The sequence below is a fragment of a genome, unplaced genomic scaffold (assembly GCF_019419815.1).
Source record: "Pyrus x bretschneideri cultivar Hongxiangsu unplaced genomic scaffold, Pyrus_bretschneideri_v1 Contig48, whole genome shotgun sequence".
In the NCBI taxonomy this organism is placed as follows: Eukaryota; Viridiplantae; Streptophyta; class Magnoliopsida; order Rosales; family Rosaceae; genus Pyrus; species Pyrus x bretschneideri.
The window spans coordinates 2751083-2853745 of NW_025999785.1; the positions used below are offsets into that span (position 1 = coordinate 2751083).

At 36.1% G+C, this 102663-nt stretch overlaps 5 protein-coding genes, 1 long non-coding RNA gene and 1 pseudogene across 7 annotated transcripts; 2 read left to right on the forward strand and 5 right to left on the reverse strand.

Moving 5' to 3' along the window:
• Window positions 1-2848: 2848 nt before the first annotated feature.
• On the reverse strand, window positions 2849-7126 carry LOC125469975 (CARD- and ANK-domain containing inflammasome adapter protein-like). The gene is made up of 2 exons (XM_048568279.1): window positions 5661-7126; window positions 2849-4423 (listed from the first exon to the last, which is right to left on the reverse strand). Exons 1-2 carry the CDS (start codon window positions 6396-6398, stop codon window positions 3536-3538), a joined length of 1626 nt encoding a protein of 541 aa, XP_048424236.1. The 5' UTR covers window positions 6399-7126; the 3' UTR covers window positions 2849-3535.
• A 24548-nt stretch (window positions 7127-31674) lies between these two features.
• Window positions 31675-36722, reverse strand: LOC125469976. The gene is made up of 2 exons (XM_048568280.1): window positions 35998-36722; window positions 31675-32927 (listed from the first exon to the last, which is right to left on the reverse strand). The coding sequence occupies exons 1-2, from the start codon at window positions 36601-36603 to the stop codon at window positions 31944-31946; spliced, it is 1590 nt and encodes a 529-aa protein (XP_048424237.1). The 5' UTR covers window positions 36604-36722; the 3' UTR covers window positions 31675-31943.
• Window positions 36723-44791: 8069 nt separating this feature from the next.
• LOC103928279 lies at window positions 44792-48561 on the forward strand. Of its 2 annotated transcripts, none has more exons than XM_048568601.1 (3): window positions 44792-45106; window positions 45429-46083; window positions 46482-48561. In XM_048568601.1, the coding sequence occupies exons 2-3, from the start codon at window positions 45565-45567 to the stop codon at window positions 46551-46553; spliced, it is 591 nt and encodes a 196-aa protein (XP_048424558.1). In that variant the 5' UTR covers window positions 44792-45106; window positions 45429-45564; the 3' UTR covers window positions 46554-48561. The 2 variants fall into 2 exon arrangements, with proteins under 2 accessions (XP_048424558.1, XP_048424559.1); XM_048568602.1 differs by lacking the exon at window positions 46482-48561 and adding an exon at window positions 46177-46350 and having other exon boundaries at window positions 44794-45106.
• An 8437-nt stretch (window positions 48562-56998) lies between these two features.
• LOC125470018 lies at window positions 56999-57732 on the forward strand. Its single transcript, XR_007252302.1, has 2 exons — window positions 56999-57299; window positions 57442-57732. It is a non-coding gene; the product is annotated as an uncharacterized LOC125470018 (long non-coding RNA).
• A 1551-nt stretch (window positions 57733-59283) lies between these two features.
• On the reverse strand, window positions 59284-68041 carry LOC125470017 (ankyrin repeat-containing protein BDA1-like). The gene is made up of 2 exons (XM_048568344.1): window positions 67340-68041; window positions 59284-60595 (listed from the first exon to the last, which is right to left on the reverse strand). Exons 1-2 carry the CDS (start codon window positions 67940-67942, stop codon window positions 59579-59581), a joined length of 1620 nt encoding a protein of 539 aa, XP_048424301.1. The 5' UTR covers window positions 67943-68041; the 3' UTR covers window positions 59284-59578.
• Window positions 68042-71933: 3892 nt separating this feature from the next.
• Window positions 71934-75253, reverse strand: LOC125469944 (ankyrin repeat-containing protein BDA1-like). The gene is made up of 2 exons (XM_048568191.1): window positions 74480-75253; window positions 71934-73181 (listed from the first exon to the last, which is right to left on the reverse strand). The coding sequence occupies exons 1-2, from the start codon at window positions 75080-75082 to the stop codon at window positions 72234-72236; spliced, it is 1551 nt and encodes a 516-aa protein (XP_048424148.1). The 5' UTR covers window positions 75083-75253; the 3' UTR covers window positions 71934-72233.
• Window positions 75254-76389: 1136 nt separating this feature from the next.
• On the reverse strand, window positions 76390-79479 carry LOC125469943 (annotated as a pseudogene).
• Between the last annotated feature and the right edge of the window lie 23184 nt (window positions 79480-102663).

Genomic DNA, 102663 nt, shown 5'->3' on the forward strand with positions numbered 1-102663 from the left:
CCATGAAGATTTATTGGGTGAGGGAAGTATGGGTATGGGCTTTTAAGGCCGGTTTCTAGGGAGGTGGTCTGGTGTCGGTGCCTTTGCAGGGTGGGGGCATGATGTGAGGCAGTCTGGTTACGAAATTAGCTACTTGAACAAGTCCTAAACACTTTTTGTTTTTAATTACTTGTTGAAATGGCTACCTACACTGCATGACACATATTATTTGTGTGAACTACATGTTTCTTCTGTTTCTTCAGGAAGCAGAATTTTTTTGGGAACCATCTATTTCTAAGTGAAAATGTTCAGTTTCTTCCCACTCATTGTACAATGTGTTTATATGCCAACTCACTTGAATGTATATAAAAGAAAAACTGCTTATCTTATCGACCTCATTCATTCATGTATCTCTCCATTTGTTCATAATTGTGTTGAATTTATTCAACTTATCCGATTATGCTTGAAACATTTGGTTTCCGCAGCAACGTCCGAGCGTATTTTCTAGTCTATTCACTCTATTTACAACAATGCCAGCCATATGGGGGTGGGTTGGGAGGGTAATTCTCAAAAGTTGAGAGGGTAATTTTGTCCATATGGTTTAGGACGTCTCTCATCTCTCACTCTTCTTGTTTTTGTCTTTCTCTATTGGAAAACCCACAATCTTTCATCTTCCTCTGTTTTGCCTCTCTCTCCACTCCCTATATATCTCGATATGAAGCCCACAGACCAAGTAGTGATGGTCGAAAGCCTCAAACATGGCGGTGGTGAAATGGACGTACAGTGACGGTCGACAACTGCCTCTAGTGTCGACGAATTTGGCCGTCGGAAAGCGTCATCGCCCCAATTATGGTATGTTGAATTTCCCGATTTTCCCCTTATTTGTTTTCCTCTCCTTTTGCGTTTGTTTAGGGTTTATAAATTAGGGTTCTTAGGAATTTTAGGGTTTTCTCGCTCTTTTGTTTTCCTTCAGAAATTGCACTGTATTTCTCAGATCGAAGCTGTTCTTATTGGACTACTGTTGATTTTAGCTTTTGTCTCTCTGGTAATTACCCTGAACCCCCAAAAGATTTGAAATTTCTGGTAATTGTTCTCATTGTTTTTGACAATTTGTTGTTAGAATTTGTATAAATTGCTGCCATTGTGTTGTGAAGTGTTATGATTATTTCAAAGAACACCGATTCTATCAATTGCAATTATGTAGATGGCTAATGAAATAAAGGCCTGTGAAAGGAAGGAAAAAAAAGCCCAGAAAACACCATCGTATGATGTTTTAATCAATTGAGAAAACTGTAATTACTCACATTTTAACAAATTAAGGTTTCTTATTTCACTTCTTTGCAGGAAGCTATTAATTATGCATTATCAGTGACTCAAACCTTAAGCGGAGAAGTGGCTGACGGTCAACGTATTCTCATATCTCCTGCAGCTGCACGAGGAAACTCAAGTGCAGTAAATCCTTTGGTCACACAACTCAGTAATGGACCTTTGGGTGGTCTTCATGAGAAGGTTTGTTCGATCTTAAATATGTGGATATGTAACCCCAAATGTTCAATTTTATCAAATTAGTGTTGGTCGGTTGGCTATTTTAATATTGAAAAGCAATTTGTTTTGGTTGAGCAAACATTATGCATGGACTTGGAACTTCTTCCCTTGAATTGTAGTTGGAAGGGTGTATGATAAATTTAGTAGGATTTGAGCATAAGACGGTTGCCAGCCCAATACAACTGATCTCATCCCGCAAGATTAATTTATCCACATTCGAGAATTTCTCATTATACAATTCTACTGCAATTTTTTTTTCAAATTTAAATTTAAATATAAATTTTAAAATTTCGGATTTGATTATGCAGTTCGTGGATTCTGTGCTGCTGCGGTATATTTAAATGATGCTGTCCTCCACTGTTTGAGCCTGGGCCTCCTCCACCACCATAGTGGTATATTTTTTTAGGAGCCTACTTTGCATGAATTATTTTGTGTAATTGGTTGACTTAAATCTTTATTTGATCTAACCATTCCAATTTGGCTAATTTTTTTTTAAATTTTTTATTATATTGAAGTTGAATTTGTTATTTTGGGTATGCTATCTGTGGATGCTTAGAAAGATATGGATATGCTCTATAAGAAACTGTAATTTACTTTTGGCTTTGATTTTTCACTAATGGGATGTTGTGATGGGGTTTAGTAATTTTCAGTATTCTTCAATTATTTTGAATTTGCAAAATCAAATAACTCATGGAAATAAATTAATATTTGATTAATTTGTATGTAAGAGGACTTTACAATATGTCATCAAGTTTAGACCGACAACAATGAATGGCAAACTTAGGATTAATGCCTCTATTAATTTGATGTTTTCTTATGGTCGAGAAATATATACAGCTGTCTTATTTATTGGACAACATCATTCAGCCTCTATATTTCATATTAATTGCTTTTCTTAATCTATTTTTCCGTCACTCTTTAATGCTACATAATCTCATTTGGTTTTCGATTTTGTGAAATGTTTTGGAAGCAGGAGTGCGTGAAATGTGTTGATGTTGATGATAGTGCCGAATTTGGTGACACTTCTCAACTAGCAGAGCAGGTAACAGAGCTTCTTCCAACTCAAATTTAATGATTCAAGCTGCCTAAGATTTGCATAACATTCCCAAGTTGTAGTTGATGTGCCTGAGTGGTTGAGTGTTTGACTAATGAATGTAACCGCTAAGATTTGGATTGTTTTTGGGGAGTAAGAAATAACATTGCTAATTTTGGATTTATGGGTTTGAATTTTTGTCGCGTATGTGATTCTGTGTTGTGTGTTTATTGATTGACTGATGAAAAAATGTTGTCATAAAATATTGATTTTGACATTTTTACTTATTTATAAAAAGGTTGTATGATTTGTAAAGATCCATGATTGATGGTTTGGTGTTTTTGGGTTCGTGGGTTATGTTGATTGTTGAATGCCTTATCAATTTGGTTTTTAATGTCATTGTTTGTTTATCTATTTCCATAATAATCTTTTCAAATAAATGTTACTTTTTGACTCGACTGTAATTTACCTTTCTTATTTTATCTTTTCATGTAAATTTGATTTATAGGGCTCTTGGGTTGTGAATTGTGACTAAAAATTTGATCCTCACATGGAGTTAGACAAAAACCACTATTTTTTTCTTTTTTTTTTTTAATTTTTTTTTTCCTATATATTTGATTTACAGAGCTCCTGCATTATTTTTTTGGGAAAGCCATTTATACTGTATTAACTAATAACAAACTACTAGTAGAGAGAATGAGAACAGTTGTTAGTTTGCTAATGTGATAGCAAATGACATAAATGAATAATAATAAAAAAGTAGCTACCGTCCAGCATCAAATTAAAGACAACAAACACTTCTAATTTGCATAGCAGATGGATTATTTATCATAACTAAGCAGCACTCTTGAATTACCAACCCCGATACAGAAAGCGTCGTTGACCTAGTTCATTACCCTAAACCCTAATTGCTACATGCATACAAGGTGCATAACCTAGTTAATTATTTTTTCAAGCAAATACACTGCGGCAGAGTAATCATACAACTGCAGGCGCATCATTCTCTTCAAAACGCGTTGCATCGTTACGTGAAAAAGAGCCGATCATATTATTGAGAACTGATGCTAACCAGGACGCGGACCGGGTAGCGTGAAGTACACAGCTGACCAGCCACGCAATCAAAAGAATAATGAATGGCGGGACCCAAGAAACCGAAGAATTGTATTTAGGGTCGATTATGGACAGCACCGCTAGGTAGGTGAATGCCAAGAATAAGAGAGCGTAGCACATGAACATCGATAAGAGCCACGTTGAGAGCCGATTGTGGAGAGGAAGTCCACTAACGAGCAAAAGGGTGACACTCACAGAAGCAGTGAACGAGATGGTATTGAGTACTATGAAATTGGCGAAGTCAACGTGGGGAGTTTTACCGTAGTAGCTTAACACTGCAGTTCCAGCTTTACACACTCTCGATTCACTGCAAATTGTTATATTACCAAGGGTAGTGTTTGTATCATTATGGTCCCAAACACCTCCAGGTGGGTTGACTACGGCTTGAAAAGTCATGGTCGAGATCATCGTAGCCACAATCATCAGCATGCCACGTAAGTCCTTCACCCAATCACGCGGATATAAACACCACTTCTTCAATTCTGTCAAGAACCACCATTTCTTCTCAACCCTTCTTGGACTTGGTGATACAACATCAGCAGCAGCGGCGACAGCTGAGTTAGGATTATCATTTTCATTATTTTCTCTTCTGATTAATCCTGCGTCCATCAAAATCTGTTGAATTTCTAAGCTTCTGCTAAAGTCCTCTCTTGCAACGCTGCTGTACTCTAAGATATCTGACATGGTCAGAGACATCCCATTCACACCAACTGCTTCTGCTCTTATAGCATCAACGGAAAGTAGGTAACGTATAGTCTGTAAATAATAAATACACTTCATTAATATTGAGAGATTTTTCAATGTGACAGGAACACGGGTGGTACACCACGTGTTACTGTACAAATAGTGGGATAAGTGTGTCAAAAAGTTAATAACTTAAAAAATATAATTTCTCCCCACTTATATAAAAAACACGTGATGTACCATCCGTGTTCGTTTACACTAAAAAATTTCTCATTAATATGGTGGAAAATTATGCTCCTAGGGGGGAAAAACAAGAGAAATCGCACATAAACTAGGATTAATATCAGTTTACTATTTTGAAGTTTCTTAGTTTTTAACATTTGATACATCAAAATTTTTTCGTCCCAGTTTGGTACTTAAAGTCATAATTAATTTTGGAATACTTTCATACATCTGTTAAGTTTTCTATTAGAATTTCCTGATGATGTTGCAACCGTATAGATTATAACTGAACGCCACATATCAATATGGCCGCACGTGTATATTAAAACATTTTAAGAAATTTAAATAATTTTTTTTAAAAATTTAAAAAACTAAAAAACTAAAATACTAAAAACCTAAAAGGGCGAAGATCATTTAAAAGAAAAAGGAGGTCCACGAAGGTCTCCGAAGACCACCACGCTAGATTCCAGGTCAAACTGATCGACGTTTGGCCTCTTTGTGGAGGATCTTAGATGGGCAGACGACCAAGCTATCGACAACCACTACGGGAAACACGGGCAATTGGGTCGGGTCCAGATTTCTAGATGCCCAATAAAAAAACCAAACACGAGGTTCCTAACCCATTCGAGACTGAACTTTCCGTCGGCTGGCCAGCCAACTGGAGTATCCGGATTAGGCCGCAGCGACAATGGGTTGTCTTCGGATTCGGACTTGGTGACGGCGGAAGACGCCGAACCGATGACCGCCAGCGGTGCTGCTGCTAATACTTCTACAACTTCTTGAGATGCAGATGGGCGGGATTCTTTCTTTTGTTCCAGTTGAACGGGAGGTAAGGGAAGGGAGTGGGTTGCAGATCTGGGGAAGGGAAACCCATATGCAGCACAAGAAGGGAGTGGATTCATTCCACCGCCGCCCATGTGCAGTCGAAGGGAGGGAGATAGAGTCTCAAATTTGCTCCGCAATACCTCCTCATATGCGGTAACTCAGTTTTTAATTTTTTAACATAGTGTGGGCATCTGCTATTATTAATTAATATAGTAAAAAAACTAAGAATATCCAGTATAGAAATGGAAATATATGTACGTACCTTAATTTGCCTTAGCATCAAAGCTAAGTGCAGGATGGTCACACCACCATCACAGCCAGCTCTTGAGTTGAGGAACTCGCGATTACTGTCGTCCCTTTCAACCAACAGTTTCAAGCACTCTAACTGGTTGTGTTTAATACACAAGTGCAGAACTGTTTCTTTCGATCTGTTTTCAACTTTGACATAAATGGACTCAGGATTCTTATCAATCAACTTCTGGAGCACCTCAACTTCTCCATTCATGGCTGCATAGTGAAGAGGGATTCTTCCCTTTTCATCGCAACGCAAGCACGCATCAGCATACACAGATAACAAAGCTTCGACAGTCTCCTTGTGGCCCTCAGCAGAAGCCAAGTGCAGGGGCGTGCGTCCATCGGCGTCCACCCGCTCTGCAAGTTTGGGATTTTTAGTGCAAAGGGCTTTGGTAAACTCAGCGTGGCCGAGCAAAGCCGAAACATGCAAGGGGGTTCCGGTTTTCCCGGTCTGCAGGGATATTCTCCTTAGAATTTCTGGGTCTTTTTCAATCAATCTGTTTAAGTATTCCACATCCCCAGTCCGTGATGCCTCGTACACTTCATCTTCATCATGCCGTGTGATCTCCATTGTTTTTTTTCTCTCTTTCTGAACTTTGCTTAGAAAAATGTCTGGGTCTTTTTCGATCAACCTGTTTAAGGATTCTACACTCCCGGTCCGTGATGCCCCGTGCACTTCATCTTCATCGTGCGGTCTGATCTCCATTATTTTCTCTCTTTCTGAACTTTGCTTCACTTAGAAGAAATTAAATACGGAAACAAACGCAGACAACATGTTGCAATTGGAGTCGCCAAACCAGGCAATTTTATAGTTAAGAAAAATTAGGGGACTCCCTCAAAATAGAACTTCTCATGGACTCTCTTCATCTCACAATTTAATCGATTTCTATGCTAACATTATAAAATATTATGCCAAAACATGAGATAACACATAGTACATGGAGAGTCCTACTTTTGGAAATCTCACTTTTGAGAAAGTTCCTTTAGCAAAAAAATGTAACTATCTCTCTCCTCCTATTTAAAATTAGCAGTTTTGAGACTTAGTACTTGCAAAAGATTAAATGTTATAAAAAAAAAAAAATCCTATTTTTCACCCACATTTTAGTAAAAATATTAATGACATGTTTATCCTTTTATAAAACAACTTTTTAACCCTTATTTATTTTATTATAATATAGCTTAAAAAAGAAAAAAAAACCTATAAAAAAAAACCAGCTACCTTTCCCCTACCTCCACCCCGTTTCTCTCTACCCCCACCGTCTCTCTATCTCTCCCTCGCAAACTAGGAAAACTGAAATAGGACAATAACTTGAGCCACCATGCCAACAAAAAGATCAAACCCAACCCTTTACCAATTTAGCTGATTCTTTCATCGCCACAATCTCCACTCAAAATGGACACTAATTTCTTCCTTTTTCCCAGTTGGCCCTACAACAAAATCTCCCTCCTCATCACGCACCACCACTCCATAACCCGACCCCTACACCACTGTTGTCCACCCATTTTCCATCAAAATTGCATTAATTTCAACCATCACTAACAAAGAGAGCAGTGGCTGAGCCACTTTTAGACTAGGATAGGCTCGGGCCTATCCTCAAATTATTTTTTCCTAATGACATCTACTATCATTAATTAGTTTTATAATACCGCTATCAACTTGAATTTGTAATTGTATTGATTAGTCCAATTAACTTCAACCAAACAAATACAAAGCCTTAAGTTTTTTTTGCATTAAAGATTCGAAATTATAGTTCTATACTAATATTAGTTGATCATATTCTCTGTTTCTTGCCTATCTACATTTCTTTCCTTTGCTTGTAGACTATTATTTTGGTTAATCTCATTTACCTCTGTTAGATCGTCTATAAAATCAAGAAGAGAAAAATATTTCCTTTTTCCAAATTAGCACAAAAAACCCTTCAAATGCTCTCATACCTTCATGTTTTTAGAAAAATGTTCTCTTGGTCACTATGAGAAAATGAATGCATGGCCAGTCACCTTTGAATTTGATATTAAGAATGAAGATAAATGGATGTGCTTTTAATAATGTTTTATTTTCAACTCTTGATATAGTTGATCATTTATAATGAAGAATAAATGCATGGTCACTCACCTTTAAATTTGATACCAAGGCGACCAAAAGAATGAGATAGTTTCGACATATATTATGTCCATTTTGGTTTAAAGTGTTCCCCTCCTAACATGAATTTTTGGCTCTGTCACTAAAAGAGAGGGAATCTTAATCCTCTCTCTCCCTCGTGCTTCTCTCTCTTCCTCCCATTCCATTTCTATCTTCCTTCCACTCCCGTTTCTCTCTCTACTTCCCTCTCCCGTTTTTCTTTCTTCCTTCCTAAAGGAGATGCTGCCAAGCAAGTGTAAATGTTTTCATTGTTGACAGGTGGGTGACGTTTTGAGGGGGTTGGTGTGGCCAGAGTGATGACATTCTGATGAATTAAAATAGAATGAGTTTAGATATAAATTAGAGGATATTTTAGGAATGATAGTGGGTGAAGAAATAACATTTTAATTTTTCAACTTTTTATAGTGCGTAAAATTATAAGGTGGGTGGAGAAATAAGACAATGAAGTGGGTCTAGTAGCACTCTTTGATTATTTAATGTGTATTTTTATTTAATGTTTAAAATTAAAATTTTATTAATATGCACATGTTAGTTCTTTCAATTATCAATTAATGAACATAAATGAGAAAATATTAAAAGAAATTAGTGACATAGAAATATGTATATACATAAGTGTACATAAATGACTGTATTGAAATATATAACATTGACTTCTTTGTACCGATATATACTGAAATGTATTATATTGAGTTAATGTATCTAAAAGTCAATACCAAAATGTATGGCCAAAATATATTTATATTGAATTAATATACTTAAAAGTTTATACCGAAATGTGCGTACCAAAATGTATACGATTGCATTAATGTACCTATTTATTTGTATCGATCTATATACTGAAATATATCAATGGGATAATGCTAGGGAGACTAAATTTGTGGACAAAATTTTGTAAACTAAAAGACATAGAAGTTGACGATTAGATTATTGCTTAAGTGTTGATAAACGTGCTTATTTCCTATTAGGAGAACATCATTCAGTTTGAAAATTTTATCTATAAATTTAGGGGTAATGCTAGGGAGACCAATTTTTTTAAACCAAATGATGTGGTTGTGGATGAAGATGATTAGATTATTAATTAAGTGTCGATTAACATGATTCTTTCTTATTGGTGACATATCATTTGGTTTGCAATTTGGTTTTAAAAAATTGGTCTCCCTAGCATTATCCATAAATTTAGTCTCCCTAATGTTACCTCGTACCTAAATAAAGAACATACAAATTGCACAAGAATATATTATATAAAAAAAATAGTTTACCTAAATGTAGACATCAAAATATATTACGATGAATAAAATAAAAATTTAAATTTAAATGTAATTAATACATTAAAAATAGGAAAAAAAAAGAGAGAAATAAAACATCAAAATGTAATTAATCAATGAGATGATTAAATGTATCAGGCGCATAAAGTTACAAATTAAGACACATAATTTTTCAGGATTAATGTGACAGCCAGTTCCAGATTTTCGAACCGTAGGGGTGAAATGACGTTTTTGCCCCTAGAGTGGTTATTTCGTTGTGTGGTTGTTTTTGGGATTTGTTGGCAGGTGTTAGACACCACACACACACTCCCACACCCCCTCACTTTTTCTCCTGCCCTGCACCCTTGTCCCGAGCTCCCTCTCTTTCTCCCATTTCTATCCAATACGTACGGACACAATAAAAAACCCACCAAACCTTCATAGATCAAGGAAACAAAGTACACATTCATGCTCGTGAGGTCCGTAGGAGTTCAACCATACCCATTTCAGGTAAGGATACCTTTGTTTTCACGTCGAACTCGGGATACCCCGATTTGGTCACTGTTCATGCACACGTTAATTCTTGTGGTTTTGGGAATTTCAAGCTTGTAGGAAGCTTGGTGAGGTCCTTAGGAGGCTCGGGGTGGTTCGTTTGAAGGTTTTGGACGTCGGGATAGTGAGTTTCAAGCCTGGCTGGAGTTGGTGGTGTTTTCCCTGCGAGATTCCGTGGATTTTAGTGCTTGAAAGTGGTATGGATTTGTTCCTCTCGTTGTAAGCTTCATTTTGGTACCAATTTTATGAAATTTGGTTGAAAAACGAAGAAGATACGAAGTTTTAAAAATTTCATGATTTTCCGGCACCGGAGCTTCGCCGGAGAAGACGACGGAATATTTCGTCAGTTTGGATGGAATATTCCTAACGACGTTAACGGAATCCATTAAAATTAACGGAATATTCCTGACGGCGTTAACTGACACCGTCAGTGTGCCAGGCACGTGCCTGCGCGTGGGGGCGCGTGCGGCGGTGGAAATTTTTTCTAAAAATATGGGGATGTTCCTGAGGTTGAGTAGATCACGTTGGTGTATTCATACACCCCATTTGAACATTGTATGAGAAGTTATTTCTAAAGGTTGGTTATGTGCTTTAAAATTAATGTTTTTATAGTTGTTTCGCATATAGGTGAGACCTACCCCGAGGACGAGTGTGGTCACTCGAGGCAAGGGGGTTACGACCCTTCTACATACCAGTGAGTGGGCTTTTGGTTTTCCGTATATACCTATATATTTATGTTTTTCCCAGAAAATGAATTAAAACGTTTATACGTTTATATGCCATGCATTATGTTTGCCATTCGTTTATGCATTGTTAGTAGCCCTTATATATTTGTATGTTTGGTGCTACAGACGCACAGGTAAGTGTCAGGTGAGTTATGATTTATGTTTACATTCAGTAGTGATTTGAGGTACATAGAGAGCTCATAACCTGCACCCCCGGTGTTAGTGCTCCCGCCCAGAGTTGGGCATAGTCCTTCACGTGATGTTCACTTCCCACACCACACGCTCATCTTGGATCCAAGATAGGCGCACAGTCTTGTCGTACAGACCACTTTAGGTGGTTCCGACTTGTAGGTGACCCGCGATTCGTCGCCCAGCCTTCACGTGATTGTAGCACTTGAGCGTACTTAGTATACACCCAGTCTTGTCGTACATACCACTTTAGGTGGTTCCGACTTATGTGCAGGTACAGTTAGCGAGATGGAGATTTGAGCTCTAAATTCAGCCGTTAAGGTCACGTTAGGTGACTCCAGCTGACAGATTCATGGCATTGATTTGATATTCCTGAGCACTTACCTTCTATTTAGTGACATTTGGCATGGCATATTTCCGAGCATGACTATATATGTGTATATTTTACTTTTCTGGGAAGTATACAGGTTTTACGGCGAGAGGTTAAAATCTTGTTTTTGAAAAGGTTTGTTTTTACCCACTCAGACTTTTGTTTTGCGCCCCTCCAGGTTCTAATTGCTTAGCACTTCTGGTGGCTTCCCAGAGGATTTCCCCGACATATCTGACAGATTATCACCAGTGTAGGACCACCTTCGGGTGCCTTTATGTAGTGTTGTTTCTCCCGGACTGCATTAGGTCTTCGTGCTCTGAACTTTGTTTTCACACTTACGCTTGCACATGTATGTTATTACTTTGTGTAAAGCTGGTTTTTATTTATTCGTACTTTTATTATTATTTTATTAGCTTCCGCACTGTGCACATGGTTACGTCACTTCCACGTGACGGCCAGCATGCCCTGATCTCGATCGGGGTGTGTCAATTAAAATGAAGTTTTCTCAATATATTTAGCTAGTCATTTAGGTAGCTTAATAGAATTATTTTTCTGCATTTTTTTTGTTAAAATAGCAAGGAACTTCATTTAGTTAGGCATTGTTGGAGATGCTCTAACTCTTCCAAAAAAAAAAATTTATAAACAACCCATGCTCACATAGTCACATGAGTTTACAAAAGAAGTTACAAACAGACTCTAAAGTGATTCGCGAATATCTGCATGGACTGCTGCTAAATTTCTAACGTTCGAAGCTTGTGGGGAGATCGCAAATGATTGACGACCAAGCTTGCAGGTAGCCAAAATCTGATACGTACACGTAGCAAAATTATTTGTGTTGCTGGAGAAATGTGTACGGAAAGCAAAAAGTATCAGAAATGATACCTTGGGACGGTCGTAAAAGCTTAAGCAAATTGCTTCTGCTATAAGAAAAGAGCACTGTGTCGAAAGCAGTAAAGGTGCTATGCCTAACATGCACAAATAAAGCTGATGTACCCTTGCACCCAAAAAAGAGCTGATGTACCATGCATATTCTTTTTCCCTTATCTTCCTTTAATTCTGGGAATCCAACGGTTCCTTCTTAATTTTTTTTTATTTTGCGTCTCTAAATTTAAAATTATACTATTAAAACTCTCCATTGGAAGTTTGGAACTATATTTTAGGGACCTGATGAATATTCTCTTCAAGTTCTTATAAGAGTTCTTAGGAGTGATGGTGGAGACTCTATCCTAAGAGTCTCCACCATCATATAAAGCTCATAATGAGGGACAAAAGGCTTCCAATAATAAGGCAGAAAATAAGTCCCTAATGTTTAGGAAAGTATAAAGACTTGTAGAAATTCTTATAAATCATCAAAGCAGCGATCTAACTTTCTGTTTTTAAATCATCTTCTTTTTGTTCCTTTCTTTGGAAAAGAAAAGGAAAGTGGAGACTTTAGATGCCGCCCTAATTACTAATTTTTTTTTGGGATACTTTGGATACGGTCCCTAATCCTTAACATTTTTTAATTAAAACCTTAATAGTATTCAAAGTTTGATCAAAGTCCCTTGACTTTGTACACCTCATTATATTACGATTAATATTTATATTTTTATAGTTTTGACATTAATTGTTTGATATTTTATGAGATTTATAATCCTATAAATTTAAAATCCCTCATTATAATACTATTAGAAACGGTTACAATAAAAAAATTCAAACATTTTGATTGAATAAATGGATAAAAACTATGTAAAAATAAGAAATAATAAATGGCAAAAGAATGTATCCATAATGTTAAAAAATTGGTACATGTTACAAAAAAATTGGTACATTTCACATATAACATATTACAAAAAAATTGGTACATTTCACATATAACAAAGTGGTACATTAATAAAGAAGAATGGGTACATTATAAATAAATTAGGATACAAATAAAAGATTAAAAATTATGAGTACAAATGAATTTCTAAAAATATAGGCGCTAAAAGAAATTAATACATGGGTACAAAATAAAACTAAAAAGAAAATACTACAAATTAAAAAAAAATGTTGCAAATTAAAAGTGGGTACAAACTAAAAATATAAATATATAATACAAAGTTTAGGCATAAAAACATAAATATACTATATGTAATTTTTCTATCATTGATTAAATATACAATGTCACGTGACGGTATACACATGGGTACAAACACAAATAAAACTTTAAAAATATGGGCACAAAAAGAAACTAATATATGGGTACAAATTAAAAATGAAAAGAAAATTGGTACAAATTAAAAATAGGTGCAAACGAAAAATGAAAATATATGATAAAAAATTTAGCCATAAATATAAATATACTAATTGTAACATTTTTAACACTAAAGGAATATATTTTAAAAAATAAATATTTTATTATTCAAATAATTAATGATTTTATTAATATCCAAGGACTTTGATCAAAAATTCAAAATGAATAGGATTTTAATCAATGGAGTAATAAAAAAAAGGATGTGAACCTAATTTTGCCTTTTTTTTTTTTTTTTTTTTTTTTAATTTTTTTTTATACTGAAACTGTCACATCCCGGCCCTGGGCGGATCACTTCCCGGGCCCCTTCCATCATCGTAGCACGATATTGTCCGCTTTGGGCTTACCATTCTCTCACGGTTTTGTTTTGGGGAACTCACGAGCAACTTCCCAGTGGGTCACCCATCATAGGATTGCTCTGGCCCTCTTCTTGCTTAACTTTGGAGTTCCTACGGAACCCGAAGCCAGTGAGCTCCCAAAAGGCCTCGTGTTAGGTAGGGATGAGAATATACATTTAAGGATCACTCCCTTAGGCGATGTGGGATGTCACAATCTACCCCCCTTAGGGGCCCGACGTCCTCGTCGGCACACCACAACCAGGGTTAGGCTCTGATACCAAATTGTCACACCTCGGCTCAGGGCGGATCACTTCCCGGGCCCGCTCCACCACCATAGCACGATATTGTCCGCTTTGGGCTTTCCATTCCCTCACGGTTTTGTTTTTGGGAACTCATGAGCAACTTCCCAGTGGGTCACCCATCATGGGATTGCTCTAGCCCCCCTCTCGCTTAACTTCGGAGTTCCTACGGAACTCGAAGCCAGTGAGCTCCCAAAAGGCCTCGTGTTAGGTAGAGATGTAAATATACATATAAGGATCACTCCCCTGGGCGATGTGGGATGTCACAATCCACCCCCCTTAGGGGCCCGACGTCCTTGTCGGCACACACGCGACTAGGGTTAGGCTTTGATACCAATTGTCACATCCCGGCCCAGGGCAGATCACTTCCCGGGCCCGCTCCACCACCGTAGCACGATATGGTCCACTTTGGGCTTACCATTCCCTCACGGTTTTATTTTTCGGAACTCACGAACAACTTCCCAGTGGGTCACCCATCATGGGATTGCTCTGGCCCCCTTCTCGCTTAACTTCGGAGTTCCTATGGAACCCGAAGCTAGTGAGCTCCCAAAAGGCCTCGTGTTAGGTAGAGATGGGAATATACATTTAAGGATCACTCCCTTGGACGATGTGGGATGTCACAAAAACTGGTAGTTTTTGGTTTTAGATCAAAGTCCTATTATTAATGCAATAATAGATTTTATGTAAGTTGAAATTAGAAATTGTTTATATTAAAAGATTTTAAATAAAATGCATTATTTATGAGATTAAAAATATTAACGAATAAATTATACTCTCATATATATATATATATATATTGTGTATATATAAACATCAGTACGTTCATCTCATCAAAGTAACAAAAAAAATTATTGTACCAAAATATGGGTACATTTGTCAAAAACACACACACACAAAAAAAAAAAAAAAAAAAAAAAGAGAGAAGAAGAAGAAGAAAGATATTAGACATAATAACATTACTAAATTTCTTACATTAAACTTGACATGCATATATTCTCAAATCAACGAAATTGAATGTACCCATTTAAGTTAAAAAAAATAGATTAGGAAACAATTGACTTGATTTCCTATTAAAAAAATGGGTACATTTAACATATAATGAATTTGTATATTTAAGAATGGGTCCATTATATGAATGGGTACATTTAGAATTAAAAAATTGAAAAATCTTTTTATAAAAAATTAATGGGTACAAACTTATTCTTATTTTATTTTATTTTTATTTTGGAAATGTTTGAACTGAAAATTAATTAGGAGTTTAATAAGGTGTCAGTATTAAAACTCTAATCAATTACTAATTTTTATTTTAAAAAATTATGCAATTGACATGTAAATTCATTAATACATTAATGTTAAAGATTTCGATCAAAATCTAAAAGCTAATAAGGTCTCAGTTATTGAGCATTAAACAATCTCCAATGGATTAGGCCATAGGGTCATAGGCTATGTTTTATCCTGAAATGGAACTAAACCCAACTACAATAGAGGTTTGGGCCAAATAAAAAGGAACCCACAAGGCTAAATTCAAGCCCTTTGGCCGTCAGGCTGAGCATTTTGGGAAAGGGGTCGTCTCCGGATCATTTCCATCAAATCCATTAAAGTCACAAATCCGGACCTTGAATTTGATCCAACGGCTACAAACAGGGGCTCACTTTAAAAATTATAATAACTTTAGCCGTTAGATCAAATTTCAAGAGTCCGAATTTGTGTTAAGGAATAATCCAGACTAATGAAGAGGCAAGACCATTTTGGCCATCTCACTGTGCAGTTCAAGAAAAAGAATAAACAATAAAAAAATTGAAACATGTGTTTTCCCGTTCTTTCGCCGTGTTTAGTACCCCACCAATTAACTTTATTAAATTATCATTCATCTATAAAATAGTCCGACTACAAAGTCTTATATATAATTTGACTTCACTAAGTCATATCATTTCATAAAAAAAATGCATTTTTATCTTTACTATCACAGAATGTGTTGGTTTTATATGTTCAAGATAAATAAGAAAGGTTTGGTTGGATTGGTTTACAAAGAGAGAGGGATTGTTTGTTGCGTAAAAGGAGAGTTTAACTCTCTTTCAACTCTATAACGTAAATCTGAATATTATTATATTTTCAAGTCATATCTTATGCGATTAGTTTTTGTACACGGTAAGAAGACTGTAAATTTTCTCTAATGATTGCATACATTTCTACTTCTATTCTAATCCGATGTATATCAGACCATTCCCGATTCCCGCAACCACTTATGGGCCAAGAAATCTTGAATATACCCACAACTTGCCTTCCTCTTTCAATTTTGAAATTTAAATTTTAAGGTATGAGGGGTTTCGAATAGGGGCTTTAATTGGGTTAGGTTTTGTTCAATTTAATTTCTTTTTTTCTGGTTTTAGTTTCAAGTTTTGGCTTCAATCTCTTTACTTATCAAAATTTTCATTTAATTTAAATTTTTTAAGTTTTGTCTTTTAAGTTTTGACTTCTGTGCTGTAATGAGAGATTTATGTTGCCCTTTCGGATTTCAGCATGGGAAATTTCACTTATTTGTCCAATTAGATTGTGTATGCCTTCAATTCTTTATTTAATTGTTCTGTTTACATTCGAGTGTGATGATCTAAATTTTATATGTTTGGAATTATTTACTTAACACCAATTTGTTACATTCAGCTCTCCAACCCACATTTAATACAGTTTTTGGGTACTAAGCCGAAATTTTGTTGGATAGGAACCCATAAACAAGTATGAGAAAGTATGTGAATCATTACTCAGCAAGCGTGATTGTAGAGGGATATGGTACACGAGTATAATTTGAAACCAGTTATGGTTGATTGGTGGTGGGGAATTGTAGAGGGATATGGTACACATGAGTATAATTGGAATGGATACAAAAGTCTCTTTTAGGCGGTGCACGACCTTAAGCTAAAGCTACAGGCATGTTTTATATAAATATGTTTTTTTTCACTTGCAGAAGCGTTTCCCTCTCAGTGGGCATATAATTGAGTTCAACATAGTTATATTCCTTGGCTTAAGCTTTCATCTTTCTTCCTTCTTTTTTCAAAAGACGTTAATTTTGTACTCATTTTTTTTTAAGAATTATGCATAGTAGTTGTTAAATAGTTGTGGCATTTGAAAGGTCATGTAACTGACCTTAATGTGTTTTTTGGATTGAAAATTAGATGAGAAATGCTGGAGAATGTAATTATAGAGATAACTTGGATTTCTACGTTTCTTGGGTATGATAGTTGCATTATTATGTTAGATAAAGTATATAACTAACATGCTAAATTGTACTGATAATATTTGCAGAACGTGGAAACAATATTGCCTGGTCTTCTAAATTTTCATCGTAGAGGCTGTTGGTCATAGTGTAGAGGATTAAGTTCCGAAAACAGTTTGTAGTTTGGTTTTTACCAAGATTCATTATTTTTCCATTGTATTTTCAATTTGAAGGGTTTAAAAACCTTAAGTACCTAGAAATATGTGGTTTGGGACTGATGGATGTCTTCGGAGAGCATAATGTCAACAAACAAAATCTGAGGTGATAAATCATATACCAACTACCTAATTACAAAGGGTACCAGTTCCACTGGAGGTCATATACAAGGCCTTAACAAAATTTCTGAAGCCTAAAACAAAAGACAAAAAAAAAAAAAAGAAAAAAAAAAAGAGAAAGAAAACGCATCCTGCAGCAATATGAATACAGCTGAAGCAACTGTAGATGAGATCCAATGACAATTTTAATCAGATGGATAGGGGTGGTCAAGCCTTCTTTCAGAGAAGCAGGGTAAGAATGTCATCTTCTTCGCTTACAGTTTGTCTATTAACTTATAACTGTTTTGTTCTATTACTGATAGGTTACATTTGTTTTATTATATTACTTAAATTCAGTTATAGTAGTTTCCCTTTCATCGAATTTAATCCAACTCAATATTAGTCGACTTTGAGTAGGTTCCTAATAATCCAACACGTAAATACTTAATAATCCCACCTTTAACTTACATATTTGTTACAATCCTTTTGTTTTGTAGAAATATTAAGTACAAGGTAGACAATTTATTCTTCATTACGAACATTTAGTTCAATCCAAAACTAAAGAACATTTTCTTTTCCAAAATTAGGTTTGGATGCTACTTAAATGTAGGAGATTGAAAAAAAGATATTCAGTTGTTGTTGACCTCACTGTAAGTTTGGACAAACTTTAATTTCGATACACACATGCACACTTTTATGTACTAACAATAAGTATATTTTACTTTCACGTTTGCAATACAATGAGCGTATTTCGATCCACTATTTGGAATCTTTTTACTCAAACAAGTAGATTAGAAACCGAGTGTGATGAAGTTGGAAACCCAAAGTAAATGGATCTCATAATCAATTTGGTGGTTTCCAGTGCATATATTGCTTTGCTTAAATGGTCAGAAAATCCTTTCATTATACTATCTATATTTAGTTATAATACTTTCACTTGCATACAATGCAATGAAATAGAATATTAGTTGAACTAGAAACAATTCTAATTATCCAAACATCAGGTTGGGTGCCACTTTAAATGTAGGAAAATTGGAAAAAAGGATCTTCAGTTGCTATTTTTGGATTTGACAATGTTGGCTTCATTGTAAGTTAGAACAAACTTTAATTTCGATACATACATGCACACATTTATATATTAACAATGTACATCTTACATTTGCGATTCACTATTTAAAACCTTTTCAGTCGAACAAGAAGATTAGAGTACAAGTATGAAGATTTTGAGACCCAAAGTAATCGGATCTCATGATCGAATTGGTGGTTTTTCTAAGCATATTACTTAATGATATGGTGAGAAAATCGTGTAGTTATACTATCTATGTTGCTTTCCGTACTTTCACTTTCATACGGTTGAATACAAGTCACATAAAATATTAGTTGACTTAAAATCGATTCTAATTATTCAACGCATAACTACCTAATAATCTTACCTGTAACATACATATTTATTAAAACCGATTCTAATGTAATACTGAATTATTTTTTTCCAACATCAGGTTTGGGTGCCACTATAAATGTAACAAAACCAAAAAAGAATCATCAATTGCTCTTTTTTGACTTGGCTCCCGTGGCCTCGTTGTAAGTGTGAACAAACTTTTTTTGATCCCAAATATTTTATTATTTATGCTTATACACACTGTTCTAAAATCCCCGCCTAGGCCTGTAGAGAATATCGTGTTTAAGAATGGGAAAAACAAGAACAAACTCCGGAAATCGAAAAACAAATAACCAAGGTAAATAACACCAAGAATTTATGTAGTTCGGCAATATGTGCCTACGTCTATGGGATAGCAACAACAATCTTTCATTATATCAATAATGAGTACAACTAATAATCTTGTCATATCTCTAGAGCTAGGAATTGACGAAAAACCTAAAAGAACAAGAACAAGAAATACACTATCTCTTTTCTTTTCTCTCGCACACACTTGACAATATTCTCTCACTCTAATCCCTTGAGTGGTATACAATTTATTGTTTTGCTCCCTTCTCAAAACTAGTACAATAGTCCCTTTATATATACATAAGAAAGGTCTTCTTCAATAAGGATTACTAATCCTAATTGGAATCTAGTTATAAATCCTTCTCCAATTGAGAAGCTAACTCCAATTGGGAAAACAATTTAATCCTCTAAGACTATAATTCCTTATAGACGTAGGACAACTTATCATGGGCTGGAAAAAACCCAACAAGGCCCTGCCTAGGTGCTAGGCGTTTGGTCACCGCCCAATTAATGCCTAGGCATTTGAAAATTAAGAAAGGGCGCCTAGATCTAATGAGGCACCCACTTAACCCGCCAAGACCTGCCTAAGCACCCGGCTAGGTTGCGACTCACTTAAACCGAAAATAGATAACTTTCATTTTGCATTTTATTTTTTTAATAAATTGTAAGAGACTTATTGAATACTTAAATGAACACACATTATATGCTTGTTTCCCATGTTTTCATTATGTTTCAATAGCTCATAATATATATGTCATTCTATTTTGTAGTTTATGATGAAATTATATATATTTTAGTATAAATAGACACTTATTTACACGAAATATAATATATTTAATTAAATCCACCTAGTCCACCTAGGCACTTGCCTAGACTCCACCTAGCCGTTTAAGCGTTAAGCCTTAGCCTACCGTCCGACTAGCGTCTAGCGTCTTTTAGAACCTTGCTTATACATGCTTTGTTTAGATTGCTGAAACTGCAAGAATTTTATGCAACGTCACAGATGACTCGGCTTGACTTCAATCCCAAGAGGTTTAGAAAAGGTATTTATGATATTGTCATATTGATTCACCATGATTTAACTGGTAGAACTTATGTCACATCCCAGTCTCAGCTTTGCCGTAGCACGATATTGTCCGTTTTGGGCCCTAGCCACGCCCTCAAGGTTTTGTTTCTGGGAACTCAGACGAGAACTTCCCAGTGGGTCACCCATCCTAGGATTGCTCTCGCCCGAACTTGTTTAACTTCAAAGTTCAGATCGAAACCGAAGCCAGTGAGTCCCCAAAAGGCCTTGTGCTATAAGGAGGGGAGCATGTACATATAAGGCACATCACCCTCTTTCCATTGGTCAATGTGGGATCTTTCAATCCACCCCACTTAAAGGGAACCCGGTGTCCTCGCTGACACATCCGTACCGAACGGCAGAGTGGCTCTAATACCATTCTGTCTGTGATATCCCGTCCTAAAATTATTATTTTATTTTATTCTTGACGTATTTCGAAGATTTGATTGGAACTAGTTCTTTATTTCTCCAAATTTAAGAAAACGAAGTGAGGGGTACTTTAGTTATTTCTAATTTTCTCGACCTTTTCGGTCAACTCTTGAATTAGTTAGGTAGAGTTCGATTCCATGAACGCGTAGGCGTAAACAGATCTTATTTTCGAGTCCGAACAGAGAAGTTAGAGTCGTTTAAAATTGGTCGCATTTTGTTAATTTTACCAAAATGCTATAATTGGAGTGAAACCTCCAAAAAGGGGGGAGGGGTTTTCAGAAAATGGAAAATGGGTGCTGCCTAACCCGTTTTAGGGAGAATTTGACCCGTAACCCACCAAACTTGACCCGTTTGTATCTTCTTCATCCGAGCTCCGTTTTGAGTGATCTTGGTGTCCATGGAAAGCTCTTAACGAGCCCTACATCTCTGTGATGTTAGATTTCCCCATTTCTTTTCCATCTTTGCAGCTCGAGGTCGCAAAGTCCATGACTTTTCAGGCGGTTTTATCATTTTTCCGGCGATTCCGGCAACGATTTCCTTCGAGTGAGGTATGAAACTTCATCTACTCTTCATAATCTTCAAGTGGGTATGCTTAGTTTGTGCTTTCGTATTCATTTTAGAGTTGGGTGTTTAGAACCCTAGAAATCCTGTTTTCTCCGGTGAAATTGGACGGTTTCCGGTTAGAATTTATCGTCGGCCTAGTTGTGAAAAGTGTTTCCCTTGTTGAGCTCTAGCTACCATGTAAATTTGAGCTCATCTAGTTAATGTTGAAATTCGGGGTTTCTAAACCCTCCATCTTGACTTCCACCGTGTGTGGCGGTGCGTGGGATCGTTCACAAGTGTTATCTAGGTTTCAAATACCTTCTAGTGACCATGTGAACCTATGTCTAGCTTGGTTTCCAAAGATTCAATTGTTTGGTGTGGTGATCAATTTGGACTGCCACTTTTTTGTGTGATTGACGACAATTCGACCATTGGATCATAATAAAACTTTAGTATGTTATCCTTGAAGCATAATGTGGACTTTGGGAAGTTATGGATCATAAATCTGATTTGTAGATCGTTGTGGACCCCATCGTTAACCGAAAGTTGAATTATGGTCAACATGTCTCGGAACGTTCTAAATAATAAAATTAGTACTATGGGAGACTTAAGTGAAGTCTAGTGGGCCTACATTGGTTAGAGAATGACTTGAACATATGTGATATGGTTATTAGCTTGATTTCTTATATTGGTATCATCTGTGAATTTGACTTGGTCTTATAATGTGATTCTATTGAAATGTGATTATATATATACATTTAGCCATAGACCTATGTTTATTAAACATGATTTGGCTTGTGTACTGATGATGATCGTGATATGTGATTTGACGTGCATATTCGAAAGGTGGTTGATTTACATAGATGGTATGATATGATGAAATGTGAGTGACTTTAATATATGTGAATATGAAATGGTTTTATAATCATTTTTCCTATAAATTGTTAATTTTCATATTTAGCCAATGATATAATTATATGAAGTGGGATTTGACGTGCATATTGGAAATATGGTTTGTTTTGTATGATTGGCTTGATTTGATGAAGGTGAGGGCTAGTGGTGGACCGTTAACCCATTGTCATGGGGTTTGTTGCTTTGAAACATGTGTCAATGCTCGTTTCATTATTTCATTTCTTGTTTCGTTGAGCCTTTATAACTTGAGTAACTTGATTAATGTGTTGTTTCATTGATTGGTGGTTATGCAATGTACTCCGCGATTCCGTTGAGTGATGGTCCGGAATAGTATCCTGGTTTGGATTCCATTGAGTGATGGTCCGGAATCTTTCCTACTCCACTCCGCAATTCCGTTGAGTGATGGTCAAGAATTGTATCTTGGTTTGGGTTCCGTTGAGTGATGGTCCGGAATCCCTCTTACTTCGTGATAACGTTGAGTGATGGTCCGGGATTGTATCCACCTTAGTTCACTGAGTTTAGTTTGAGATGGTTGCAAAGGTGTAAGCTTTGGCTGAACTGTGTCGCCCTAATTCTACTTTCATTGTGTGTATGTGAATATGGGTGTGAGATGTTATGGTTGTTTGAAATGAACTTTTGGCTGTCTGGGTGACTCCCTCGGAGTTTTCAAAAGTTTGGTATTGATTTCTTATGAAAGATTTATATTCAAGGTTTATAAATTATGATTGATGGCTGGTTTTATTATTGTATCACATGCTTATTTTATTGTCCCTTACCCGAGTCTCTCAGCTTATCTGAGTGCCTGATTTGCCAGTGCATCAATTCCATAATATTGGCATTGACTTTACATATGATAGGTCTGGGTAGATTATGAGAAACCGCTTGATATTTTGGTTCCGTTGAGTGGTCCGGAACCCAATATTGTTGGATTCCGTTGAGCAATCCGGAATCCTTGCTCTTGTTGATTCCGTAAGGTGATCTTAGAATCCTAAGTTCGAGTAGATGTGAATTACCCACAATAGATATTGTGAAAATAAATTAGAATTACCATGTTATTATTCATAACCCAAGTTGGGAATTATGTAGAGTTCTTTAATTAAATTCGTGAAATGATATGTTATCTCACTGATTGATTAACATAATTAAATATTAATATTGTGCTTCGTGATTCCTTGATATGTTACAAGCTATATATTGAGATATAATGTTGGAAGTATAGTGATTGGTATGATGAAGTGAAATGTGATTTAACTTGTGTACTGGAAATGGTTGTGACATGTGATTGAAATGCATATTGAATTGCTTGGGAGATGTGAGGTCTAGTAATCGACCGATAACCCATTGTGATGTGGATGTGTGCTCGATATTGCTTCGTTTTGTTGAGTTTTCTTGAATTGGGTAACTTGAATCATGTCTTGTTCCTTCGAGCCGTTGTTATGCTTCTTGGACTTCCGTTCAATTCGGTTGGATAGTCTGGAACTGAGTTCTGTTTGGATTCCGTTAAGTGATGGTCCGGAATCCCCTTTAGTGCCTTGGTCCATTGGGTGGTCCAAAATCCCTTTTTCCAAAGATGTAGTCTTCAACCGAATTTTGTTGCTCTAGCCTTGCTTTTCGACATGTAGTATGTGTTATTGATGATGTGATGGTCGACATTATTGATTGATGTGATTATGGAATGACGTTGGATATGAGTGTGATTATCATGAGTATTTTAGTTGATTAATATTTCTAGAGAATAAAGTGTACTTTGTTAATTCTTAACTATGTTACACACTATGAAATGCGATTTTATGTGGGAAACGTGATGATTTATGGATGGATGAAGTGGAAATGTTAATCGTCATGTGAGATTGTTATGTTGGATATCATGGTTATTGTTATGATTAGACTTGTTGATAAATGTGGCTAGAGAATGGTATTGTGCTTCGTTGGTTCCTTGAAATGAAATATGTTGTGAATTGCAGTATCATGTTGCAACATAATAATTTATATATTGATGGAGGGGAAATCATGATTTTCAAGTGGGTTTGTTATGTAAACCTGAGTCGAGTAATTTCATGCTTGTCAAGTTCTATTGATTGATTGAGAAATGTTATGCCTTTCGACTTAATCGGACTGTGTTGTATGTCAATTATTGTGCATGATGAACTACGAATGGCTTGATCCCTGTCTAGGGTACATAGGCAGTCTAACAGGGAGGTTAGATGCTGCCATAATGCATACGAAAAATAACTATGCGATTCGATTATTGAGTTGTGATTGCCTATATCCCGGAGGTGGGGTATGATAGATACGGATTTTTGGTGACGTCACGTGTCAATTCTGAACGTATGTCAGGATTGGGGCGTGACACTCTCACATCCCAGTCTCGGCTTTGTCGTAGCACGACATTGTCCATTTTGGGAACTCATACGAGAACTTCCCAGTGGGTCACCCATCCTAGGATTGCTTTCGCCCGAACTCGCTTAACTTCGAAGTTCCGATGGAATTTGAAACCAGTGAGTCCCCAATAGGCCTTGTGCTATAGGGAGGGGCATGTACATATAAGACACATCACCCCATCTCCATTAATCAATGTGGGATCTTACAACTTAGAAATTAAACAAGCACAATCTCAAATCAGGATTTAGTTTTGAATTTCTGTACAGGTGCATTTTGCCACATCACTAGCAGCTATTACTACACAATAGGAACAATTAAACAAGCACGTTGTAGAATCCATAAAAAATCATGTAAATCGTATATAGTTAGTGTTATACTCCACCCGCAATTATATGTATAATTCCGTAATTTTCCCAAAAGTTTAATGGAATTATCAATTTAGTCCCTAGTTTATTACCCAATCCGGATCTAAAAGTGGGATTTTTCTCCACCCTCAAGCTGCCACATGGCAGCACCCCAACAGTCCCCACTTTTCTCTCGCTTTCCCCCACCCTGAGATCTCTCTCTCACCCTCACTTTCAACTTTCTCTCTTTGCACTCACTCTTTTTCTCTCGAAACCCTCTCACTCTCTCACCCCTCAACCCACACACACTCGAGCATACACACCCTCCCCGACGTCAACGATATCATCATCATCATCATCATCATCACCCCGTCGTCTCTCTCTCTCGTCGTTGTGAGGCACGGTGAAACCCAAGAAACATTCCAGTGAGATTCCTCGTCTTTCCAGCTAGGTAAGCCTCAGGATTCCTTCTCTCTATTTTAGGTTGATGTTTGGGTTTGATTGTTGAGATATACACTCGTTGTTGGCAAGGTTTAACACAAGATCGGCTCAGGGAAGTAAAACCCAGCTCCGGCAAGCCCGTGGGTGTCAAAAGGAATCATGGCCATTCTCGGCCGTTTCACAGCAAAACTCAGGTAATCCTTTCTTCCCCTCGAACTTACCAATGTTTCAATACCTAGATCAGAGTCTAGGGTTAGTATGTTGATAATTGTTTCACTATATATATATATATATATATATATATAAACTTGATCCATTCATGTTTGTTTTGCACCCCCTTCAGGACCTAGGAACGAGGATTACAATCTAAGCTACGAGGCATTCCTCTATGAATGATATCTTGCTATATTCTTTCTTCTTCAACATCTATTGTAATAACACTTCTCTACCTTAAATTTCCGCTTGTACTCTGTATGAGACGTATGCTTTGAACATGTCATGCATTATTTTAATATTAAATTGTTAGCAGTTGAACTTTAGTATTGTGTTATTCGTCCCTATTGCACGATTAATCTCAATTTATATGCATGTTTCACATATTCTTAGCATTTGCATTAATTAAATGATTTTTGTCACCCCTCGAGTGTCGGCCAGCACGTGACCATCACGATATCCCGAGGACATTGGGGTCGGGGCATGTCAGTTAGGACTTAGAAATTAGTTATTTTGATGGTACATAGGCTCTTAATGCAAATCCAATAAAATCTAGATGAAACTGAAAGACTTATTATACCATGTGAATCAAGTTGCTTTGATTAATTTCTGAATTATTTAGAAATGGCTTTGATAGATTGTGGGTTACGATTCCAAAACCCGCTGCGAAGCGCAAACATTTTTGCTAGTGATAATTCTATTCATATCACAAAGGATTATATATACAGGCATGTATACTTAACAGTTAAAGATCTCTACAAATCAGAAATACAATCAAAATCAAGTTACAATATTAATTCCTAAACCTTAAGAGAGATTATTTCCTTAGACAAGACTACTTCTATAAGTAGCTAGTATCTTGCATCAATGACAACAGACACTTCCACGTTGCATAGCAGATGGATTATTTATCATAACTAAGCGACACTCTTGAATTACCAACCCAATAGAGATTGAGAAAGCGTCATTGACCTAGTTCATTACCCCAAACCCTAATTGCTACATGCATCCAGGGTGTCTAACGAAATTAATTATTTTCTCAAGTAAACACACTGCGGCGGAGTAATCACACAATTGCAGGCGCATCAATCTCTTCAAAACGCGTTGGATCGTTATATGAAAAGGAGCCAGTAGTGATCATGGTCTTGAGACCTGATTTTGACCTGAAGTACATGGGCCTCAACCACGTCATCACCCAAATAAGAAACCGAATAGTGTGTATTGCACCGACTATGGCAGCAAGGGAAACCAAATATAAAAGGATATCCCGTAAATGCGTATAGGAAATGTTGAAAAACCCGAACTAGTGTACCAAGGGACGATCAAAGGCAGCACACTTAGGTAGGTGTATGCCATGAATGTGAGAGTGACGCCCATGGACGTCGATAAGAGCCACGTGAAGAACGGATTGTGGAGAGGAAATCCACTAACTAGCAAAAGGGTGACACACAAAATCTGTTGAAATTCTAAGCTTCTGCTAAAGTCCTCCCTTGCAACGCTGCTGTACTCTAAGATATCTAACATGGTCAGAGACATTCCATGTACACCAGTTGCTTCTGCTCTTATAGCATCAACGGAAAGCAGGTAACGTATAGTGTGTAAATAATATATACACTTTATTAATATGGTGGAAATTATGCTGCTAGGGAAACAAACAAGAGAAAGTTACTACTTTGAATTTTCTTGATTTTCAATGTTTGATGCATGTAATATTTTTTCGTCTCAATTTGGTACTTAATTAAAGTCATAATTCTGGAACACTTTCATAAATTCGGTAAGTTTTTCGTCAAAAATTCCGTTAACTGATGACATGACCTCTATATGACAATTGACTGGATGTCACATGTCCATATAGGCCCATATAGATATTTAAAAAATTAGGAAAAAAAAACAAAAAAATTAAAATTAAAAAAAAAATTTAATATTAAAATCGTACAAACATAAAAGAATAATGCTAAGAAGACAAATTTTTTTTAAATCAAATAATATGTCATCAATAAGAAACAAACACGTTAATCGATACTTAATTAATCATTCAATCATCAATTTGATTTCAATTATCCAACCTAAGAGGGTGAAGATCATCTAAAAGAAAAAGGAGGTCGTGCAGCTGACCATGAAGGTCTCCGACGACCACCATGGTAGATTCCAGGCCTAGCTGATGGACGTTTGCCTCTTTGTGAAGGATCTTGGATGTGCAGAGGACCACGCTATCGACAACCTTTACGGGAAACACGTCGGGCAATTGGGTCGGGTCCAGATTTCTAGATGCCCAATAAAAAACGAACCTGAGGTTCCTAACCCATTCGAGACTAAGCTTCCCGTCGGCTGGCCAGCCAACTGGGGTTTTCAGATTAGGCTTTGGCTACGATGGGTTGTCTTCGGATTCAAAGTTGGTGATGGCGGAAGATGCCAAATCGATGACTGGCAACAGTTCTGCTGCTAATACGTCTTGCAACTTTTTGAGATGCAGATGGACGAAATTCTCTTTTATTCCAGTTGAAAGGGAGGTAAGGGAAGGGAGTAGGTTGCAGATCTGGGGAACGGAAACCCATATGCAGCACAAAAATGAGTGGATTCATTCTACCGTTACCCCATGTGCAGTCGAACGGAGGGAGATAGATACTCAAATTTGCTCATTTGCGATTCCTCCTCAATGTTTATCAGATAACTTAGTTTTTTTTTTTTTTGAATTTATTTAATATATTGGCATGTAGCGCTCAGTCATTATTCATATGAATGCCGCGTCATTAGTTAACGGAGATTCTTACGAAAACTTAATGGATATGTTAAAGTGTCCTCGAATTATGATTTTAGGTATCAAGTTGAGACGAAAAATACTTAATGTATCAAATGTTGAAAACAAAAAAAAAAACTTCAGAGTAGTAAACTGAGATTATTCTCATAAAGTATATAAAAAGAGCAACAAACAAAAGAAAATATACACATGAAGATATCTATAAAATTACCATTACCTATTAATTGAACTCAAAATGGTACATGAAGTTATCATTTAGGAATATTTTCATAAATCCGTTAAGGTTGCTGTTAAATCAATTGTTAACTAGTGACGTGATATCATATGGACAATGACTGGGCCACGTGTCAATGAAGCCCACGTGACAATTAAAAATTTTAAAAATAGAAAATTTTGAAAAATCCCATCGTCTTCTACCTCCCCCGATCCCAACCAATCTTCCCTCCATTCTTTCCTCTGCGATCACCAAACCCTCCATTTCTAAAACCTGCACGATCTATAACCCTCCTGGACCAGTGAAGATGAACAGGATCGCAGTGAGATCGGTGGTCGACAGTGTGTGCGATGCCCAGAACAACATCGTTGCATTTCCATGGCAGTCATTGCTAGGCTGTTGGATAACGTCGAGTTCTTGAACCACCGAAGCAACGACGATTTTAGCAAATCTGGGGTTGGCTTTGAAGTTTCTAGGTTTTGTCTTCTTAAAACCAAAGTGTGAAGGTTTGAGCTTTTATCGAAGCTCTATTAGCGGCATGGTTAGGTTTTGTATCAGAGAAATTGGAGGTTTGGTTTGTTGATTAAGGGATGTGTGGCTATGATTCTCATGAGGGGAGGGGCTCCATTTTGACACGTAGTGCTCAATCATTGTCCATGTATGTGCTATGTCACCAATTAATGGCTGATTTAACACTAACCTTAATACATGTATGAAAGTGTCATAAAATTATGATTTCAGATATCATTGTGACAATGACAAAGCTAGAAATCTATGTTAGGAGGGGCCTTTAAGCTAAATGAAAGAAATTTAAAAAAAAAAAAAACATATAGTAATATAGTTAATTGGAGAACAATTAAAAGTTACTTTTTCTAGCTTTTTAGTTAAAGTCAGAGCCTTAAAATTTAGATAAAATTTAGTATTGAGATGGTTATGTTATAAAAATAGAGCATGTTTACAAGTTTTGGTAAAAAAAGATTTCATATGTTAGATTCAAGTAAAAATTAAGGTTATGACTAGCTCAAAAATATTGTAAGATATTTCTTTCAACATAACGTGAAAATTTAAGGTTATGACTAGCTTAAAAATATTATAAGATATTTCTTTCAACATAACTGGATCTTACTCTCGAATGTATAAACCTTATTTTATATGAACTGATAAAAAGACAGAAGGTTTTTGGCTGTGAACATATTATTGGGAGTTTTAAAAAAACAGCAGAAGGATAAAAGGTTGTTGGCTATGGACATCTATTATTGGGAGTTTGAAAAATCATTAGCGTCAGCAAGTTTCGAAGAAGGGACCTCATGTATAACCAAACTCTACTTAACCATTACACCACATTATTATTATATATACTAAAACCCAGTTGGATTCCGGCACTGTTCAGCAATAGTAAAAAAGCGGAATGCCCCTGATTTTTTTGTTTGCTTAGCCGTTTTGTTGCTGCTTGGCACATTTAAATATCTGTTATGCCCCTGATTGCCGCGTTGATCATCCTTTGTTTGTGTGGTTTGATTCCGTCACAGCGAATGGACGACGTTTCCCTTCTGGCCCACGCGTCCATCATCGATGGCCCTTTCAGTTCGACTTCTTCCCAATTTCGCTTCTCTCGCCATTCTCACCTTTTGGGTATTTTGGAACCTAGGTTTTTTTCTCTCCCGCATTGTCGTTTTACTTGCTGTTTAGCGTTGCCATCTTTCTCCAGATCGGCAGGCCGATAGAACCCGGCAAGGTCAGCATGTAGTTCTATGGAATTACCGCCTGTGATCTCAGCCATCTCAGCCATGCTCACGCCGCCGTCAATTTCGTTGTTTTGTTCAGGTTCGCAGATTCAATCTCATTATTTGCATTTTTAATTTAATATTCATGCAATTAATTGTGCTTTCGATTAGTGTGGAAGTTGATATGTTTGATTTTATGCATGTACTTTATTTTTTCTATTTTCTGTTAGAAATTAATTTACTTTTCCTGGGAAATCGTTGAGCTCCTAGAAGTTTTTGCCTTTTTTCTTAATTTGATCGAAATCCATTTCTTACCCACATAACCTAGAGTCGCCTGATGAGTTTTTCGTCGTTCTTAGTGTGTCTGATTAAAATTTTTTTTTTTTTGGTTGTTTTCGATTTACAGATGGATTTTGTGTTTAAATTTTCTTTTTATAATTTTGGGGGTTTTGTTTATGTGCTCGGATGCTGTGTGTGGCTGTCTGATTTCGTTCTTTTTTTGCTTTCAGCAAGCGCTGGTGTTCTTATTTTGGGGTTTTGCTGAGGGTATATAATTTGTTGAAATATTTAGTTTTTAATACGTTAACAATTTTGCTGGGTCAGTTTTTGTTACTGACTTCTTCTTCTTTTTTTTTTTTTTTTTTTTTTTTAACACTTTCGATCTCCTTCTATTTGAGTGGTATACTGGTATACAATTTATTGTCCTAAATTCACAATCTTACACTTCACAAATTTCACTGCTCAACCTATACTCAGGTAATCAGTTCGAAGTTGGACTATTTTAACCCTTTCAGTTTCTAGACTCTATAAGGTTAAATCCAGTGTTTTATTTTGATTCTACATTCATTTTGATTTTACTTTTGACTTTCAATCTACGTTCATTTTGATTGAGTTGTTTAAGGATTTTGTGGGAGAACTCCCTTTGGAATTGCCGAATGCTGTTATTTGTCGGGTGGATGCCTTGGAAGTAGAGTTAATTCCTACTAAAAAGGTATAAAAGCTTAGCTAGACCTTGATTATCATGTAAGGAAGTAAATAACTATAAAAGTAGCTTCACTATGGTCTGTAGTCATCTGCCACACCTTTGCATGACTCTTATATACCTTTGAAATTGAATTTGGGTTTTGATTATTTCAATTAGTTTCTCTGGTTTATATTTCAAGGTCAGCCTGAGTAGGAATGTCTTGTTAGTTGAGTCGAGTAGTGTCCTTTAAAAGCGAATATTTGTGAAAGCGTTCGTTTGGTAAGTGTTTTTAAAATAACTGAAGGCGTTTTTAATGAAAATGTTTTTAAAATTAATTCTTAATAAAAACGCAAGTGAATTTTGGAAAAACGCATGAAGTGCTTTTTGGAAGAAGCACATGAAGCACTTCAATTACTTTTGGAACTCAAATTTTTTTCTCTAAAAGCACTTTTAATCATTTTAAAGGCACTCACTTACAAACAAATCCTGAGACAATGTTTAGCTATTTATGCTGTTTTTTTTTTGGGGGGGGGGGGGGGGGGAGGGGGGGGGGGAAAGCCATTTATACTGTATTAACTAATAACAAACTACTGGCAGAGAGAATGAGAACAGTTGTTAGTTTGCTAATGTGATAACAAATGACATAAATGAATAATAATAAAAAAGTAGCTAGTGTCCAGCATCAAATTAAAGACAACAAACACTTCTAATTTACATAGCAGATGGATTACTTATCATAACTAAGCAACACTCTTGAATTACCAACCCGGATCCAGAAAGCGTCATTGACCTAGTTCATTACCTTAAACCCTAATTGCTACATGCATAAAGGGTGTATGACCCAGATAATTATTGTTTCAAGCAAACACACCGCGGCAGAGTAATCACACAACTGTAGGCACATCATTCTCTTCAAAACACGTTGGATCTTTACGTGAAAAGGAGCCAGTGGTGACCATGTTCTTGAGACCTGATGTTGACCTGAAGTACATGGGTCGCAACCGCTTCATCACCCACATAAGAAACCGGATAGTCTGAAGTACGCTGCCTATGACCAGCAACGTAATCCAAAGAATAAAGAATATCCGGTACAAGCTCGATGAAACGAAACAACGGTAATTAGGGACCATCACGTACAGCACAATTAGATAGGTGAGTGCCAAGAATGCGAGAGTGACGCACATGGACATCGATAAGAGCCACGTGCACAACCGATTGTGGAGAGGAAATCCACTAACGAGCAAAAGGGTGACACTCAAAGAAGCAAGGAACGTGATGGTATTGAATGCTATGAAAGTGCGGAAGTAATCCTTGGGATCATTACCGTAGCCGAACACTGCAGTTCCAACTCTACATACAATCTCTTCACTGCAAACTGTTATATTATTAAAGGTAGTGTTTGTATCATTATGTTCCCATACACCACCAGGTGGGTTGACTACGGCTTGAAAAGTCATGGTCGAGATCACCGTAGCCACAACCATCAGCAAGCCACGTGTGTCCTTCACCCAATCATCCGGATATCTCAACCATTTCATCAATTTTGTCAAGAACCACCTTGCTGGCTTTGATCCCTTTTCCGATGGTGCTACTCGTTTGTGAAGCTTCCTTTTCTTCTCTACCCTTCTTGGATTTGGTGATACAACAACAGCGGCAGCGGCAACAGCTGAGTTAGGATTGTCATTTTCATTATTTTCTCTTCTGATTAATCCTGCGTCCATCAAAATTTGTTGAATTTCTAAGCTTCTGCTAAAGTCCTCTCTTGCAACGCTGCTGTACTCTAAGATATCTGACATGGTCAGAGACATCCCATTCACACCAACTGCTTCTGCTCTTATAGTATCAACGGAAAGCAGGTAACGTATAGTCTGTAAATAATATATACACTTCATTAATATGGGGAGATTTTTTAATGTGACTGGAACACGAAGTGGTACACCACGTGTCACTATATAAATAGTGGAATAAGTGTGTTAAACAGTTAATAACTTAAAAAATATAATTTCTCATCACTTATATAAAAACACATGATGTACTATGCGTGTTTCGGTCACACTAAAAAATTTCTTATTAATATGATGGAAATTATGCTCCTAGGGGGAACAAACAAGGGAAAGCACATATAAACTAGGATTAATCTCACTTTCCTACTTTGAAAATTCTTAGTTTTTGACATTTGATACATCAAGTTTTTACGTCTCAGTTTGGTAAAAGTCATAATTAATTTTGGAACATTTTTATACATTCGTTAAGTTTTTCATCAGAACCTCCTAATGATATTGTAGCTGCATAGACAATAAATGAACGTCACGTGTCAATGGACGCACGTGGATATTAAAACGTTGTTGTGAACACGAAAGTTCCTTGAAACAAGAAACAAGAATAACGTGTACAAAATAATATTTTTTGTTTAATGATTTTGGGGTTACGATCTCTCTCAAATTTGGTCCTCTGATTCTATCTTCGTAGGGTGTAGGTTTGTGGATGAGTTGTTGATCCAAAGGGCCGTCGGGGCTTGATCTAAGGATGAACAGTTGATGAACGGATGAACACTTTCTTCAAGGGCCGTCGGGGCTTGATCTTGAATAATGGTTGTGTGGATTTCTTCAAGGGCTTTTGGGCTTGATCTTGAAGGTTGATGGATGAGTGGATCTTCAAGGGCTTTTGGGCTTAATCTTGAAGAACGATTGGATGTGTGGATTTGTTGAGGTTGTTGATCCAAAGGGCCGTTGGGGGCTTATGCTTAGGATGAACGGATGGACACTTTCTTCAAGGGCCGTCGGGGCTTGATCTTGAATAATGGTTGTGTGGATTTCTTCAAGGGCTTTTGGGCTTGATCTTGAAGGTTGATGGATGAGCGGATCTTCAAGGGCCGTTGGGGCTTAATCTTGAAGAACGATTGGTTTTCTTCAAGGGCCGTCGAGGCTTGATCTTGAATGAACAGTTGGTTTTCTTCAAGGGCTTTTGGGCTTGATCTTGAAGAATAGATGTGTGGATTTGTTTGTTGATCCAAGGGGCCGTCGGGCTTGATCTAAGGATGAACAGTTGATGAATGGATCTTCAAGGGGCGTTGGGCTTGATCTTGAAGAATGGGTGTATGAGTTTGTTGAGGTCGTTGATCCAAATGGCCGTTGGGGCTTGATCTTAGGATGAACGGATGATGAATGATGAACGCTTTCTTCAAGGGCCGTTGGGGCTTGATCTTGAATAATGGTGGAAGTTCTTCAAGGGCCGTTGGGGCTTGATCTTGAAGGAGGATTTGACGAAGAACGAAGAGTGCTTTCTTGATCCTTCGGGATTTTCTTGAGAGCTTTAGAACTTTAAGGCTTCAAGGTTTTGGTGTCTGTTGATGTTTGATACCTTGATGGAGAAGCCTATTTATAGGCTTTGAGAATGAATCACCACCACAAAAATATTTTTTTCCTTTCCAAGCACCATTGCCTAATTTTCCCACTTAATACCATTTTAAACTTGAAATGTGTATGCTTTGTCATTGCCCAAATGAGAAAAACTTGCTTTGATCCGTAATGGATTGAAGTGTGCTTGCCTTGTCATTGCCCAACATGAGAAAAAAAACTTGTTTTGATCCTCAATGGATTGAAATGTGCTTGCCTTGTCATTGCCCAACATGAGAAAAAAAACTTGTTTTGATCCTCAATGGATTGAAGTGTGCTTGCCTTGTCATTGCCCAACATGAGAAAAAAAACTTGTTTTGATCCTCAATGGATTGAAATGTGCTTGCCTTGTCATTGCCCAAAAATGAGAAGAAAAACTTGTTTAATCCTTCAAGGGTATTTCTTCCTATTTTGTTGAGTCACACGTCATGTGTACAATTTGTACAACACGTGGCGTATGCCATGTATGCCTTGACACGTCAAAACTTTAATGCATTGGTGAACATTTGTTTCACCGAAATTTCGATGTCTACAGTTTTAAGAAATTAAAATAAAAATTTTTAAAAACTAAAAAAATTAAAAATTTTAAAAACTAAAATACTAAAAACCTAAAAGGGTGAAGATCATTTAAAAGAAAAAGGAGGTCCACGAAGGTCTGCGACGACCACCACGGTAGATTCCAGGCCTAACTGATCAACGTTTGGCATCTTTGGGGAGGATTTTGGATGGGCAGACGACCAAGCTATCGACAACCACTACGGGAAACACGGGCACTTGGGTCGGGTCCAGATTTCTAGATGCAATAAAAAAACAAACACGAGGTTCCTAAGCCATTCGAGACTGAAGTTTCCGTAGGCTGGCCAGCCAACTGGAGTATCCGGATTAGGCCGCAGCGACAATGGGTTGTCTTCGGATTCGGAGTTGGTGACGGCGGAAGATGCCGAACCGATGACCGGCAGCGGTGCTGCTGCTAATACTTCTACAACTTCTTGAGATGCAGATGGACGGGATTCTTTCTTTTATTCCAGTTGAACGGGAGGTAAGGGAAGGGAGTGGGTTGCAGATCTGGGGAAGGGAAACCCATATGCAACACAAAAAGGGAGTGGATTTATTCCACCGCCGCCCATGTGCAGTCGAAGGGAGGGAGATAGAGCTCTGCAATACCTCCTCATATGCGATTCCAGAAAACTCTGTTTTTAATTTTTTAATATTTTATTTTTTTAATATTCACGTGGGTGGGCCCTGCCGGCGTCTAATTATTGTCTGCAGATGCATCAACGTAAATTCTAACAAATAAAAATTTAAAGAATGTATAAAAATATCTCAGAATTAATGATGACTTAAGTATTAAATTGGGACTAAAAAAGCTTAATGCATTAAATGTTGAAAATTAAAAAACCAAAAACTTCATAATAATAACTGAGATTAATGCCATAAACTATATATAAAGGGGAACAAACAAAAGAAAATTTATACATGAACATATTTAATTAATATAGTAAAAAACTAAGAATATCCAGTATAGAAACCTATATATACGTACCTTAATTTGCCTTAGCATCAAAGCTAAGTGCAGGATGGTCACACTACCATCACAGCAGCCAGCTCTTGAGTTGAGGAACTCGCCATTGCTGTCGTCTCTTTCAACCAACAGTTTCAAGCACTCTAACTGGTTGTGTACAATACACAAGTGCAAAACTGTTTCCTTCGATCTGTTTTCAACTTTGACATACATGGACTCAGGATTTTTATCAATCAACTTCTGCAGCACCTCAACTTCTCCATTCATGGCTGCATAGTGAAGAGGGATTCTTCCCTTTTCATCGCAACGCAAGCACGCATCAGCATACACAGATAACAAAGCTTCGACAGTCTCCTTGTGGCCGTCAGCAGAAGCCAAGTGCAGGGGCGTGCGTCCATCGGCGTCCACCCGCTCTGCAAGTTTGGGATTTTTAGTGCAAAGGGCTTCGGTAAACTCAGTGTGGCCGTGCAAAGCCGACACATGTAAGGGGGTTCCGGTTTTGCCGGTCTGCAGGGATATTCTCCATAGAATGTCTGGGTCATTTTTGATCAACCTGTTTAAGGATTCTACACTCCCGGTCCGTGATGCCTTGTACACTTCATCTTCATCGTGCGGTCTGATCTCCATTATTCTCTCTCTCTCTCTCTCTCTCTCTCTGAACTTTGCTTTACTTAGAAGAAATTAAATGCCAAAACAAACGCAGACAACAGGTAGCAATTGGAGTCACCAAACCATGCAAATTTATAGTTGAGAAACACTCGGGGGTCTCTCAAAAGTGAAACGCATGGACTCTCTATTATCTCACAATTTAATATCGATTTTTGTGCTAACATTATAAAATATTGCGCCAAAATATGAGGTGACACAGAGTCTATAAATTTAGTTTAAAAAATTTGGTTTAAAAAATTTGGTTTCCCAAGCATTATCCATAAATTTAGTCTCCCCAATGTTACCCCATCAAATGAATTAATGTACTTGAATGAAGAACATACAAATTGCATGGGAATATATTATATTAAAAAAATTAGTTTACCTAAATGTAATCAAAATATATTATGATGAATAAAATGAAAATGAAAATTTAAATGTAATTAATACAATAAAAATAGGAAGAAAAAGAGAAATAAAACATTAAAATACAATTAATCAATGAGATGATTAAATGTATCAGGAGCATAAAGTTACACTAGCACCCCGAACTGGTAAGCGTATCAAAAGATATGCATTATATATTTTATCCAAATACGAAGTGCAAAAGTTTCCATCCTCCTTTGGGGTGATTTGAACGTATATAGGACTTGCATCTTCTCTTAGAATTTCTTACCTTCTTGGATCACAACACATCTTCTTTATATATATTTATAAAATATATATATATATATATATATTTATATATATCAAGACTCAAGATAAAAAATACGAATCTTAATAGAGGAGATCGTTTAGAAGTATTTCTAAAATTGCTGAAAGCTTTTTGATAAAAATACAAGTAAATTCTAAAAAAAAACACTTAAAATACTTTTTGAAAAAAACATATTAACTTCTCATAGAAAATACTTTAAATACTTTTAAAACTTCAAAAATATTTTTTTTAACAACGCTTTCAATAATTATTAGGAAGACGAAAAAGACAAAAGACCGTTTTGACAAATATCATATTTTATAGTACTAACGTACCCACCACAATCATACTACACAAATTAAATATGAGATTTGTTTTTTCCTCGAACAAATTAATCATGAGCATATACAGCTAAGACATACCATAGAAAATATAGGAAAAATTAATTACATGTCTAATTATTGTTATTGCCTCAATCATTTCCATTAGCTTTATTAATTGCGAGAAATAAGAGAGCGTTTGCCGACGCCGGGGGATCCAAGGAAGAAGATGCCGGGCCGCTTCTCTAGAGAGTCTCCTTCTTTTGCTTGAGCTTCCATTTCTCTGATTAATTTCGGAGACTCTGATTAAGTTAGGATGTTCGCAGATCTAAAACCTTAATTCTTCGACCTCAATTTGATGAAGACAATGACTGACTTTCTCAGCAGACTTTCCTATTGCAAGTGCTACACGGCAACAGGGCTCGGCATTTTTTTTTTTTTTTTTTTTTCAGAAGGTAGAGAAAATCTTAATTATGTATCATGACTATTTGTGTGGAATCCGGATCCTCAACGGATTCTTTTTGTGAGGATTCAAAGATTTATAAACCATGTTCGTTCATCGTACATTGTACAATTAAAAAATATTTTAAATATTTTAATTTAAAATTAAACACAAATAGAATACGATTTAAATTTTTTATTTAAAATTTAACAAAAACTAATAAGCGAATACGATTTACGAATTTTTAGAATCCTCACCAAAAGAATCCGAAAAAAAATCATGTTGGATTTGTGTGGACTAACACAAAGGCACAGTGAGCGGGAACCTCCGGCAACAAATTCACACCAAACTTCCAATGTAATCACTCTGAGAACTTGCACTGCATACATGTGAGTCATTGAAGTTGCAGTTAATGATTGAGAGTTGAGAGCTTGAATCTAGGCCCACTGTTTTAGCCACGTGTTAGCCAAAGCCCGAAGAAGAAAGCAATCATTCACGATAAATGAATAATCTTATATTATGCTAGAAAAAATCTTTCATAAATCAATTAAAGCAATTGAATTCACATAATAAAATCAATCTTTATAAAATTTACATTAAGAATAAAAAAAAATAGAGTAAAGTACAAAAAACTACCTCAACTATTGATGTCATGACATTTTCATACCTCATTTTTTAAAATTGACAATGTCATACCTCATCTTACGAATTCGTGTCAATGTTATACCTTCCGTTAGCCTGTCGTTAATTTGTCAGTTAAATGCTGACGTGACTTGATCTAGACTCCCACTTTCTATTAAAAAATTTAAAAAAAATCATTTAATATTTTTAAATATTAAAATAATAAAAAAAAGTTGAAACAAAAAAAAAAATCAAAAAAATCAAAACCTTCCCATCCACCCCCCCTCCCCCTTTCTCTCTCTCCCCATATTCTTCCCTGCGTGATTCAACCAAAAAAAAATAAAAATTTGCCCCAACCCCCCGAAGAAGAAGAAAAAGAGGAAGAAGGAAGGAAGGAAGGAGGAGAAGAAGAAGAAGAAAAGGGAGGAGAAGAAGAAGAAGAAGAAGAAGGAAGGAAGGAAGGAAGGAGGAGAAGAAGAAGAAGAAAAAAAAAAAAAACCCAACCCAGTTCGTCCCTCTCCCCAAAAAAAACAAACCCAGTTCGTCTCCCTCCCCCCCAAAAAAAACAAATCCAACCCCCTGCCAAACCAGAAAGCAAAAGAAGGAGGAGGAAGAAGAAGAAGAAGAAGAAGAAGAGAAGGACCGTGGGGGGGGGGGGGGAAGAAGGAGGAGGAAGAAGAAGAAGAAGAAGAGAAGGACCGGGGGGGGGGGGAGGGTGGGAAGGGATAAAGTTTTTTTTTTTTTTTTTTTTTTTTCTTCTTTTGTTTTCTAGGTTGCAGGCTTGCGGCAAGGGGGATGGGGGAGAAGAAAGAACGACGTTTTTTTTGGGGGGGGGGGGGAAGGGTGGGAAGGGATAAAGATTTTTTTTTTTTTTTTTTTCTTCTTCTTTTGTTTTCTGGGTTGCAGGTTTGCAGCAGGGGGTGGGGGGGGGGATGAGGGAGAAGAAAGAAGGATCCCGGGGGAGGAGGGTGGGAAGGGATGAAGGTTTTTTTTTTTTTTTTTTTCTTAATTTGTTTTCTGGGTTGGAGGCTCACAGGGGGAGGGATGGAGGGAGGGAAAGAGTTGTTTGGTTTTTTTTATTTTTTAACTTTTTTTTTATTATTTTAATATTTAAAAAAATATTAAATGATTTTTTTTTAGTTTTTAATAGTATTTTATTAATTTTTTTAATAAAAAGTGGGTCATAAATCATGCCACGTCCGCATTTGACTGAGAAATTTACTCCAAACTAACGAAAGGTATAACATTGACACAAATTCGTAAGATGAGGTATGACATTGTTAATTTTAAAAGATGAGGTATAAAAGTGTCGGGACATCAATAATTGAGATAGTTTTTTGTACTTTACTCAAAAAAATATTTACTAAACAATTGATCACACTTAATTGCTCCTACCTCTGTCAGATTGCCTACCCACTTGTCCTATGACAAAATTATTAAAAAGTAAATTTATAAAATTACCCTTGTATTATTTTATGCATTCTTCTTTGTTGCTTTTGATTTTTTTTTTTGGCTGAGGGGCATTCCGATCCTAATCATTTTTGTCGAGGCTGTGACCCTAAATTGAGGCTCCGGCTTTATATATAAGATATTTTAAAACTCACAATTTTTAAAGATTAAAATGAAATTTTCTAAATACATTTAGCTAGTCAATTAGGTAGCTTAATAGAAATTTTTTCTGCATTTTTTTTTGTTAAAATAGCAAAGAACTTCATTTACTTAGGCCCTGTTGGAGATGCTCTAACCCTTCCAAAATTTTTTTTTTTATAAACATCCCATGCTCACATCAGTTTAAAAAAGCAATTACAAACAGACTCTAAGGTGATTCGCGTATATTTGCATGGATTGCTGCTAAATTTCTAACTGTTCAAAGCTTGTGGGGAGCTCGCAAATTATTGACAACCATGATCAGACCCCATACACGTAGCAAAATTATTTTTTGCTGGAGAAATTTGTACGGAAAGCAAAATGTATCAGAAACAATACTTGGGACAGGTGTAAAGCTAAGCAAATTGTTTCTGCTCCAACCAAAAACATGTAAATTTATTAATACATTAATATCAAAAGCTACGATTAAAATCTAAAAATTAATGAGATCTTAATTATTGAACAATATTAACTAAGGACCAAGAAGGTGGTGTGCAATGAAGGCGGGGCATTGCGCAAGAGAGAGAAGAGAGAGGGGTACGTTTGGTGGGCCATAGACTGGCAAGAATATGACTTGTGTAGTGCTGGACTGAATGGGACTTGAATATGACTTGTGTACAAAATTACCCTTGTATTATTTTACTCACTAAGCCAGCTAGACTGGAATTGATTAGTACTTGTGGTCCATTGCTATTCCAAATTTTGTCCCTGCGATCGTATAGTTGTAAATAGAAAATGTGATCCATGCGTTGCTGCAGGACTATGATATATTATCGTAAAAACATATGAAAGATCATGTATTCAATGATTGTGGAACTAATAATCATGCATTCAACACCAAACACCAAAATGTCATCAAGCCAAATTAAATTTTTATTTAACTAAGTTCTTAGCACTTCAGTTCAATCTTAAGCTAAAAAGAGTAGTTCAATTAACTAAAATTACACAAAAGGGAGAAGGACAGAACAAACAATTGTGGAAAGTTGTACAATGACACTGACCTTGCAAGTTAAATATGAAAAATGTTCAAAAGAATGTAAAAGCTCAACTCAAATTATCCCTAGCATCAGTAGATTAACAATGAAAAAACAAAATTTGTATAAGTTTATATTGCTTGTTGCTTGACAATTAAGCGTGAGAAAAAATGCAAGGAAAAAAATATTGTTAAATATTCGGTGAATAACTGAATGACAGTGAACATTACATTTAGATTTAGTATAACATGAATATGCATGTGGATAGTAAATACTAAGAAAGAATATGCATAGGTAAATAGTAACTATCAATTAACCATTTTAATTAACACTTTAAAAAAAAATTGTTTACGTATACAAAAATCTAATACAAAGAATAGAAGGCTTTGAATATTATAAAAAGAAATCCATATACTATAGACACAGTGGGTATGAAAATATATATCATTTGACAATATAAAATCAAGTAATGTCTAAAGATGATAATCAGATCCTAGATAGTGTTTATTACGGAAAGCAGAAACGTTATATCATATGCATTAAAACAATTAACAAATTTTCAATGGGCAATACTAAAGGTTTATTAATTAAAATCATTAAATAATGGTTGCTCACCTTTTGTCAACCAGTATACAGTGCAGAGTAGTACATTTAGGGACCTGGATTGTCTGCCTTCCCCATTCCATACCCTTCCCATCCCCTCCTATTTATGTGGTCACGGTTAAATCACGTCAACATTTATCATCATTTATCAAAATGAAAAACCAGAACACCACCTGTGCAAAATAGTGAATTTGTGTTATCATCATAGTATCCTCACCATTTATCATTTATCATCCCAGTTAACGGTTTTGAATCGCCACTAACTTCTACAAATCCCAAATCACAAAATTTCAGTAAGGATATGCCAAAACACAAAATCAAAATTCAGTTTCATTGTATACAGACCAACATAAAGATTGAGACATGCTTTTACTTCTACAATTCTACACACTTTGGAGCCCTAAATTTTCCCGGAAACAAAAGAAAATGAAAGAAGCTGTACCTGGTTCAAATAAAAAAACCCAAATTTTAAAACTAAAATCACAAAAATTTCAACAAAAAAAAGAGAACTCGAAACAAATATGTCGGAGAACTCACCAGGAAACCTAAGCTTTCGGATTACCGATTTCCTAAAAATCAAGGTTTTCTAGGTTTAAAATTTCTTCCCAGCAACAGATCCAACATTCATTCAAAGAAAATTCGAATTGAAAAAAAAAAAATGAGAGAGGGGGAGAGACATACCTTCTTGCGGAGGCCAGAGATTCAGAGCTTGAGAGAGAGCTCAACAAATCTGTGGAAGCAACTGGAAGAGCCTGCTTTTCCATGTAAGGGACCTGGCTTCTCTGCCCTCTAGTTCCCATGCACTTTCATCCCCTCTTATCTGTGAGGTCACGGTTAAGCCACGTCAACAATTTATATCACTATTGCTTTTTGTCTTATTATCTCTATAAAAAAAAATCAATACAAAATGTTGATGTAGCTTAACCGTGACTGCACAAAATAGGAGGAGATGAAAGTGTATGGGAATTGGAAGGGCAGAGAAGCCGGGTCCATTTCTTCCCTTCCACGATGAGCAACACGTGTATAACAGTATAGGAGGAAGAAAATCCAACGAAAAGGCACACGATGAGGACGCGGGTAGCACGCACGCACAACACGCATTTAGAAGGGCAAAATCGCCACTTAACAGCACAATCCGACTAAAGCTGGAAAACCAAGAAGAAAATGAGGGACGAAACCGGAACGGCATTGTTAATGAACAATACTTTTCCACCAGGTTTTAGTACAGAAAATAACTATTAAATTTTACCCGCATGTTGTTGCGGAAGCGAAAATATAGCTATAGATTATGTCATTAACATATAAATATGTAGAGATTGAAATAAACATTGGATAGAAAATATAGCAAATATTTGTACATAGTTGTCTAAATTTATACAACATACATAGAAGGCATTATCAACTATTCTGTCATCCACATACAAAAGTAGTTATCCTGTTATTCCCCTTTGATAACTACCCTAGATGCTGATTGGTGTATCACCATTGGAAGATAAAATGTTTCAAAACGGCAGATTGTTTCTATACACCAAAAAATGGGGAATTCATGTTAGCAAAGGACTATTTACAGACAAAAAATATTAGTCAACACTGTTCTATTTTGGACAACAGATGATAATATCCTCTGTAGAGCAGCAAAAGTTTTTTTTTTCCTTGGAGCAGTCACTGCAGATAAAAAATTTGGATAATTGGAAAAAAATACAAAAAGAAAATCAAATGTTAATACACATGGAATACGGTTTGTACATGAATAGATTTATAGTATGAAAGAAGCAGTAAGAAAACAAAGTCACCTAATTTTTTTTTTTTTTCTGTGCAGCAACGTCTGTTTTGAGCTAGTTGGGGAGGATTTTTTTTTCAACAGTTTAATCGGAACTTGATCGAAATCTTGCACATTTGGTTCAGAGATCTCTTCTGTTTCACTGTGTTAAGATATCAAAAAAATCAGAAAATTAAATTTGGATTAGATTGAGATTAATTTGAGATGTAGTTAAAAATAAAGGAAACCTAATGAAAAATGTTTGAAAACTTTGAGTTTTATTGATAAGGACAAAATCAAGAGTAAAGTAAATAGTGCCAGGATTGACTTTTTAGTGTTAAAATGTGGTTTTTCGTTAAAGTGAACAGTATTGCTGACTTTTCGTTAAAACTCCCTAAAAATAATGTTATACAGAGTATAACCGTTTTTCAGAATCTGTAAAAAGCGTTCTTCTAATTGGTTCTCTTTTTCTTTTATGTGATTCCCCAGTTGTCTCAATAGGTGCAGTGGAAGATGAAACTGTTATAGAAGATATTGCAATTTCTCTGCTAATGGACTGTGGAGTTGTTGGCTGGATGCTAAGGTCTTCAAAAATGTTGCAGATGAGGAAATCGTTTGAGTTCAATAAATTTCTCTTGCTTCCAAACTGGAGGTGAAAATTTTTTCTCTGGCCTCTTAGTCTGAGAAACTCACTTGGCAACTGTTTTTGATCTGCTGATTGATTGAAGACCAAATCTTTACAGGCCATGCCAAAAACCTTTTCACCTGATTTGCCAATGATTAGCGCATTGATTTCACTCGTATCATCTTCAAGCACCAAGAACACTTTGTACCTTCATTTTTAAAAAAAAATTCCCGTTCTTTCGCCGTGTTTAGTACCCACACCAATTAACTTTGATAAATTATCATTCACCTATAATATAGTCCGACAACAAAGTCTTATATATAATTTGAATTGACAAACCCATATCATTTCATAAAAAATAAAAAAAATAAAAGACAAAAAAAAAAAGCATTTTTATCTTTACTATCACACAATGTGTTGGTTTTATATGTTTAAGATAAATAAGAAAGGTTTGGTTGGATTGGTTTACAAAGAGAGAAGGATTGTTTGTTTCGTAAAAGGAGAGTTTAACTGTTACTCTTTCAATTCTATAACGTAAATCTGAATATTATTATATTTTCAAGTCATATCTTATGTGATTAGTTTTTGTACACAGTATAAGTTAGTAAACGTACTGGAAGAAGACTCTGTAAATTTTCTCTAATGATTGCATACATTTCTGCTTCTATTCTAATCCGATGTATATTAGACCGTTCCCGATTCCCGCAACCACTTCTGGGCGAACACGGTTCCCGCGACTGCCTCTGGTGCGTCTTCTACAACTCCGACATCAACGAGCTAGATAGCTCCTTTGCCTGGTAAGATTTTTGTCCTCAATTTGAAATTGGTTGTTTAATTCCTGCTTATTTGCCAAGAAATCTTGAATATACCCATAACTTGCCTTCCTCTTTCAGTTTTGAAATTTAAATTTTAAGGTACGAGGGATTTCGAAAAGGGCCTTAAATTGGTTTTGTTCAATTTTAATATTTTTTTTTTCTCATTTTAGTTTCAATCTCTTTACTTATCAAAATTTTCATGAAATTCAAAATTTTTAAGTTTTGTCTTCTGTTATGTACCCAATTTGTAATTGAGGTTTATGCTCTAATTAAGAGTGTAATTGAGTGTTTTACTTGTTATTAGGGGGATTTGTTAGAAATGCCAGCCGGCAGTAGTCACACTTCATGTATTGGAGCTCTGCTCCTTCTATCTTCCTCCTTCCCTTTCTTCTATGTGCAATAGTTAAGGTTGAGCTAGGGTTGAGATTTGGGTTTTAACAATGTTATCACCCATATCGATTCTTGGATCCGCTGCCCCTCGTTTCTCTTCCCTGGAAGATCGTGTTGCTTCCTTGGAGGCTACGATGGCCTCGTTACCTTCTCTCATTGACGCTGCTATCGAAAAGGCCTTTGCAACCAAGCTTCCTGCCTATTTCGACAAATTTGGTAACGAGCTGCATTCTCGAAGCGTTGGGGAAGGCATCTCTGCCCCTCTTGCCACCGATCATTATGTTTCTCCTGCGATTGAGCCTATCCAGCTACCTCGGAGCCCAATTTGTGTTGGAGGAGTCCAATCGCAACTTATTCCGGCAGCAATCCAAGCTCCACCGCTGCTCTCATCTTCACCGTTGTTACGAGCACTGGCAACTTCGACCGTCAAGCCACAGTCGAACGATTCTGTTGCAACCACATTTTCTCTTCCGGCATCGAAGACAGTGATTCATGCTTCTACGATGACCATTGCTCCGTGGCCAATCCTTAAGCACTCGTTCCCCGATACCACAAAAACTGGATCTGAGGTATTGCTTTTATTTGGTGTAATTGCATGCTATACTGGAACTGTTTGAGGACATGTCTAAGAGACTGAATACAGATAATATGTCTTTGAGTAGCAACCTGGATGCTTGGGATATTGTGGAGGATGTTGCAATTGCTTATGAATACACTAAACTCATCAGATTAGGGATTGCAAGGAATGGGTTTACCGAGGTCTTGACATTCATACTGGGTTCGTGGAAAGAAATCTTGCCAATGTCAAGCTATAAAGATGATAAAGATGTGGCTAAGTTGAAGGAGATTTGAAAGAGTTTTATAATTGAGGGAAACCCAGAGTCATGTCCCTCATGGTTATCAATGAGTGGGGAAGTATTGGCAATAAGAGATAAGTTGACGTATCTTCCTTGTGGGCTTGCTGCAGGTTCTTCTATTACGGTGTTGGGGTCATCCCATTATGCTCATGAGAAGTATGTGTCCCAGCTTACAAAGTTGAGGTGGGGTGATGGAACAATTATGGTCTTGCAGTTCATGGATGAGTTGCAAACCCATGGAGGACAACCATGTGATAATTTGGGCAGAGAACCCTTATGGGAAAAACAGCCGCATATGATGCAATTAGGAGAAGATTATGCAGAACGTATGTTGTCTAAGTTCTTGGACTTGATTATTCGTGGAAACTTTGAGTTTCAGACTGCCACTTTGTTGCAGCTGCTCAAGCCTTTGTGGAACATTGTTCGGATTAGGGATGAATCAACCCCTATAGACTATATCCAAGTTGGTAGCAGCGATAAGTTTCTGAGTTGGGTTGACCATCATTTTCCTGATATATATTCTTGTGGGAGTATCTTTCAAATTACCATTCTTCCTCCGACGCTTGGTCCATTTCTGAGTAGGCTAGACCATTCTTTGAAGGGATTCATTTGGAGGACACTTTTTGTTGAGCTTTTTGTAAGTAAATTACAAGGAAGGTCTATTACTTTTCACCAATATGCTACAAGTATACCACCAATTGCCTTTGCCATTCCCTAGAAGCCAACCCCAAATTCTAAATACAAATGGAATGAGCTTTCCCATTTTCAAAATGTGGAGTTCTATCATGTTGCGAAGGCAATTGAGAAGGTAGGGGTCAGATGGATAGCACTACCACCTGCTTCAATCTTATTTCTATTAATTCATGGAATGCTTTTCAAGGAGGTGGTGCGTTTGGCAGAGACGAAACAATATTATGTTGATAATGCGAATTTGTCTGATGCCTTGCCACTTAATCAGAGGAAGTCACTGATCGCACAGACCCTTAATTTCTTGGAAGTCATTTTTCGGGATGTCAACAATCACAACAATTCAGGAAAGCGTTGTGATGGCGAAGACTCTGCTGCATGTTTCCACTTCAAGAATCTGTATACAGGGGACAATTCTCCTTTTGAGTATGCAGATATGGTTAAAACCACAACCCACAAGTCACCTAGTAATTTCTCAAAACTTGCAGAGAGCTTGTTCAAGAAGGGCTATGATATTGTTTCTGTTGGAACAGAGAACCATTTAGTGTTGGTGAATTTAAGAGACAAGGGCATTGATGGCTCAAGAGCTGAAAAAGTTTTGGAATCAATCCATATTGCAGCAATTACAAATAACGTTCCTGGGTACCTGTTTGTCGTGGTCCCTGTTGGTGTCCTGTCCATTGAGTCACCCTTCTCATTTGAGACTATCGTCGGGGTGGAAGGATTGGAGATTGACAAATGATATATCTTCCCTCAATTTGCTACAAACCCTGAAGAAATTGTATGTTGAATTCGAGAATGCTGGAGTTCTGATCACTGACCAGAAGATTTCAAGGATGTTTAAAGTAGTGGAAGACTGCTGAGCAGCTGGAATTCTTGTTATGGTAATCATGGGAGATAACCAGAACATTGCGGAAGCAATATGCCGTGAAATAGGCGTGTTTAGTACTGATGGAGACGTACATTCAAGAAGCCTTACAGGAAAAGAGTTTATGAGTACTATACGTGATCCAAAAGCCCATCTGAGACAAGGTGATGGCCTTCTGTTTTCAAGGGTCGAACCAAAGCACATTGTGAGGTTGCTTAAAGAGGATGGTGAGGTTGCTGCTATAACTGTTGATGGAATGAATGGTGCATCTACTTTGAAGCTTGCTGATATCGGGATTGTAATGGCCATTTCTGGAACTGAGGTGCTTCTAGAGCTGAAGGAGAGTGCTGCTGCGTTCAAACAAGTCCCCACAATTTCTTTTTTAAGCCTTGAGGACAAGGCTAATTTTCAAGGGGGAAGTATTGTTATGTACCCAATTTGTAATTGAGGTTTATGCTCTAATTAAGAGTGTAATTGAGTGTTTTACTTGTTATTAGGGGAATTTGTTAGAAATGTCAGCTGGCAGTAGTCACACTTCGTGTATAAGAGCACCAGCTCCTTGGTTTGTAAACAGATCAGAATGTTACAAAAGAAATAAATATAAAAATATTGGAGCTCTGCTCCTTATCTTCCTCCTTCCTTCTCTTCTATGTGCAATAGTTAAGGTTGAGCTAGGGTTGAGATTTAGGTTCCAACATCTTCTGTGCTGTAATGAGAGCCTTCTATTGGCCTTTCAGATTTCGGCATGGGAAAGTTCACTTATTTCTCTAATTAGATTGTGTATGCCTTCAATTCTTTATTTAATTGTTCTGTTTGCATTCGGGTGTGATGATCTAAATTTTATATGTTTGGAATTATTCACTTAACACCAATTTGTTACATTCAGGTCTCCACTCCACATTTAACAAGTTCAAATTCCATAGAAGTCGGTTCTGCAGATTGTGTCCGCAATTAGATCAGAGATCAACCGCTCTTTTGTTATCATGCGGAAGATTGCTTTTGGGAAGGATCTGAAGCAGTTCCTCTCTGTATGTTTACTCTCTGTATGTTTATTGCCAAGTAGTTCTATCTTTTCTAATTGATGTGTGTTCATGTTACACTGCGATTCATGATGATGCTTTAATTGTTTCTCGATTCGTAATTGTTTGTAATTAATGTGACATATTTGAATTGCAATCTGTGTTTGTATGAAAGGGATGGCATATCATGTTGCTGACTTAATTGTTTATGTTTTTCATATTTGCAATGGTGTTATGATCGATCAGGTGATTGCTCACCTGTGACTTTGTTTGGAGCTCACGTGGCTCCCGTTGGATTCAGTATGCTTTAGCTGCTGCCAATCCCAATTTACATACAATTTTTTTTATTTTCCTTGATTGGAATTTGGGCTTTTTATTCGTCCTTATCCCAATGTTCTGTAATTTATGCAACTTTGATCGAAAGCCATGGTTTTTATTGCTGAAAATTGTTAACCTCTGTTTAGATATTCATTTACTCATTAAAATGGCGTTTTGGGTTCCGTAACCGAACCTCATTGCTTCTCTTTAACTCTAGAATATTCAGAATATATGTGAGTTTTGCTTTGAATTTGATAAACCTCTCTGGGTTCGTGAGCTAATACAGTTTTTGGGCACTTAGCCGAAATTTTGTTGGATAGGAACCCATAAACAAGTATGAGGAAGTACGTGAATCATTACTCAGCGCAAGGGTGATTGTGGAGGGATATGGTACACAAATATAATTTGAAACCAGTTGTGGTTGATTGGTGGTGGGGAATTGTAGAGGGATATGGTACACATGATTATAATTGGAATGGATACAAGAATCTCTTTTAGATGGTGCACGACCTTAAGCTAAAGCTACAGGCTGTTTTATATAAATACGTTTTTTTCACTTGCAGAAGCGTTTCCCTCTCAATGGGCATATAATTGAGTTCAACATAGTTATATTCCTTGACTTAAGCTTTCATCTTTCTTCCTTCTTTTTTCAAAAGAGGTTAATTTTGTACTCATCTTTCAAGAATTATGCATAGTAGTTGTTAAATAGTTGTGGAATTTGAAAGGTCATGTAACTGACCTTAATGTGTTTTTTGGATTGAAAATTAGATGAGAAATGCTGGAGAATGTAATTATAGAGGTAACTTGGATTTTTACGTTTCTTGGGTATGATAGTTGCATTATTATGTCAGATAAAGTACATAACTAACATGCTAAATTGTACTGATAATATTTACAGAACGTGGAAACAATATTGCCTGGTCTTCTAAATTTTCATCTTAGAGGCTGTTGGTCATAGTGTAGAGGATTAAGTTCCGAAAACAGTTTGTAGTTTGGTTTTTACCAAGATTCATTATTTTTCCATTGTATTTTCAATTTGCAGGGTTTAAAAACCTTAAGTACTTAGAAATATGTGGTTTGGGACTGATGGATGTCTTAGAAGCAACTCATAGATGCGTTGTACAGGTTAACCGTATACTCATTTTTTATAAACTATGCATACCATTTGTTAAATACTGTGGCATTTTAAAGTTCTTGCTTCCGTGACTCTGATATGATACTGGGTATTCGCTTTATTTAATTATAATTTAGGTTTGATGGAAAATTTTAAATTTGATTTATGTGTGTTTCATTTTTTTTCTTCTCAAATATCAATCTATCGGTTTTCGGCTGGTGTAGCTGTCGATTTGTTGTTTGGATTTTACAATTCCTACACATGATGCAAAAAAAGAACTAGGAATAACAAAAGGAATCAGATGCCACAAAATGATAGTAATTTTGGCACTCCAATTGGTATTGAAATGTTTACTGAAAATGTTTGTCATACTAATGATGAGCATATGTTACCTGAAAGCCTTACATTTGCCGAACAAAATTTTGTGATGCAACAAGAGTGAGATTCTCACGCTTCAGATATGACCTTAAAAAAAATTCTGAAGCCCAAAACAAGTCAAAAAAAAAAAAAAAAAGAAAAAAAAAAGCAATATGAATACAGCTGAAGCAACTGTAGATGAGATCGAATTTGACAATTTTAATCAGATGGGTAGGGGTGGTCAAGCCTTCTTTCAGAGAAGAAGATTAAGTATGTCATCTTATTCGCTTACAGTTTTTCTATTAACTTATAATTGTTTTGTTCTATTACTGATAAGTTACATTTGTTTTATTATATTACTTAAATTCAGTTATAGTAGTTTCCCTTTCATACAATTTAATCCAACTTAATATTAGTCGACTTTGAGTAGGTCCAAATAATCCGACATGTAAATACTTAATAATCCCACCTTTTACTTACATATTTGTTAAAATCCTTTTGTTTTGTAGAAATATAAGTACAAGGTAGACAATTTATTCTTCATTACGAATATTTTTAGGGTTCGTTTACTAATCCGTAATAAAAATAGGTGGAATTGGATTGAGTGGGAATTGAATTGAGGAGAAGTGAAATCCAGATTTTGATTAAAGCTGTTTACTATAGTTTTCTGGAATCGGAGTATAAATGGTCATGTTTGAATATAAGTTGTTTACTAATTCACTAGAATCGGAATGAAAATTTGTATGATTACTAGAATGCCCTTTATTATAAATAAATATTTTATAAGAACTTATAGGAAATCAAGTCAATTGATATAAAATTAAAAATTAAAAACTAACCAACCAAACCCCAACCCAACCGTTCTCTCTATCTTTGCCCCAATCATCTTTCAACAATTTGAAATTCACGGTGGGTTTGAGGCCTATGGGAAGTGCTGGTTGTGGTGATGTAATTTCTTTGAAGTTTAGTTTACGGGGTATTTCGTGTTGATTTGAATGTGAGGAGTTTGGTTTTTAACATTGTGTTAAAAATAAAATAACTAAAATGGGCTCTTCTTCAGCTTTCGCTTGATCTTGTTTTCTGGTTGTCGTTATTGTTGAGGATTAAGTTCCGAAAACAGTTTGTACTTTGGTTTTTACCAAGATTCATTATTTTTCCATTGTATTTTCAATTTGCAGGGTTTAAAAACCTTAAGTACCTAGAAATATGTGGTTTGGGACTGATGGATGTCTTCGGAGCTTAAGTGAACATAATGTCAACATACAAAATCTGAGGTGATAAATCATATACCAACTACATAATCACAAAGGGTATCAGTTCCACTGGAGGTCATACCGATGCTTTTAGGTTGTTTTTCAAGGTTTTGGAATGACATAACCTTTTTATCCTAAAGAAATAGAAGAGATGATAACAACTATATCAGAACTAACTTTTGTATGCAGAGCAGGTATAACACCCAAAAAAAATGAGAGCAAAAATCTTTATATTTCCCAGACCTTTATGATAGGCGACTGACTTCACCATTCTGAGTGATAGAATTATGACCACAGATTAGTATGTCAAATCAATAACTAGCATAAATTAGTTAGTGTTTTTGTGATTTATTTGCTTTTGGATTGTGGATTTGGTTCAATTTTTTTTGGGTTGCATTTTGTGGTTCTTGCCTAATTGTTATTTAATTTGTTTTTTTTTTGTTTTTTTTTGTTTTATTTGGATAGGTGCTTTTGTCAAATTTTGTGCATCTCTTTTTAGAAGCAACTCATAGATGCGTTGTACAGGTTAACCGTATACTCATTTTTTATAAACTATGCATAGTATTTGTTAAATATTGTGGCATTTTAAAGTCCTTGCTTCCGTGACTCTGATATGATACTGGGTATTCGCTTTATTTAATTATAATTTAGGTTTGATGGAAAATTTTAAATTTGATTTATGTGTGTTTCATTTTTTTTCTTCTCAAATATCAATCTTTCGGTTTTCGGCTGGTGTAGCTATCGATTTGTTCTTTGGATTTTACAATTCCTACACATGATGCAAAAAAAGAACTAGGAATAACAAACGGAATCAGATGCCACAAAATGATAGTAATTTTGGCACTCCAATTGGAATTGAAATGTTTACTGAAAATGTTTGTCATACTGATGATGAGCATATGTTACCTGAAAGCCTTACATTTGCCGAACAAAGTTTTGTGATGCAACAAGAGTGCAATTCTCACGTTTCAGATATAGATGGCCTTAAAAAAATTTCTGAAGCCCCAAAAAAATAAAAATAAAAATAAAAATAAAAATAAAAAGGAAAAGAAAACGCAGGGAAGCAACTGTAGATGAGATCGAATTTGACAATTTTAATCAGATGGATGGGGGTGGTCAAGCCTTCTTTCAGAGAAGCAGGGTCAGTATGTCATCTTTTTCGCTTACAGTTTTTCTATTAACTTATAATTGTTTTGTTCTATTACTGATAGATTACATTTGTTTTATTATTTAAATTCAGTTATAGTAGTTTCCCTTTCATACAATTTAATCCAACTTAATATTAGTCGACTTTGAGTAGGTCCTAATAATGCAACACGTAAATACTTAATAATCCCACCTTTAACTTACACATTTGTTACAATCCTTCTGTTTTGTAGAAATATTAAGTAATAGGTAGACAATTTATTCTTCATTACGAACATTTAGTTCAATCCAAAACTAAAGAACATTACTATCTTTACTTATGTATCCGAAGCTAATGTAACATTGAATATTTTCTTTTCCAAAATTAGGTTTGGATGCTACTTAAATGTAGGAGATTGAAAAAGGATATTCAGTTACTATTGACCTCGCTTTAAGTTTGGACACACTTTAATTTCGATACACACATGCACACTTTTATATACTAACAATATGTATATTTTACTTTCACGTTTGCAATAGAATGAGCGTATTTCGATCCACCGTTTGGAATCTTTTTACTCGAACAAGTAGATTAGAAACCGAGTGCAATGAAGTTTGTAACCCAAAGTAAATGGATCTCATAAACAATTTGGCGGTTTCCAGTGCATATTGCTTTGCTTAAATGGTCAGAAAATCCTTTCATTATATTATCTATATTCAGTTATAATACTTTCACTTGCATACGATGCAATGAAATAGAATATTAGTTGAACTAGAAACGATTCTAATTATCCAAACATCAGGTTGGGTGCCACTTTAAATGTTGGAAAATTGAAAAAAAGGATCGTGAGTTGCTGTTATTGGATTTGACAATCACTACTACAAAAGGGGGCTATAGTGTCGGAGGGTGGTGTCGCTTTAATCTAATATAGTAGCGGATTAGGCAGTTGCGACACTAACTGAACATGACGTCGGATTTACTGTCGCTTATAAGCGTTATTAAATGTTTATGTCGCTTTTAAACCGACGTAAACATATATTTTAATAATTTTTAAATACTAGTGTCGCTTTTAAACCGACGTAAACATTATTTTAATAATTTTTAAATACTAGTGTCGCTTTTAAGCGACATAAAGTGTGTATATATATATATATATATTAAATTATATATATATTAAATTAAATTTTATATCCCTAAAAACTATAATAATTATATATATATATATTAAATTAAATTTTAAAAAATTGGTGATCATTGGATTGGCTTAAATATACATACGATTCAATTTCTTAAGTGTTATACATACAAAATAAATAAATTTAAATCTACTTAATATATATATGCACACACACACACCATTGAACTTGATTGGATACGAATTCTATGAAACTAATTTCGACAGTTATAAACGAAAAATCACGATTTAACGATTATTTTAACTCCGATTTTGATGATTTTTTACAGCTACACTCCTGACCCTATATGAATACAATGAATGAATTCGATCTTCAAATTAAAATATTTACACAAGTGGATACCACAAAATCTTATGTTATACTTAATGAAAGTATAAATAAACTCTAAGTGTTAGTCAATCTATTGTTTTGATGGGATACAAATTCTCGGAAACTAATTTCAACGATCCCAACCGTCAAACTTGTTTGCATATGCTTTGAGATCACATCAGCAAAAAATCACAAAAAACAAACATTCAGAGATCAAGTAATGGGACAAAGGTTTTCGACGGTTATAAACAAAAAATCACGATTTAACGGTTATTTTAACTCCGATTTTGATGATTTTTTACAGCTACATTCCTTGACCCTATATGAATAGAATGAATGAATTCGATCTTCAATTTAAAATATTTACACAAGTGGATACCACAAAATCTTATGTTATACTTAATGAAAGTATAAATAAACTCTAAGTGTTAGTCAATCTATTGTTTTGATGGGATACGAATTCTCCGAAACTAATTTCAACGATCCCAACCGTCAAACTTGTTTGCATAAGCTTCGAGATCACGTCAGCAAAAAATCACAAAAAACAAACATTCAGAGATCAAGTAACGGGACAAAGCTTTTCGACGGTTATAAACGAAAAATCACGATTTAACGGTTATTTTAACTCCGATTTTGATGATTTTTTACAGCTAAACTCCTTGACCCTATATGAATACAATGAATGAATTCGATATTCAAATTAAAATATTTACACAAGTAGATACCACAAAATCTTATGTTATACTTAATGAAAGTATAAATAAACTCTAAGTATTAGTCAATCTATTGTTTTGATGGGATACGAATTCTCCGAAACTAATTTCAACGATCCCAACCGTCAAACTTGTTTGCATATGCTTCAAGATCACATCAGCAAAAAATCACAAAAAAAAAACATTCAGAGATCAAGTAACGGGACAAAGCTTTTCGACGGTTATAACGAAAAATCACGATTTAACGGTTATTTTAACTCCGATTTTGATGATTTTTTACAGCTACATTCCTTGACCCTATATGAATAGAATGAATGAATTCGATCTTCAATTTAAAATATTTACACAAGTGGATACCACAAAATCTTATGTTATACTTAATGAAAGTATAAATAAACTCTAAGTGTTAGTCAATCTATTGTTTTGATGGGATACGAATTCTCCGAAACTAATTTCAACGATCCCAACCGTCAAACTTGTTTGCATATGCTTCGAGATCACGTCAGCAAAAAATCACAAAAAACAAACATTCAGAGATCAAGTAACGGGACAAAGCTTTTCGACGGTTATAAACGAAAAATCACGATTTAACGGTTATTTTAACTCCGATTTTGATGATTTTTTACAGCTACACTCCTTGACCCTATATGAATACAATTAATGAATTCGATCTTCAAATTAAAATATTTACACAAGTAGATACCACAAAATCTTATGTTATACTTAATGAAAGTATAAATAAACTCTAAGTATTAGTCAATCTATTGTTTTGATGGGATACGAATTCTCCGAAACTAATTTCAACGATCCCAACCGTCAAACTTGTTTGCATATGCTTCAAGATCACATCAGCAAAAAATCACAAAAAACAAACATTCAGAGATCAAGTAACGGGACAAAGCTTTTCGACGGTTATAAACGAAAAATCACGATTTAAAGGTTATTTTAACTCCGATTTTGATGATTTTTTACAGCTACATTCCTTGACCCTATATGAATAGAATGAATGAATTCGATCTTCAATTTAAATTAGTTTTTTTAAATATTTTGAAACCCAGTGTCGCTTTTAAGCGACATATTGATTTAAATTAGTTTTTCGTTTTATAACCATCGAAAAGTTCCATAGAATTTGTATCCCATCAAGTTCAATGGTGTGTGTATATATATATATATATTTATTAAGTAGATTTAAATTTATTTATTTTGTATGTATAACACTTAAAGAAATTGAATGGTATGTATATTGAAACTGATCCAACGGTCACCAATTTTTAAAATTTAATTTAATATATATATATAATTATTATAGTTTTTAGGGGTATAAAATTGTTACATTAATATATATAATTATTATAGTATTTTTTAGGGTTATAAAATTAATATATATAAAATTATAGTATTTGAAATATTAGGCGGGAAATTTCCCGCTTGTTTGAATGGATGGAGAGACTTAGTGTCGGTTTTAACCGACGCTAGTGTCATTAAAGCGACGCTATGTGAATTTCAAAAAGTGTGTCAGAAGTTAGCGTCGGTTAAAAGCGACGCTAGTTTCATTAAAGCGACGCTAGTTTCATTAAAGCGACGCAAGTTTCATTAAAGCGACGCTATGTGAATTTCAAAAAGTGTCAGAAGTTTGTGTCGGTTTAAAGCGACGCTAGTTTCATTAAAGCGACGCGAGTTTCATTAAAGCGACGCTATGTGAATTTCAAAAAAAGTGTCAGACGTTTGCGTCGGTTTTAACAGACGCAAACTAAGTACCCATATTTAAACCCCTCTCTTTCCCATTTCAACCGTGCTTTCATTTCTCCCCCAATTTCAGACTTTCTTCTTCTCCTTCCCCATTTCATCTGTGCGTCCCCTTCTTCCTCCTTTTCATTTTTTCCTCAACTCCTTCCCCGTTTGCTTTGGATCACCAGTTTGAAGATCAACATTCTGAAGAACTCCAATTCGAGGAGGAAGAGCTTGAAGGTGGTTCATTTTTAAATTATTATGATTATTAATTTTAGTTTCTATTTTGTATTCTAAATAGTTTTATGCTTAAATTGAAAATTTATTTTTGTTTCTTGGTTTTTAATTGTTTTTTTTGTATTTATGCATGTTGGATCTGAAGAGCAAGGACACTGGAAATCGCAGATCCATAATTTTTTAAAGGTATAAAACCTGAGTTTAATCTATAGAGATTAGAGCCTTAATGTTGAAGTAGTAAAGTATTGGAGCACTGATCTGATGGCAAGCATGGCAGCATGGAGTTGCTAGTATTATATATGGCACTATGGAGCTACAAAATATGTGGTCTTCGACAAAGGCAAGCACAGGAAAGCATGGAGGATGAATTTTTGTAAATTATATGGAATGTTAGATGTAAAACATTTGTATATTATGGCACTATTTTTCTTTTGAATTATTTTTATTATTGTTTGTTTTGGCCTAAAATTGAAATTTATTATTTCGATTATATAATTTTTTTGAGTTATAATTATTTGAGAACGAATCCAGAAACAGATTTCGACTTTTTTTTTAATTATTATTATCAAATGTGGTGTCGCTTTAAATCGTCACTAGTTTGCATATTTTATTTATTTAATTGTTCTCTAACGTCGCTTTAAACCGTCACTAGTTTGCATATTTTATTTAGTTAATTGTTGACTAGCGTCGCTTTAAACCGACGTTAACATCAGCGTCGCTTTAAACCGACGCTGCGTAGTGGCGGATTAAGCGAACAAAGCGACGCTGAAGCCCTTTAGTGACGGTAGCAATGGCGTCGCTATTCCAATCCGACATTGCAGTGTTTTATGTCGGATTTTTGCCAAATTTCCGACAGAAATCGGGTTTCTTGTCGGTTTTTGGTCCGCCGGTGATAGCCTATATTGTAGTAGTGAATGTTGGCTTCACTGTAAGTTATAACAAACTTTAATTTCGATACATTCATGCACACATTTATATACTAACAATGTACATCTTACATTTGCGATTCACTATTTGAAAATTTTCAGTCGAACAAGAAGATTAGAGTCCAAATATGAAGATTTTGAGACCCAAAGTAATCGGATCTCATGATCGAATTGGTGGTTTTCTAAGCATATTACTTAATGATATGGTGAGAATATCGTTCAGTTATACTATCTATGTTGACTTACAGTACTTTCACTTTCACACAGTTGAATACAAGTCAGAATATCAGTTGACTTAAAACCGATTCTAATTATTCAACGCAGAACTACCTAATAATCTTACCTGTAACATACATATTTATTAAAACCGATTCTGTTGTAATGCTGAATTATTTTTTCCCAACATCAGGTTTGGGTGCCACTTTAAATGTAACAAAACCGAAAAAGAATCATCAATTGCTCTTTTTTGACTTGGCTCCGGTGGCCTCGTTGTAAGTGTGAACAAATTTTTTTGATCCCAAATACTTTATTATTTATGCTTATACATGCTTTGTTTAGATTGTTGAAACTGCAAGAATTTTATGCAACGTCATAGATGACTCGGCTTGACTTAAATACTAAGAGGTTTAAAAAAGGTTTTTATGATATTATCATATTGATTCACCATGATTTAACAGGTAGAACTTAGAGATTAAACAAGCACAATCTCAAATCAGGATTTAGTTTTGAATTTCTGTGCAGGTGCAATTTGCAACATCACCAACAGTTACTACTACACATTAGGGACAATTAAACAAGCACGTTATAGAATCCATAAAAAATCATGTAAATTGTATATAGTTAGGACTTAGAAATTAGCTATTTTGATGGTACATAGGCTCTTAATGCAAATCCAATAGAATCTAGGTGAAACTAAAAGACTTATTATACCATGTGAATTAAGTTGCTTTGATTAATTTCTGGTGTGGGTATTTTTGCTAGTGATAATTCTATTCATACCACAAAGGATTTTATATACAAGCATGTATACTTGACAATTAAAGATCTCTACAAATCAGAAATACAATCAAAATCAAGTTACAATATTAATTCTTAAACCTTGAGAGAGTATTTCCTTAGACAATACTACTTCTCTAAGTAGCTACCATCGTGCATCAATGACAACAAACACTTCCACTTTGCATAGCAGATGGATTATTTATCATAACTAAGCGACGCTCTTGAATTACCAACCCAGGTAAGATCGAGAAAGCGTCATTGACCTCGTTCATTACCCCGAATCCTAATTGCTACATGCAAACAGGGTGTCTGACCTAGTTAATTATTTTCTCAAGCCAACACACCGCGGCGGAGTAATTACACAACTGCAGTCGCATCAATCTCTTCAAAACGGGTTGCATCGTTACATGAAAAGGAGCCAGTAGTGGTCATGTTCTTGAGACATGATCTTGACCTGAAGTACATGCACCGCAACCACTTCGTCACGCAAATAAGAAACCGAATAGTGTGTATTACGCCGACTATGGCCAGCAACCCAGTCCAAAGATAGACGAAAGAACTGTAAATGCTTATATAAGTTATATTAGTGTCGTAAATGGTTATATATGAAAAATCGAAATTAGGAGGGACAATCATGAGCAGCACTTGTAGGTAGGTCAATGCCAGGAATGTGAGAGTGACGCACATGAACAGCGATAAGAGCCACATGCACAATCGATTGTGGAGAGGAAATCCACTAATGAGCAAAAGCGTGACACCCAAAGAAGCAAGGAACGAGATGGTATTGTAATTTATGAAAGGGACGAAGTCATCTCCCCGAATGTAGCCTAACACTGCTGTTCCAGCTATGCATGTTCTCTGTTTAGTGCAAATTGTTTCAGATCTTCGAGGATAATCAATGGTAGTGTCTGTATTATTAGTTTCCCAAACACCACCTGGTGGGTTGACTATGGCTTGAAAAGTCATCGTCGAGATCATCGTAGCCACAACCATCAGCATGCCACGTGTATCGACCACCCAATTACTCGGATATCTCAACCATTCCATCAATTTTTTCCAGCACCTCCTTGCTGGCGTTGATCCCTTTTCCGATGATGCTACTCGTTTGTGAAGCTTCTTTTTCTTCTTTACCCTTCTTGGATTTGGTGCTACAACAGCAGCGGCGGCAACATCTGAGTTAGGATTATCATTTTCATTATTCTCCCTTCTGATTAATCCTGCGTCCATCAAAATCTGTTGAATTTCTAAGCTTCTGCTAAAGTCCTCTCTTGTAACGCTGCTGTACTCTAAGATATCTGACATGGTCAGAGATATCCCATTCACACCAGTTGCTTCTGCTCTTATAGCATCAACAGAAAGCAGGTAACGTATAGTCTGTAATTAATATATACACTTTATTAATTTTGTGGAAATTATGCTCCTAAGGGGAGCAAACAAAAGAAAGTACACATAAATTTAGGTTAATCTCAATTTAGTACTTTGAATTTTCTTGATTTTCTACATTTGATATATCTAAATTTTTTTTGTCTCAGTTTAATCCTTAATTAAAGTCATAATTCTAAAATAGTTTCACACATCCGTTAAGTTTTCCGACAAAAGTTTCGTTAACTGATGATGTGGCATCCATATGAACAATAACTGAATACCATGTATGAGCCCTCTTGGTTATTAAAAAAAAAAAAAATTAACAAAAGAACTAAAATTAGAAATTTTTTTTTTTTAAATAATATAAACCTACAAACCTAAAAACCTGAAAGGGTGAAGATCATTTAAAAGAAAAAGGAAGTCGTTCAGCTGACCATGAAGGTCTACGACGACCACCACGGTAGATTCCAGGCCTAGCTGATCGACGTTTGCCTCTTTGTGAAGGATGTTGGATGTGCAGAGGATCAAGCTATCGACAACCTCTACGGGAAACACGTCGGGCAATTGGGTCGGGTTCAGATTTCTAGATGCCCAATAAAAAACAAACCTGAGGTTCCTAACCCATTCGAGACTAAGCTTTCCGTCGGCCGGCCAGCCAACTGGGGTTTTCGGATTAGGCTTTGGCTACGATGGGTTGTCTTCGGATTCGAAGTTGGTGATAGCGGAAGATGCCGAATCGATAACCGGCAACGGTTCTGCTGCTAATACTTCTTGCAACTTTTTGAGATGCAGATGGACGGAATTCTCTTTTATTCCAATTGAAAGGGAGGTAAGGGAAGGGAGTGGGTTGCAGATCTGAGGAACGGAAACCCATATGCAGCACAAAAAGGAGTGGATTCATTCTACCGCTGCCCCACGTGCAGTCGAAGGGAGGGAGATAGAGGCTTTTGTTTTTTTGGTCAAAGGGAGATAGAGGCTCAAATTTGGTCATTTGCGATTCCTCCTCAATGTTTATTAGTCAAATCAGGATTTTCAGGAGTAGGGATCATCCCTTTATTTTTTTTTTCTTTGCCTCTTCTTCTATTTGAACGGTTACGATTATTCATGATAATATCTTATATTAACTTTTTGTAAAAATAAAAAGATAAAATAGAGAATGTCAAGGGAAGAGATGGAAAAAGGTTGTAAGAGAATCCTAGTTCGAATTTTAAGGAATTTTAAAAGACTTTAAAATTATGGTGTAATCAACTAGAATTTTAAAAGATTTTCAAAGAATTCATTCAAATACAGGGGTAGTCAATTAAATAATTTTAAAAGACCTTAGAATCCTAATGTAGTTAACTAGGATTTTAAAATATTTTTATAGAGTCTATGCAAATCTATCAGTATTAAAAAATTCATAAATTTTGAAGAATTTCTTTCAATAAGAAATTTTGTAGGATTTGAAAAGGGATTATAAGCATAACAAAATCCTACCTCCACCCTAGGATTTCTTTTCAATCCCCTCTCTCTCTTTCTCTCTCTCTCTATTCTGCAACTCGATCTTTCTTTCTCACTCTCTATTTTCTTCAAGACATAGAACCTGCCAATCTGATTTCCTTTCATGTTCATCCGTCACCATCCCAGTAGCAAACTACCACATTTGTAAAATTTTTTATTTTCTTTATTTTGGATTGTGTAATAGTATTTCTTGTAATGCTTTTCTTTATTTTGGATTGTGTAATAGTATTTCTTGTAATGCTTTGATGGGAAGTGTTAATGGCTACTAACTGTTCTTGTAATGATTATGCGTTCTATCTGAAGTTGTTTATTTTTTACCATGTTAATTGAACTCTTCGAAATTACTACTAAGAATCTTATTATCAATTCAATCTTTCTGGTCTTTTTCATGTAATCATATTAGTGTACGGGTGCAAGCATCTTCCAAAGCCTATTTATATTTGTACTTATATTGGTAGTTGTACTTAGAAACAAAACATTATGAACTAATCAATTGTTGAGGGAAAATGATTAATTTTGAGACATTTGATTTAAGAAGCATCACTTGTTTTGGTTAGTTAAAATTATTTTTCGTAAACAAATCACAATTCAAATGAGAAGGGGAAAGAAAAGACATATTTGATTGGTTTATATTTCCATATATATATATATATTGTTTATGTCTTTTTCAGATTGTGCACTGAGAAAAGAATTTATATTGTAGGAGTCAAAAAAGAAATCCTAAGAAATACATGAAAGAAATCCTCATAAATCCATAAAAATTTATAATAGAAATTCATAATAATTTGTCATAATTCATATGGAATTGTAGAATCTATTAAAATCTTTTGAAATTTGTCACTTAAAAAAATTCTTTAAAATCCTTTTAAATCCAAATTGACTATACCCCTTTAATATTTTATTTTTTAATATTTTAGCTTTTATTTTTTTGAATTTTTTTAATATCCATGTGTGTCATATTGACATGTAGCGCTCAGTCAGTATCCACGTGAGTGCCGCATCATCAGTTAATAAAGGTTCTTACAAAAAACTTAATGGATGTGTTAAAGTGTCCTAGAATTATGATTTTAGGTATCAAATTGAGACGAAAAATACTTGATGTATCAAATGTTGAAAATTAAAAAAACTTCAGAGTTAAAATTGAGATTATTCCCATAAACTATATAAAAAGGGGAACAAACAAAAGAAAATTTACACGTGAACATACCTAAACTACCTATTAATAGAACCCTAGTTGTCAACCAAAACTATATGAAATTACTATTTTAACCCACTTATAAAAACTAAACAAAAATAAAAGGGTTAATCTCTATTTACTACTTTGAAATTTATTGGTTTCAACATTTGGTACATCAAGTTTTTTTCGTCTTAAAGTGGTACATGAAGTCATAATTTAGGAATACTTTCATATATCCATTAAGGTTGTTAAATCAGTCGTTAACTAGTGATATGGTATCCATGTAGACAATGACTAGGCGCCACATGAAAATTAAAAAAAATAATAAAAAAGTAGAAAAATTTTAAAAAAACCCATCCTCTTCTACCTCCCCCGATCCCACCCAACCTTTCCTCCATTATCTCTTCTACGTTCACCCAAACCTCCCTCCTTAAAACGTGCACGATCTAGAACCCTCATGGACTAGCGAAGATGAACAGGATTGCGGTGAGATTGGTGGTCGGTGGTCTGCGCGGAGCCCAGAACTACGTCGCTGCATTTCCATAGCGGTCGTTGCTAGGCTGTTGGACAGCGCCGAGTTCCTGAACCGCCGAAGTAACGACGATTTTGGCAAATCTGGGGCTGGCTTCAAAGTTTCTGGGTTTTGTCTTCTTAAAACCAAAGTGTGAAGGTTTGAGCTTCAATCGGAGCTCTGTCAGCGGTATGGCTAGGTTTTGTATTAGAGAAATTGGAGGTTTGGTTTGTTGATTAAGGGATGTATGGTTATGATTCTCATGAGGGGAGGGGGTAAGGTAGGAGAGAATGAAGGAAGGTTGGCTGGGATTGGGGTGGGGGTGGGGGAAAGTGGAAAGGGATCCTCTTTGGATCCCTTCCTCCTAATCCACCAAATCAAGGAATCCTTGCTGTTGAAATTTGATCAAACGGTTACAAACAGGGGCCCACTTTAAAAGTTATAATAACTTCAACTGTTGGATCAAATTTCAATGGTCTGGATCCTTTGATTTGGTGGATTAGAGCATCTCCAAAGGAGATGTCAAATATAGTATGTCAAAATTTTTTTTGATGGCTGATGTGGCAAATTGAATACAAGTGCTAAATTATCTTCTTTTCCAATGGATGTGTCAAATATTTATTTTATTATTTTATTGGGCCTAGAGTTACATTAACTATTAAAAAATAATCAAAATTAGTTTTAGTTTTTATTCTATTGGTTGTTAATGAGATCTATGCATTAAAAATTAAATTAAATATATTTGACTCCTTCTTTATTTGCTGTCAAAAAAGGCAGCTAGAAAGCAAGGAGTCAAATTGTAATATCCAACATCGCCCAGGGGAGTGATCCTTATATGTATATTTTCATCCCTACCTAGCACGAGGTCTTTTGGGATCTCACTGGCTTCGGGTTCCATGAGAACTTTGAAGTTAAGCGAGTAGCGTGCGAGAGCATTCCCAGGATGGGTAACCCATTGGGAAATTCTCGTGTGAGTTCCCAAAAACAAAACCGTGAGAGCGTGGCTTGGGCCCAAAGCGGACAATATCGTGCTACGGTGGAGTCCGACCCGGGAAGTGGTCCCCCCCAGGCTAGGATGTGACAATTTGGTATCAAAGCCTAACCCTGGCCGCGTGTGTGCCGACAAGGACGTTGGGCCCCTAAGGGGGGTGGATTGTAATATCCCAAATCGCCCAGGGAAGTGATCCTTATATGTATATTCTCATCCCTGCCTAGCACGAGGCCTTTTGGGAGCTCACTGGCTTCGGGTTCTGAAGGAACTCCGAAGTTAAGCGAGAAGGGGGCTAGAGCAATTCCCATGATGGGTGACCCACTGGGAAGTTGCTTGTGAGTTCCCAAAAACAAAACCGTGAGGGAATGGTAAGCCCAGAGTTCCTACGGAACCCAAAGCCAGTGAGTTCCCAAAAGGCCTCGTGCTAGGTAGGGATATGAATATGCATATAAGGATCACTCCCCTGGGCGATGTGAGATGTTACACAAATGACTCACATGCCACATCATATATGGCATATCCACTGGAGAGCACTTAAATTTTTTTTAATCCTATTTGGCATATTTGACATCTCCTTTGGAGATGGTCTTAGGAGGAAGGGATCTGGAGATGATCCCTTTTCGGGGAAAGAGATAGGAGATGGTGGTTTTTTTTTTAATTTCCACGTGGGTGCATTTTGACACGTGACGCCCAGTTATTATCCACGTATGCACCACGTCACGAATTAACGGCTGATTTAACGCTAACCTTAATGATGTATGAAAGTGTCCTAAAACTATGATTTCATATACCACTTTGGCAGTGATGGAGTTAGAAATTTATGTTAGGAGGTGTGACATCCCACATCGCTCAGGGGAGTAATCCTTAAATGTATATTCCCATCCCTACCTAGCACGAGGCCTTTTGGGAGCACACTGGCTTCGAGTTCCATGGGAACTCCGAAGTTAAGCGAGAAGGGGGCTAGAGCAATCCCATGATGGGTAACCCACTGGGAAGTTGCTCGTGAGTTCCCAAAAAACAAAACTGTGAGGGAATGGTAAGCCTAAAGCAAACAATATCTTGCTATGGTAGTGGAGCGAGCCCGGGAAGTGATCCATCCCGGGCGGGGATGTGACATTTTCCTCGGCAGACACGCGGTCAGGGTTAGGCTCTGATACCAAATGTCACATCCCGGCCCGGGGTGGATCACTTCCTGGGCCCGCTCCACCACCGTAGCACGATGTTCTCTGCTTTAGGCTTACCATTCCCTCATGGTTTTGTTTTTTGGGAACTTACGAGCAACTTCCCAGTGGGCCACCCATCATGGGAGTGCTCTAGCCCCCTTCTCGCTTAACTTCGAAGTTCCCATGGAACCCGAAGCCAGTGAGCTCCCAAAAGGCCTCGTGCTAGGTAGGGATGAGAATATACATTTAAGGATCACTCCCCTGGGCGATTTGGGATGTCACAGGAGGGGCCTTTAAACTAAATGAAAGAAATTTAAAAAAAAAAAAACATATAGTAATGTAGTTAATTGGAGAACAATTAAAAGTTAATTTTTCTAGCTTTTTAGTTAAAGTCAGAGCTTTAAAATTTAGATAAAATTTAGTATTGCGATGATTATGTTATAAAAATAGAGCTTGTTTATAAGTTTTGGTAAAAAAGGATTTCATATGTTAGATTCAAGTAATAATTAAGGTTATGACTGGCTCAAAAATATTGTAAGATATTTCTTTCAACATAACGTAAAAATTTAAGGTTATGACTAGCTCAAAAATATTATAAGATATTTCTTTCAACATAATTGGATCTTATTCTCGAATATATAAACCTTATTTTATATGAACTGATAAAAAAAGAGAGAAGGAATTTGGCTGTGGACATCTATTATCAGGAGTTCTAAAAATCAGAAGAAAGATAAAAGGTTTTTGGCTATGGACATCTATTACTGGGAGTTTTAAAAATCATTGACGTCAGCAAGTTTCGAACAACGTTTTTGGCTATGGACATCTATTACCGGGAGTTTCAAAAATCATTGCCGTCAGCAAGTTTAGAACAGCGGACCCCGTGCACAACCAAACTCTACTTAACCAAAACAACTCCACATACTTCACTTGTTATATTAGGTGGACAACAATTATAAGACTGCAAATTCCAGGATGGGCCTCTACCTCCGCCACTGTACTTTGGGATGAAAAAACGTGATATACCAAATTTTAAAAACTAAGAAATTTCTAGTTAGTAAACTAAGATTAACTCAAATTTGGACAATTTAGTAATTACATAAACATAAATTTTGCTGTTTTTTTCACCAACCTCACATTCAAGTTAGTATAGCATGATATATTTAAAATTCAAAAATAAATTTTGTTTAAAAAAAACTTAAAAATAAAATAAAATAATTAAAAAACTGCTCATTATTATCCTAATTTTTGTAACTAATTTTTTATTTTTAAATTTTAAAAACAAGTTACACTTCATAATAAAAAAACAAAACAAAATAAAATTGTTCACACAGTGTGGGCATCTGCTAGTATTAATTAATATAATAAAAAACTAAGAATATCCAGTATAGAAAATGGAAATATATATACGTACCTTAATTTGCCTTAGCATCAAAGCTAAGTGCAGTATGGTCACACCACCATCACAGCCAGCTCCTGAGTTAAGGAACTCACCATTGCTGTCGTCTCTTTCAACCAACATTTTCAAGCACTCTAACTGGTTGTGTTTAATACACAAGTGCAAAACTGTTTCTTTCGATTTGTTTTCAACTTTGACATAAATGGACTCAGGATTTTTATCAATCAACTTCTGGAGCACCTCAACTTCTCCTCTCATGGCTGCATAGTGAAGAGGGATTCTTCCGTTTTCATCATAACGCAAGCACGCATCAGCATACACACATAACAAAGCTTCGACGGTTTCCTTGTGGCCCTCAGCAGAAGCCAAGTGCAAGGGCGTGCGTCTATCGGCGTCTATCCGCTCTGCAAGTTTGGGATTGTTAGTGCAAAGGGCTTTGGTAAACTCAGCGTGGCCGTGCAAAGCCGAAACATGCAAGGGGGTTCCGGTTTTGCCGGTCTGCAAGGATATTCTCCATAGAATGTCTGGGTCTTTTTCGATCAACCTGTTTAAGGATTCTACACTCCCGGTCCGTGATGCCTCGTACACTTCATCTTCATCATGCCGTGTGATCTCCATTGTTTTTTTTTTTTTTTCTCTCTCTCTTTCTGAACTTTGCTTCACTTAGAAAAATTTTCAGAGAGCAATCGATTATTTGTAATAGCGAACAAAATGCGCGTATATCAAAAGGACTCTTATAAGGTTAAAAGTCATACCATTAGGTGTGGAAGTTCAACGTATGTAGAAATGGCAAGTGGAAGTTCAAAAAAAGGTGATATGTTGCCCCCTAAGCCACCCAAGCGTTAGCAAGCAAATTATCATTGAAAAAGTAGGTGGATCACTCTCATACCATTAAGGCATAAGAAGAGTTTTGAGGGATAAAAGTCATACCATTAGGTGTGGAAGACTTGAATTTTGGAATGTTTATTTTAGATGTGGAAAACTTGAACTTTGATGTTTATTTTAAGTTTGGACTTTTGGAAGATTTGAACTTTGATGTTTATTTAACTTTGGACTTTGGAACACTTGATTATAATTGAACTTTGAATTGAATGTTTATTTTCATTGTCTTTGATTATATTAGAAATTAGTATCTTTTCTTTTATTATTTGTATGTAGAAATGGCAAGTGGAAGTTCAAAAAAAGGTGATATGTTGCCCCCTAAGCCACCCAAGCGTTAGCAAGCAAATTATCATTGAAAAAGTAGGTGGATCACTCTCATACCATTAAGGCATAAGAAGAGTTTTGAGGGATAAAAGTCATACCATTAGGTGTGGAAGACTTGAATTTTGGAATGTTTATTTTAGATGTGGAAAACTTGAACTTTGATGTTTATTTTAAGTTTGGACTTTTGGAAGATTTGAACTTTGATGTTTATTTAACTTTGGACTTTGGAACACTTGATTATAATTGAACTTTGAATTGAATGTTTATTTTCATTGTCTTTGATTATATTAGAAATTAGTATCTTTTCTTTTATTATTTGTATGTAGAAATGGCAAGTGGAAGTTCAAAAAAAGGTGATATGTTGCCCCCTAAGCCACCCAAGCGTTAGCAAGCAAATTATCATTGAAAAAGTAGGTGGATCACTCTCATACCATTAAGGCATAAGAAGAGTTTTGAGGGATAAAAGTCATACCATTAGGTGTGGAAGACTTGAATTTTGGAATGTTTATTTTAGATGTGGAAAACTTGAACTTTGATGTTTATTTTAAGTTTGGACTTTTGGAAGATTTGAACTTTGATGTTTATTTAACTTTGGACTTTGGAACACTTGATTATAATTGAACTTTGAATTGAATGTTTATTTTCATTGTCTTTGATTATATTAGAAATTAGTATCTTTTCTTTTATTATTTGTATGTAGAAATGGCAAGTGGAAGTTCAAAAAAAGGTGATATGTTGCCCCCTAAGCCACCCAAGCGTTAGCAAGCAAATTATCATTGAAAAAGTAGGTGGATCACTCTCATACCATTAAGGCATAAGAAGAGTTTTGAGGGATAAAAGTCATACCATTAGGTGTGGAAGACTTGAATTTTGGAATGTTTATTTTAGATGTGGAAAACTTGAAATTTGATGTTTATTTTAAGTTTGGACTTTTGGAAGATTTGAACTTTGATGTTTATTTAACTTTGGACTTTGGAACACTTGATTATAATTGAACTTTGAATTGAATGTTTATTTTCATTGTCTTTGATTATATTAAAAATTTGGAATGCTTATTTTGACGATTATGTTGAAATGGGACTTATTACAAAATGGCTGCAAGTTGTTTTCATACAATTTTTTTTAGCTACTTGGAAGAAGAAGAAAGGATAAAAATAAAAAAAAATTAAAAAAATTAAAAAAAACCGAACCGAGAAAAACCGAACCGAATACAAACCGAACCGAACACAAACCGATAGAAAACTGGACTGAACCGAACAGTAATTTCGGTTTGGTTTCCGGTTTTGCAAAAAACCGAACCGAACGGAACCGAACCCACCCCTAGCTGGTAGTACCAAAAACAAGCTTTTGAAGTTTTCTGTTGTTTTTACTGTGCAATCATGCATGAGCAGATTCTTAGTTAAATTTTTTTCCCCATATTATGACAATTTTCTTTGGCTCTTTTATGCAAACCTCGAAGTTTTATGTTCCCATTTTCCCTAGATTTTGATTTTCTATAATATAGTTAGATCTTGTGTTTGTAATTAATTATAATTTGTGTGACATTTCCATGTTAAATACTACTGATTTGTAATTAGTGAGTTCTGGGTATATTTAGGGAAATTTTATTCAGACCTACTTATTCTCTTTCTACACGCAACTTATCTTTTTTTATCTTGAAATTGCTAATGTGCCCAACAATTCTCTTTCTACATTCAAAAGTGGAAAAAAAAAAAAAAAAAATTCAGAGGAAACTCCGGCCACCCCATCTCTCCAAACCCCTACCACCCCAAATTTGTACTCCTCCCCAACAATGCAATGAAGAAAGGTATAGCTGCTACCTTTTTGTACAAAGTCTTGGATTTTTATGGGGGGTTTCTTTTTTTCTGCGTTTTTTTTTTCATGATAATATTAATATTGTTGGTAGTTATTAAATTCGACTATTGCATATGTTAAATTTTACTTCAAATTGTAGTAATTGCCATACACGTAAATATTGAATGTTGAATGTTTTTTTTTTACGTGAATGTTGAATGTTGAATGCCTTATCATTTTGGTTTTTAACATGCCATTGTTTATCTATATCCAAAATGAGTCTGAATCCTTTCAAATAAATGGTACTTTCTAATTTGAGAAACTGTAATTCACTTTTTTATTTTATTTTTTTATCTTTTCCTTTATATTTGATTTACAGAGCTCTTGGGTTGTCAATTGTGACTCGAAATTCTACTCACATGGATCATACGTAAAAAACACTATTTTCTTTTATTATTACTTTTCCTTCAAATGTGTTTTATTCTGAGATTGTCTCTTTATATATTGTAAATTTCCAGCACTTATGCAAACTTCAGAGCATATAGGTTCCATTTTAGGTACAAAGAACCAAATATGTTATCTATGTCTTCAATGAAATGCTTTAGTGTTATTGCTTTTAATTGTTTAGTTTTAACTGATGTTTGGATGCTTAAAAATATTCTTCGTTTTACTTTTTGAACTTGAACGGATAATCAAATTGGAATAGATTCTATTTTTTTAGTTCGTTTTGCTTATCAGTTTATCTTACTTCTTTGAACCAAATGCAAATTCCAATCTTGCATTGTTAAGCCCTGAAATTAGAACAAGAAAACTTGCATGAAATTGAAGTTTTCTCTGATTGAGAGCTCATTTTTCTTCTACTTGAAGTTTTCTCTAATTGATTTCTGAATAATTTAGAAATGGGTATGATAAATTGTGGGTTACGATTTCAGAACCTGTGGTGGAGCGCGGGCATTTTTTCTAGTTTCAATTCTATTTCACTGAGGGCCGGCCTCGAGTCATTCTCAAGTTCAACATGGCCCCAAATTCTTCTACCAGTGTGTACTAGGTAGACAAACTAGAACTAGAAATACTATTACCTGGCTAAGGAGCTAGACCATGTTAATTAGGGCCTGTAGTTTCCGTTGATGATATTATCGATTTTCTTAAGTACTAGGAAGTTGTTGAACGAACAATCTGATGAGTAAGTAAACTACATGTTATTATGCAATCAATGTGATATGTTATGAAATTTTTTAGGTGATCTCGCTTGAATTTCAGTGATCAAACAAGAAAAGCGAATATTTGTCAAAGCGCTTGTTTGTAAATGCTTTTAAAATGATTGAAAGCGTTTTTAGTGAAAATATTTTAAGAACTAATCCTTAGTAAAAACGCAAGTGAATTTTGAAAAAGCGCATGAAGTGCTTCCTGGAAGAAACACATGAAACAATTCAATTACTTTGGGAACTCAAATTTTTTTTTCTAAAATTGCTTTTAATCATTTTAAAAGCATTTTCAAACGAACCCTAAGATTATATTTAGCTACTTATTCTGTAATTTTTATTTTTTTTATTTTTTTTATTTTTTTATTTTGGTTTTTGAGAAAGACATTTATAATGTATTAACTAATAACAAACTACTCGCAGCGAGAATGCGAACAATTGTTAATCTGCTAATATGATAACAAATGACATAAATGAATAATAATTAAAAAGTAGATACCATCCAGAATCAAAGCAACAAACACTTCTAATTTACATAGGTGATTGATTATTTATCATAACTAAGAAAAACTCTGGAATTACCAACCCAGAGCGATCGAGAAAGCGACATTGACCTAGTTCATTCCCCAAACCCTAATTGCTACATGCATACAGGGTGTCTGACCTAATTAGTTATTTTCTCAAGCAAACGCACCGCGGCAGAGTAATCACACAAATGCACGCACATTAATCTCTTCAAAACTCATTGACTCGTCACATGAAAAGGGGTCGGTAGTGATCATGATCTTGAGGCCTCTTTTCGGCCTGAAGTACTTGGGCCGCAACCACTTCATCACCCAAATAAGAAACCGGATAGTGTGAAGTACACCGCCTATGACCAGCAACGCAATCCAAAGGATAATGAATATCTCGTACATGCGCCATGAAACCAAAATACCGTTATAAGCGTCGTTAATGGACAGCACGACTAGGTAGGAGAGTGCCAAGAATGCGAGAGTGACGCGCATGGATATCGATAAGAGCCACGTGCACAACTTATTGTGGGTAGGAAATCGACTAATGAGCAAAAGGGCGACGGTCAAGGAAGCAAGGAACGAGATGGTATTGCATGCTATGAAAGCGGTGGAGTAATCAACCACGGCATCATTACCGTTGCCTAAGGTAGTGTTTGTACCATTATTTTCCCTCCAAACTGTTCTAGAACCAAAGGTAATTTTTGTATGATTATCTTCCCAAACACGATCAGGTGGGTCGACTACGGCTTGAAAAGTTATGGTCGAGATCACCGTAGCCACACCCATCAGAGAGTTACGTGTCTCCTTCGCCCATTCATGCGGATCTCCTAACCATATCATCAATTTTCCCCAGAACCACCCTGCTGGCTTTGATCCCTTCTTTTTCCTCTTTACCCTTCTTGGATTTGGTGATACAACAACAGCAGCACCGGCAACAGCTGAGTTAGGATTATCATTTTCATTATTTTCCCTTCTGATTAATCCTGCGTCCATCAAAATCTGTTGAATCTCTAAGCTTCTGCTAAAGTCCTCTCTTGCAACGCTACTGTACTCTAAGATGTCTAACATGGTCAGAGACATCCCATTCACACCAATTGCTTCTACTCTTATAGCATCAACGGAAAGCAGGTAACGTATAGTCTGTAAATAAATATACACACTTCATTAATATGGTGGAAATTATGCTCCTAGGGAAACAAACAAGGGAATGCGCACACATAAACTAGGGTTAATTTTAGTTTATTATTCTGAAATTTATTGGTTTTTAACATTTGATACATCAAAAAATTTTCGTCTTAGTTTGGTACTTAAAGTCATAATTAATTCTGAGACACTTTCATATATCTGTTAAGTTTTCCATCAGGATCTCTATTAACCGATAACGTGGCAGCCGCATAGACAATGGACGCTCCGTATCAATATGAGCGCACATGAATATTAAAACATTTTGAGAAATTAAAATTAAAAATTTTAAAAATTAAAAATTACTAAAATACTGAAAACCGAAAAGGGTGAAGATCATTTAAAAGAAAAAGGAGGTCCACGAAGGTCTCCGACGACCACCACGGTAGATTCCAGACCTAACTGATCAACGTTTGGCCTCTTTGTGGAGGATCTTGGATGTGCAGACGACCAAGCTATCGACAACCACTACGGGAAACACGGGCAATTGGGTCGGGTCCGGATTTCTAGATGCCCAATAAAAAACAAACACGAGGTTTCTAACCCATTCGAGACTGAGCTTTCCGTCGGCCGGCCAGCCAACTGTAGTATCCGGATTAGGCCGCAGCGACGATGGGTTATCTTCGGATTCGGAGTTGGTGATGGCGGAAGACGCCTAATCGATGACCTGCAGCGGTGCTGCTGCTAATACTTCTGCAACTTCTTGAGATGCAGATGGACGGGATTCTTTCTTTTATTCCAGTTGAACGGGAGGTAAGGGAAGGGAGTGGGTTGCATATCTGGGTAAGGGAAACCCATATGCAGCACAAAAAGGGAGTGGATTCATTCCACCGCCACCCATCTGCAGTCGAAGGGAGGGAGAGTCTCAAATTTGCTCTGCGATTCCTCCTCATATGCGATTCCAGATAACTTAGTTTTTAAAATTTTTAATATTTTAGTTTTCTAATATTCACGTGAACTCAGATTAACACGTGGTGTCTAATTATTCTTTACGGAGATGCATCAACAGAGATTTTAACAAACAATTTAAAGGATGTATAAAAATACCTCAGAATTAATTATAACTTTAGTACCAAGCTTAACAAAAAAACTACGAAATGTTAAAAACCAAAAACCAAAAAACTTCACGAAATTAATGCCATAAACTATATATAAAGGGGAAGAAACAAAAGAAACTTTACACATGAACATATATTAATTAATATAGTAAAAAACTAAGAATATCCAGTATAGAAAATGGAAATATATATACGTACCTTAATTTGCCTTAGCATCAAAGCTAAGTGCAGTATGGTCACACCACTATCACAGCCAGCTCTTGAGTTGAGGAACTCACCATTTCTGTCGTCTCTTTCAACCAACAGTTTCAAGCGCTCTAACTGGTTGTGTATAATACACAAGTGCAAAACTGTTTCTTTCGATCTGTTTTCAACTTTGGCATAAATGGACCCAGGATTTTCATCAATCAACTTCTGGAGCACCTCAACTTCTCCTCTCATGGCTGCATAGTGAAGAGGGATTCTTCCATTTTCATCAAAATCCGAGCACGAACCAGCATACACAGATAACAAAGCTTCGACGGTCTCCTTGCGGCCCTTAGCAGAAGCCAAGTGCAGGGGCGTGCGTCTATCGGCGTCCACCCCCTCTGCAAGTTTGGGATTGTTAGTGCAAAGGGCTTTGGTAAACTCAGCATGGCCGTGTAAAGCCGAAACATGCAAGGGGGTTCCGGTTTTGCCGGTCTGCAGGGATATTCTCCATAGAATGTCTGGGTCTTTTTCGATCAACCTGTTTAAGGATTCTACACTCCCGGTCCGTGATGCCTCGTACACTTCATCTTCATCATGCCGTGTGATCTCCATTGTTTTTTTTTTTTTTTTCTCTCTTTCTGAACTTTGCTTCACTTAGAAAAATTTTCAGAGAGTAATCGATTATTTGTAATAGCGAACAAAATGCGCGTATATCAAAAGGACTCTAATAAGGTTAAATATAAAAGCAATTACAAAACGACTCTAAGGTGATTCGCGTATGTCCGCATGGATTGATTCTAACCGTACGTTGAAGCTTGTGTGGAGCTTGCAAATTATCGACGGCCAAGACCAGTCCCCATCCTGCATGCGAGTGGCTAAAATCTGTTACGTGCAAGTAGCAAAATTATTTTCTTTGGCTGTTTTATGCAAACCTCCAAGTTTTCTGTTCACATTTTCCCCAGATTTTGATTTTCTATAATATAGTTAGATCTTGTGTTTGTAATTAATTATAATTTGTGTGACATTTCCATGTTAAATACTACTAATTACTAATTAGTGAGTTCTAGGTATATTTAGGGAAATTTTATTCAGACCTACTTATTCTCTTTCTACACCCAACTTATCTTTTATTATCTTGAAATTCCTGATGTGCCCAACAATTCTCTTTCTACATTCAAAAGTGAAAAATAAAAACAAAAAATCAAAAATAAAATTTCAGAGGAAACTCCCGCCATCCCATCTCTCCAAAACCCCAACCACCCCAAATTTGTACTCCTCCCCAACAAATGCAACTGCTGCAATTTCAATTGTAGTTCTTGAAGAAAGGTATAGCTGCTACCTTTCTATACAAAGTCTTGGATTTTTATGTGGGGTTTCTTTTTTTCTGCGTTTTCTTTCTTTCTCATGATAATATTAATATTGTTGTTAGTTATTAAATTCGACTATTGCATATGTTAAATTTTACTTCAAATTGTAGTAATTGTCATACACGTAAATATTTTTGTGTAGAATTGCAGACCGTTTGAATTTTGAATGAGAGTTTATAATATTTATAAGTTGGTTCTGTTGTGGGATCTCCATATAGCAAATTTATCCTACTCTGTATTTCAAAAATCGTAAGTTATATTGTCTACTCTAACTATACAATTCTTCATTTGTTAATGTGATAACAAATGACATAAATGAATAATAATAAAAAAGTAGCTAGCGTCCGGCATCAAATTAAAGACAACAAACACTTCTAATTTACATAGCAGATGGATTACTTATCATAACCAAGCAACACTCTTGAATTACCAACCCGGATCCAGAAAGCATCATTGACCTAGTTCATTACCCTAAACCCTAATTGCTACATGCATAAAGGGTGTATGACCCAGATAATTATTGTTTCAAGCAAACACACCGCGACAGAGTAATCAAACAACTGCAGGCACATCATACTCTTCAAAACACATTGGATCTTTACGTGAAAAGGAGCCTGTAGTGACCATGTTCTTGAGACCTGATGTTGACCTGAAGTACATGGGCCGCAACCGCTTCATCACCCACATAAGAAACCGGATAGTCTGAAGTACGCTGCCTATGACCAGCAACGTAATCCAAAGAATAAAGAATATCCGGTACAAGCTGGATGAAACGAAACAACCGTAATTAGGGACCATCATGTACAGCACAATTAGATAGGTGAGTGCCAAGAATGCGAGAGTGACGCACATGGACATCGATAAGAGCCACGTGCACAACCGATTGTGGAGAGGAAATCCACTAACGAGCAAAAGGGTGACACTCAAAGAAGCAAGGAACATGATGGTATTGAATGCTATGAAAGCGGGGAAGTAATCCTCGGGATCATTACCGTAGCCGAACACTGCAGTTCCAACTCTACATACACTCTCTTCACTGCAAACTGTTATATTATTAAAGGTAGTGTTTGTATCATTATGTTCCCATACACCACCAGGTGGGTTGACTACGGCTTGAAAAGTCATGGTCGAGATCACCGTAGCCACAACCATCAGCAAGCCACGTGTGTCCTTCACCCAATCATCCGGATATCTTAACCATTTCATCAATTTTGTCAAGAACCACCTTGCTGGCTTTGATCCCTTTTCCGATGGTGCTACTCGTTTGTGAAGCTTCTTTTTCTTCCCTACCCTTCTTGGATTTGGTGATACAACAACAGCGGCAGCGGCAACAGCTGAGTTAGGATTGTCATTTTCATTATTTTCTCTTCTGATTAATCCTGCGTCCATCAAAATTTGTTGAATTTCTAAGCTTCTGCTAAAGTCCTCTTTTGCAACGCTGCTGTACTCTAAGATATCTGACATGGTCAGAGACATCCCATTCACACCAACTGCTTCTGCTCTTATAGTATCAACGGAAAGCAGGTAACGTATAGTCTGTAAATAATATATACACTTCATTAATATGGGGAGATTTTTTAATGTGACTGGAACACGGAGTGGTATACCATGTCACCATATAAATAGTGGAATAAGTGTTAAAAAGTTAATAACTTAAAAAATATAATTTCTCATCACTTATATAAAAACACATGGTGTATTATGCGTGTTTCGGTTACACTAAAAAACTTCTCATTAATATGATGGAAATTATGCTCCTAGGGGGAACAAACAAGGGAAAGCACATATAAACTAGGATTAATCTCACTTTCCTACTTTGAAAATTCTTAGTTTTTAACATTTGATACATCAAGTTTTTACGTTTCAGTTTGGTACTTAAAGTCATAATTAATTTTGGAACACTTTTATATATTCGTTAAGTTTTTCATCAGAACCTCCTAATGATATTGCAGCTGCATAGACAATAAATGGATGTCACGTGTCAATATGGGCGCACGTGGATATTAAAACGTTTTAAAAAATTAAAATAAAAATTTTTAAAAACTAAAAAAATTAAAAATTTTAAAAACTAAAATACTAAAAACCTAAAAGGGTGAAGATCATTTAAAAGAAAAAGGAGGTCCACGAAGGTCTCCGACGACCACCACGGTAGATTCCAGGCCTAACTGATCAACGTTTGGCATCTTTGGGGGGGATTTTGGATGGGCAGACGACCAAGCTATCGACAACCACTACGGGAAACACGGGCACTTGGGCCGGGTCCAGATTTCTAGATGCCCAATAAAAAAACAAACACGAGGTTCCTAAGCCATTCGAGACTGAACTTTCCGTAGGCTGGCCAGCCAACTGGAGTATCCGGATTAGGCCGCAGCGACAATGGGTTGTCTTCGGATTCGGAGTTGGTGACGGCGGAAGACGCCGAACCGATGACCGGCAGCGGTGCTGCTGCTAATACTTCTACAACTTCTTGAGATGCAGATGGACGGGATTCTTTCTTTTATTCCAGTTGAACGGGAGGTAAGGGAAGGGAGTGGGTTGCAGATCTGGGGAAGGGAAACCCATATGCAGCACAAAAAGGGAGTGGATTCATTCCACCGCCGCCCATGTGCAGTCGAAGGGAGGGAGATAGAGCTCTGCAATACCTCCTCATATGCGATTCCAGATAACTCTGTTTTTAATTTTTTAATATTTTAGTTTTTTTAATATTCACGTGGGTGGGCCCTGCCGGCGTCTAATTATTGTCCACGTAGATGCATCAACGTAAATTCTAACAAAAAATTTAAAAAATGTATAAAAATATCTCAGAATTAATTATGACTTAAGTACTAAATTGGGACGAAAAAAGCTTAATGCATTAAATGTTGAAAACTAAAAAACCAAAAACTTCATAATAATAACTGAGATTAATGCCATAAACTATATATAAAGGGGAACAAACAAAAGAAAATTTACACATGAACATATTTAATTAATATAGTAAAAAACTAAGAATATCCGGTATAGAAACCTACATATACGTACCTTAATTTGCCTTAGCATCAAAGCTAAGTGCAGGATGGTCACACTACCATCACAGCAGCCAGCTCTTGAGTTGAGGAACTCGCCATTGCTGTCGTCTCTTTCAACCAACAGTTTCAAGCACTCTAACTGGTTGTGTACAATACACAAGTGCAAAACTGTTTCCTTCGATCTGTTTTCAACTTTGACATACATGGACTCAGGATTTTTATCAATCAACTTCTGCAGCACCTCAACTTCTCCATTCATGGCTGCATAGTGAAGAAGGATTCTTCCCTTTTCATCGCAACGCAAGCACGCATCAGCATACACAGATAACAAAGCTTCGACAGTCTCCTTGTGGCCGTCAACAGAAGCCAAGTGCAGGGGCGTGCGTCCATCGGCGTCCACCCGTCTGCAAGTTTGGGATTTTTAGTGCAAAGGGCTTCGGTAAACTCAGTGTGGCCGTGCAAAGCCGACACATGTAAGGGGGTTCCGGTTTTGCCGGTCTGCAGGGATATTCTCCATAGAATGTCTGTGTCATTTTTAATCAACCTGTTTAAGGATTCTACACTCCCGGTCCGTGATGCCTTGTACACTTCATCTTCATTGTGCGGTCTGATCTCCATTATTTTCTCTCTCTCTCTCTCTCTCTCTCTCTCTCTCTCTCTCTCTCTCTCTCTCTCTCTCTCTGAACTTTGCTTCACTTAGAAGAAATTAAATGCCAAAACAAACGCATACAACAGGTAGCAATTGGAGTCACCAAACCATGCAAATTTATAGTTGAGAAACACTAGGGGGGAGTCCCTCAAAAGTGAAATGCATGGACTCTCTATTATCTCACAATTTAATATCGATTTTTGTGCTAACATTATAAAATATTATGCCAAAATATGAGTGGACACAGAGTCTATAAATTTAGTTTAAATTTTTTGGTTTGCAATTTGGTTAAAAATTTGATCTTCCAAGCATTATCCATAAATTTAGTCTCCCCAGTGTTATCCCATCAAATAAATTAATGTACCTGAATGAAGAACATACAAATTGCACGAGAATATATTATATTAAAAAAATTAGTTTACCTAAATGTAATCAAAATATATTATGATGAATAAAATGAAAATGAAAATGAAAATTTAAATGTAATTAATACAATAAAAATAGGAAGAAAAAGAGAAATAAAACATTAAAATACAATTAATCAATGAGATGATTAAATGTATCAGGAGCATAAAGTTACACTAGCACCCCGAACTGATAAGCGTATCAAAAGATATGCATTATATATTTTATCCAAATACGAAGTGCAAAAGTTTCCATCCTCCTTTGGGGTGATTTGAACGTATATAGGACTTGCATCTTCTCTTAGAATTTCTTACCTTCTTGGATCACAACACATCTTCTTTATATATATTTATAAAAAAAAAATATATATATATATATATATAGATATATCAAGACTCAAGATAAAAAATATGAATCTTAATATAGGAGATCGTTTGAAAGTATTTCTAAAATTGCTGAAAGCTTTTTGATGAAAATACAAGTAAATTCTGAAAAAAAAAAAACACTTAAAATACTTTTTGAAAAAAACATATTAACTTCTCGTAGAAAATACTTTAAATACTTTTAAAACTTCAAAAATATTTTTTTTAACAACGCTTTCAATAATTATTAGGAAGACAAAAAAGACAAAAGACCGTTTTGACAAATATCATATTTTATAATACTAACGTACCCACCACAATCATACTACACAAATTAAATATGAGATTTGTTTTTTCCTCGAACAAATTAATCATGAGCATATACAGCTAAAGACATACCAAACAAAATATAGGAAAAATTAATTACATGTCTAATTATTATTATTGCCTCAATCATTTCCATTAGCTTTATTAATTACGAGAAATAAGAGAGCGTTTGCCGACGCCGGGGGATCCAAGGAAGAAGATGCCGGGCCGCTTGTCTAGAGAGTCTCCTTTTGCTTGAGCTTCCATTTCTCTGATTAATTTCGGAGAGTCTGATTAAGTTAGGATCTTCGCAGATCTAAAACCTTAATTCTTCGACCTGAATTTGATGAAGAACTGACTTTCTCAGCATACTTTCCTATTGCAAGTGCTACACGGAAACAGGGCTCGGCTTTTTTTTTCTTTTTTTTTTTTTGTTCAGAAGGTAGAGAAAATTTTAATTATGTATCATGACTATTTATGTGGAATCTGGATTATCGTCGGATTCTTTTTGTGAGGATCCAGAGATTTATAAATTATGTCCGTTTATCATACATCGTGCGATTAAAAATTATTTTAAATATTTTTATTTAAAATTAAACACAAACAGAATACGATTTAAAATTTTTATTTAAAATTTGACAAAAACTGATCGCACAATATATGATAAACGAATACAATTTACGAATTTTTAGAATCCTCACTAAAACAATGCGAAAAAAAATCCTGTTGGATTTGTGTGGACTAACACAAAGGCACAGTGAGCGAGAACATCCGGCAACAAATTCACACCAAACTTCCAACGTAATCACGCAGAGAACTTGGACCGCATACATGTGAGTCATTGAAGTTGCAGTGCTTGAGAGTTGAGAGCTTGTATCTAGGCCCACTATTTTAGCCACGTGTTAGCCAAAGCCCGGAGAAGAAAGTAATCATTCACATAATAAAAGAATAATCTTATATCAAAGAAACCTCTTGTAAATCAATTAAAGTAATTGAATTTACATAATAAAATCGATTTCTATAGAATTTACATTAAGAATAGAGAAAATAATATTTAATAAACAATTGATTGAATCACAATATTGCTAGTCTATTGTGAGGCTAAGTCCAACCTCTCCTCATAGTGTAGATAATATCGTTTGTCAAAACAAACAATCATTTCATAACTAATTTAATCACATTATTATCCGCGTGCGAAAGAATTTTTTTATAATCGACATTACACGCATCTTAAGATGTTATGTTCGTATATTTTGGTGATATGTGTTAACTACATTGGAGAAGTATCAGATGACACACCCCGATAGTAGATCAGGGCATGCTGGCCGTCACGCAGAGGTGACGTAACCATGTGCACAGTGCGGAAGCTAATAAAACACTAATAGAAGAAGTACGAATAAATAAGAACTAGCATACATAAGGTAATAGAACTAAGTGCTAGCATAAGTGAGACACAAGTTTAGAGCAAAACGCCTAAGCAGTCCAAACGAAAATGACAAGACAACAATACACCCGAAGGTGGCCCTACATTGGTGATTGTCTGTCAGAAATGCCGGGAAAGCCCTTTGGGAAACCACCAAACCTACTTGACCGCTAGAACCTTGAGGGGCACAAAACAAAAGCGTGAGTGGGCAAAAACAAAGTTTTTCAAAAACCATTTAACAAATAAGTTCTAACCCCTCGCCGTAAAACCTGTATACTTCCCAGAAATTAAACATATGTACACATATATATACTAATCATGCTTAAGAATATGCCATGTCGGAACCCCAGAATGGAATGCAAGTGCTCAGGTATAAATCATATCCATAACATATAGTCTGGCAGCCGGAGTCACCTAACGTGACCTGTACGGCTGCATCTAGAGCTCAAATCTCAATCTTAATAACCAAACCTGCCCACGAGTCGGAACCACCTAAAGTGGTCTGTACGACAGGCCTGAGTGTAATACATATAAACGCTCTAGTGCTACGATCACGTGAAGGCTGTGCCAATAATCGCGGGTCACCTACGAGTCGGAACCACCTAAAGCGGTCTGTACGACAGGACTGTGCACCTAACTTGGATACCAGCTGAGCGTGTAGTGCGGGAGGTGAACAACACGTGAAGGACTGTGCCCTACTCTGGGCAGGAGCACTAACATCGGGGGTGCAGGTTATGAGCTCTCTAAGCATCTCAAATTGCTACTGAATGTAAATATGAACAACACTTACCTGACACTTACCTGTGCATCCGCAGCACCCAATATGCATATGTATATATATACAACTAATAATGCAACTAACGATGCATAAATAACGATAATCTAATGCATGGCATATGGCAAATGACAATTCAAATCGATTTCTGGGAAAAATATAAGTATATAGGTATATACGGAAAACCAAAAGCCCACTCACTGGTAAGTGGAAGGGTCGTAACCCCCCTGCCTCGAGTGACCACGCTCGTCCTCGGGATACGTCTTACCTATATGCGAAATAACTATAAAAACGTTAATTTTAAAGCACATAACCAACCTTTAAAAATAACTTCTCATACAATGCTCAAATGGGGTGTATGAATACACTAATGTGATCTACTCAACCTCAGGAACATCCCCATATTTTTAAAATAATTTTTCACCGCCGCACGCTCCCCCACGCGCCGGCCAAGGCACGGCCACACGCGCCAGCCACGCGCAGGCACGTGCCTGGCACGCTAACGGCGTCAACTAACGGCGTGAGGGAATATTCCGTTATCCCTAACGGTTTCCGTCAACGGCGTCAGGAATATTCCGTCAGACTTGACGGAATATTCCGTCGTCTTCTCCGGCGAGCCTCCGGCGCCGTCGCCGGGGCCGGAAAATCGGGAAAATTTCAAACTTCGATATCTTCTTCGTTTTTCATCCAAATTTCACAAAATTGGTACCAAAATGAAGCTTAGAACTAGAGGAACACAATCATACCACTTTCAAGGGCTAAAATTCACAAAATCTCACCTGAAAAATCAACCCAACTCCGGCCAACTTCGAAACTAGTGATCCCAACGTCCAAAACCATCAAACGAACCACCCCGAGCCTCCTAGGGACCTCACCAAGCTACCTACAAGCTTGAAATTCCCTAAAACGTGAGAAATCACGTGTGCATGAACAATACCTCAAATCGGACATCGTGTAATCGACGTGAAAACGAAGGTGTTCTTACCTGAAATGGGTATGGTTGGACTCCTATAAGCCTCACGAGTCTGAATATGTGCTTGGTTTCTTCGATCTGTGGAGGTTTGATAGGTTTATGGGTGTGTCCGTATGATGGGGGAGGAAATGGGAAAGGAACTGGGCACGGGATAGGGTGTAGGGCAGGGGAGAAAGGTGTGGGGTGCAGGTTAGTGTGTGTGTGTGGCCCAAAACATGCCAACAAGGAACCCAAAAGACCAATAATGTAAGGAAAACGAACTAAGGGCAATCTTGTCTTTTCACACATACGTTGTAATATTTTGGGACGGGTTGTCACATCAGAGATGAGCAATTATAAAATCAAGAAATGAAGTTTTACATAGAGAAGAGAAATGTGAGAAAGAAATGAATGAAGCTTTTGTATTAAACTCATTGAACTCACTTCACTATCTGTTTATAATAGCTATATATAGCTGTCTAGAAGACTAACTAACTCTTTCAACTAACTATTACATCATCCAATCCTTTACAACTGTTTTGATGAGCTGACAAAGATGAGTTGGTAGTGATATATTCAACAATGACCATTCATACTTAATTGCTCCTACCTCTGTTAGATTGCCCACCCACTTGTCCTATGACAAAATTATCAAAAAGTAAATTTACAAAATTACCCTTGTATTATTTTATGCATTCTTCTTTGTTGCTTTTGATTTTTTTGGTTGAGGGGCATTCTGGTCCTATTTATTTTTGTCGAGGCCGTGACCCCAAAATGAGGGTCTGGCTTTATATAAGAGATTTTAAAACTCACCATTTTTCAAGATTAAAATAAAATTGTCTAAATATATTTAGACAGTCAATTAGGTAGCTTAATAGAATTTTTTTCTGCAATTTTTAGTTAAAATAGCAAAGAACTTAATCTAGTTAGGCCCTGTTAGAGATGCTCTAACCTTTCCAATTTTTTTTTTTTTATAAACACCCCATGCTCACATGAGATTAAAAAAGCAATTACAAACAGACTCTTAAGGTGATTCGCGTATATTTGCATGGACTGCCGCTAAATTTCTAACTGTTCGAAGCCTGTGGGGAGCTCGCAAATTATTGACGACCATGATCAGACCCCATCCTGCATGCAAGTACCAAAATCTGATTCGTACACGTAGCAAAATTATTTGTTGCTGGAGAAATTTGTACGGAAAGCAAAATGTATCAGAACCGAAACTTGGGGCAAGTGTAAAGCTTAGCAAATTGTTTCTGCCCCAACCAAACCAAAGACACCTAAATTCATTAATACATTAATGTTACCAGCTACGGTACTTACTAAGCCAGCTGGACTGGAATTGATTAGTCCTTGTGGTCCACTGCTGTTCCAAAATTTGTCCCTGTGATCGTATGGACAAGGATTGTCTATCATTCTATTTTCGGTACTTTTCTGTGATTTTCTGTTTTATGTGGTCACGGTTAAACTACGTCAATATTTTATATTATTTTTTATAGAAATAATAAGACAAAATGAATAGTAATATAAAATATTGACGTGGCTTAACCGTGACCACACAAACAAAAAAGTACAAGAGGGCACCGGAAGTGGAAGGGCAAACAATCCTTGTCCCGATCGTATAGTTGTAAATACAAAATGTGACCTACACGTGGCTACAGAAATATGATATATTATGGTAAAAAAACATAGGAAAGATCATGTATCCAATGATTGTGGAACTAATAATCATGCATTCAACACCAAACGCCAAAATGTCATCAAACCAAATTAATTTTTTATTTAACTAAGTTCTTAGCACTTCAGTTCAATCTTAAGCTAAAAAGAGTAGTTCAATTGACTAAAATTACACAAAAGGGAGAAGGACAGAACAAACAATTGTGGAAAGTTGTACAATGACACTGACCCTGCAAGTAAAATATGAAAAATGTTCAAAAGAATGTAAAAGCTCAACTCAAATTATCCCTAGCATCAGTAGATTAACAATGAAAAAATAAAATTTGTTTAAGTTTATATTGCTTGTTGCTTGACAATTAAGCGTGAGAAAAAATGCAAGGAAAAAAATATTGTTAAATATCCGGTGAATAAGTGAATGACAGTGAACATTACATTTAGATTTAGTATAACATGAATATGCATGTGGATAGTAAATACTAAGAAAGAATATGCATAGGTAAATAGTAACTATCAATTAACCATTTTAATTAACACTTTTTAAAAAATTGTTTACGTATACAAAAATCTAATACAAAGAATAGAAGGCTCTGAATATTATAAAAAGAAATCCATATACTATAGACACAGTGGGTATGAAAATATATATCATTTGACAATACAAAATCAAGCAATGTCTAAAGATGATAATCAGATCCTAGATAGTGTTTATTACAGAAAGCATAAACCTTATATCATATGCATTAAAACAATTAACAAATTTTCAATGGGCAATACTAAAGGTTTATTAATTAAAATCATTAAATAATGATTGCTCACCTTTTGTCAACCAGTATACAGTGCAGAGTTGTACATTTAGGGACCTGGATTGTCTGCCCTCCCCATCCCATACCCTTCACATCCCCTTCTATTTCTGTGGTCACGGTTAAATCACGTCAACATTTATTATCATTTATCAAAATGAAAAACCAGAACACCACCTGTGCAAAATAGTGAATTTGTGTTATCATCATAGTATCCTCACCATTATCATTTATCACTACCCACCTGCAATTCCTTGCTCTCCAATTTCAAATCACTTTAATTCTCGTCCCAGTTAACGGCTTTGAATCGCCACTAACTTCTACAAATCCCAAATCACAAAATTTCAGTAAGGGTATGTTGAAACACAAAATCAAAATTCAATTTCATTGTATACAGACCAACATAAAGATTGAGACATGTTTTAACATCTACAATTCTACACACTTTGGAGCCCTAAATTTTCCCGGAAACAAAAGAAAATGAAAGAAGCTGTACCTGGTTCAAATAAAAAAACCCAAATTTTTAAAATTAAAATCACAAAAATTTCAACAAAAAAAAAAAAAAAGAGAACTCAAAAACCAAACTCGAAACAAATATGTTGGAGAACTCACCAGGAAACCTAAGCTTTCGGATTACCGATTTCTTGAAAATCAAGCTTTTCTAGGTTTAAAATTTCTTCCCGGCAGCAGATCCAACATTCATTCAAAGAAAATTCGAATTGAAAAAAAAAATGAGAGAGGGGGAAAGACATACCTTCTTGCGGAGGCTAGAGATTCGGAGCTTGAGAGAGAGCTCGACAAATATGTGGAAGCAATTGGAAGAGCCTGCTTTTCCATGTAAGGGACCTGGCTTCTCTGCCCTCCAGTTCCCATACACTTTTATCCCCTCCTATCTGTGAGGTGACGGTTAAGTCACGTCAACATTTTATATGCTTTTTGTCTTATTATCTCTATAAAAAAAATCAATACAAAATGTTGACGTAGCTTAACCATGACCGCACAAAATAGGAGGGGATGAGAGTGTATGGGAATTGGAAGGGCAGAGAAGCCGGATCCATTTCTTCCCTTCCACGATGAGCAACACGTGTATAACAGTATAGGAGGAAGAAAATCCAACTAAAAGGCGCACGATGAGGACGCGGGGAGCACGCACGGGCAACACGCATTTAGAAGGGCAAAAGCGCCACTTAACAGCACAATCCCACTAAAGCCGGAAAACCAAGAAGAAAATGAGGGACGAAACAAAACGACACTGTTAATGAACAATACTTTTCCACCAAGTTTTAGTACAGAAAATAACTAGTAAATTTTACCCGTACATTGTTGAGGAAGCGAAAATATAGCTATAGATTATGTCATTAACATATAAATACGTAGAGATTGAAATAAACATTGGATAGAAAATATTGCAAATATTTTTACATAGTTGTCTAAATTTATACAACATACATAGAAGGCATTATCAACTATTCTGTCATCCACATACAAAAGTAGTTATCCTGATATTCCCCTTTGATAACTACCCTAGATGCTGATTGGTATCACCTGGGGAATTCATGTTAGCAAAGGACTATTTACAGACAAAAAATATTAGTCAACACTGTTCTGTTTTGGACAACAGATGATAATATCCTCTGTAGAGCAGCAAAAGGCTTTTTTTTTTCCTTGGAGCAGTCACTGCAGATAAAAAATTTGGATAATAGGAAAAAAAATACAAAAAGAGAAGCAAATGTTAATACACATGGAATACGGTTTATACATGAATAGATTTATAGTATGAAAGAAGCAGTAAGAAAACAAAGTCACCTAATTTTGTTTTTTCTGTGCAGTAACGTCTGTTTTTGAGCTAGTTGGGGAGGATTTTTTTTTTTCAACAGTTTAATCGGAACTTGATCGAAATCTTGCACATTTGCTTCAGAGATCTCTTCTGTTTCACTGTGTTAAGATCAGAAAATTAAATTTGGATTAGATTGAGATTAATTTGAGATGTAGTTAAAAATAAAGGAAAACTAATGAAAAAGGTTTAAAAATTTTGAGTTTTAATAATAAGGACAAAATCAAGAGTAAAATAAATAATACCAGGATCGACTTTTTAGTGTTAAAATGTGGTTTTTCGTTAAAGTGAACAGTACCGCTGACTTTTCATTAAAACTCCCTAAAAATAATGTTATACAGAGTATAACCGTTTTTCAGAATCTGTAAAAAGCGTTCTTCTAATTGGTTCTCTTTTTCTTTTATGTGATTCCCCGGTTGTCTCAATAGGTGCAGTGGAAGATGAAACTGTTATAGAAGAGATTGCAATTTCTCTGCTAATGGACCGTGGAGTTGCTGGCTGGATGCTAAGGTCTTCAAAAATGTTGTAGATGAGGAAATCGTTTGAGTTCAATGAATTTCTCTTGCTTCCTAACCCGAGGTGAAAATTTTATCTCTGGCCTCTTAGTCTGAGAAACTCACTTGGCAACTGTTTTGATCTGCTGATTGATTGAAGACCAAATCTTTACAGGCCATGCCAAAAACCTTTTCACTTGATTTGCCAATGATTAGCATATTGATTTCACTCGTATCATCTTCAAGCACCAAGAACACTTTGTACCTTCATTTAAAAAAAAAAAATTCTTGTTCTTTCGCCGTGTTTAGTACCCACACCAATTAACTTTGATAAATTATCATTCACCTATAATATAGTCCGACAACAAAGTCTTATATATAATTTGAATTGACAAACATATATCATTTCATAAAAAATTAAAAAAAAAAGACAAAAAAAAAAGCATTTTTATCTTTACTATCACACAATGTGTTGTTGAGCTTTTTGTAAGTAAATTACAAGGAAGGTCTGCTACATTTCACCAATATGCTACAAGTATACCACCAATTGCCTTTGCTATTCCCTAGAAGCCAACCCCAAATTCTAAATACAAATGGAATGAGCTTTCCCATTTTCAAAATGTGGAGTTCTATCATGTTGCGAAGGCAATTGAGAAGGTAGGGGTCAGATGGATAGCACTACCACCTGCTTCAATCTTATTTCTATTAATTCATGGAATGCTTTTCAAGGAGGTGGTGCGTTTGGCAGAGATGAAACAATATTATGTTGATAATGCCAATTTGTCTGATGCCTTGCCACTTAATCAGAGGAAGTCACTAATTGCACAGACCCTTAATTTCTTGGAAGTCATTTTTCGGGATGTCAACAATCACAACAATTCAGGAAAGCATTGTGATGGCGAAGACTCTGCTGCGTGTTTCCACTTCAAGACTCTGTATACAGGGGACATTTCTCCTTTTGAGTATGCAGATATGGTTAAAACCACAACCCACAAGTCACCTAGTAATTTCTCAAAACTTGCAGAGAGCTTGTTCAAGAAGGGCTATGATATTGTTTCTGTTGGAACAGAGAACCATTTAGTGTTGGTGAATTTAAGAGACAAGGGCATTGATGGCTCAAGAGCTGAAAAAGTTTTGGAATCTGTCCGTATTGCAGCAATTACAAATAATGTTCCTGGGTACGTGTTTGTCGTGGTCCCTGTTGGTGTACTGTCCATTGAGTCACGCTTCTCATTTGAGACTATCGTCAGGGTGGAAAGATTGGAGATTGACAAAGGATATATCTTCCCTCAATTTGCTACAAACCCTGAGAAATTGTTTGTTGAATTCGAGAATGCTGGAGTTCCGATCACTGACCAGAAGATTTCAAGGATGTTTAAAGTAGTGGAAGACTGCCGAGCAGCTGGAATTCTTGTTATGGTAATCACGGGAGATAACCAGAACATTGCAGAAGCAATATGCCGTGAAATAGGCGTGTTTAGTACTGATGAAGACGTACATTCAAGAAGCCTTACAAGAAAAGAGTTTATGAGTACTATACGTGATCCAAAAGCCCATCTGAGACAAGATGATGGCCTTCTGTTTTCAAGGGTCGAACCAAAGCACATTGTGAGGTTGCTTAAAGAGGATGGTGAGGCTGCTGCTATAACTGTTGATGGAATGAATGGTGCATCTACTTTGAAGCTTGCTGATATCGGGATTGTAATGGCCATTTCTGGAACTGAGGTGCTTCTAGAGCTGAAGGAGAGTGCTGCTGCGTTCAAACAAGTCCCCACAATTTCTTTTTTAAGCCTTGAGGACAAGGCTAATTTTCAAGGGGGAAGTATTGTTATGTACCCAATTTGTAATTGAGGTTTATGCTCTAATTAAGAGTGTAATTGAGTGTTTTACTTGTTATTAGGGGAATTTGTTAGAAATGTCAGCTGGCAGTAGTCACACTTCGTGTATAAGAGCACCAGCTCCTTGGTTTGTAAACAGATCAGAATTTTACAAAAGAAATCAATATAAAAATATTGGAGCTCTGCTCCTTATCTTCCTCCTTCCCTCTCTTCTATGTGCAATAGTTAAGGTTGAGCGAGGGTTGAGATTTAGGTTCCAACATCTTCTGTGCTGTAATGGGAGATTTCTATTGGCCTTTCGGATTTCGGCATGCGAAAGTTCACTTATTTCTCTAATTAGATTGTGTATGCCTTCAATTCTTTATTTAATTGTTCTGTTTGCATTCGGGTGTGATGATCTAAATTTTATATGTTTGGAATTATTCACTAAACACCAATTTGTTACATTCAGGTCCACTCCACATTTAACAAGTTCAAATTCCATAGAAGTCGGTTTTGCAGATTGTGTCTGCAATTAGATCAGAGATCAACCGATCTTTTGTTATCATGCGGAAGATTGTTTTTGGGAAGGATCTAAAGCAATTCCTCTCTGTATGTTTACTCTCTGTATGCTTATTGCCATGTAGTTCTGTCTTTTCTAATTGATGAGTGTTCATGTTACACTGCGATTCATGATGATGCTTTAATTGTTTCTCGATTCGTAATTGTTTGTAATTAATGTGACATATTTGAATTGCAATCTGTGTTTGTATGAAAGGGATGGCATATCATGTTGCTGACTTAATTGTTTATGTTTTTCATATTTGCGATGGTGTTATGATTCATCAGGTGATTGCTGACCTGTGACTTTGTTTGGAGCTCACGTGGCTCCCGTTGGATTCAGTATGCTTTAGCTGCTGCCAATCCCAATTTACATACAATTTTTTTAATTTTTCTTGATTGGAATATGGGCTTTTTATTCGTACTTATCCAAAGTTCTGTAATTTATACAACTTTGATCGAAAGCCATGGTTTTTATTGCTGAAAATTGTTAACCTCTGTTTAGATATTCATTTACTCATTAAAATGGCGTTTTGGGTTCCGTAACCGAACCTCATTGCTCCTCTTTTTTTTGCTTTGAATTTGATAAACCTCTCTGGGTTCGTGAGCTAATACAGTTTTTGGGTACTAAGCCAAAATTTTGTTGGATAGGAACCCATAAACAAGTATGAGGAAGTATGTGAATCATTACTCAGCAAGGGTAATTGTAGAGGGATATGGTACACGAGTATAATTTGAAACCAGTTATGGTTGATTGGTGGTGGGGAATTGTAGAGGGATATGGTACACATAATTATAATCAGAATGGATACAAGAGTCTCTTTTAGATGGTGCACGACCTTAAGCTAAAGCTACAGGCCTGTTTTATATAAATACGTTTTTTTCACTTGCGGAAGCGTTTCCCTCTCAGTGGGCATATAATTGAGTTCAACATAGTTATATTCCTTGGCTTAAGCTTTCATTTTTCTTCCTTCTTTTATCAAAAAAGGTTAATTTTGTACTCATCTTTCAAGAATTATGCATAGTAGTTGTTAAATAGTTGTGGCATTTGAAAGGTCATGTAACTGACCTTAATGTGTTTTTTGGATTGAAAATTAGATGAGAAATACTGGAGAATGTAATTATAGAGATAACTTGGATTTCTACGTTTCTTGGGTATGATAGTTGCATTATTATGTTAGATAAAGTATATAACTAACATGCTAAATTGTACTGATAATATTTGCAGAATGTGGAAACAATATTGCCTGGTCTTCTAAATTTTCATCTTAGAGGCTGTTGGTCGTAGTGTAGAGGATGAAGTTCCGAAAACAGTTTGGAGTTTGGTTTTTACCAAGATTCATTATTTTTCCATTGTATTTTCCATTTGCAGGGTTTAAAAACCTTAAGTACCTAGAAATATGTGGTTTGGGACCGATGGATGTCTTCGGAGCTTAAGTGAGCATAATGTCAACAAACAAAATCTGAGGTGATAAATCATATACCAACTACATAATTACAAAAGGTACCAGTTCCACTGGAGGTCATACCGATGCTTTTAGGTTGTTTTTCAAGGTTTTGGAATGAAATAACCTTTTTATCCTAAAGAAATAGAAGAGATGATAACAACTATATCAGAACTAACTTTTGTATGCAGAGCAGGTATAACACCGAAAAAAAATGAGAGCAAAAATCTTTATATTTTCCAGACCTTTATGATAGGCGACTGACTTCATCATTCTGAGTGACAGAATTATGACCATAGATTAGTATGTCAAATCAATAACTAGCATAAATTAGTCACTGTGTTTGTGATTTATTTGCTTTTGGATTGTGGATTTGGCTCAATTTTTTTGGGTTGCATTTTGTGGTTCTTGCCTAATTGTTATTTAATTTGTTTTGTTTTGTTTTGTTTTGTTTTTTTTTTTTTTTTTTTTTGGTTTGGATAGGTGCTGTTGTCAAATTTTGTGCATCTCTTTTTAGAAGCAACTCATAGGTGCGTTGTACAGGTTAGCCGTATACTCATTTTTTATAAACTATGCATGGTATTTGTTAAATACTGTGGCATTTTAAAGTCCTTGCTTCCGTGACCTTGATATGGTACTGTATATTCGCTTTAAGTAATTACAATTTAGGTATGATGAAAAATTTTAAATTTGATTTATGCGTGTTTCATTTTTTGTCTTCTCAGATATCAATCTATCGGTTATCGATTTGTTCTTTGGATTTTACAATTTCTACACATGCTGCCAAAAAGAACTAGGAATAACAAAAGGAATCAGATGCTACAAAATGATAGCAATTTTGGCACTCCAATTGGTATTGAAATGTTTACTGAAAATGTTTGTCATACTAATGATGAGCATATGTTACCTGAAAGCCTTACATTTGCCGAACAAAGTTTTGTGATGCAACAAGAGTGCGATTCTCACGCTTCAGATATGACCTTAAAAAAAATTCTGAAGCCCAAAACAAGTCAACCAAAAAAAAAAAAAAAAAAAAAAAGGCACTCTGTAGCAATATGAATACAGCTGAAGCAACTGTAGATGAGATCGAATTTGACAATTTTAATCAGATGGGTAGGGGTGGTCAAGCCTTCTTTCAGAGAAGAAGATTAAGTTTGTCATCTTATTCGCTTGCAGTTTTTCTATTAACTTATAATTGTTTTGTTCTATTACTGATAAGTTACATTTGTTTTATTATATTACTTAAAATTCAGTTATAGTAGTTTCCCTTTCATACAATTTAATCCAACTTAATATTAGTCGACTTTGAGTAGGTCCAAATAATCCGACATGTAAATACTTAATAATCCCACCTTTTACTTACATATTTGTTAAAATCCTTTTGTTTTGTAGAAATATAAGTACAAGGTAGACAATTTATTCTTCATTACGAATATTTTTAGGGTTCGTTTACTAATCCGTAATAAAAATAGGTGGAATTGGATTGAGTGGGAATTGAATTGAGGAGAAGTGAAATCCAGATTTTGATTAAAGCTGTTTACTATAGTTTTCTGGAATCGGAGTATAAATGGTCATGTTTGAATATAAGTTGTTTACTAATTCACTTGAATCGGAATGAAAATTTGTATGATTACTAGAATGCCCTTTATTATAAATAAATATTTTATAAGAACTTATAGGAAATCAAGTCAATTGATATAAAATTAAAAATTAAAAACTAACCAACCAAACCCCAACCCAACCGTTCTCTCTATCTCTGCCCCAATCATCTTTCAACAATTTGAAATTCACGGTGGGTTTGAGGCCTATGGGAAGTGCTGGTTGTGGTGATGTAATTTCTTTGAAGTTTAGTTTACGGGGTATTTCGTGTTGATTTGAATGTGAGGAGTTTGGTTTTTAACATTGTGTTAAAAATAAAATAACTAAAATGAGCTCTTCTTCAACTTTCGCTTGATCTTGTTTTCTGGTTGTCGTTATTGTTGAGGATTGAGTTTCGAGAACAGTTTGTACTTTGGTTTTTACCAAGACTTATATATACTAACAATATGTATATTTTACTTTAACGTTTGCAATAGAATGAGCGTATTTCGATCCACCGTTTGGAATCTTTTTACTCGAACAAGTAGATTAGAAACCGAGTGCGATGAAGTTTGTAACCCAAAGTAAATGGATCTCATAAACAATTTGGTGGTTTCCAGTGCATATTGCTTTGCTTAAATGGTCAGAAAATCCTTTCATTATATTATCTATATTCAGTTATAATACTTTCACTTGCATACGATGCAATGAAATAGAATATTAGTTGAACTAGAAACGATTCTAATTATCCAAACATCAGGTTGGGTGCCACTTTAAATGTTGGAAAATTGAAAAAAAAGGATCTTGAGTTGCTGTTTTTGGATTTGACAATGTTGGCTTCACTGTAAGTTATAACAAACTTTAATTTCGATACATACATGCACACATTTATATACTAACAATGTAAATCTTACATTTACGATTCACTATTTGAAAATTTTCAGTCGAACAAGAAGATTAGAGTCCAAATATGAAGATTTTGAGACCCAAAGTAATCGGATCTCATGATCGAATTGGTGGTTTTCTAAGCATATTACTTAATGATATGGTGAGAATATCGTTCAGTTATACTATCTATGTTGACTTACAATACTTTCACTTTCACACAGTTGAATACAAGTCAGAATATCAGTTGACTTAAAACCGATTCTAATTATTCAACGCAGAACTACCTAATAATCTTACATGTAACATGCATATTTATTAAAACCGATTCTATTGTAATGCTGAATTATTTTTTCCCAACATCAGGTTTGGGTGCCACTTTAAATGTAACAAAACCGAAAAAGAATCATCAATTGCTCTTTTTTGACTTGGCTCCGGTGGCCTCGTTGTTGTAAGAATAGTGAAGTAAGAAATACCAACCTCCAAGTGAAAGATAAATCTATGGCATAAACAAATGACACTTGTCAAGATCCTACATAGTTTGTTATAAGGTTGTTAGATAGCAGTTAGTCCTAAGCTTAGTAAGAAGGTGTTGTAACTACATATAACAGTCCTTTTTGTAAACAGAAAAGTGTGTGAAAAATAACAAGTCTTTTCTTATCTCTAAATCTGTTTTCCCTCCTAACTCTCTCTCTCTCATTTCTTCTTCTTTCTTCTGCGTCATTTCTTCTTTCTTCATCTTTAAGGTTTCTGCAATTCTTACATGGTATCCTCGCTGTAGGTTGATCCAAAGCTTCCGCATACTATCTGATACATATATTTCTTTCTCTCAATCCTCTGATTTGTAAACTTTTCTGAGATTTCTGGGCTCATCAAAGTCCCGATACTCAAGATCCTCGTCTCCTATACAGTTTCCCACCAACTGTTGGATAAAAGTTCGAAGTCAAATACTCTCTTGTTGTTTCACCAATGGTTACAGCAGCGCAATTGCATATTGTGCAATCATCCATTACAAGTCTCATCTCTACAGTGTCGTCTTCTGTTACAGTCAAGTTGGATGATTCAAACTATCTTGTATGGAGTTTTCATATCAATCTTCTGCTTGACAGTCATGGAATTCTTGGGTTTGTTGATGGGTCCAAGTAATGTCCACCAAGGTTTCTTGATGAAGCGAATATTGAAGGGGTTGAAACTGATGCCTATCAGGTTTGGAAAATGCATGATCGGGCTTTTATGCAGCTTCTCATCGCTACATTGTCCTCCACTGCGATCTCCTGTGTGCTTGACAGTACAACTTCTCATGCCATGTGGACAAATCTCAAAGAAAGGTTCTCTACAGTTACAAAAACAACCATCTTTCAGATGAAGACAGAGCTTCAGAACATACATAAAGGGTCTGATTCAGTGTCTGTCTATCTGCAAAGGATCAAGGATGCCAGAGATCATCTTGCTGCAGCTGGTGTTCGATTTGATGATGATGGTGAAGGAAGATTTGTGAAAAACATGTTCATTTAAGCAACATCAATAGCATGCAATTAACAATTAAAGGCGGAATCATGCTTGTATGCACTTAAAAACAAAACATTTACCCATGAAATTCAAAGCCTAGTAGATAGGTGAACCAAGACTCAACTCAAAACAAAGTGAGTTGAGAAATCAATACCTTTGTAGATTCCTCTTTGCATAAGCAAAGGCTAATCACCCAAAGAGAGGGCCTTCATTCCTTGCATCTTAGATCCATGGATTTGGATGGATGAAAAGGTTTCTCCAAAGTTCCCAAAAATTGAGAACCTCTAATGATTCATCACCAAGCATAATGAAGAAGAAATGAGTGACCTTGGAGGAGTTTGATTGCTAGATGATCCCTCCAAGGTTGGCCGAAATTTTAGAGAGAAAGGAGAGCTTGTGTTCTCATCCTTTCCCCAAAAATAATCCTTTAGTAAATTTTAGGCTATAAAGTCCTTTATATAGTCCCTTCAAATAAGTGACCTAATGGACCAAAAGCCGTATTCTTTTACACATGGCCGGCCTATAGGTTTATTGGGCTTTCAAGCCCTTTGTTTATTCAAGTTGTCATACAACTTGAGTTAATGGGCTTGACATTCAAATCCCATTGGGCCTTGCGGCCCAAAACTAACCCGAGGTCTTTAACGAACTTATTCGTTTGATTAATTAACATATTAATTAATCCTAGCCTTAGATAAATAATTAAACCATTTAATTATTCTTACTCATCTCCGTTGTTTCTTCAAACTCTACCTTACTCGGTGAACGATCCATTAGGTTCCTTTTAGCGAGGCAGTGGGCGATTAAAACTCTTTCTAATCGATTGTGAATTGAAACTTACTTTCAATTCTCCCGTTAGTGATATTACACTTTTAGGGCTTCCACAAACCATGGTTGATGCCTAGCAGCATGTCATGGTTACCCAAGCTAATCAGAAGAGGTGGAGAACCTATTCAGTTTTAGGATTACAAATGCAATACGGTCTTTCTCTAATACAATACTCTTGACCACATTGTTTGGTTTGATAGTTTATTCATGTCTACTATCCAATGTGAGTCTTGTGCTTATATGATTACCTTGAATGTGATTTGGAACACATTCCTAAATCTTATTCATACTTTGGCCAAAGATTCTTAATCATATCATATAGTATTCTCCCTCAAACAGTTTGAAGGTTAAAGATCCCTTGTTGCGCATTCACTTGCCTCCATGGCTAAGTGGCTTAACCCCAACGATGCCATGGACACCCTCCTGATGGAATGACTTTGACATAATCAAAGATTAAGGACCTAACCACAAGACAACTGTGATGCCTCAGGTCAAAAGACTAATTTGCATTATCCCAACCATGAGTTCTCATGTGACATGAATATGAGAACTCTTCGTTGATCGTGTTCAGTGAACTCATTCTCTATTGAGCACCTACGTACTTGTCTTGATGTCACACACACCAATGACTCGAGACTAGTCACTCTCAAGACATAGCACGTACTGATCTTAACGGACTGTCAATGCCCAATTGACAATCCTATGATCAGGAACGTTTAGGATGTGTCAACGAAAGAATGGTCTCATGAATCTAACTTCTTTAGATCGCATTCTTCCAATCACATATTCCTTGGACTTATCGTTTAAGCATATAACATTTATATGAAACGGCTCAAACAATAATGTTTGCCCTTAATATTAAACTAGATTAGTTTAACATGTGAAATGTCCATAAAGTATCATCATATGATTGGTTTTAGGGCACATTTCCAACAGATGACATAATCATCCTTGCTTTAAAAGGGTTGTTTGCTGATTATAATACATTTCGGTGTGTTATTAGAGGTTGAGAGAATAGGATCTCTCTGAAAGAATTTCGATCCGGGCTTCTTGCTGAAGAAGTTATAATTGGACAATCTTGTGAATCTTCCTTGTCTTTTGGAATTGCAATGGTTGCAAGCACTCAGTCTGAAAAAGGAAAAGCTCTTAGTCTTGATCACAGTTCAAGCCAAGACTACAGCTTTAATGGTGGATCTACTTCTAATGGATTTCACTCTGGACAAGGGTCATTTTCTTCAAATGGCTCTGAACATATTAATGGTAGTTATGGCAATACAATGTTTTCTGGGGGATACAAGGGGACACATTACAGAGGTAAAGGAAGAGGCAGATTCCAGTATAACAATGGTCCCAGATTTCACTCTCTACCATACAATTCGAGTCCTGGAATTCTTGGCGCCCCAAAGGCTTTTCAACACACCTGTCCTGATCATCCAAATGCGATTCCCACTTGTCAAATCTGTAACAAGAAAGGTCATGTGGTTGCAGATTGCTTTCAAAGGCATAATACATCAACTGCTGGACATGGAGCAGCTATTCAATGTCAAATTTGTTGGAAGTTTGGACACTCTACTACTCAATGTTATCACAGAAACAACTTTGCATATCAAGGGAGACCACCCTCAGTTAATCTCACTGTGATGCAAGCAAGTCACAATCCTTCTTCATCATCTGAACAGTTCTGGGTTGCGGATACTGGTGCCACGTCTCATATGACTTTAGAACTTGCGAATCTTGACATGGCTACTCATTACCAAGGCATAGATACAATAACCACTGCCAGTGGTGCAGGTTTGACAATTTCTAATATTGGTACATCTACACTGCAAGCTCCCAGCCACATCTTTACACTGAACAATGTGTTGCACGTTCCTAAACTTTCACAACACTTATTATCCATATATCAACTCTGCAAGGATAACAAGTGTAGATTCATATGTGATGATATTTCCCCATCCCGTTTAAGTCTCCACAGCAGAAATCACCTGCATCATCCACATTTCATGTATGTTATCTAGCCAAACCAGTTACTACAAGCTTATGGCATCAACGATTAGGGCATCCCTTCAATAAAGTCACCTCTGCAATGCTTCAACACATCAACCCTTTTGCATTCACAGATACCTGTCACAGCATTTGTACTCCTTGTTTGGAAGGCAAATTTACAAAGTTGTCTTTTTCTTTTCCTGCAACTAAGTCTGTAACTCCATTAGAGGTTATTCATAGTGATGTATGGGGCCCTGCCCCTGTGATGTCATTTGAAGGGTATAGGTACTATGTTAGTTTTGTGGATGAATGTACTCGATATACATGGATTTTTCCATTAAGAAATAAAGTAGAAGTTTTTCAAATCTTTGTTAAGTTTCATGCCTACTTACATACCCAGGTTTCTGCACATATTAAAATCTTCCAAAGTGATGGTGGTGGTGAATTCATAAGTCATCAATTTCAACATTTTCTCACAACCAAAGGTATTTTGCATCAAAAATCCTGCCCCTACACTCCAGAGCAAAATGGCTTGGCAGAAAGGAAGCACAGACATATTTTGGAAACTGCCATCACCTTATTGCAAACAGCTACACTTCCTTCCAAATTCTGGTTTTTTGCTTGTTCCACAGCCATTTATCTGATAAATCGAATGCCTTGTATTTCCTTACAAATGCAATCTCCTTACCAGTTATTATTTGGTCACTCTCCACCTCTTACACACCTCAAAGTATTTGGGTGTGCTTGTTACCCTCTCTTAAAACCTTATAACACCTCCAAACTCCAACCCAAAACCACAACCTGTACATTTTTGGGATATCCAGCCAACTACAAAGGTTTTATCTGTCTAGATGGAATCATAAACAAAATCTATATTTCTAGACATGTTCTCTTTGATGAAACACTGTTCCCATACTCCACCACACTATCTGCTATATCTCCAATGCCTTCATCCACATCCAAGTCTTTCCTTCCTTCATCTGCACCACTCATACCATCAGTTTCATTGCATAATCATGTCACTTTACCATCATCACATCTTCATTCATCTTCATCTCAAGCCTCAGAGTCCTTGAGTCCAATTTCATCTAGTGCCACAGATTCCTTGTCTGCATCTACAACCTCAGAGTGTTTTCAACCACAATCATGTACAACTTCAGCATCTGTTCAATCATCTTCACTGCATAATTCCATGTCACTGTCACCCTCTTCACCCATAGTGTTTAGCCCTCATGCTGTTACATAGTTCCCTATCCTTGCTGATCCTGATTTCCAACAAGACCATCTAATTGTTGATCTTCCTATCCATATGAATCTGCATCCAATGCAGACTCGTTCCAAAAGTGGCATTGTCAAAAGAAAGGCTTATTCTGCATCAGTGGCTCTCCCCTCACCACTTTTAGAACCCAAAACATTCAAAGCAGCTGCAAAAATGAAAGAGTGGCAGTCTGCTATGCAAGAGGAAATTGCTGCTTTAAATTCTCAGCAAACTTGGTCCCTTGTTCCTCTTCCACCCCATAAAAATCTGGTTGGTTGTAAGTGGGTATACAGAATCAAACGAAATGCAGATGGTTCCATCTCCCGATACAAAGCCAGGCTTGTTGCAAAGGGGTACAGTCAGGAGGAAGGCATTGATTATGGTGAAACGTTCAGTCCAGTGGTTAAACCTACAACTATTCGATTAATCCTAGCATTGGCAACACAGTTTCATTGGCCTCTTCGCCAACTGGATGTTAAAAATGCATTCTTACATGGTTTACTCAATGAAGAGGTGTATATGGAACAACCTCCAGGCTTTCAAAGTTCTAGTCATCCCTCCACTTATGTATGCAAGCTTCAAAAATCTCTATATGGTCTAAAACAGGCTCCTCGAGCCTGGAATGAACGGTTTACAAGTTTTTTGCCTGGATTGGGGTTTCGACAGTCTCCAACCGATCCTTCTTTGTTTGTTAAACATACATCAGAGGGCACAGTTGTTCTCTTGCTTTATGTGGATGATGTGATTCTCACAGGGAGTGATTCCCAGTTGGTTTCCAATGTTATTTCAGCTTTCACTATGGAATTTGATATGAAGTATTTGGGAGTTCTGAACTATTTCTTAGGGCTTCAGATTCAATACACTTCTGATGGTCTCTTTGTTTCTCAATCCAAATACACCAAGGAGTTGATTGACAAGGTTGATCTTCAAGATTGTAAATCTTGTGCCACTCCTTGTCTTCCCCATCACAGACTGATCAAAGATGATGGGAAACCTTATCACAGTCCTGACCAGTATCGTAGTATTGTAGGTGCACTGCAATAGCTCACGTTTACTCGACCTGATATCGCGTTTTCAGTTAATCAAGCTTGCCAGTTTATGCACAATCCTATGGAATCCTATGTAGTTGCAGTCAAACGCATAATTCGATATCTCAAAGGCACTTCAGGGTATGGGATTCGATTTCAATAAGGACCACTCTATCTGCAATCCTATAGTGATTGAGATTGGGCTGGCGATCCCAACGATCGCAGATCTACATCTGGTTTCATTGTATTCCTTGGTTCCAATCCCATTTCTTGGGCTTCAAAGAAGCAACACACTGTTTCTCGGTCTTCCACAGAGGCTGAATATCGAGCCCTTGCCATCACTGCAGCTGAGCTTGCCTGGATACGCCAATTGTTCTGTGATCTTCACATTCCTTTGCCCTTGCCTCCCATGATACATTGTGACAATGTTTCTGCCATCGCTCTATCCACCAATCCAGTGTTTCATGCTAAGTCTAAACACATTGAAATCGATTACCACTTTGTGCGAGAACGTGTCACACGAGCAGATCTCCAAATTCAACATGTTTCTTCCTCTGATCAGTCAGCTGACATTTTGACTAAGGGTCTATTTGCACCCTTGTTCCAGTTGCATTGTGGCAATCTCATGCTCAGCTCCTACACGCATGAGCTTGAGGGGGGATGTAAGAATAGTGAAGTAAGAAATACCAACCTCCAAGTGAAAGATAAATCTATGGCAGAAACAAATGACACTTGTCAAGATCCTACATAGTTTGTTATAAGGTTGTTAGATAGCAGTTAGTCCTAAGCTTAGTAAGAAGGTGTTGTAACTACATATAACAGTCCTTTTTGTAAACAGAAAAGTGTGTGAAAAATAACAAGTCTTTTCTTCTCTCTAAATCTGTTTTCCCTCCTAACTCTCTCTCTCTCTCTCATTTCTTCTTCTTTCTTCTGCGTCATTTCTTCTTTCTTCATCTTTAAGGTTTCTGCAATTCTTACAGTTGTAAGTGTGAACAAATTTTTTTGATCCCAAATACTTTATTATTTATGCTTATACATGCTTTGTTTAGATTGTTGAAACTGCAAGAATTTTATGCAGCGTCACAGATGACTCGGCTTGACTTAAATCCTAAGAGGTTTAAAAAAGGTATTTATGATATTATCATATTGATTCACCATGATTTAACAGGTAGAACTTAGAGATTAAACAAGCACAATCTCAAATCAGGATTTAGTTTTGAATTTCTGTGCAGGTGCATTTTGCAACATC

Bases quoted from the DNA above. Each gene is read 5' to 3' on its own strand.
- LOC125469976 (XM_048568280.1), bottom strand. From the start codon at position 36,603: ATGGAGATCAGACCGCACGATGAAGATGAAGTGTACAAGGCATCACGG. The intron at 32,928-35,997 runs GTACGTATATAT...TATTATTTACAG, and splicing joins TGATGCTAAGGCAAATTAAG to ACTATACGTTACCTGCTTTC.
- LOC125469975 (XM_048568279.1), bottom strand. From the start codon at position 6,398: ATGGAGATCAGACCGCACGATGAAGATGAAGTGCACGGGGCATCACGG. The intron at 4,424-5,660 runs GTACGTACATAT...TATTATTTACAG, and splicing joins TGATGCTAAGGCAAATTAAG to ACTATACGTTACCTACTTTC.
- LOC125470017 (XM_048568344.1), bottom strand. From the start codon at position 67,942: ATGGAGATCACACGGCATGATGAAGATGAAGTGTACGAGGCATCACGG. The intron at 60,596-67,339 runs GTACGTATATAT...TATTAATTACAG, and splicing joins TGATGCTAAGGCAAATTAAG to ACTATACGTTACCTGCTTTC.
- LOC125469944 (XM_048568191.1), bottom strand. From the start codon at position 75,082: ATGGAGATCACACGGCATGATGAAGATGAAGTGTACGAGGCATCACGG. The intron at 73,182-74,479 runs GTACGTATATAT...ATTTATTTACAG, and splicing joins TGATGCTAAGGCAAATTAAG to ACTATACGTTACCTGCTTTC.
- LOC103928279 (XM_048568601.1), top strand. From the start codon at position 45,565: ATGTTATCACCCATATCGATTCTTGGATCCGCTGCCCCTCGTTTCTCT. The intron at 46,084-46,481 runs GTATTGCTTTTA...GGCTTGCTGCAG, and splicing joins CCACAAAAACTGGATCTGAG to GTTCTTCTATTACGGTGTTG.